General features: G+C 38.0%; 3 protein-coding genes, 2 pseudogenes and 1 gene segment (V, D, J or C); 1 reads left to right on the top strand and 5 right to left on the bottom strand.

Moving 5' to 3' along the window:
- Positions 1-10,188: 10,188 nt before the first annotated feature.
- LOC146671432 (uncharacterized) lies at positions 10,189-90,391 on the bottom strand. Its single transcript, XM_085405342.1, has 19 exons — positions 90,336-90,391; positions 89,927-90,236; positions 23,498-23,550; positions 20,342-20,638; positions 18,767-19,099; positions 18,356-18,661; positions 17,723-18,113; positions 17,189-17,238; positions 16,788-16,924; positions 14,734-14,794; positions 14,311-14,631; positions 13,801-14,094; positions 13,405-13,719; positions 13,006-13,290; positions 12,508-12,840; positions 12,097-12,414; positions 11,696-11,983; positions 11,379-11,527; positions 10,189-10,419 (listed from the first exon to the last, which is right to left on the bottom strand). The coding sequence occupies exons 1-19, from the start codon at positions 90,379-90,381 to the stop codon at positions 10,408-10,410; spliced, it is 4,299 nt and encodes a 1,432-aa protein (XP_085261468.1). The 5' UTR covers positions 90,382-90,391; the 3' UTR covers positions 10,189-10,407.
- On the bottom strand, positions 54,368-59,458 carry LOC146671433 (immunoglobulin heavy constant mu-like). The segment is given in 6 exon segments: positions 54,368-54,601; positions 55,008-55,141; positions 55,569-55,898; positions 56,284-56,337; positions 57,006-57,302; positions 59,383-59,458. Coding segments are annotated over 5 exon segments (771 nt in total).
- A 12,294-nt stretch (positions 90,392-102,685) lies between the features above and the next one.
- On the top strand, positions 102,686-104,328 carry LOC146671431 (uncharacterized). The gene is made up of 3 exons (XM_085403643.1): positions 102,686-102,802; positions 103,014-103,121; positions 103,680-104,328. The coding sequence occupies exons 1-3, from the start codon at positions 102,701-102,703 to the stop codon at positions 104,115-104,117; spliced, it is 648 nt and encodes a 215-aa protein (XP_085259769.1). The 5' UTR covers positions 102,686-102,700; the 3' UTR covers positions 104,118-104,328.
- Position 104,329: 1 nt separating this feature from the next.
- Positions 104,330-106,468, bottom strand: LOC146671430 (uncharacterized). Its single transcript, XM_085403642.1, has 6 exons — positions 106,318-106,468; positions 106,080-106,216; positions 105,931-105,996; positions 105,697-105,743; positions 105,383-105,531; positions 104,330-104,664 (listed from the first exon to the last, which is right to left on the bottom strand). Exons 1-6 carry the CDS (start codon positions 106,451-106,453, stop codon positions 104,342-104,344), a joined length of 858 nt encoding a protein of 285 aa, XP_085259768.1. The 5' UTR covers positions 106,454-106,468; the 3' UTR covers positions 104,330-104,341.
- A 4,085-nt stretch (positions 106,469-110,553) lies between these two features.
- On the bottom strand, positions 110,554-110,989 carry LOC146671429 (Ig heavy chain V region XIG14 pseudogene; annotated as a pseudogene).
- Positions 110,990-118,658: 7,669 nt separating this feature from the next.
- LOC146671428 (immunoglobulin heavy variable 3-74 pseudogene) lies at positions 118,659-119,088 on the bottom strand (annotated as a pseudogene).
- Positions 119,089-125,422: the final 6,334 nt, after the last annotated feature.

Here is a 125,422-nt window from a genome sequence, read left to right as displayed (position 1 = left end):
GTAGCATTAAAGGTGCTTGGATTAGTGTGGAGGCCAGAGCCAGATGATTTCACCTTTGACCTTAGTTCACTAGTGAGGCTTCTAACAGAGAAGAAAGGAACCAAACGAAGCGTGCTGCAGTCCTCAGCACGAATTTATGACCCACTTGGGTTTCTGAACCCCTTCACCATTAGGGTCAAGTGCATGTTCCAAGCAATGTGGGAGAGGGGGCTCTCTTGGGATGAGGAATTGCCACCAGATCTGGCACAAGAATGGCAACAGTGGTGTTCAGAGCTTACTCAGTTACACCAGCTCACCATACCAAGGTGGTACCAAATCAATATGCAACAAGAAAGCAAAGATGGCTTGGAATTACATGTGTTTTGTGATGCCAGTGAAAGGGCATACAGTGCTGTGGCCTATCTGCAAGGCAAAACACGAGAAGGAGAAACGACAATGAGCTTGGTCGCATCTAAAGCCAGGGTGGATCCCCTAAAGAAAATGACGTTGCCACGTCTGGAACTCATGGGAGCTGTGATTGGGGCCAGATTGGCGAACAACTTGATCATCTCGCTGAAGATGGAGCAAGCCCAAATAAAAATGTGGACTGACTCCATGATCACTTTGCAATGGATTTGCAGTTCGGCACAAAGGTGGAAACCGTTTGTTGCAAACCGAGTGACTGAGATCCAGACTCTTACGAGTCCATCTTCATGGTCACACATCCCAGGGAAAGCTAATCCCGCTGACCTGCCCACAAGAGGACAATCAGTGGAGGCCCTACTACAAAACCAGCTATGGTGGAATGGCCCTAGTTTTCTTGTATCAGAAGATCGGATGCCTGAGTCTGAAGATGAAAACATTTCAGACGAAATGAATGTAGAACTTAAATCCAGTTATCAAATAGCCATGCAGTTTGCTGCTAATGACACTGACATCTGTGAACCAATACTGAAGCTTGAGAGTTACAGCGAACTGAAGAGAGTGCTCAGAGTGACAGCATGGATTAGGAGATTCATAGCCAATGCAAAAACAACGATGCAACCAAAGATGCGAGGTGAGCTGACAGCAAATGAGCTTCTTGATGCTGAGAAGTACTGGATTAAGGTTGCACAACATCACAGTTTTCACCAGGAGGTCCAGAGACTGAAAGTAGGAAAACCTATGATGAATGACAGTAAGATTCAGGAACTGAAACCATTCCTTGATGAAGATGAGCTGCTTAGTGTTGGAGGCAGGCTGCAGCAGTCGGACTTCACATTCAGAGAGCAGCATCCTTGGATTCTGCCAAACAAACACAGATTTTCAGAACTGCTGATACAGGACTGTCACAAAAGGGTGATGCATTCAGGAGTGAGGGACACTCTTGTACAAATAAGAGAGAGATATTGGATCATCCGGGCTCGGCAGCTGGTTAAGAGCATTGTGACCAGATGCACTGTGTGTAAGAGGTTTAAGGCAAAAGCTGGGCATCAGTTAACTGCACCTTTGCCTAGGGACAGAATATCCGAGTCACCACCATTCGAAGTTACAGGTGTGGATTTTGCTGGGCCACTCTATGTGAAAACAGAGGATTCTGTGAAAAGATCCTACATTGCCCTATTTACCTGTGCTGTGACACGAGCGGTCCATTTAGAGCTTGTGTCAGATCAGTCAACTGAGACATTTTTGCTAGCGTTGAAGAGATTCATTGCCAGGAGAGGGCTATGCAGAGTTATCTATTCTGACAATGCCAGAACATTTAAGAGAGCAGACCAAGATTTGAAGGAGCTGTGGAAGACAATTAAAGACCCACATTTTCTGGAGTTTTTTTCGGAAAGAGGAATTACTTGGAAGTTCATTGCAGAAAGAGCAGCCTGGTGGGGTGGATTCTGGGAACGTCTTGTCAGATCAGTGAAAATCTGTCTCAAGAAGGTGTTAGGTAGAGCTTCACTCCACTTTGAAGAAATGTGTACTGTGTTGGCGGAAGTCGAAGCTACTCTGAACTCTAGGCCTCTCACCTTTGTGCACAACGAGGTAAATGAACCGCAACCACTTACTCCAGCCCACTTTTTGGTGGGCAAACGACTGACATCTCTACCACCCAAGTCAATCCCGAAGGACACACACAATCCAACACCTAACAAAGAGGATATTACTCGGAGATGGAGATACCGGCAGAAACTTATGACCAACTTCTGGAACACCTGGAGAAGGGACTATCTGTTGGAGTTGAAGCCTACACCCCTAAAACTAGGGGATGTCGTGCTCATTGGGCATGACAACCTCCCCAGACAAGTGTGGAAACTTGGAAGAATTGAAGAAATGTTTCCTGGTCGAGACGGTCTTGTTAGATCTTGCTTAGTTCGCACGACAACGGGGACTCTGTTAAGAAGACCGATTCAGTTGTTGTATAACCTAGAGCTTTAGATGAACAGATTGTTCATCGGGGGGGGGAGGATGTTGTAACTTTATTGCAGTTTTTGTTTGATAACAGCATTTTGATTATTTTGTAAGTGATTTAAGTGTTAGTCACATGTTTAGTGAGGGCTGTTAATTATAGATTTAATTTTCTGCTAAAAGGGAGCATTTAACAGTTTATTTCATTAGAAACTGCGTTTCCCAGAATCCTTTGTGGTAGACGAAAGTTACTCTGGGTTTTAGCTAGCAAAGAAAGTTTGGGAAGCCATTATATGTTGCTCTGATGTCGAGCAGTTTATTTGTTGTACATCCCCCTTTTGAAGCCTTATATAAAGACTATCGTTTCTCCAATTGATGTCCGATCCATTTTTTTGGCTAAGTGGATTCGCCACAACAACCATTTCGACGATATCGCATTTTTATAGCAAATGTATATGAACACAATTCACATTTGAAGTGACACTGACAAAAAGTCTGTGAAGGTTCTCAGTCATCCAGGTCATCGTAATGTAAGGAACTTGGAAAGAAAAGTGTCTGGACTTCTTTATGTTGCTTGAACTTGAACAAAAGTAACTTGAACAAGAAATTTTTCGCTTTTCTTTCCAAGCTCCTTAGACCACACTGACAAAAAGTAAAATTAGAACTTGCATCCAATGGAGACATATCTTAACTGATGGCGCTGTAACTGGAGAGCCATTTTATAAGTCTTAAAGCCATTTGAAATAGTTAATGGATACTTTTCTTACTTCTCACAAAATTGGTCTGAAATTCTTTTTTTTTTTAACATATTCTGTAACAAACTACAACAATTGTTGAAATAAGTACTTAATTTATCAAATTTATCATTATAGTTGTAAACAAATGAAAATGAATACATTGTATCGTACCGGGGGATCAGGAATTTCTCTCTTTAGCAAGAAAGATAACAATTCATACCTGATGTGACAGTGACTGTCGTGCCCTTTCCCCAGGAGTCATAAGCGTAGTCACAGTCTAACAACTTACTGACAACTGCATACAAAAACCTTACGCCCCATCTAATAAATTCTACAATCTGATATATTCTCCAGTTAATATAAAGAGATTCAAAAGACTGAACAAAACCTGATTTTCACCACCAACATTTAAACCAAGTCTGTAAATTATAAGCCATTTATCCCTTAGTAGTCCACAAATGATGGTATTGAATTTTCTCACAACCACATTTCTTTAAAAAAAATAAATCACAATTTAAATTAGAATCATAAATTAAAATGACAGAATTAGATCACCTTACCTGATGTAACTGTAACTTTTCTCTTTATCAGATTTCATATAATTAAGCAGGAAAAAAAAGTTAGTTATAAGAATAATGTTAGAATTCATACCTGAACTGATAGTGACCATTGTGCCCTTTCCCCAGTAATCAAACGAATGGCCACAATCTAAATAATTATTTACAGCTCAAAACAAAAACCTGTTTGCACATTTCTGTGTGTTTCCATATTATTTTATGATAAGAAAATTATGTGGAATACTACTGCAAATTGAGATTTTGAATTGTTAAAAACAACAACACAGTCTTTACACTGTGTTCCTTCGGATTACCCCCCACCACCCTATCCATCCCCTGTGGCTTGTCATGTGCTCTGATGTTGTGATGTGGACATTAATGTGCTCTCTGTGCAGAGGAGTTTTTTTGTTTCCTGTTCTCATGCTGTCCTCCCATAGGTTGCCCAGCGTGTGAAGAGGTCTCTTTTTTTCCTCTTGTACTCTTCCCATTGTTGTGTAATTTTTTCAGTGTTATTCTCCCAACGCTGCCGATCTCCGACTGTATTCCCATGTGATGTCTTTGTTGTTGTGTGTGTAAGTCGGGGGGGGGGGGGGGGGGGGGGGGGGTCCTATTCCTCTGTGGGACAACCTGCATATGGCCAATAAAGCATTCATTCATTCATTCATTCATTTAAATTTAAATCTTAACATTAAGGAAAAAAAACTGACTCATTTTCCCTGATCTAACCGTAACCATTGTGCCTTTCCCCCAGGGGTCAAAAGCGTTGTCATACAGGGAGTGCAGAATTATTAGGCAAGTTGTAATTTTGAGGAATAATTTTATTATTGAACAACAACCATGTTCTCAATGAACCCAAAAAACTCATTAATATCAAAGCTGAATGTTTTTGGAAGTAGTTTTTAGTTTGTTTTTAGTTTTAGCTATTTTAGGGGGATATCTGTGTGTGCAGGTGACTATTACTGTGCATAATTATTAGGCAACTTAACAAAAAACAAATATATACCCAATTTAATTATTTATTTTTACCAGTGAAACCAATATAACATCTCCACATTCACAAATATACATTTCTGACATTCAAAAACAAAACAAAAACAAATCAGCGACCAATATAGCCACCTTTCTTTGCAAGGACACTCAAAAGCCTGCCATCCATGGATTCTGTCAGTGTTTTGATCTGTTCACCATCAACATTGCGTGCAGCAGCAACCACAGCCTCCCAGACACTGTTCAGAGAGATGTACTGTTTTCCCTCCTTGTAAATCTCACATTTGATGGTGGACCACAGGTTCTCAATGGGGTTCAGATCAGGTGAACAAGGAAGCCATGTCATTAGTTTTTCTTCTTTTATACCCTTTCTTGCCAGCCACACTGTGGAGTACTTGGACGCGTGTGATGGAGCATTGTCCTGCATGAAAATCATGTTTTTCTTGAAGGATGCAGACTTCTTCCTGTACCACTGCTTGAAGAAGGTGTCTTCCAGAAACTGGCAGTAGGACTGGGAGTTGAGCTTGACTCCATCCTCAACCCGAAAAGGCCCCACAAGCTCATCTTTGATGATAGCAGCCCAAACCAGTACTCCACCTCCACCTTGCTGGCGTCTGAGTCGGACTGGAGCTCTCTGCCCTTTACCAATCCAGCCACGGGCCCATCCATCTGGCCCATCAAGACTCACTCTAATTTCATCAGTCCATAAAACCTTAGAAAAATCAGTCTTGAGATATTTCTTGGCCCAGTCTTGACGTTTCAGCTTGTGTCTTGTTCAGTGGTGGTCGTCTTTCAGCCTTTCTTACCTCGGCCATGTCTCTGAGTATTGCACACCTTGTGCTTTTGGGCACTCCAGTGATGTTGCAGCTCTGAAATATGGCCAAACTGGTGGCAAGTGGCATCTTGGCAGCTGCACACTTGATTTTTCTCAGTTCATGGGCAGTTATTTTGCGCCTTGGTTTTTCCACACGCTTCTTGCGACCCTGTTGACTATTTTGAATGAAACGCTTGATTGTTTGATGATCACGCTTCAGACCCTTTGCAATTTTGAGACTGCTGCATCCCTCTGCAAGATATCTCACTATTTTTGACTTTTCTGAGCCTGCCAAGTCCTTCTTTTGACCCATTTTGCCAAAGGAAAGGACGTTGCCTAATAATTATGCACACCTGATATAGGGTGTTGATGTCATTAGACCACACCCCTTCTCATTACAGAGATGCACATCACCTAATATGCTTAATTGGTAGTAGGCTTTCGAGCCTATACAGCTTGGAGTAAGACAACATGTATGAAGAGGATGATGTGGACAAAATACTCATTTGCCTAATAATTCTGCACTCCCTGTAGTGTAATATTTCAACATATCCAATGTACAAAAATAACTAGCTCCAAGTTCTAAATATGCCCAATTATACAGTGAAAGTTCACTTCAATTCACTGACAGACTGTCTTCAGTTTTTCTTGAGCCTTGTGTTGACCTTGTTGCCACCTTCTTAGACTCATGATGCACCTTCATGTCTAATTCTGTCTCAGATTGGTGTCCTGGGGTGCCTGATGTGCTCACTGGATCACGGATTCAAAGTGAGAACAAAGTTAGCTAGGTAGTTAGCTTTCAGCAAGCCAAAATATATGTCAAAGATATACATAAAAAGTAATAATTTTAAAACCAAACCAGTTAATATTTTGTTCAATATTTGGTTTTCTCCTGGCATTTTTTCTATTCAAGGTTGAAATGTTATTTCTAGAAAATAAAAGTTCAGCTAAAGGATTATTAATGCTTTTCATCACCACAGCAATCTGGCATTTTTCTTTTTCTTTTTCGTTTTAATTTTTTTTAAATTTTCTTTTTTGGTCTGCGGGTCAAGTCTGTGCCCTCCAGCAATAACTTTTAACTATTATTTATAATTTTCCCAAATAAAAGGATCTGGCTTGCATTAGTCACATGACGACCATTAGCCAATGCTCACCCTTGACAGCAGAGCGTTCTTGTTACAAGCTCGCAATGAGCACATGCATGTTTTTTTGCTGCCTGGACGGTGTGGAGCTGTAGGGGAAACACACAAATTAACATGGAGACGCAGATGCAACAAAATCCAGTAGGAAGGGTGTACAGCATATATACCCTATAGCTCACAGGAGTATTAGTTTATTATGTACACAAGGCAACAGCCATTAAGATACCATAATAGAAATACAATATATCAGACATTTTCACTTAGAACTGATTAAAGAGAAAACAATAGAAAAGACATTTCAAGTACCCGAATCATTCCCTGCAACATCTTTTTAGAGGCAGTTTGCCCATCAGCCTCCTCCAATATAAGTTTACTCTTCTGTTAGTCGACACATACATCAGAACATTATTTTAAATGCAGAACATGAACAAAAGTCATTGCATGTAAACAATAGTGTAAAGTTGTTGAATGTCCTTTCACAGAGTTGAGGGCAAATTCTTACAAAAACACAATACATTTCATCCAACTTAAGTAGTGATCTCTGAAATGAAATTGTATTCTTACCTGATGAAACAGCAACTGCTCTCTCCTTTCCTTCTCAAAGGTAATGCCATCTAAGGTAAGTATCTGATTAGACATCATGTTTCTAAGATTTTTATGTCAGCAGGTCTTCAAAAGATTTTTGTAGTTTAACTAGTTCACCTGTGTCATCTTACTTCATAGATGAATAGAGCTGGGTATCATCTGCATAACAATAAAAATGTTTGCGCTCTTTTCTAATAATATTAACTTAATAAAGTTTAGGAAAGCATAATAATGTGTGCATGATGTGAAAAATTATTGAATCATTGCACAGACCTGGAGGAAATCCATGAAAAACTTTTGTGTCTGAGAAAGACTCCTCATTATCATGCTAAAACTGGAATCTATCAGATAGGTATGATTCAAATCACAGCAGCAGAGTGCCTTTAATACTTACATTGTGTTCTAATTTCTGGAGTAAAATATTGTGGTCAGTGTTATGGACTGCTGCACAAAAGTCTAGCAGGACAAGCATAAAGATGAGTCCACAGTCAGAGCATATAAGAAGATCATTCATAATTTGCTGTTTCTGTATTGTGATGAATTCTGAATCCTGACTTAAACTTTTCAAATAAATCCTGATGATTAGTTTTCTGTTTTACAGCTACTCTTTCAAGATTTTCTTCTTCTTCTTCTTCTTCTTCTTTTTTTTTTTTTTTTTTTTTTTTACATAAAAGGAAGGTTGGAGATTGGCCTGTAATTAGATAAGACAGTTGAATCAAGTAAGAGCTTTTTAAGTAATGGTTTAGTTACCACCACTTTAAAAGCCTGTGGTATCTACTCTTTTAATACAGACAGATTATTCCCATTTAGAATTTAAACATTATTAATCATCAATTTATTTGAGCAGTCTTGTAGGAATGGAGTCTAAATGGCATAATCATGGTTTCGAGGTAGAAATGATTGAAATTAACTCAGAATGATTAATACGAGAGAAATAGTCTAAACTTCAGAAGTCATTAAAGAAAACATGAAACACTACAACTATAAAAGCTAATTAATTCACACCAGGGAGCCCTGCTGTCAAAAAAAGGACATAGATTTAACACTGTCTGTGAAGCTCAAGTTAAGAGATAAGTGTTAAAAGTTTTTAGAACATATTTAGTGCCATCTTGTGTCAGTGTAGAACATTACATCACTGTGTTGGTCAGTTGCTGGTTATAGACTTACATTAGTTTATGTTAGCTAACTCATAATATAACAAATAACTATTAAATAGAAAAGGAGACTAAAACTAAAAATCTGTTTTTGTTCTTCATATTTGGATGAACACTCATTCAAGAAATTCATGAAATCCTTGCAAGTTAAAGTTAAAGACATACGTGACCTGGAACTTTGACTCTTTGTCAGCGTGACTACAGTGGTCAAGATAAACCTGTTGTTGTTTCTGTTTTCTATGACCAGTGTTTAATAGTGCTAGCTTTTAGGAAGGCATTTTTTAAATTCTTTTTTTAGACTAAAAAGGTATTTTCTCCCTTTTGGACACTGGGACCTTCACACATGTTACTACGATTTGATAATAACTGTGACTTAAACAGATACCTGGAAACTCTCAGCAATTAGTAATTTGTTCCTACATGACCTTAAAAAACTGAAATGCAAAAATCAGAAGCAGACTTGATTATGAGGCAAAGCCATGTTGAATATCAGTTTGAAGTGGAAACTGTCCTGTGATATGATATTATTTCATTTATTTATTTATTGTGTTTCTAAACCCCAATCATCCGTACTAACCACTTTTCTGTGCAGACAATGGGACTCATTGTGACGTCTTATTTTGCAGTAAGCTTTATTTTTTCCCATGTCATAATTACTACATCCACTAGAGTGCAGTGGTACACTGTTGTTAGACCCTCATTTCTGCTTCCTCCAGTAAATGATCCAGTCATGTTTTAATGGGAGAAAGGTCCCTGGCATGATGCAGTTTTCATGGTTGGATTGTGTTTGCCTCTGGATTCATAATTTTTGTCACTGTGATGTTTTGAGGTATGAAATTACTTTATTTACTGTAGTTCATCATTTGTTTTCATAAGAGAAAACACTCAGTGGGATTTCTTGAATAAAGACAAAGCTGTAGCATCAATAACAAGGGCAGATAAAATACTGAGACACAAAGACTTCAGGATAAAGGGAAGTGGTTTGGGTAATATTGGGGGTACATTCCCTCACAGCGTCTGCAAATTGGCGCTTTAAGAATCCATCCTACAATCCAATTTAATATATACATGTATACATTGTACTGGTGGATTATTAGCTCATGTAGGATGTTTGGTTTAAATTCATCATTGGTATGTAAGGAAACAGGGAAGGGTTCAGGTAAGCACCTGGGGGAGGGTGTTTGGTGGGGGTGTCAGACATGGAGACGCTGTCAGGCATTCTGCTGGGCATGGTGCCCTGCTTCCTTGCTGCTGGGCTCCTTGCCACTTAGACTGGCAGCGGCATGTTGTTCATTAGCAACAGCTTCAAAGATTAGGGCTGGCTGCCACAGGGTCTTCAGCCAATTGGGGCAACACACTGCCAGATCATTTCAGATGTAGCCAATAGTAAGGCTTAATTTGTTTTGTGTCATCCCTCCCAAATGTGAATTCCTCCAAACCCACAAGGTACACAAATGCACATGGAAACACACTCTAAGCTTTCACTTAAAGACAGAGTTCACAGATTTACACTGACTCTGTGTATGTCTGGAAAGAGGAAGAGTTATAAAAACATTCTTTGTGGTTGGAAATGAATGCACCTCTTCATAACACCACTGCCTTCCCACTGCATCTGTCAGCATCTTTAAATTATGATAGGTTTTCACATAGAGGCTGCACCCACATTGCTGCTACTACACATGGAGCTTTGTCTCACTCTTGTGGAAAATCCAAGTAATACAACATGATAGTGCACAACACAATTTTCCAAAGATAAACAGTTTTATATTAGTATGTGTCATTACTTGTATTCTGTAAGGCAAGTTAGCATTTTTCTTAATTCAAGAAGAACTGAAGATAGTTAGTTATTTGTTTTCTTTATTGATTTTTAATGCATTTCTCACTTGTCTTACATACATGTCGCATCTAGCACAAAACTAAAACACAAATGCCAAAAATTGTAAAGCATAAACAATGTCATCAATAACAATGGAAAAACAAAGCATTACATGTTCAAACTAGTCAGGACAGGTGCTGTTCAAACCCCCAGAACTTAGACATTTCAGTCATAATACATGAACCGTCCTGTGAACATCATGGTTTAGTCTGAAAGAAAAAATGAGAGAGAAAATGTAATCCTTTAGTGACAACTTTGTATTGTTTTCTCTTGAAATAAAAAGTGTATTAAAGTGTAATAGAAACAACAACATTTTATTATTATTATAATATACATTTATATATTTGTCATATTTGAAAGTTCAACTAAGCACCCAATGGAATGTCATAATACAGACTTAGAAGCTGAGAAAGAAAGTAACTGGACTCCTTTAGGTTTTGTGAAGATGTTTCACCTCTCCTTCAAATGACTTCTTGAGTTCTTAAACTAGATGGTGGGGAGTTCCAGGTCCTTAAACACTAGTGAGTGTTGTCTCTTAAGGGGGTCATTGACCGATATTAGCCATGTGCCTCATCATTTGATCCAATGAATGAAAAAAGTAATTATCACCATAGCTTTTTGATAAACCACTGTGAGACCTCACCCAGTCATATGACCTATTGAGGTCACCTGAGGGAAGATGTGAGTGGGGGTTTAGGCACTTGGTGTGATCCCAACACTGCCAAGAGTGATCTTTATCCTTTAGGTGTTGATTTAAAGCTAACTCTTGCAATGCTGGTAAAGGACAACCTGTGCCAAGGTTTAAATACCGGGGACTCTCCATCGTTTGGTTTTAGAACTGAAAAAACGTCTTGGATGACAGGCGAAACCTCTTCATATAACTTAAAAAAAGTCAAGTTGCTTTCTTTCCAATCTCCTTAGACTATCATGACATGGATGACTGAAAGCCTACATAGACATAATACAGACTGGAATGTCAGATTAGAATGGTGTGTCACAATATAAATCATCACAGCATCATACTGTAATGACAGTGCATGTACATATTTTTATGCTCCCTGTCTCCCTTGTACAGATAATAATAACAATAATTATAATAATCTTCATGGTTCAAATGAGAAGCTAGACGTGAATCTTACTTTTAAACAATCAAATGACAAGTGCTTACCTTAAATAATGTAACTATGATACCATATATGGTGGCGATGATGAAAAAACCAGTGAGGGTGAAAGCCACATTCCAGCTTTCCTCAGCTGTGTCTTCATTCACATCAGCATGCACAATGTTGTCAAATAAATTACAATATTTCATCGTATCTGTGAATAATGTATACATTTGGTTATTTATCACTTACTTGACATTATTATACTAACAAAGAAGCTGAAAAGAGATTGGAAAAATAATGGACTTTACATGTCCTTCACATTACTTAATAGGACCTTATATGTGCAAGAAAAAAAATCAATCAGTGAATGATGCAGTACCTGGTTTCGATATATTCCGGGACAGGGTGGTGTTGGCATGGATCACCCGGCAGGTGAAGACCACCCCAGGTAAGAATATTTCTTGGGACAGGTAAAGGTGGCTCTTGACACTGAACTTTCCATCTGGGCCTCTGTGGGGCTCACTAGTGTTGTAGTTCAGCGGTTCTGTGCCTCCATTTTGAAACCAAGTGATGTTAATGGATACAGGGCTGAAGCCAAAGACCAGGCACACAAGTTCATTAGAGCCCTGAAACAAGTAGACTGATGGCTGGCTGTAGATCACTGAGGCTGGAAAGATATCCACAACATTTTTAGCAATCAGTCAATCAATTTTAATCAGTCTGTTAAAATGATTATAATGGAAATAATAGGTAAATATTAAATGCTAAATGGCAGCTCACCAAACACATCAGTTATATTGTCTTTAACAGGCGCTTTAGATGACTCCTGTTTGACAACACAAGAATACGTAGACCTTGTGGCTTCAGTTTTGGATATGTTTAGTCTGCTGCTCATAGAGTAAGAGCTGCTCCCTGAGTATTTCCATGGAGGACTGTTTACGTAATGTGAGGATGCGAGAGTCCGGCCATCTTCTTCCCAGTGCACTATGATGTTAGCAGGGAAATATTCAGACACTAGGCAAACAAGCGTTAGGATGTCAGACTTAGAAAGTTCAGAGGCAGTTGGTTGTATTATCTTCACTGTTGGCTCAAGGAAGTCTTGAAAAACACAAAAGGAAGAGAACCATAAAAATACAGTCACAACCAGAGGAACATGAAGTTTAGAAAGATTTGTTACATTTCTAATATTACCTCTGCTTTTGCTTATATGGTTTTCATTCCCATGATTGGAACATGGATGTTTTCCTTCACAAGAAATGTTTGTATGTCCATCCCAATCCACTGCTGACATTTTAAGGAAGCTCTGTCGAGTCTCTGTTCCATTGTTATGACTCACTGGGGGATTAGTTAGGACATCATAACTCTCGGTAATTTTGCTGCCACCTACTCTCCAGGTGATGGAGAAATCATTAAGATTACGGCCGACCAGAAGACAGGTAATAGTCACATGTTCTTTGCTCTCAGTCAGCTGTGGCAGTGGTCCCTGGACATAAACCCCAACTAACTGTGATGATGATGGAGTTTCTATAAAAAATAAAATTAATTTTAAAAAATGAATACATAAATAAATAAAAATAATATGCAACAACCATGGAGCAGTTATAAAATGTCTCATATCCAAATTTCTAATTTAAAAATAGTTTTATTGTATTCTTAATGATTATCACAATAAGAGAATTTTCACTGTACCTGAACAGAAACTGATTGTTTTTGTGATACGTGTGTTCAGAGACCTGTCAGACACTTCACAGGTGAAATTATTCCCTTTTTTCCACTCAGATTGATCAATTACAAGTTGACTCGTTACTCTAACACGTCCATCTACACTCATGCTGATAGTAGTGGAATTTGGAGACCTTTCCTGAGACGCAGACAACCATTTAATGTGAGGGTTGAAGCTCCATCCAGAGCATGAAAGAGTCTGTGATTCTGAACCTTTACTGGGAACCAGAAGAAGCTCCATGGATGGGTCCACTAAAGGGGCATACATCAATGCATCTATTAGTCTATTTAATAGAAACCATGTAACTATAAAACAACAAAGATAAATCAGCTTCTACAAAGGGAAAAAAAGGGAAATCTCCTCACCAAAAATATTGCTGATGGAGTTTGAGTGAAAGGTTTTAGAAGAGCCTTGAATCACTTTGCAGGTAAAGGTTTGGTCTTTCATCCAGTACTTCTGAGGGACAATGAATTGACTACTGATTGAAAGATTGGCTACTGAGCCTTCAGCAAAATTATAATGTTTTTTTTCAAGAATTTCACCACGATTGACTTCTAAGGCGATGAAGAGGTCACATGAGGACAGTTGTTTGATGTCACACTCGAACACTGCACTGTCTCTCTTCGGCAGATCTGTGAGAGATCGCCTGATCTCCACCGAAGGAGTATTAACTGGACAACCTGGATGATCATGCAAAAACATTATTTTAATTGCTCTTTGGTCATAACATGTCTGATTTTCCTATTGTTGTATCATCTTACCTGCAATATTTATGGTCTTCTCAGCAGATGTGAAGCACTTATGCTCTGCTTTGCATGTTACATTCTTCACGTTCTCCCATTGAGTCGAGGAAACTGAAAGATTGCTGATTATATGAGTTGCGTTTTTCTCTCGGGTCGCTGTTTTAGTCACGGCTTTGCCATCAATCAGCCAGGTGATCATGGCATTAAAATAAGTGTGGACCAAACACGTTGCTTGCATGTCAGTATTTGAGGTCATTACAGTCTTGAAGCTGGGAATCTCCACTTGAATGAAGGGAGAGGAGCTTGGAAGAGCTGTTAATAGGAAAGTAAAAAAACACCAAACAAACATTAGAGTCTGACATTGTTACAATAAAGGTGAATTTCTGTGGATTATAAGAAAAATTGCTTATTAATATGGCAAGCTAATAAAACAAACTTTTAACTAAAGACTGATCTTAATTAGTTTCACATATTAAGAATTTGCGCATGATAAATGTGTTATTTGAGTCAGTAACTCTACATACTTACTGTGACAAATGTTTATTGCTCTGTTATATTGATCACCATTGGGCTTAGTCTTGCAGGTAAAAGTTGAGCCTTCTGCCCACGATGTCATATTTGGCCTAAACTCACTGCTCAGGCTGAAGGTTTTCTGTTCTCCCCCTGAACTTTGTAGCTTCCTTGTGCTTGCCTTATCGCTTTGATCCAGTTTTTCATCCAGGAACCACCCCAAAGTCAGTTTGTCTAGAAAGGAGCCACTCAATGTGCAGATGAGCCTTACTGTTGAGATTCCAACTTCCCCATCCCAGACTGAGTACAATGTGATGTTTGCTGAGACAATCCGAGGCACTGAGAAACAGCAAATATTAGTTTGACTTTACATGCATAATTATAAATTCTATGTGTTAACGCAGCAAGAAAAAAAGTTAATGTCATCTCAGTTATACATACCTTCAGATTTTGGTAAATGAGGAACTGTTTCAGTTTTAAGTGTAGTGTGTTTGTCTTTAGGCTAGATGGCAGAGTTCTAATTTGACATTGTTTGGTGTTGCTGTGTCAGGTGAAGATAGGGCAGGAAGTCTGTTGCACAGTTGTTATGCATGATAGGGCAGAGTGATCATGGCAAGCAGCAAGCGGAAGCATTGAGTAACACCCAGGTCTCAAAAAAGTACCAAAATACAGAAGTGAGAGAATGCAAAGAGCAACGGAGCATCACAAACAGCAGGTGTGAGGTGTGGTTATGCCAGTAAGAGAAACAATTTGCACATTTACATTTCTCATGTCAGTTTGCATGTGTACCACATGTATTTTATTTCACATCTCATGACTTTGCCAAAGGTTTTAGTTCTCAAATCCTCTAATAATAGAGTAAAACGCAACCGACTGTAAAATCTACCACTTTGCATATTTGGTATAGCATGGGCTGCTGATTCCAGATGCTGTGGATGTGATGAACAGAACTGTATATTAGAGTTTAAAAAAGGACAAAATATTAAATACATATAAATAATCTTTAAAATGCATTAAACTTTTACAGATCAACCTTCAAATAATGTAAACAATTTCAAAATAAAGCAAGAGAAAGACAAAATTTAATCTTAATTAAAACATTTATTTTTAAAGACAGATAAAGCTTTTGCAGTTTAAAAAAGGCAGTTGTGATTACTTACATGATAGTATGAGATTATATGAAAAAAAATGTTTGAGAAATATTTTTTTCACCACACTCAAAGGTCCTTTCACAGTCCATTTGTTTTATTTGACCTGTTAAAAGAATAAAAAAATAGTGAACTTGGAGCAAAAGGATTTATTTCATACTGCTCACCACTACTTCATTATAAATAGTGTTTATGCATGAAGTTACATTGCTACACATATATCAAAAAATGTATCAATACACAGGAAACTTATAATGCTGTGCGTTTATTTTGTAGTTGGTTAAATATAGTTGCTGAATAAACTTAGAAGGAACACTACTTTAATATCAGCTGAAAATCACTTAGGAGGTCAAACTAACAGTTGACAAAGCTGCTTATAAGAGATTGTTACACAGTATTAAGACAATTTCTAAATTAATTTACTTTCAATAATACACCTTCAATTGATTAAGGCATTCAGAAACTTGCCATCTGGACATAAAGCACTGGGATATACATGCTACACTGGGATATAAAGAAAAATGAATTCAAATAGTAACATTATGTAGTGTAATTATCTTTTAACTTACACATATAAATTGGTTTAAATCAGCAATATGAGCATATTTTATATGTTTTGCCATTGGCATAGATTATTCCACACAATATCACACAATTTAATGAGTTTGATAATCACTTTTGTCACCATATCTTAAATATTGTAATCAACCACACATGCCACACTGATTTTGAAAGAGCTTCATTTTGATCTGACACGATTTTGTATTTATGGTCTTCCAACATGCAGTGTAATAGAAATTACACTTGCTGCTTCTGACTTAAAACCCTTGTCTTTGTCCATAGAGCTAGATCTTTGAGTAGGGCGATATCAGTATGATATCAGTTGGCCCTTGAACATTCAACTATTAAATTATGTTTTTATACAATTTCAGCACTCTAAGTGAATTTTAGCTGATATATATTGTTTATATGATATTAGCAATAACTGTATAAAGATAATTAAATTCACAACAACAGCTGAATTGTGAAGTAGGTAATCCCTCACTGGGATAACGTGAACCTTTTTCTTCCTTTTTTAATTGTATTAACTAAATATTACATTGGTTTATTAAACTGACATAATCCTAAATGCTTCTAATGTGCATAGATACAATTTTTTCTGTAATCTGCATTTTTTTAGTTGTTTTTACAATAATTGAGTTATTCTGACTCATGGTTAAAATGCAGAATGCTAAATGAGTTTTAGTTTTTTCTGTCATGGCTACGTGCTTGATGAATGTAATCTGTCATATTGCTCAATGCTGAGTTAAATCTGCAGACAATGCCAGCACATTAATTTCTGATTACCTTGATAACAGTTGTTCCAAAGATTAACAGCAGAGTGATGAGGAAGAGAAGGATGAAGACGATGGCTACGCTTGCTATGTTATCGTCTCCAGATAGCCCAGGGTGATGAAACTCCAGATAGTCACCGATGAGAAGATCTAGATGAACAAACGTTATTGTGTCAAATAACTGGACATTTCACAACCCACTTTGAAACACACATTGTACGATGGGAACTTATAGATTTTATTTATTTCTGTTGTGGGTTAAATACATATGTTTTGACTCTATATGCTATAGCAGATTCATAGTCAGTCAACTCAGCTGGAAGTTATAATGACAGAAAAGAAAAAAATAAGCTGACAGATGTCGAGTGAGTGTCCCATGAAGATGAATAGAATTTCATGCCCTTTCAGACCTACAATCCTGACTTCTGACTTGCTTTAGAAAGACTCCAGTATTGTTTATTTGCCTGGGAGATTTAAAGGGTTGTATTGAGCAGTCATCTGTTTTTAAGGGGTGCAAGACTCAGTAGATGACGCACAGGCACACAAAGACAAGTCACAGAAGCAGTGTTACTGAACTATCTGCATATTAAATAAACATAGACTGTTCCCTAAATACCTCATTTAGTACTGTTGTATTATTCTAGTAGAAATTAGATATTACATTTTTTTTATATTATTATTTTGTATTATTTTATAATTATTGTGTAAATAACCCAAACATGCTACTGTCTACATTAGGATAGCACTGTGACTGTACAATAAACATAAAGCTCAAAATATGATTTAAATGAAGACATGAACTGCATACAATAAACATCAACAGAGTTGCAAACTGTTTTTTTTTTTTTATTTTGAATCTGCATTGAAACACACAAACACAATGTCATATCACAAGCAACAGACATTAAACAACAAACAGCAGAAGACAGAGACATGAGAAACATCTACTGGGCCGAGCACTTTGAGTCTTGGTTGATGTTCATGTTGAGGTCAATGCGGTTTTTGTCAAATGTTCTGTACCCAATGGACCTGACAATAGCTCTAGTTGTGTTAACCACAGATTCGTGGTACACTACACAGCTATAGACAGCATTGTTTTTCCACTCGTAAAGGCTGACAAACAACTGGCCATACGCAGAATAGAATCCATTGTTTTCAATGGGTTCTGTGGTATTAAAAGCATAACTACTTGAGTCTGCTTCCTCGTCATCCACAAGCCAAGACACAAAAACATCCTTAGGGAAGAAATCTTTCACAAAGCAAGTCAGGGTCACCTCTGCTTTGTTAGTTTGTTCTAAAGGAGGGAGCATAAACACTGACGGACGCTGAGGGTTTCCTCCTGTAAGCATGAAACAACATGAGACTTTGTGCCACACATACATTAACCAAAATAATACAGGAAATCAAATCCACACACACACACACACACACACACACACACACACACACACACACACACACACACACACACACACACACAGACATAGACACACACATACAGACTGAGAAGCAACAGTTATGATGTCTTTGATATCAAGATGTCAATAAGGACTAAACACAGTTTCAGAGTATTCTTCTTACCGAATTCCCTTTCATAAGGTTCCCTCGAAGGTATGAGTAAATCTGGGTGGTGAACAACACAATAGCGCTTTACCCCCCTGGTCCATTCGTCATAGGTGATGTCAAGTTTAGAAATGTATATCCCATTTTTTTTAATCATTGGTTTACTTGCTATCTCCACTTCATCCTCATTCTCCCACATTATTACAGGTTCATCTTTTTGTACTGTGACTCGACATGTTAGAGTTCCTTTTTTAAGGAGAAGCATGTCCTCAGTTGCGGGGTCAGTGATTTCTACTTTCACATTAGATGTAACACAACCAGGACCTGAGTAATGAAGCAAAAAACAGTTAGTGAGCAAAATTATTACAAAACCACATTTAAAAATATAAATGTATATTTTTTTTAAAAGAAAACAAATCTGTTACTCACATGATGGTTTTACTTTGTAAGCCACAGTTTTATTCAAAGATCCATCTTCTCCTCCAGTAAACAGACATGTAAATGTAGTCTTATCATTCAGGACACTGGAATTTACTGTGAGAAAACTTGTTGCATAGTACAGTGTTTTTCCAGCCGCATTTTTTGAGTCAGAAACTGTTTCGGTCAGATCTATTTTGCTGGTGATATCTGCTCCGTTTTTCAGCCATTTTATGCCATGTTTCTTTGGTGCAAACTCTTTGGCAAAGCAGGAGGCAGTATAGGTACCGTCCTCATCAGAAGAGGAGGAAAACACTTTAAGAGTTGGATTCTGCTTAAACACCGCTGAAAAACAAAGATATACACAAATATGTGTATGCAGAAGCAGGGAATAATATATATATATACGTATTTATATATATGCAGAAGCTGAGATAAATAATTTGCTACACTGTTCATACTATATTGTTTTTCTATATAAACAAGTTCCTTATGCTCACTTTTTTTTTTTAGCACTTTCACTTTGCACAGTGTCCAAAAGAAAACTGGATTTGTGTAGTCACCAATAACTGAACTGCAGAGCTTCACTGCTCACTTCTGCATATACATTGACTGGCAAGCAAACACACATTTAATATTAATGTTAATTATGTTAATTATCAATGCACAGTGAAAGTGGAGGGAGACAGGCAGAGATCGGAAAGGATGAGGATTATTTAGACAGATGGAAAGAAGCACAACATGCTGCAATATTGTTTTTCAGACGGGCGCAGAGCACATAAGTATATGAGTGAAGAATTAAAAAAAGACAATGTACCAAAACTTAATACTGCTTGGATATATTCTTTTTCTCATTCCACCTTACAATGTGTGTGTGTGTGTGTGTGTGTGTGTGTGTGTGTGTGTGTGTGTGTGTGTGTGTGTGTGTGTGTGTGTGTTTCCACAAAGTCCATTAAGAAATTATGAATTTTGAAATATTTCACGTTATTTAATGAGGTGAAATATTTGCTTCTATGTTGATTATGATTTTTTTTAAAAATGAATAACTTCGTGTTTTTGTTGTAAGTTGTGTGTTCAGATTAATTGTAAACATAAGCAGCTTGGGGCGCATTTACGATAAAGTCAGCCTCTACTATATTTCTTCAGTAAACAAAAACTGGAGATTAACTCGATAACTGACTCTTATCCTTATTAGAAGTAACAATCACTAGATGTGGCCCAGTAATAGTTTATAAGAAATATTGCCTCAGAAAATGTGCACTGAAGTTTACTGTAGCAATGTATTATGTATGTGATGTATCAAGAGTTCAAATAACCTAAGAAAAGGAAATTAAATGACTTAACAAAAATCTTACAGACTATAACAATATCAGCCTGTGCATTTATGTGCTAATTCATTCAAATTGTTTAGTTTTGTATATGTTCACAGAGCTTTCATGTAAACTTTTATAAGTCAAATAGAATAAGATAAACTTATTAAATGTGAATTAGCATAAGGCTTACTGTAGCAATGTACTTTGTATGTGATGTATATAGAATTCAAATAACCTAAGAAAAGGAAATTAAATGACTTAGCATGAGTCTTACCAATTGGATCAACAATAGCCTGTGCATTCCCAGCAGCGTGATTCACAACACATTGGAAATTCTGTTGTGGATTCCAGTCCTGTTTCCTCACTCGGACTTGACTGACTCCAGTATAAACATTGCCTTTCTGTACTGCAGGGTACTGGATGAAGTCTGTCAAGGCAGTGCCGCCTTTGTTCCACGAGAAAGTCACTGCAGGAGGGTTAAAGCCGGTGGCAAGGCAGCCAAGAGTGACCATATCTCCGCTCGCAGTGCCACATGGTACCAGAGGAAACACAGTGGGTGCAGTTGAAGTGGCTAAGAAAGGGGAGACAACAGTAATTAAGATACCAGAATAGAAATACAATAATATACCACACATTTTCACTTAGAATTGTTTAAAGAAAAAACGAGATGATTGTGATGTATAATAAAGTCCATTGTGAAAGACCTTACATTTTAAATGTTTAGCATTTCAAATGCCCCGAATTCTATTTTGTTAAATACTCTCCATTAGTGTTATATAACAATATTATATATTAATAAGTGTCACTTCTTTAGTAGTCTACACCACACCTTTTTGTAAATTATTTTAAATGCATAATATGGACAAAAATCAATCACAAGAAAACAGAAATAAAATAAAAGAATAACATAAAGTCGGTAAACTTCCTTTCACAGTGCTGATGGCAAATTATTTTAAGAACACATTAAATTTGATTCCACTTTAGCATTGATGTTTGAGATGAAATGGTTTACTTACCTGATGAAACAGTGACTGTTGTCCCCTTTCCCCAATAGTCAAAAGCACCGTAGCACAGTACTGAATATACTTAGTTCTTAGTATAAAAAGGCTAAACTATTAATGATACACAAAAGGTCTACTTCAATAGTCATTAAGAAGAAGATTATAAAATCCTATCAAATCACCCAAAATATGCTATCTGTTAAAGCCAATTTTGACATTTTTTTTTAGCAAATGTATACGAACACAATTCACTGAGAAAATATTACGTTAAATTATAACTTGTATCCAATGGAGACATATCTTAACTGATGATGCTGTAACTGGAGAGCCATTTTCTAAGTCTAAAAACCATTTGATATACTTAATAGATAGTTTTCATACTTCACACAAAACATTTGATACTCTTACTTAAGGATTTTTATTAATCAAAATTGGTCTGAAATTCTTTTTTTTTACATATTCTGTAACAAACTACAATTTTTTTTTGATGTAAGTACTTATTTTATCAAATTTATCATTATAGTTGTAAACAAATGAAAATGAATACATTGTATTGTAACGGGGGATCAGGAATTTCTCTCTTTAGCAAGAAATATAACAATTCGTACCTGATGTGACGGTGACTGTCGTGCCCTTTCCCCAGTAGTCAAAAGCGTAGTCACAGTTTAACAACTTACTGACAACTGCATACAAAAACCTCACACTCCATCTTATAACAATCTACAATCTGATATATTTTCCTTATAGTTAATATAAAGAGATTCAAAAGACTGTACAAAACCTGATTTTCACCACCATTTAAACCAAGTCTGTAAACTATAAGACATTTATCTCTCAGTCTACAAATGACGGTATTGAATTTTCTCACAACCACAACATTTCTTTAAAAAAAAATCAAAATTTAAATGAAAATCTTAAAATTAAAGTGAAAGAATTAGATCACCTTACCTGATGTTACTGTAACCATTGTACCTTTACCCCAGTAGTCAAAAGCCCAGTTATCACAGTTAACAGAGTCTTTTCACACCTCTCACAAAAACTAACTTCTGTGATATGGCATTACTTGGTGACATCATTTAACTTTGGAAATAATTTGAATCATTCTCAACTAAATAACTGCTTATATAATTATCTTCTAATCAAATTAAAGAGAAAGAAATACAAAGTTCTTTCTTTTTTGTGCCAATTCTTTTTCAGATTTTATATAATTAAGCAGGAAAAACAAGTTAGTTATAAGAAAAATGTTAAAATTCATACCTGAACCGACAGTGACCATTGGGCCTTTTCCCCAGTAGTCAAAAGAATGGCCACAATCTAAATAATTATTTACCACTCAATACAAAAACCTGTTCACATTTTTCTGCGTTTTTCCATATTATTTTACGATAACCAAAAAATCTGGAATACTCTCATTTTTTGCAAATTGAGATTCTGAATTCTTAAAAATAATACCATCAAAGATTAAACTGAGAGTACAAATTATAGGCTTGTAATACTATAGAAATTAGTTTGAAAAACATTTTTTCTTTGAAAGAACAACAACACAGTCTTTAAATTTAAATCTTAACATTATGAGAAAGAAATGAATCATTTTACCTGATGTAACCGTGACCATTGTGCCTTTCCCCCAGTAGTCAAAAGCGTGGTCACAGTGTAAAATTTCATCATATCCGACATACAAAAACAACCACCTCCAAGTTCTAAATATGCCAAATTAACAGTGAAAGTTTTGTATTTTTAGTATTAAAATTAAGTCAGAAAGCTCATCTTACCTGTTGTGACAGTGACCATTGTGCCTTTTCCCCAGTAGTCAAAAGCATTGTCACAGTATAAGACATTAACACATTGAACATACAAAAACAAGCACCTTAAAGACTCTCATGGTCCCACTAATGTCGAAAAACCAACCAAACAAAAAACCTAAAAATGCCTCTAAAAGAACCACATTTATAATATGAAGACAAAAGCCTTTTTTACCTGTTGTGACAGTGACCGTGGTTCCTTTTCCCCAGTAATCAAAAGCAGCGTTCACAGTGTAATAACTCAACATATCCAACATACAAAAACATGTGTCTTTAAAACCCTAAATACAACGATTTAAAAAGTGTTATTAAATTTTTCATAGAACGGAAAAAATACGTATATTTTTTACCTGTTGTGACAGTCACAGTTGTTCCTTTTCCCCAGTAGTCAAAGTAGTGATCACAGTGACAGATTTCAATTGCACTTTAGTGCAAAAAATATTTTGCCAGCTACTTGTGTCATTTCAAAGGTGATTACACTAAACCGAGAAACTATTACCTATCATTTACACAGATATTACACTATAACATTAGATGCAAAATATAACCAAGATTTTATTTAATACTCTAAATAATCAGCTAAATATAGGATTTCACTAACTCAAAATACATGACATGATCACTTACCAGAAGTTACTGTGACTTGTGTTCCTTTCCCCCAGTAGTCAAAGTAGCCATAGCTGTCACAGTGATCTGTTAGAGTCTGTTTCCAATACAAATACTTATTTAATTTAAACCAAAGGAATCAGGTTTCACAGACAAAACAATTCCCAGTGTACTCTTTATTAGCAGTTTCCGTTGAGACATCCATTTCCTGTGGTCTGGGTTATATAAAATTAGGTATCCTGCCAACAGTTTGTAAACACTTCCTCTTTATCAGACCCTTTGGCAGCTCCTGCTTTTACAGCAACCAACCAGCACAAAGTCAGAAGGAGTTAATGTTACTGATAGAGCTTTGTTGGCCTAAAGGCCTTGTATATATGTTAATACTGAACAGTCAGTGCTTGTTTTTGGTTCAACTCAAACATGATTGATGTAGGTAAACATTCTCCGCTGCAATAGTGAAGAAATTTGAATAACAGAATTTAGCTTTCAATGTTGAGTTAGGTGATTGTTTTTTTAGTTACTGTTTCATAGCAGAAATGGCAAATAAGTTTGCCTCAAGGTGTCATCAAAATAAAGAACTATGTGTCTTGAAGAAGTTCGAAGAAACTTGTGGACACCCTGGACAGGTGTTGATGAGATGTCCATGTTGCCCACAGTAAAACCACTCACTCCTTTCCTCTGAAGTCAGCTCGGTCCTGCTGATCTGCATCGGCTACAACTCCAGTTTGCTCTCATCACTTCCTGTTTCCTCTTTTGCCCCCCTGAAGTTTCGCACCTGAAGTGGAGTGAGAGTTTAGTTTTAGCTGACAAGAGAGTCAAGTAAGTGTTTAACAGCCAAGTCTTTCTTCATATAAATAACTGAACTGTTAAAAAAAACCTTGATGCTACACCATTGGTCCCCAGCCAGTCTCCTTCACTAGGATCCAAAAATCCAAAAATCAACTGAATAGTCAGCCAAACTCCACACCCCCTGTTACACATTAAACATATTTTGAGCTGCTGTGTCTCAATTGGACTCTTTGACAAAAACACAAACTAGTAAACAAACTCTGCATCATTTCCATTTATCACAGCTTGTCCCTATTTTAAGACCCTGCCCCGAGGAAGTTTAACTATGTAAGTAACCTTGACATGATCTGAAAAATATGTATGCAGAGTAGTTTGACATTGAGTTAAAAATAATCATGGACATACCATGAAAAGCTTCACGACAAGGATGTGTTCTTTCATGGAGATTGGGTTGAGTTTTGATTGTGGATCAAGAGTCGAAGTTACTGTGGAATGGGCTTTGGTTTTTAAGCATATAACTTTAATCTTAACTTCTGACATCAAGAGCCGGACACAGGGAGAAAGTGTTACAAGTTTTATCAACAGCAAATACTTAAGAGAATGGAGGCTTAGAGCGACAGGTGGTTCGCAGGCTGGTCTGGCATAGAAAAACACAGAGAGTTTACACATGTGAATCCACAGACAAGGTGAGCTGGGTTGCGTAAGAGAAATGTCCAGGGACCGAGAACTGTCTGCATGGAGGGAAACCGAACATGCACTTTGTAGGAGACCATGAAAGGTGTTCCTGCAGACAGTGGGCAGCATGTGGTTTGGAGATGACTGCATGTCCTAAGAAACATAACATAACATGATAATTTTTTCATCTGGTTGGTTAGGGGCTGCAACACAAAAATTAACCACAGCAATAAAGAAACACATTTTTGTCCTACTGTAAAAAAGAAATGGAAAAATGCTACTGATGTCAACTCTGCACAGCAACACACCTGTGGGCACAAGGGAGGACAAGAAAGTTCAGGGAATATTGGATTTTTTTTTTACACTGTTAGCTGCAGTTTGGGGATAAGTTTCTTTGGACCCAAATAGAATGTTCACTTTTGACTGGGAACACAAAAGTTGTAACTTTATCTGACAGTATTTATGAGAGTTCAGAAAAAGAAGAATGACTTTCAAACCCTTGCTTAAATATCACTCTCTATCACCGGGTGTCTCAAGACAAAGACAGTGAGTGTTTTCACATTATGCAGTAGTGTAAATCATCTAATATGCTGTGTCTTTTGATATATATGCATATATATGTATTCATTGAACAAAAACATTCTGAGTAGTCATGAATTATCAATGAATGAGTGACTGGTTAGTACAAAATCACTATAAGATAAGATAAGATAAGATAACCTTTACTAGTCCCACACGTGGGAAATTTGTTTTGTCACAGCAGGAAGTGGACAGTGCAAAAGTTATATAGCAAAAATTAGAATATAACTAGAAAAAGGTGCATTTCCTGCAGAAATGCAGTGTATTTGAAAGACTACACTGAAGAGTGTCATGAAAGCAGATTACATGCAAGCAGGGAAGATGTGCAGCATCTGTCCCATGTAGTACTTGAACCCTTGCCATGGGATCTCACAGCAGCTGCGCATCCCACTGCGCCAAACCAGTTCCAGTACCAAACAGAGATATGATGAGAGGAAAAAAATGCGCACTGTGCAGAAGAAGCTAACTTGTGCTGAAAAGAGGTGAAAAGGCTGAAAACTGTGCTGATAAGAGCAGAAGAGGATGAAAATTGTGCTAAGAAGAGGTGAAAAAGCTGAAAATTGTACTGAAAAGAGGTGAATCAGCAGACTTTCTGCTGAAAAGAGGAAAATAAACTGAAGTTTGTGCTAAAAACAGCTTAAGAAGCTGGAATTTGTGCTGAAAAGTAGTGAAAAACTGAAAGTTTTGCTAAAAAGAGGTGAAAAAGCTGAAATTTGTGTGGAAAAGAGTTTAAACAGTTAACTGAAGAAAATGTTGCCATAATCGGGATTCGAACCCCAGCCTTCTGGTCTGAGAACGGATGCTCATCTCACTGAGCTAAAACATGGCTCAGTCCAGCAAGCAAAACTGGTGATCACACTGATAATGTGGTCCCTGTCAGCAAAATGGGCCAAAAAATGGCATAAAAAGTTGAATAACTCAAAAAGTACAAAAGTTATCATCACCAAAAGATATAGCAGAAATAGCAGAACAGTCTAAAGATTGAACGGTGAAAATCGACTGAAAAATGAGGGAGTAGTTAAGCGGCAAAGAAACGGAGCAACTAGAATAATAAAGGATAAAGAATAAAGAGAAACAGGATCTCAATAGTGTGAATGCCTGTGAAGCATTCACACAATAAGAATAAATACAGTACACAACTGTACAGAATAGAATAAAATAAAATACTATATACAGTAGAATAAAATATAATAAAATATACAATAGGAGAAAAATAGAATACAAATTCTATATACAACTGAGTAAAAATACAACTTTGTCAGAAAAGAATATTGCACTTAGTCTTATTGCACATGTGTGGGTTTTTGTGTGTTTGATCAGTTGAAGTTTTTGTTGTAGAGTCTGACAGCAGTGGGGAGGAAAGACCTGCGAAATCTCTCCGTCCCACACCGTGGGTGCCGCAGCCTGCCACTGAAGGAGCTGCTCAGTGCTGTCAGAGTCTCCTGCATGGGGTGGGAGATGTTGTCCAAAAGGGATGACAGCTTAGCCACTATTCTCCTGTCACTCACCACCTCCACTGGGTCCAGAGGGCATCCTAGAACAGAGCTGGCCCTTCGGATCAGCCTGTTCAGTCTCTTCCTGTCCCCAGCAGAGATGTTGCCACCCCAGCAGACCACACCATAAAAGATGGCTGAGGCCACCACAGAGTCATAGAAGGTCTTCAGGAATGGGCCCTCCACTCCAAAAGACCCGAGTCTCTGCAGCAGGTACAGCCTGCCCTGACCTTTCCTGTAGAGGGCGTCTGAATTATGAGTTCAGTCCAGTTTGTTGTTCAGATGAACACTAAGGTACCTGTAGCTGTCCACAGCCTCAATGTCCATACCTTGGATGTTCAGTGGTTGCAGTGGAGGATGTTTGTGCCTGTGGAACTCTACCACCAGCTCCTTGGGCTTACTGGTGTTAATCTGGAGGTACCAGTCCACAAAGTTTTGTGTCAGTTCTCTGTACTCCTTGTCGTCCCCATCAGTGATGAAGCCAACTATTGCAGAGTCATCAGAGAACTTCTGCAGGAAGCACTGGGTGGAGCTGTGGGAAAAGTCTGCAGTGTATCTACACTGCAGACTTTTCCCCACAAGAGGAACGGAGCCAGAACCATTCCCTGTGGGGCCCCAGTACTGCAGACGACCCTGTCCGACACACAGCCCTGAGTTCTCACATACTGTGGTCGATGGTCGATACTATGGCGATGAAAGTGGTAATAGACTGACTCACAAGTAAGTTTATTTATATAATAGCTTCAAGATAAAATCACTGGATGTGATTTTATCTTGAAGCTATTATATAAATAGCAACAAATACGAAACAGAAAATAAGACAAAAAAAAAACCCCAACAACAAAATGAATATGAAACTAATGCAAGCTTAAAAAAATTAGCTTTCAGCTTTTCAGAGGGCACAATTCCAAAGCACTTTTTCTATGAAGTAGTGCTTTCAATCCCCCAATCATACACACATTCATAACCCAGTGGAGCAGCCAGGGATTCAACCACCGACCTTCAGTTCAGTAGATCCCCTGCTCTACCTCCTGAGCTACAGTTTTGCAAAACTTTGGAGGATCCAGTAGGGAGCCTAACAGCATTGTGTACTAGTGACTAGCTAGTTTTCAGTTGGCCAAACACAAAACTATACTGCAGATTAACTGGTGCTTCTAATACACTTAGTTAGTTAGTACACTTCAGTACACTTTAGTTTAAGTGAAAAAAAAAATTTCAATTACTGCAATGATTTTTTTTTTCTTAAATAACATGCCTGAGACTTAGTATCTGATTACATGCCTCATAGTCAGCTATACTCTTATTGGTACTCATACTCTTTTTGAATTGGTATTAATTATAATTTTTCTTTACTCAGGCATTATTCAGTTCAGATGTGCTATTCTGTAAGGAAATGCCATAACTGAAATATTTATTTTGAGGCTGAAAACATACAAACACTGTCTCTCTCCTGCTTTGTCCAATATATTAACAAGAACTATCAGTGCTGAGCTTTTTGCTGTCAGTCCAAAGTTTCAGTTTGTTAACTGCATGTGGAAACACCTGTTGTTGTGGTGAAGACTGCTTCCTGTGTGTTATAATAATATAAACCCGAAATGATGTCCTTTGAAAGTTTGAAAATACCCCTGAATGTATATAGGTTTAATACTTTAACTTTTGGAAAGAAATACATTTGAAGTAAAATTAACTATAAATAAAGTGTAATATATAACATTTAAAATGCGTTTGGTGCATTTTAATTTGTAAAGATCCACATATTATTCTTATTTCTATCAAAATAAGGGCTAAAAAACTATAACTTTTTAGCTGGTGTTGTTCTAACATAAGTACTGGTGTAAGAAAACATGACTACCAACATATAAACATTTTTGCTTTCCCTAAGAAATATACCAGTCTTACACTTTCCACATACAGGATTATATGAGGACTTGCTTGTGTTTGAATTATATAAATTGGGTCATTCTAGGGTATATACGAGGCTCCAACTTGTTATAACAGTTAACACTATTTTATGTGCCCTCCCAGCTCCAAGCGGATCAGAAAATTGTATAATGAGAACAACTACCACCGGTACTACTACTTGTGTCCACAGCTGACCATGTGCAGGAGGGAAAAGGGCCGTGATCTTGGCCATTGTTTTTGCCATAGGATATACCACTGTGGTTGTTATAGTGCACTGTTGTTGAACCCTGTACAAAAACTTCCCCATGTACATTGGCTATCATGACACTTCACACTGGTTCCAACTTTAATGCTTCTTATATTAGTTTAACACTATTTTACTTTGTCTGTCTGTCAGTTTATGAACTATGTTAACTATGATGAATCAGAAGCAAATAAGGAAAACTGTTAAATTGCCATATTTTTCAAGATGAAACTACTTTCATAACCTATATTTTTATGGAAATTAACTGAATTCTTTTGTTTGTTTGTCTTTACAGATATAGTAACCTTTGGTATTTACTAGAGAGGTTTTTGTATTGCCTTCTAACACTGTGAGCCCCAACCACTACCATACACAGTGAGGAATACCCATTCAAAAACCTTTGTCTGATAGTGTGCACAAGTCAGTGTTTTTCACTTTTTTTCACAGTGTTTTTCAGTTTTGCTGCAATTAATTTCAAATGTTACTCTTGGAACTTTAAGTTTTGAGTTTTAGTTATTAACATCGCAAATAACATTTACTCTAATAATATTTTAAATTATTGATAAATAACTATTTAAACACATGCTAAAGATGATGTATTAGTTTAAAGCTCATTGTGTTCTAAAATGATTCTTATTGTAAATATGACTTATCAAACATTCTTGGTTTTTGTATAGTGTTGTGAGGCACATACGGGAAAGAAAAGCCATCTCTTTACCCACTCACTGTTGTTTGTTTATTTGTTTGTCATTTTGTTTCAATCAGGTCTGGAATCAGGTTTTTGTCATAGAAGGTGTTACAGTGGTAGCCACTGTTATCCACTGTGGCACAACCCAATACAAAAACTTTACAGCACACTGGCTGTCATGCACTCCTTTAAGATTTTTATATTACTTTAACAAATAATTTTAATTTTATTTCAATATCATTTGTTTCACTACATTTACATTTGTTTGTGACTATGCATAATATATGGACTGAAATTAATCAAAAAAAGCTTAAAAGTACAAGTGTTACAATTTTTCAAGACAAAAGTGAAAAAAAAAATCTATTCCTTCATATATTTTGTTGAATATTACTTTTCATGAAAATTGCAAGGGTTGACCCTCAAGGCATCCGTTGCATTTCCTCCAGTAAACGTTGAAATTTTAGTTGAAGAAAACGTTTATCTAAAAGATTATTCATGCTCTGCTTTCACATAATCTGCTCTTGACGACAAAAGTGTCAAAGTTTGCTGGTGTCGGCTGGGCTTTGATTTCATGCTGGATTAAAGCCAAATGTTTTGTCAGTTTTGACCACCCCTTTAATGATATATCAGTACAGCTCAAAGCTCAAAGATTCACAGATTATAATGAGCGAGATGTTGTACCAGTTTGAGAAGATGAGATTTTCTGGGAAAAACAAAAAAACAAAAAACAATGAAGACAAAAACAGCACCAATGCGAAGGCTTTGTCTAGCCAGTGGCAAACTAATTTACCAGCTTGATCAGTCATTAAAGTTCTGATTATCTCAGTTGACATTCAAGACAATTATTTTACTAGGGTTAGCCAACCTACCTACTGTGACTTTTTGGAGTCATTCTAAATTCTGAAAATATGCCTGTTAGTCTAGTTTTTGTACAACGTTAGAATGCTGATTCTAGTATTTGAGTTAGTATTGAATATTCCCAGTTGTGTAAATAGAAATGGATTACATCCCATGCTACATGTAAGAAAGGACAATTTATGTAACTAATGATCTTAACCTGATTCTTACAGAATTATCTAAAGTGTGTGTATAAAAAGTTCTGCTATCTCAAGTACTTATTTTATGTATCAGCATCACATCTTTCTGAGTGGAAGGATTTTGTCTCAGTGTGTATCACTGTGGTCGTAATAGTGCACTGTAGTACAACCCTATACAAAAATGGTCAAGCTAAATGACTAGCTCAAACCTACTGCCTAGTTAACACAAGCCCTTTTTTGGTAATTAAAAAAGCCATTCCAATATTCAGTCAGTGACAGACAAACATTCGAGTTAATGAAATTGTGGCATTTGTGAGAATTTGAAGCATTTTTTTTTTTAATTTTCTTGTTGTATTGATCTAATCTGAGAGACCTCAATATTTTTGTGCTTAATATGTAAACATATTGTGTTTGATGGGTATATGGGGTATTATGGATAGAAGAAAAATGAATCACAATGAAATTATGGTGCTTGGAATTTATAAGTCAAAACAACTAATTTCACTACTTTCTATAATGGATATTTGTGCTTTTAGAAACATAAACAAAATTGCTTTTTACTCCTTTTAAATGTGTCAGTGAATTTTCTCTTTTCAGAACAACATGTGCCATAGTTCAGTACAAGATGTGTTTTTGTATTATCATTTAACAGTGTGGGTTCCACCACACAGTGACACATACTCATACAAAAACATTTCCTGAAGTGGCTCCTGAAATGTTCAGTTTAATGCTCCATTTTTCTGTTACATAAACAGAAATTGAAGTTTAACTAACGACTTTTACTATTTCAGTGCATTATCACCATACACAATGTCCCTTTCTTTGTGGAATGAAGTTTTTGTCATAGGATGTGTCACTGTAGCCGCTATAGTACACTGTGCTTCAACCCCAAACAAAAACATCAGCCCACACACTCACACAAAGTTACTTTGAGTAAAGTAACTTTCTGCATAAATTCTGCTCAGGACAGGTTTTTGTATTGTCACATATCACTGTGGTCCCAGTTATACACTCTGGCACGCAGCCATACAAAAACCTCTGATACATATTGTGTTTACTGTTTTTACTATTCCATGTATAAGATGATGTTATATGTATATATCTATATATATCTATATCTATATATATAGATATAGATATATATATATGTAGGTCTGTACTATATATATATATATATATATAGTACAGTATAACTGTAGAGCACATTTCATATACATAATTCCATAATTTTACTGTCTGTGTGTAAATTCTCAATATTCAGTGGCACAGGACATGCTAAAGAGCTGCCTGTATATTAATGAAGGTCCCCTTGTAATATGTACATATATATCTTTTTTACAGCAAAAATGCCTTTTCTCTCTTAAGGAGGTTTTTGTAACTATGTGAATCACTGTGGCTGCCCCAGTTATATACACAGTGACACATAGTGATGCAAGAACCTGTGCCATAGTGTAGTTGCCACTGTGGCTTATGTTCTACTTATATGTTTACCAATTAGTGGTAAAACAAATATTTTTTGTTGTTTAAAACGTTCAATGAAAAATAAAATGTATAATGATTTTCAGTTTAGCTCAGTTCAGTCATATTATTGTCCTCACTTAGACACTTGGCTTACAGTTACAGACAGGCTGTCAAAAAATCATCCACAGAAACAATATAAAAAGAGCAATATAAAGTGTATGACTTTGATAATGCAAATTATTCCTCTTGTTTGTATTACCTGTCAAGAGTGAAACAAAAGAAAATACATATAATTAATTAAATTTTAATTATAGTAAAACTAAAAAAAAAGTGACTGCAATTACACCTTTTCTAAAAGCTCAAGCTCTGTCAGATTAGATGCAGCACATGTTAGTTCTTTTCAATTTATTTTAATAATAATAATTTGTGTGCTTGTACATATACTATATTTCATAGTTATATAATGTGCTATGTGGATAAAGCTTAAATCGTATTATTTAAAAATGGCTCAGTCTTTCAATAGCTTCTCTGTTACAGTTATATATGCCCTTGCTTGTCCTTACATCAATAACATGTTATTGTGTTTTTAAGGTTTTGCATGTATGATTTACAACATGACCACTCATGTCGCACACTACTAAAATTATCATGAAAGGATTTCATAAAGAAAGACTTTGCGTCGCTTAAGGAGGTTTTTGAAACTGTGTGAATCACTGTGGCCACCCCACACTGTGACACACAACACTTCAAAAACCTATGCCATAGTATGGATAAACAGGAAAACAGATATTATTTCCTTTATTTGGAATCTTTAAAGTTATCTTAAATCTTTTTTAAAGACATAACATCTTTTTTATTACTTTACATTTTTCGTATGAATGTTTTGTATGTTAACATTTTTTTAATAGCTGCTTAAATAAATGCATAGGAAGTGCTATCAGTCGAAAGCTCATAGTGTCTTCAAAATTGCTGTTCCTTTTATATATTTTTGTAAAACACACACAAAAAGCAAATGTCGTTAACCACTAGTGCTTATTTCTTTATCAATTTTGTTTTGTTTTCAGTTGAATGAGGTTTTTGTCATAGACTGTGTTACAGTGGTTCCCACCATACACTGTGGCTCAAATCCATACAAAAACCTTTCATTGCACGATGACTATAATGCATTCATTATTTCTTCATATTTATAATAATTTAACAAGTAATTTTACATCGGTTTATGACTATGCAAAGAATATTTGGCTTTCCTGACAATAATTAATCTAAACGCAGGGATTGATCTTCATGAATTTGTTGCTTGATCTGTATTTTCTTTAGTGATGGTTGAAATTGTAGTTCAAGAAAATAATTGTACACCTCTTACTGCTCTCCATCCCAACTACCATGCTTACATGCTTCTGCACATTCTAGTTGGAGCTCTTTTGTCATCCTCAGCAAAGAATTTAGCTTTCAACGTTTCTGCCAAAATGCCATTTGTTTGTTTAGCTCATAGAGTAATTAGCCAGCTGCGAACTTTGTCAGCCATTAAATCAGCCATTAGACTTCTGTCTATTTCAGCTGGTATTGAAGACAGTTGCTAGCCATCTTATTTAATGTGACTTTTTGGAGCCGTCGTAAATTATGAAAATATGTCTTTAGCTTCAGCTACTGCCAAGTTAACTTAAAACTAGCATTGATGATACCAAAACTTTTTTTCTTTTCCTTTTTTCCCCAATCAGCTTAAACATGATGTTTTTGACAATTTTTTAAATGAAATTCTCATCTCTGCGAGAACTTGAATTCTCTTTAAATTTCTGCCCAATTAAAACGCAAATACCAGTGAAAAACATCTTTACAAAAAATATTTGTGTACAATTAAACTTTTGCAAAACATTGCAGCTCTGCCTGCACATACAATGCCTTTCTATCTACATGAGACTTCATATTTATTTAAAGAAAAATAACAAAATTGCTATTTTTTCGAAAGTCATTATTTATTGAGTTTGGTATATATTTCACAATGACTTCACTTTTACACGTTATATAATATTTGTATAATATTTATTTACTTGTTTCATTTTATAGCCTCATGACACAACAGTAAAAAAGCTGAATTGACAAATGCCATTTACCTTATCTGAATGAGAGAAGAGTTTAAAGTAAAGCATAACAGGGTTTTTTCTTAACCGTTTCTAATGTTTATTTATTTGCTTCTTGTGCAAATATATATTGTATTTCATTGGTATATACTAGGTCATGGATAAGATATAATTTCTAGTGTTTGGATTTTATTAGTCAAAAAGTTATTTCTTTTAATATATTTTATATAAAGAATAATTGCCCCGCATATTCTCTCCTTTCAAAAAAGAACGTTTTTGTATTGCCATTTAACAGTGTGGGTTCCATCCCACAGTGTCACATACTCTTACAAAAACTTTGCCTGCTAGGGTCCATGTTCAGCATGTTCTGCATGCTGTTTACACTAAGCAGGGATGCTTATATATATTTACTTGCCACTTTATGGACACTTTATTAGGTACACCTTGCTAGTACTGAGTTGGTTTTATTTTATGTATTTATATACAGTAGAAGAAGGACACTAAAACACTTTTTGTCTCACCTAATGACTTGTTTTGCTCTATCACCATCACATATAGTCACTTTCTTAGTGCTGTGAGGTTTTTGCCTCAGGATGCATCACTGTGGCTGTTATAGTACACTGTGGTTCAACCCCATACAAAAACAACAGCTCACAAACTACCCATTGTAATGACTAAACGCCTGCACTTCAAGTACGGATTTTTGCCTTAGTTTAACCAAATCCATAAGGCCTGCAGTGGTACTGTAATATTCCTTGTTTTTCATATTACAATACATATATAAATAAATACATACTAACCTAAACAACATTTTCTAGAATTTTCCTTGACTGGTGACAATAGCCCTTTTGTTCACACTGAACCAGTTTCATGTTTTATGAAGTACACTGACTTTCTGCATAAATTCAACTCATGTCAAGTTTTTGTATTGCCAGATAAAGTATCACTGTGGTCCCAATGATTGAGCTTATTTGAGCTTTGTGACATGGCACATCATCCTACTAGAAGCAGCAATCAGAAGATGAGTACACTGTGGTCATAAAAGGATGGACATGGTCAGCATCATACTTAGGTAGCTGGCCTTTAAGTTATGCTCAGTTCATGTCCAAAGTGTGCCAAGAAAACATTCCCTAACCCATGACACCAATGATACAGGGCAGGATAGGATCCCAACCATCCGAATTTCACAGCAAAAATCAAACGCCATCAGATAAAGGTAATAACTGTCATCTCACTCATAAATTGCAGACAGATTGCTAACAGTACAGTATTCTGATGAATATAACCTTTCTTCTGAAATGTGGCAGAGTAACACAATTTCTCATTTTTGAGGCTTAGTGACTTTCTGTATAAGTTTAGGACAGGTTTTTGTATTGCCAGATATCATTGTGGTTCCCATCATATCCACTGTTGCAACTAGTGATACAAAAACCTCTGCTACTTTGCAACTGCACTATCAGTTTTTTTAAAGATTTTTTTAAGATTCAGTTTCATGAAAGTGTGGTCTATTATTTTTTCAGTTTTATACATCTCTTTTATTAGTGTTATTATTTTATTTTAAACCTTGAATCCTAACTATTATATGTCTTGAAACATAGTTATTAACTAAATAGTAACACGCATTTAGATAGCTTAGTCAGGTATAACACTGTGTGGTTTGTATAGTTAAGAACAAGTTCAAACAAAGGCCAAATATCCCACAGAAGAGAAATAAGCCCAATATGTTAGCGTTGAATATTAAACAAAAAGAGGTGAATGATCTTTTTCTTTGTTTTCTTGGGTCTTTTTGTGCAAAGAAATACTTTTTTGATGCAGTGTAATTTATAATACATGCTGTCAGTAACCCTTTTGTTCATACAGGGAGAATTCATCATATTAGTGGATGTGTTTAAGTTTCATAGACAGAACTTTGGCAAATATTTTTTTGCTGCCATTTAGAATATGCTCATGCTTTCTTCAGACACAATGTAATGATGTCATGTTTTTGTTTTTGTCAATGACAGGTTTTTGTCACAGTACGTGCCACTGTGGCTGCTATACTGCACTGTGATGAAGTCCTATACAAAAACTCCACCCTGCGAACTGTCTGTCTGTATATATACTTTTACTTGTTCAGTTCAACTTTGAAATATGATTAGGATACATCAAACACAATAAAAAATATACCCCTGGTAGCGAAACAGTCACTGCAGTTGTAAACATCTAATATGCATTATTGTGGGAATAATAATTATCTTATTAGACTCTTGTTTTTTTCATTTGCATTTTATGTGAATTCTCATTTTTCAGTAGCAGGAATGATAATTTGGTTTTGATTTCACAATAATGATATTTATAAAATCTTCTTTAACCAAAAAATGTTGTTTTTTTTTCTAAAAAAAACCCCTTTAATTTTAGGATATGCTAAAGAGCTGACTGCATATTGATGAAGGCTCTACTTACACGTCACACATTTATACCTTCTATTAATTAGGACTGAAAAAGGCAAAATTCAATGATCATACATGTTTTTTGTTTCCATTTAAAATATGCTCATGATTTCTACAGAAACAATGTTTTGATCCCCCATGTTTCACAATGACAGGAGGTTTTTGTCACAGTCTGTCTCACTGTGGCCGTAATTTTGCACTGTAATACAACCCTTTACAAAAACTCCACCCTTCAAACTTGACATCATATCTGCACATGTTCATTAATCATGAACTCCATGAAAGAATATGAAAATATAGTAAATGTTTTAAGTGGTACATTTTGTATGAATTCTACAAAAAATAACCTCAGTATTACAGAAGACAGAAGAGAGAAAAATGTGCTTCACAAACTGTTAGTCTGTATTTTAAATGCAGGAAAAAAAAACCTAACAAGTACATAGACCGAGTACATACATGTTTTTAAGTCTATCATCCAAAGTCTTCAAGTTAACTAATTTTTAATATTTGTAACTGGTCTAATGAAAAGTGTTTCTTCAGAGGTTTTGTAGCTGTGGCCCTCTTTTAACATACAGTCTAACTGTCATACACATCTAATGAACACAATTAATTTTGGAACTAATAATTATTTCATTATTATATGTTTTTGTTTGCACAGCATGGATCAACAATCAAATCATTAAATCTTCCTTTTTGGTAATAAAAAGCTTATTTCCATCAGAATTTTAGGATATGCAAAAGAACTAATATATTAATGAAGTTTGTGCTTACAGTATGCATCACACAGTCTAGTTGCAGCAGAAAGACATTGCCTTTCAAGGAGGTTTTTGTAACTGTGTGAATCAGTGTGGCCGCTCCACACTGTGACACATGTTTGCTCAAAAACCTCTGCCACCGTGTAGCTGTCACCCATTATGGAATATAAGCAATAAGACAAATATTCTGCCAAAATATTGTGGCCATTCTATATAAATATGGCCCCCTTTTCATGAATATAAATTAAAGATTTAATAATTTGAATAAAATCTTGCAATAGCTTTATTATAAGAGTTACTATTGATTAGTTATTACTATTGTGTGCTTTTTTGCAGTTATAGAAAACACATTTATTTATTTTTTTACGTAGTGTATTCTAATAATTAGTATGTTTTATTATTGCTGTACCTATTTCCCCATTTTAACTGTGTGTTACAAATGCCTAAATTAGTCATTAATGGATAATAATTAATGATGACTAAATATATTTATAAATAAAATATACCTTTTTCATTAGTTTTACCTGATCAGTACTGTGCTTCAAAATTTACAGGACAGAGGAAGAGGAGAGGGGTTTCACAACATAGTTTTTGTTATGGGGTGAGTTGCAAAGGGGCGGAAAATTTCCGGTAAATTTCCGAAAAGTTTCCGGTAAATTTCCATGGTAAGTTAAGCTTGGGAATTTTGGAAATATTCCATATTGGAAACTGTCCATGGAAATAATGGGAATTATGGAAATTAATGGGAATTTAGGAGAACTAACTGGGAATATATTATTTCCAAGCATAAATATAAACAGAAATCATAAGAAAACCTCCATGCAAAATCTTTTCAACAGATATTTCAACAGATTTATTTGTAAGTACAGTAGAATAGAACACGTTTCAATAACTTGTTTCATGGATGAATAAAAACAGAAATGTTGAGTTCAATATTACCATCCCCTAACCCCGTTCATTCAAAAATGCCCCCTGTCCAAAAATCTCCACAAAGTCCCATTCAAAAGGTTAAATGAAAAATGCCACTTATCCTCCAAAACGTCCCATTAAACATGCAAATCTTCCTTCAAGCAATCCTCTTTTCTCATTTTTGCTCAGTCAATAGACTCTTCCTGGACCTCATCATCATCCAACAACATGTCCACTTCCTCAGCATCCAACTCTGAGTCTTCCTCTTCAGTGTCACTTTCCAGCCTTGTTGAGGATGGCTCTGTGTCAGGCTCAAAGAGCCGTAGGCTTGCCCGAATGCCGACCAGCTTTTCCACTCTCACATTTGTGAGCCTGTTGCGAACCTTTGTGTGGGTGTTTCCAAACAGTGACCAGTTGCGCTCAGAGGCGGCTGATGATGGTAGGATTTGGAGGAGGATGGAGACTACAGGTGCAAGGGCCTCAGATTCACATAGTCCCTTCCACCAGGTGGCTGCAGATATGTGCTGGCATGACTGCCATATTCCATCCCCTTTCCAAAGGCCTTGCTTTGTTCGATACTTTGCCAAACTGCCTAGAACTTTGCCTTTATCGAGACCCAGGTGGTCAGACATGGCTGTAATGACCGCATAGGCACCGTTGATCTCTTCCCCAGAAAGTATGCCCTTCTCATATTTGGGGTCCAGCATGTAGGCTGCTGCATGCACTGGCTTCATGCAGAACGCCCTCCGCTGTTCCAATGACTTGACCACAGCCATTTCCTCTGCTTTCAGTAGTAGGGAAGTGGGCAGAATTGTCTGGATTTCTTCTTTGAGTTCTGCAAAAAGGCACTGGACATCTGACAAGATGGCACCATCCCCCTCTATCTTTGCTATTGCTGCTGCAATAGGTTTGAGGATTTTCAGACTGCTAGATACTCTTTCCCAGAACACATCATCCAAGATGACCTTCTTGATGTCACTGTCGATGCCTACAGACTGGGATATGGCCATCTCTTGCAGAGACTCCTTTCCCTCCAGAAGGCTGTCAAACATGATAACAACACCACCCCATCGCGTTATGCTGGAAAGCTTCAGTGTAGTACTCTTGTTCTTTTCCTTTTGCTTTGACAGAAATGTAGCGGAAGTTACTTGTTTGCCTTTAACATATTTCAGAACTTGCTTCGCTCTCTTATTCAGTGTCCATTGTTTTTAGTGCCATTATGTCTTTTAGGAGAAGGTTTAGTATATGGGCAGCACAGCCAATAGTAGTTATATGAGGGTAGGTCTCCTCCACATGTGCCCAGGCAACCTTCATGTTGGCTGCGTTGTCAGTGACCAGTGCAAAAACCTTATCTGGTCCAAGGTCATTGATGATCACTTTTAGCTCATCTGCAATGTATTGGCCTGTGTGTCCGTTTTCCTTTGTGTCTACACTCTTGTAGAACACAGGCTGAGGAGTGGTGATTATGTAGTTAATAATTCCTTGTCCCCTGATATTGGACCATCCATCAGAGATGACTGAAATACAGTCAGCTTGGTCAATGGTCTGTTTCACCTTTGCTTGAACTCGACTGAACTCTTCATCCAGTAGATGAGTAGACAATGCATGTCTGGTTGGGGGAATGTATGCTGGTCGGAGAACATTCAAAAATCTCTTCCAGTTCACATTGGATGTCAGCATCAGGGGTGAGCCAGTTGCATAGATTGCACGAGCGAAACACTCATCTGCGTTTTTCTGGCTAGTGTCATCCATAAAATCAAAGAATCCTCTGATGCCAGAGGGACCAGGAGCTGATGAGTGGGTATCTGAGTCTGATACAGCTGAAACAGATTCATTTTCCCCTTGAGTGGAACTCCTGGCTGCTGCATGTGTTGGGCCTTGAGGAATTTTTTTGCACTTTGCAGTGTGCTGCTGCATTTTTGTGGCATTCTTCACATACGTCTTATCACAATACTTACACATACACTGAACAAAAATATAAACGCAACACTTTTGTTTTTGCTCCCATTCCCCATGGGATGGACGTAGAGACCTAAAATTCATTCCAGATACACAATATAACCATCCCTCCCAAACAGTGATCACAAATCAGTCCAAATGTGTGGTAGTGGGCACATCTGCTATATTGAGATAATCCATCCCACCTCACAGGTGTGCCACATCAGGATGCTGATCTGACATCATGAGTAGTGCACAGGTGTACCTCAGACTGCCCACAACAAAAGGCCACCCTGGAATGTGCAGTTTTGTCTCACAGCAAAATGCCACAGATGCCACAAGCAATGAGGGAGCGTGCAATTGGCATGCTGACAGCAGGAATGTCAACCAGATCTGTCGCCCGTGCATTGAATGTTCATTTCTCAACCATAAGCCGTCTCCACAGGCGTTTCAGAGAATATGGCAGCACATCCAACCGGCCTCACAACCGCAGACCTCGTGTAACCACACCAGCCCAGGACCTCCACATCCAGCAGGTTCACCTCCAAGATCGTCTGAGACCAGCCACCCAGACAGGTGCTGGAACAATTGGTTTGCACAACCAAACAATTTCTGCACAAACTGTCAGAAACCGTCTCAGGGACGCTCAACTGCATGCCCGTCGTCCTCATCGGGGTCTTGACCTGACTCCAGCTCGTCGCCGTAACAGACTTGTGTGGGCAAATGCTCACATTCGATGGCGTCTGGCACGTTGGAGAGATGTGCGCTTCACGGATGAATCATGGTTCACATTGTTCAGGGCAGATGGCAGCTGAGAATGTCCCAGTTCTTGTATGGCCAGCATACTCACCGGACATGTCACCCATTGAGCATGTTCGGGATGTGCTTGACCGGCGTATACGACAGCGTGTACCAGTTCCCACGAATATCCAACAACCTCGCACAGCCATTGAAGTGGAGTGGACCAACATTCCACAGGCCACAATTGACAATCTGATAGACTCCATGCGACGATGTGTTGCACTGCATCAGGCAAATGGTGGTCACACCAGATACTGACCGGTTCTGGGTCCCCAGACCCCCAATAGCGCAAAAAACTGCACATTCCAGGGTGGCCTTTTGTTGTGGGCAGTCTGAGGTACACCTGTGCACTACTCATGATGTCAGATCAGCATCCTGATGTGGCACACCTGTGAGGTGGGATGGATTATCTCAATATGGCAGATGTGCCCACTACCACACATTTGGACTGATTTGTGACCACTGTTTGGGAGGGATGGTTATATTGTGTATCTGGAATGAATTTTAGGTCTCTACGTCCATCCCATGGGGAATGGGAGCAAAAACAAAAGTGTTGCGTTTATATTTTTGTTCAGTGTATATACAGATTTCCCTTGTACATTAGCTGGTGTAAAATGTCTCCACACATCAGATAGCGCACGTGGCATTTTTCTGTAAAATAAAACAAGAGCTTGTAAAAATGCTAATGCAATGCAAGAGATCGTAATAATACAATTGCAATATGATAATAAACAGATATAAATAGTAAGGCTAGCTAAACAACTGGAATGATCTTCAAAACAAAAAAGCCAAATGAGGAAGCTAGCATCTTATTTATGTTATACTAGCTATGGCTTATTTAGCATCTAACAGATGCTAGCATTTTATTTAGCATCTTATCAGATTGCTATCTACCAGATTAATACATTTTATGTGATATTCACAATTTAAACATTTAATGAATATATTTTCCCATAAAATCATCAAAACTTACCTCACTTGTTAAGTCCACAGGCTCAAATGTGTGCCTTCAATACTCTTTGTCCTTCAGGCTCAAAAGTGTGGTCCATGTGTACATGTGATGGAGGCATGCACAGTGCCAGTAGGTGGTCTCAATAGCCATGCAGCAAGCTTGTGCTCTGTAAATGTGATTAAGGAATGGCATGGATATTCAAGTGTATTTGAATTGCATTTGTTTGTTTTTGTCAATATTATGCTAAAATATGCTTTGCTCAACTATATTTAAGTTCCCTAAGAAGAGCCAACCTTCAATTTTGAAAATTCCCAGTTTACTCCCATAAATTCCCGTTAATTCCCGTTTATTCCCATGGAAAGTTTCCATCTTTGAAAATTCCGGGAATTTTGCAACCCTAGGTATAACACTGTGTAGTAGCCCCCGTAGTATCACAGTGACACAAGCTCTTACCAAAACCTTCCCACTCTTGCCAGAACTTAAGAGTTTTAGACTACGAAAACAACAGGATGTTCTAGTTAAGATGATCACAAAAACAGAGGCATATTTTAAAAAGGTTTAAGAGAATATTTCTGTGTTATCTGTATTATTATTTTATGAGAGTGGAAATACATTAATGTATTTTCCTTCTTTGTAGCTGTGAGTTCTTGTTGAATCATAGACTTAAATCTTTTGGAGTCACCTGGTGACTTTTAGGTCTTCAAAATACGTTAAACTTAAGCTTGCTTGACAGGAAATAATTGTTGGTTAAAACCTCACATTTTGTACACTTCTGTCCACTTTATGTTCATTCTTTCATTAATCAGGGACACACAGTTTCACACTATATGTTTTTGTCTACATAAAGACCTGTAGGTGGCAGCAGAAGCAAGGCTTGAATTTGTACAGGTCACCTCTCTGAATACACAAAGGAGGCAGCCAGAGATGGAGTTCCTTTTTTGCTGCTTCAGTTTCTCAGCCACACAGCACCATTATCTGAATGCAAATACAGATAAAAATAATAATAATAATAATAATCACCTTTTAATGTTTGCATGAGGTAAGTGAATTCTTTGGTTTCCAAGCACTGCTTCTATTCAAAGCATCAACATCATCCAACTGTTTTATTAACTGCAAAATAAGCTAACCCACTAGGTGGTGGTATTTCATCATGTTTCCCACTTCAGTTATGCACTGGGTACTGTGTAAAGCTGTACATATTTGGCGTATTTTGAGTTTTTATACAGGCACAGATGAAAATGTTTTAGATGAGGTTTCAAAACAATACAGTGGTTAAAACTGAATGGATGTTAAATTATGAAGGATAAAATGTTAATTGCAATAAAACGGAAACAGTGACTGTTCTTAACTTAGATGCATGAGTAACTGGACAATCTATGTGTTTATGCTACTTTTGTTATTTTAATTAAGAATATTGATTTGTATTACACTTGTACTATATTTTTGTCAACACAAGAATGATTTAATGTTTGAAATATTTTGTATTATCCTGTTTTTAAAAACATTTTTAAAAGAAAAAAAATCCCCACACAAAATCAATAGATCAATGTCAACATCGATTTTCTGTGTGTGCATCTGTGCATGAGAGAATATATGCATATGTGTGTAACTGTACAGGCTTGATTGCTTTTGCTTCTTGCTTTGTCTCCTCACTATATGAAGTTGTGAACTACCTGTTTCTGGCTGAAATCCCTGTGCACACAGGTACCGACTGCTGACTTCATGATCTTCATTGAAATCTGGAATTTTGTTGTCTTTGGTTGGGCCTGTCTCCTTTATTCCTGTGGCTGAGTTGTGGCTTTTGTCACTCACACACCTTCACATTGCTTCAGTTGTTGCGGTTTGCAGTTGGGGGCAACCTTCCAATCGACTTTTGTCGATGGAAGACTTGTCATGCATTGATGATACATTCATGAATTCAGTGCTGATTGGGCTTTTTCCTATAGAATAAAATACTATAGGAAATTAATACAGGTCACTTATTCATCTAAGCTTAAAATTATATATATATATATATATATATATATATATATATATATATATATATATATATATATATATATATACACAGTGGGGCAAAAAAGTATTTAGTCAGCCACCGATTGTGCAAGTTCCCCCACTTAAAATGATGACAGAGGTCAGTAATTTGCACCAGAGGTACACTTCAACTGTGAGAGACAGAATGTGAAAGAAAAATCCATGAATACACATGGTAGGATTTGTAAAGAATTTATTCGTAAATTAGGGTGGAAAATAAGTATTTGGTCACCTCAAACAAGGGAAATCTCTGGCTCTCACAGACCTGTAACATCTCCTGTAAGAAGCTTTTCTGTCCCCCACTCGTTACCTGTATGAATGGCACCTGTTTGAACTCATCATCTGTATAAAAGACACCTGTCCACAGCCTCAAACAGTCAGACTCCAAACTCCGCCATGGCCAAGACCAAAGAGCTTTCGAAGGACACCAGGAAAAGTATTGTAGACCTGCACCAGACTGGGAAGAGTGAATCTACAATAGGCAAGCAGCTTGGTGTGAAAAAAATCAACTGTGGGAGCAATCATCAGAAAATGGAAGACATACAAGACCACTGATAATCTCCCTCGATCTGGGGCTCCACGCAAGATCTCATCCCGTGGGGTCAAAATGATCATGAGAACGGTGAGCAAAGATCCCAGAACCACACGGGGGGGCCTGGTGAATGACCTGCAGAGAGCTGGGACCAAAGTAACAAAGGTCACCATCAGTAACACACTACAACGGCAGGGAATCAAATCCCACAGTGCCAGACGTGTTCCGCTGCTGAAGCCAGTGCATGTCCAGGCCCGTCTGACGTTTGCCAGAGAGCACATGGATGATACAGCAGAGGATTGGGAGAATGTCATGTGGTCAGATGAAACCAAAGTAGAACTTTTTGGTATAAACTCAACTCGTCGTGTTTGGAGGAAGAAGAATACTGAGTTGCATCCCAAGAACACCATACCTACTGTGAAGCATGGGGGTGGAAACATCATGCTATGGGGCTGTTTTTCTGCCAAGGGGACAGGACGACTGATCCGTGTTAAGGACAGAATGAATGGGGCCATGTATCGTGAGATTTTGAGCCAAAACCTCCTTCCATCAGTGAGAACTTTGAAGATGAAATGAGGCTGGGTCTTCCAACATGACAATGATCCAAAACACACCGCCCGAGCAACAAAGGAGTGGCTCCGTAAGAAGCATTTGAAAGTCCTGGAGTGGCCTAGCCAGTCTCCAGACCTCAACCCCATAGAAAATCTGTGGCGGGAGTTGAAAGTCGACAGCCCCAAAACATCATTGCTCTCGAGAAGATCTGCATGGAGGAATGGGCCAAAATACCAGCTACTGTGTGTGCAAACCTGGTAAAGACCTATAGTAAACGTTTGACCTCTGTTATTGCCAACAAAGGTTATGTTACAAAGTATTGAGTTGTATTTTTGTTATTGACCAAATACTTATTTTCCACCCTGATTTACGAATAAATTCTTTACAAATCCTACCATGTGAATTCATGGATTTTTTTTTCACATTCTGTCTCTCACAGTTGAAGTGTACCTCTGGTGCAAATTACTGACCTCTGTCATCATTTTAAGTGGGGGAACTTGCACAATCGGTGGCTGACTAAATACTTTTTTGCCCCACTGTATATATATATATATATATATATATATATATATATATATATATATATATATATATATATATAATTTTAAGCTTAGATGAATAAGTGACCTGTATTAATTTCCTATAGTATTTTATTCTATAGGAAAAAGCCCAATCAGCACTGAATTCATGAATGTATCATCAATGCATGACAAGTCTTCCATCGACAAAAGTCGATTGGAAGGTTGCCCCCAACTGCAAACCGCAACAACTGAAGCAATGTGAAGGTGTGTGAGTGACAAAAGCCACAACTCAGCCACAGGAATAAAGGAGACAGGCCCAACCAAAGACAACAAAATTCCAGATTTCAATGAAGATCATGAAGTCAGCAGGGTGTGGTTACATTTTGAGCATATATTCTTTTGTCTGCAAACATTTATGCCTTCTGAAGGCATGTGTATCAATTTATAGCTGGATGCATTTGCAACCTAACAAGATATTTTTTGGGACTTGAAGAAATCCACTTATACAAATGTGGCCCCAAACGTGCAGAGAAGCAGCTCTCTAAAGATGGCACGTTTAGAAACTGAAAAACATCAGGCCTTAATTGACAACAGGAATTTGGAAATGTGACTCAAATGAACTATGGAGATGCAAATACAGTAAGCTGCCAGATGCCACAGTTGTAATGGTTGGTGCACAGTTTTAGTTGTGCAGGTGTGGTCCCAGGGGTGCACCAGGAAACTCAAAACCTCCAGGCTCTAACTGATAACAGAGGTTTACGGTACATTGACTTCAAATGCTGTTGTGTTATTCTTAGAAACCTTGAGAAATCATAGAGCGACATCAAAAATGATTTTGATGTTTATTACATGCTCACATTCATATTCTGTTTAATATTTAAAGTGCCAAATGTTATTTACTGAATCTTATTAACATAACTTTAATTTAATGAAGCATTTACAGAAGTGAAATGACCATAAGATGCAGTATAATATGTAGTTTCATTTTATTTAATTATTTTTCACATTTTGCTCATCTCCTAAGTGGGTATTTGTATATGACATCTATTTAATATAAAAAATGAATGATTATGTGCATAAATATAAAATGAAAAATCAATTTTAAAAGTAGATTAGAAATGAAGCGCACCCATTCCATCCCATTTGTTATCATCTCTTCATCTGCAAAAAAAAAAACCAAAACAAAAAAACATCAGAAGGTTAAAACAAATCTGTTAAGAACAGTCATTTAATTACTATTACTAGTAAACCCTAATGTACTCTAAGTTTACATCTTAATGTTACTTATTCCAGGAGATAGTTTTGGATTAAATTAAAGCCTAAACATTTCTAAATTACACTCATTTTTGTTTCCTCCTTTAAAAATCCAATGATATAATTTTCATGATAAAGGTGTGCTTTTAAAAAGTGCAAACAGAACATTACAATTCCTTGTTCCTAATTTTTTTAAAATTGATCTATGAGTGCTCTTTTGAGTGTACTGCATGTTCTTGTGATTGAGTTTATCCTACATTACAACTCACAGACTTCATTCTTCAATAAAACTGAAATGCAGAAAATATAAATTGCATGTTTACCTTAAGAAGACTGATGATTATGCTATAGAAGAGAGAGAATATGAAGAATATGAAGGAGGAAGCTGTGGACCACAGGCTGCCAAAATCGTCTTCAGCGGTGATATCGTCCCAACTCAGATCACAAAAATCATCTAAGAAGTAGAAGGTACAGTACACTTGGTTAGAGGAGTGCTATGTGCATCTGTTTTCTATTTATTCATTGGGGTAATACAATTTTTCTCTTCTTTAATGGTGTTAATAGAAAAGTGAAAAATGGAAGAATTTTTCTTTTTTTTTTTGTGACGCTTCAAGTTTTCCATCTACACATAAACCAAAGAGTTTCCATGCAACGTTTACTTCAAACAGACAGCACATATATCAAGCAATTGGACACTGTGACTCACACAGGCTGAACAACAACATGATGAAAACAAAACAAACATTTTGTCTCACAGTGACTGACATCACAAGTGCACAGGTTTTCATATAGAAAACTCTCACAGACAAAGAATGACACAAGCACAAAATATCACATTTAAAGCTTAGTAGTTACAGTCACATTCTATGGAATTACCATGGGCACTGGACACTGTTTTTAAAATATGTTTAGGTCCGACTCCGACACAGCAGGTGAACTCTTTGGTTGGATCTTTTTTGACCCAGTTTGCCTTACTGGTGGTGTAAAGACTCATACTTCGCCATTTCTGGTCATTTTTGCTCTGCTGTGCAGGGTCGTCGGTGGCTGTAGTATAAGGTCTAGAATTTCGTTCATAACTTTCTGACCATTCGATTTTATACATCTTATTCACAGTACTGGTGAACAGACACACCAGAGTGATTTTATCTTCAGACTGAAACTGGTCAGTGTGCAGCTGTGGGAGCATGTGGACTGTCACTGTTGGCTCTGTCCCATCAGAATGAGATACTCAGTTAAACAGAGAGATTTATGTACAAGTTTAAAAAGAAGACATTAAGTTATGTATATATGTGGATGGATAGATTGGTGTGTGTGTGTGCGTGTGTGTGTGTGTAATTGTAACATACTGTTTTTTGGATCGGCAGTTGTGGAAACATCAGTTACCTAGTGTGTTGTCTCTGTCAGTTTTATTCAAAGATCCACTTTGAATAAGATCCACTCTGTGAGAAAACCTGCTGCGTTCTACACTTTCTTTCCGTCTGCCTGTCTTGTTTCAGAAACTGTAGTGATCGGATCTTTTTTGCTGGTGACGTCGGCTCCAATTTTCAGCCATTTGATGTCATGTTTCTTTGGTGCAAACTCTTTGGTAAAGCAGGAGGCAGTATAGGTACCATCCTCATCAGGAGAGGAAATCACTTTAAGAGTTGGATTCTGCTCAAATACCACTGAAAATACCACTCAAATACACAAATGTATGTATTCAAGAAGGAATTAAATGTGCTTTTATTCAAGTAGAAACACCTATTCCTTGGTATTTTTAGGCTATTTTTTTAACGTATAAATGCAAGGTGTACTTTCAGTGAAGTCAGCTTCTACCTTCCAAAAGCAACAACAACAACCAAAAATAGAGAACTATCAAGAACTAACTCTTATCCTTCTCAGAAGTAACAATCACAAGTTTTAGTGCGGTAATACTTTACTAGTAATTGTTACTGCTGCACAAAATCCAACATTTACTGAATAAAGCTGCTGTCTTTGCGAATGTGTCTGCTTAAACGCCACTGAAACACAAAGATGTACACAAATGTATGTATGCAAGAGCATGGTTTTTGTTTTTCAATTTACAAACTATTCATAAATGTAGAAATCCATCTATTCATTATCTTCCATGGAAGAACCAGGAGCCGATCCTAACTGCCTTAGGGTGAGAGTGAGGGTACACCCTGGATAGGTCATTCGTCTTTTGCATGGCCAACACATAGAGAAAGACCACCATTTGCAGTCACATTCACACCTTTGGGCAATTTAGAATCACCAATTAAGCTAACCGCAGAAATGAGAAATATTTAAGAACATGTCATGCTATTTAATAAGGAGAAATATTTGCTTTTATGTCATTTATTTGACATAAGCAGCATATCTGAATATGGTTTGGGGTTTTAAAGTTGAAACATTTTTTCCTTGGTATGCTCAGATTCTTTGTCAATATAAGCAGCTTGGGGTGAACTTACAATAAGTTTGCTTCCAGTACAAATCTTCCAAAAACATCAAAACCGTGAACCAAATAAATAGAGAACTAAAGAGAACTAACTTGTATTCTTATCAAAGGTAGCAATCACTAGGTGTAGCTCAGTAATAATTTAAGAGTAATTGTAATTACTGTTCAAAAACAACAACAAAAAAAAAGAACTTTTATTGAAGAAAGCTATTGCATTTGATAATGCATTACGCATCAGACCTTTGCAATATATATATTTTTTCATGTAAACTTGTTGTAAGTCAAACAGAATAAGATAAATTGATTAAATGTGACTAAGCATGAGGCTTACGTGGTTTTGTGATATTAGCCTGTCCATTTCCAACAGTGTGATTGACACCACATTGAAAATTCTGTTGTGTATCCCAGTCCTGTCTCCTCACTCGGACTTGACTGACTCCAGTATAAACATTGCCATTTTGAACTGCAGGGTACTGGATGAAGTCTTTCAAGGCAGTGCTGCCTTTGTTCCATGAGAAAGGAGGGTTAAAGCCAGTGGCAAGGCAGCCAAAGAGTGACAACATCTCCACTTTCAGAACCACATGGTATCAGAGGAAACACAGTGGGTGGACTTGAAGTGGCTAAGAAAGGGGAGACAACAGTAATTAAGACACCAGAATAGAAATACAATAACATACCAGACATTTCCCCTTGAAAATGATTAAAGAGAAAACACTTGAGCGGATCATTTTGTTTAATAAAGGCCAGCGTGAAGACAATTACCTTCTCTAAATGTTCAATAGAAAAACATTTCAAGTGCCCGAGTCCTTCCCTGCAACATTGCTTTGGAGGCAGTTGGTTCATCAGGATCCCCCAATAGAATTATACGTTTACTTTTCTGTTATTCAACACATAAATTAGAACATTATTTTAAATGTAGAATATGAGCAGAACTTATTAGTAAAGCATTGCGTAAAGTTGTTAAATGTACTTTCACAGTGTTGATGGCAAATTCTTACAAACCACAATAAATTTGATCAAACTTCAGCAGTGATCTCTGAAATGAGATGGTAATCTTACCTGATGAAACAGTGACTGTTGTCCCCTTTCCCCAATAGTCAAAAACACCGTAGCACAGTATAGAATCTAGTTCTTTCATGATATCAAAAGGCTAATCTATTCATGATATGGAGAAAGTCTAAATAGAACCTTTTCTTAATCCCACTAGATTAAAATCCTATTAAATCACCCAATTATACCCATTTTGACATTATCACGTTTGAGAATATTTTTACAATAAATGTACTTTAACACAATAACTGTATTTTGAAGTAAACCTTCACTGAATGGGAAGTTATATTATATCTTGTAAAATGAATTTCTCTATCCGAAACATATCCTATGCAGATTTTAGATAGGACAGGTCTTACCTGATGACATTTTTATCTTGATGCCATTTTCTTAGTAGCCTAAACCTCCCCATACGGAAAAGAAATAGTAAAAACTTATATGTGATTACTCATGAAAGTGGCCACTTTCATGAGTAAATCATATAAGGCTTACATGATTTACTCATGAAAGTGGCCACTTTTGCATTACTTTCATACATTGTTTTAGTAAGTATCCAAAACATACAAGTTTCATTATATAATTTTTCAAGGGATCTTATATCTGTTTTCACTCTTATATGCTTTTCATACAAGTTTCACACAAGACAGATACAAACTTTATAAGATTTATATATATCTTTTCCATATGGGTCATTTGTGACAGTTAACCGAGTCTTGTCTTATTTCTTACAAAAATTAATCACTATGACATTCTGATTTCGGTCTCAGAGAAAATTAAAATAAGTTTAAAACACTTACTTCTTGATATAGCTATAACTAACATCAATAAATTAAGTCCAGTTTTTTACAAGTTCTTTGCTCTTTTGGCTACAAAGTGTTCCAATAATGACTTGCTTTGCTGAGTTTATCCCAATAGATGAATCAACATTGTACTAGTCTTGGATAAAAATAAAAAATTCTGTCTTTAGTGAAAAATACATCAATTCATTCCTGACATGACGGTGACCATTGTGCCCTTTCCCCCAGTAGTCAAAAGCGTAGTCACAGTTTAACAAGTTATTCACCACTTCATACAAAAACAGACTTTCCATCTTGGCATACTTGGTTTTCTTCATGTTGTTTGTGCAAATTGAGATTCAAAAGACTGAATTAAACCTGTTTTTCACCACCAAGTGTTTAAACTGAGTCTTCAAATGACCTCACACTCGACTTGCAGTATTTTACAAATACAGTGGGAATACACTGTACACTAACACACTGTTTCTTCGGAAAATATCAAAGTTTTTAACTCAAAATCTTAAGATTAAGGACATATTTCAACTGCCTTACCTGTTGTGACTGTAACCATTGTACCTTTCCCCCAGTAGTCAAAAGCCCAGTTATCACAGTTGAGTCTTTTGCACCTCTCACAAAAACTAACTTCTCGGATATCCTGTTAATTTGTAAAGTTTTTCTGACTTCGGAAATAATTAGAACCACTCTAAACTTAATAATTGTGTACATAGTTATGTTTCAATTAAATTAAAGGTCACAAAGTTTTTAATCACCAGAGTTAAAATTATGACTACAGATTGTAGACTTGTGATACGCTAGAAATTAAAGCACTGCATGGTTTTCACAGTGTTTTTGAACTTAAATGTCAACATTAAAGAAAAAGAAATTAGATCCCTTTACCTGGTTGTGGCTTATCCCCAGTAGTCCAAAACAGTGTCTAGTATAAAATCTCAAAAATATGCAACATACAAAAAACAACCACGCTGAAGTTCTAAATGTGTCAAATTAAACTGTGAAAGTCAAACATTTTTAATATGAACAATACAGAAAGCTTGTCTTACCTGTTGTGACGGTGACCATTGTTCCTTTTCCCCAGTAATGAAAAGCAGAATTACAGTGTAATATCTCGATAAATCCAACAAAATCTTTCATAGAAAGAAAAAAAAATGTGTGCAAAAATATTTTGTCACCTTATATATGATTACACTAAACTGATAAATAATAAATAAACCGGTCATTTACACAGATGTTTTATTTTTCCTTGCATGTCAAATTAAGCATAAAGTATAACAAAGATTTAATTTCATATCAACCTGTCAAATGTAGACTTGTTCTCACTCAAAATAGATCGGATTGTTATTTACCAAAGGTTATTCTGACTTGTGTTCCTTTCCCCCTGTAGTCAAAGTAGCTAGCATAGCCATAGCTGTCACAGTGATCTGTTACAATCTGCTCTAATATAAACGCTTATTAACTTAAATAAAGGAAGTGTACATGTTTCTCTGAAAAAGCAGTTCCCTCTGTGCCATTTATTAGCAGTTTCCTTTGGGAGATCAGTTTCCTCTGGTTTGGCTTTTGTAAAATTATGCTTCTTGCCAGCGTCCTCTTTTTTAGAGCCTCCTGTTAATCCCAACTTTTATAGAAAATAACCAGCAGAAGTTATATAGTGCTTTTTCAAATTAAAAAATTTACAAATTCTTCCTACTCATGGTGAAATTACATTTTATTACTGGAGTATCTATTATCAACACTAATGACATCTTTTTGCCTTTGCCTTGGTATCTTAAAAAGGGTTAGGGTTACAGTTACTTAAACACCCTCTAGACCATAGGTGTCAAACTCTGGCCCGCGGGCCAAGTTTGGCCCGCAGCCTAATTACATTTGGCCCGCGAAGCCATACCAAATTACTATCAGAGCTGGCCTACTGGTATTATACAGCTAATATATATATTGTTTAGTATTAAGCTTTTCTTGTTCCAAATTCATTTTTTTAGCAAAATGTGTTTGAGTCCATAAGAAAAGATTCATTCTTATATCTGGAGGAATAAATATATTTCAATAAATATTAACGTTAGCCCGCGACTTTGTTCCAGTTTTGAATTTTGGCCCACTGTGTATTTGAGTTTGACACCCCAGCTCTAGACTATATGACCAAGAAATTTAGGTTGAAATTATTTTTAGTAACACATGTAAATACATGCTTCTTTCACCTTATGGTTCTCAGCTCTTACTCCGTGACTCCATTCACTTGGGTCCATTTGTGTTTGAGTGGCATAAATATGTCATTAGAAATTGAATACGAGTTGTCCCTTGAGTAGACCTTATGTGAAAAGTTTATTAGAAACAACTACTTTGTCTTCACTTGGTGTCTAAGGTGTCTACAGCTTTCTGATTATTCATCAATAATTACGTTTCTCGGCCTTCATCCCACGATGCAGATGTCACCCTAAAGAAGCAGAGAAGCAACTCTATAAAGACTGTTTTTAGAAACTGAAAACTATCATGCCTTAACTGATAACAGAAATTTGTAAGTGTGAATCAAATATGCTATGGATATGTAAATATACAGTAAGCTGCCAGATGAGTATGTTGTTTTTCAGGGAAATTCATTCACGGTTGTAATGGTTGGTGCACAGTTGTAATTGTGCAGGATTGGCCCCAGGGGTGCACCAGGAAACTCAAAACCTCAAAGCTCTAACTGATAACAGAGGTTTACGGTACACTGACTTCAGATGTTGTTGTGCTATTCTTAGAAACTTTGAGAAATAATAGAGCAACATCAAAAATGCTTTCGATATTTATTACATCCTCACATTCATATTCTGTTTAATATTTCAGGTGCCAAATATTTCTTACTGAATCTTATTAATGTAACTGTAATGTAATGAAGTATTTACAGAAGTGAAATGACCATTGTAGTGTTTCTTCTTTTCGTTTTTTTTTTTTTTTTTTAATTTCCTTGAGCAGTTCATTTGGTTGTTTACTGAGAATTAAAGTAACAACAGAACCCATAGCAGAAAAATAGTAATATCAATATCAGAATGCAGTATAATATGCAGTTTCATTTTATTGATCTATTTTACACATTTTACAGATGTGTTAATTGACTATTTATATATGACAGGCATTTAATATAACAAATAAATGATTATGTGCATAAAAAGAAAATGAAAAACATTTTAAAAATAGCGTAGAAATGAAGCGCACCCATTCCATCCCATTCGTTATGATCTCTTTATCTGCAAAAAGAAAACATCAGAAAGTTTAAAAAAGTCTCTTAATAAGAGCAATTTCAATTTTTATTTTACCCATTTACACAATTTAAATTTACATCCTAATGTTATTTATTCCAGGAGATAGTTCTGGAAGATTATATTATGGAAATTAAAGGCTATAATTTCTCAAATAAACTAATGTCTTTTTTTTTATTCTTTAAGAAGCTAAATAATTGTATAATTTACATTATAAAAGGTGTACTTTTCAAGTGCAAACAGAACATTAAAATTCCTGATTAAAAAAAAAAGATATTTAAGTGCTCTTTAGAGTTCCCATTTACTGCATTTTCTTGTGACTGGGTTTATCCTACATTACAACTCACAGACTTCAATAAAACTGAAATGCAGAAAATGTAAATTGCATGTTTACCTTAAGAAGGCTGATAATAATGCTATAGAAGAGAGAGAATATGAAAAGGAATATGAAGGAGGAAGCTGTGGACCACAGGCTGCCAAAATCGTCTTCAGCGGTGATATCGCCCCAACTCAGATCACAAAAATCATCTAAGAAGTGGAAGATACATTACACTTGGTTAGAGGAGATCTATGTGCATCTGTTTTCATTTGTTTTTTTAGGGTAATGTGATTTTCCTCTTTGTTACTAGTGTTAATGGAAAAGTGAAAAAAGAAACAGTTTATGTGTATGTCTGCTTTTTGATGTTGTTTCAAGCTATTCATCTACACATATACCAAAGAGTTTCCATGCAACGTTTATTTCAAACAGACAGCACACATAAAAGCAACTGGACACTGTGACTCACACAGGCTGAACAACAACATGATGAAAACAAAACAAACATTTTGTCTCACAGTTACTGACATCACAAGTGCACAGGTTTTCATATAGAAAACTCTCACAGACAAAGAATGACACAAGCACAAAATATCACATTTAAAGCTTAGTAGTTACAGTCACATTCTATGGAATTACCATGGACACTGGACACTGTTTTTAAAATATGTTTAGGTCCGACTCCGACACGGCAGGTGAACTCTTTGGTTGGATTCTTTTTGTCCCAGTTTGCCTTACTGGTGGTGTAAAGACTGATACTTCGCCATTTCTGGTCATTTTTGCTCTGCTGTGCAGGGACGTCAGTGCCTGTAGCATAAGGTTCTTGTGTCTCTCCAAACATTTCTGACCATTCGATTTTATATGTCTCATCCACAGTACTGGTGACCAGACACACCAGAGTGATTTTATCTTCAGACTGAAGCTGGTCAGTGTGCAGCTGTGGGGGGATGTAGACTGCTACTGTTGGCTCTGTCCCATCAGAAAGAGATAGTCAGTTAAACAGAGAGATTTATGTTCAAGTTTAAAGTGAAGACACTGAGTTCAAATGTATATATGTAGACAGACAGAAAGGTGTGTGTGTGTGTGTATGTGTGTGAATTTAACATACTGTTTGTCAGATCTGTAGTTGGTGAAACATCAAAATTATTTAAATGAAACTACTACTTTCATAATATGTTATACCACTAACACTTTAATGTCAATACAAGAAAACTAAAATAAACTAATAAAATCAATCATATATGCATATATATGCATAAGGCTCACCTGCTTTTATGGGTTTACCTTGTTTTATTAAAGAATTAAAGTGTTTTGTTTTTTTCAAAAACAACAACAACAGCTATGAGTTACTCACCTCCTTTGTCGTTTTGGTCAGGATTGTTCACAGGTGGATTCGGCTTAGACACCTCTGCAATACAAAGACATGCACACATGTATGTATGCAAAAGCAGTATACAGAAGTATACAGAAGTTGAGGGAAACTGTGATACTGTGTTCCTACTATATCGATTTAGTTAGATTAAAGTAGTAACAAAATAAAATGACTGAGCATTCTATTTATAAATTTAGAAAAATGTAAGAATAAGTCATGCTATTTAATAAGGCAAAATATTTGCTTTTATGTTGGTTATTTGGCACAAACAGCTTATTTATATATAGTATTTTTTTAAAGGTTGAAACAATAATTCCTCGGTATGTTATTTTGTCAATGTTAGCAGTTCAAACTGGGCTTATTACTGCTTCCACTACCAAAAACATCAAAACCAATAAAATAGAGAATGAAAGAGAGCTAACTTGTGTTCTTATCAGCGGTAGCAATCACTAGGTGTAGCTCAGTAATAATTTAAGAGTAATTGTAATTACTGGTCTGAAAAGAACTAACAAAAAAAGGAACAACTTGAAAAAGGTTAGTGCATTTTATAATGCATTACACATCAGTTCAATTCTAATTTTTGTAAAAGTTTAAATTCATTCAAATTGTTTAACTTTGGAATATATTATCAATGCTGTCATGTGGTAATTGTAAATAATGCTCAGAAAATAACTAACACAAATGTGACTTAGCATGAGGCTTACGTGGTTTTGTGATACGAGCCTGTGCAATTCCAGCAGTGTGGTTTACAGCACATTGAAAATTCTGTCGTCCATCCCAGTCCTGTCTCCTCACTCGGATTTGACTGACTCCAGTATAAACATTGCCTTTTTGTACTGCAGGGTACTGGATGAAGTCTGTCAAGGGATTGTTGTCGTTGCTCCATGAGAAAGTCACTGCAGGAGGGTTAAAGCCAGTGGCAAGGCAGCCAAGAGTGACCATATCTCCACTTTCAGAACCACATGGTACCAGAGGAAACACAGTGGGTGCAGTTGAAGTGTCTAAGAAAGGGGAGACAACACTAATTAAGATACCGGAATAGAAATACAATAATATACCACACATTTTCTCTTAGAAATGATTAAAGAGAAAACACATGAGAGGACCATTTTGTTTAATAAAGGCCAGCGTGAAGACATTGCCTTTTCTAAATGTACAATACAAAAACATTTCAAGTGCCTGAATCCTTCCGTGCAACATTTTTTTAGAGGCAGTTTGTTCATCATCATCATCTGTTATTCAACACATAAATTAGAACATTATTTTAAATGTAGAACATGAACAGAAATCATTAGAAAAGCATAGTGTAAAGTTGTTAAATGTCCTTTCACAGTGTTGATGGCAAATTCTTACAAAAACACAAAAAATTTGATCCAACTTAAGCAGTGATCGCTGAAATGAGATGGTAATCTTACCTGATGAAACAGTGACTGTTGTCCCCTTTCCCCAATAGTCAAAAACACCGTAGCACAGTATAGAATCTAGTTCTTTCATGATATCAAAAGGCTAATCTATTCATAATATGGAAAAAGTCTAATTCAACATTAATTTTATTCCCACTAGATTGAAATCTTATTAAGTCACCAAATTATACCCATTTTGACATTATCACGTTTAAGAATATTTCTCACATAATGTGAAGTTATATTATAACTTGTAAAATGAATTTCTCTGTCCGAAACATATCCTATGCAGATTTTAAATAGGACAAGTCTTACCTAATGACATTTTTATCTTGATGCCATTTTCTTATGAGTCAAAAGCTCATTTGTGACAGTTACTTCTTACACAAATTAATTACTATGACATTCCAATTTTGTCTCAGAGAAAAATAAAATAAGTTTAAAACACTCACTTCTTGATATAGTTATAACTAATATAAATAAATTATGTTGTTGTTGTTGTTGTTTTTTTTTTGTTTGTTTTTTTACAAATTCTTTGCTCTTTTGGCTACAAAGTGTTCCAATAATGACTTGCTTTGCTGAATTTATCCCAATAGATGTATTGTCGTAGTTGATAAAAAAAATTCTGTCTTTAGTGAAAAATACATCAATTCATACCTGACGTGACGGTGACCTTTGTGCCTTTTCCCCAGTAGTCAAAAGCGTAGTCACAGTCTAACAAGTCATTCACCACTTCATACAAAAACAGACTTTCCATCTTGGCATACTTGGTTTTCTTCATGTTGTTTGTGCAAATTAAGACTCAAAAGACTGAATTAAACCTGTTTTTCACCACCAAGTCTTCAAATTACCTCACATTCGACTTGCAGTATTTTACAAATACAGTGGGAATACACTCTACACTAACACACTGTTTCTTCGGAAAATATCAAAGTTTTTAACTCAAAATCTTAAGATTAAGGACATATTCCAAGTGCCTTACCTGTTGTGACTGTAACCATTGTACCTTTCCCCCAGTAGTCGAAAGCCCAGTTATCACAGTTAACGGAGTCGTTTGCACCTCTCACAAAAACTAACTTCTCAGATATCCTGTTAATTTGTAACATTTTTCTGACATTTGAAATAACTAGAACCACTCTAAACTCAATAATTGTTTACATAGTTATGCTCCAATTAAATTAAAGGTCACAAAGTTTTTAATCACCAGAGTTAAAATCATGGCTACAGACTATAGCCTTGCAATAAACCAGAAATTAAAGCACTGCATGGTTTTCACAGTGTTTTTGAACTTAAATGTCAACATTAAAGAAAAAGAAATCAGATCCCTTTACCTGGTTGTGGCTTATCCCCAGTAGTCCAAAACAGTGTCTAGTATAAAATCTCAAAAATATGCAACATGCAAAAAACAACCACACTGAACTTTTAAATATGTCAAATTAAACTGTGAAAGTTTAACCTTTTTAATAAGGAGAATATGAAGCGTGTCTTACTTGTTGTGACAGTGACCATTGTTCCTTTTCCCCAGTAATCAAAAGCACCATCACAGTGTAATATCTCAATATATCCAACACACAAAAACAAGTTCCTTTAAAGCTCTGTTAGTGCCACCGAAGTCTAAATTTAATGAATTAAAAAGTATTTTAAAAAATTTGTAGAAAAAAATACAGATATTTTTTACCTGTTGTGACAGTCACAGTGGTTCCTTTTCCCCAGTAGTCAAAGTAGTCACAGTGACAGATTTCAATTGTACTTCAGTGCAAAAATATTTTTTCACGTGATTACACTAACCTAATAAACTGGATAAATCTGTTATTTACACAGATGTTTTACTTTACCGCCAATGTCAATTAAGCACACAGTGTAACCAATTTTTCATTAACTGACAAATACAGAATTGTGCTCACTCAAAACAGATTAGATTGTTACTTACCAGAAGTTACTGTGACTTGTGTTCCTTTCCCCCAGTAGTCAAAGTAGCCATCACAGTGATCTGTTACAGTCTGCTTGTAATACAAATACTTTTTTAATTTAAACCAAGGAAGTATGAAAAAGCAGTTCCCTCTGTGCCTTTTATAAGCAATGTCCTTTGAGACATCTATTTCCTGTGGTTTGGCTTCTATAAAATTAGGTATATGCCAACTTCCTCTTGTTAACTGCAGTATGTATAGCAAACCAGCAGCAGAAGTTAATTATTCATTTTCAAATAGATCTAATCTAATATCTAATCTATTTAATGTATTAATGTCCTAAAAATAGGTAAACACCCTTTGGACTATGGAACCAATAATTTTAAAGGCTGAAATTACTTATGGTACCAAACATTCTTAGTACTTTATAGATATATCACACAGTCACAATGTTTAGTGCATAGTTGTGAATATTCAGTCAGCTTGCTTAATTAATTTCATAACCCCTAACATCAGTGTTAGTCTGTCTTTCTGCATCCACTCGGGTCCTTTTGTGTTTCAGTGGTCTAAATAAGTCATCAGAGAATGAATGCAAGACTATACTTAGACCCATACAGGCCTGCCAGTTTTTTTTGTTTTGTTTTTTTTGTTGTTTTTTTTACCTTGAGGACTTTTCCATGCATCAATACATTACAATACACCAAATACCAGAGTCCTTCAGGCAGACCTCATGTCAAAAGTATAACAGAAACAACTACTTGGTGTTCACTTGATTTGTATGGTGTTTGACGCTATCTGATTATTTCCTAAAAGTTGATTCTGTTCAACTGGACCTGGGGTTTTTAATGGGGAAAATGTTTCATCACTCAATGTTTCATCACTCGCCTGAAGGAGTCACTTGGAAACTGTTACGTCCAGATGAACCAACTTTCGAGGATTTCCTTAGCTTAGGTATCCTGGCCTTAATCCCACTGGCAGGATTGTTGACTTGTTTTGTATGAATGCATGTGTCAGGTATACATATTAATACTCGAGGATCTGTGTCACAGTCCTGGTACGGATTGACCCAACATTTGGAGTTTTTTATGTCTTGGTTTATTTTTGAATGATGGATTGTTCTTTATGTTTCTCTGGTTTGTTGGGTTTTATGATGAATCTGTGTTTCAGTTATTTTGGTGTGTCTTTGCATTATGGATTGTTTTCTTATTCTCTTGTAGGGCTTGTGATGGTGATGATGATGATGATGATTATTAGTTTCATGTTTCTGTTTATCCGTGTTTAAGGATTTGTTGTTGCATGTATTGTTTGAGTTGCATGTGTTATATTCTGTCTGCGTCTTTGTTTAGTGTTTTCTTATTTCCTGTTTTATTGTGAAGGTCTATGTCTCATGTGAGTGTGTTCAGTTCTACTGCTCCCCTGTCTTGTTAGTCCAATTTCTCCCAGCTGTGTCTCCCTCCTGTTGCCCATTCCCTGATTACCACCCTGTGTATATTAGCCCTGTGTTTTCCTGTGCTCAGTGCTGTGTTGTACTTTCAGATCCTGCCTGTGTGGTCCAGTTTGCGGTTTCATGGGTTGGTTTCTGTTTTTGCTTGGTGCCAGCAATAAAGCTGTGGTCTTCAGTTACATTTCCGTCTCAGAGTCCTGCATTTGGATCCACATCTCTACCTGCCCGCACACAGAGTCCCGACAATCTGATCAGAAGTTGTATAGTGAGTACAAAAAGGTGTGAGATACAATCGGTGTCATGATGCCAGCTATTTTTGTGCATCTGGTTGAGATCGTTGAAAATATCCTTCACATGGTAGCAACATAATTCTGCCAAAAGCGAGTGAGTAGTGAGTAACAGCAAAACATATCTGTTAATTTGCAGGAGGGAACATGGCATTGGTTGCAATTATCAGATGCAGGATTGCATTTCTGAAGTGTGGATTTTGAAGATCCCAGCTGCCTTTTTTCACCATAAGAAGTCCAAAATAGTTTGATCAGTTGTTTTGAAAAAATTCTTTGGCAAGAAAAATGGAAGAGGAATTTGGGTAAAATGTTCATTTTTAACTGCACTGATTATTCTGATAAACAAGAGATGTACACTTCCCAATCTTTGGAGGTCCTGTTTAATTTTAGACATTAAAGGCAAGAAATTAACAGCGAAAAGAGTATTCAATGTTCTGGTTGCATTGATCCCTAGATCCCTCTATAGTCAGAGAATGAACCAAATCTCTGAAAAGCAGATAAAATTGATGATATGAAGAGAACAGGACTTGAGACATAACTCATCAGCATAAAGTGATAACTTAACTTCATAACTTAAATTCAGCTAAAAATAAAGGAGAACCTCAGAAAAATTGACAGAGGTTCTATAGCAAGTGCGAACAATAGAGGGGATGATGGACGTCCTTGTCTGGAGCCTTAGGAAAGTCTAAAAAAGATGGATTTAATACCATTGGTAAAGATCTTCAGTCTGTCCATCCTCTCCTGCGCTCTCTCCTCTCCTAAATCCAAAAGTTTTCACAGCAGAAAACGAGAGGAATTCCATCTGGACGTTACAGGTTTGGTACAGCATGAGGGTTAACAAATTCGTATTCTTATGAATATGATGTGTAAATTGATTTATTCTTGTACCTCCATCCCACAGTGGCAAATTCTTCACCCCAGTGAAGGTGGTGATCATTTTCTCCTCATTTTAATAAATTGAGCCATTCGGTCTTTGGTCCCAAAACATATCACTAAAAGGTTAATTAGCTGTATGTAAGCAGCAATACATGGAAAAACACAGGATCCACCATACAAGCTATTTTATGATTATGAAAAAAAAAAAATGTCTATGCAGATGCCCACACTACAACCACTATAAAAATTTAACTTTTGTACCACCAGATTTTCATATACTTAAATTTGAAAGTGTTTTCCTCTCCCGCTTCAACCACCATCGTTATCAGAAAAAAAAAAATCTTCTGTATGGCCCACAATGAATCCTGAGATATGGTAGGACACGAAGGATACACCAGACCCATCCTTGAAATTCGGGGAAAATAAGGACTCATTTGTCACCACATCTGGAGGACTATTCAAATTTGGACAGCCTTCGTCGCATTGCTCTGACGTCATTACCTCCAAATATGGCATTTGAAGCATCCTTCCCTTGAATTTGGACACAGCCTTAGTCTGTGTGTTGTTTTTCATTCGGTATCAGGGCCCTGTTTCAGGAAGCCGGTTTGGAAAACTCAGAGTGAAAAACGACACTCACGGTTGAGTAACCCCGAACTGTCCAACTCGGAATATTCCGTTTCAGAAAGGCTGATAACAATTAGTTCAGTCAACGCGGAGTTGCTTTAACCCCAAGTGAAGCGCGCGGACGAGGATACATAAAGCCCTGATAAGCGGAGCACAGATTAAGCGAGTCACCATGGAGACGGAGGGAAAGAAGGCGCGGTCAATGTATTTCACAGCGCTTGAGGCCGAAATTCTGATGGCAGCATATGCCGATAACATGCAAATTCCGCGGAAAAAAGTAACACAGCCACAGCTGCAAAAGCATGCATGGCAAAACATAGCCGACAGAGTCAATGCGTGAGTGTTAATTTAAACATTGATCGAGGGATTTCCACCCATTTAACACGTTATTTTATATGTTATTTTATTTGTTATTTTATACATTTTATTTTGTGATGTGATGTGAGCGCAGGTGCAACCCAACAGGCCCCAAACGTGCCTGGCAGCAAGTAAAAATGAAATATAAAAATATAGTCCAAACAGGTAAGGTGTAATTGTATTATGAGCCATAGTGCTTGGTCTGTTTGTCCCATGTAAATCAATTGCAGTTAGAGGCTACATTAATTTTCTTTCTGTAAGCACTTATTGAAATTATCTGAGCACATTACAAGTACATATTTGCTTACTCTGTATGCTCAAATGTGGCCCGTTATAGCCAACAGAAAAAAAGCGGAGGCCCGAAAAACAGGTGGGGGTCCTCCACCACCACCACTCACAGAGGCTGAGCAGTTGGCCCTCAGCCAAAACAGTGGGCGCCCTGTGGCCGAAGGCATCTCTGCGGGGACATCCTCTGAGGCAATAACCCCGCAAGACACAAGTGCCTACATAGGGGGTAAATTCAAAATAATACATGATGTGCATACATCCTTTCTTCACAGTCACCTTTGCAGTGCGACACATTCATTTGATAAACTCTTTACCATAATGAATTATTTTGTAGTGAAGTTATTTTCCGACTGATTTTGCCTTCCCTCAGCCTTGGTTGTCTTTGAGAGCATAATGACAATGAAGTGTAAGGTGATTGGTATGTTTGTTAATTGCCATTTGGTCCCTTGTAAGTTATAAGTGACCTGTATAAACCTCATATTCTATCAGTTGATGGTGGTGGTGTACTGCATCTGGTGCAGCCTCCTGTTGAGCCAGACCAACATGCAGTTGTGAGTAATACTCCACAGATTATATGAGTTTACAGTAGAACAGCAATGTTGTCTATTTCTTTACTACAGGAAAATAATGAAGAAACATTGACAGCTGTTACAGAGGAGGAAGCAACAGAGACACTTTATGAGGTTTACATCTTTTAATACTTTGTGTACAGGAAACACAGGTGACCAATAAAGCCAGTTGAACAAAAAATCTGTTTATTCTTCTTTCAACATGTTGAGGTGATGGGTCAAAAGAAATGATTGTGACATATGGTGTCTCTGACTGCTCTTCCATCTTGTATGTCCGTGGGAGGGTCAGGATGTTCATGGTTTGGATCACTGCTGATGTTTGGTTCAGAAGGACAGTGTTCTCCTCTAATTGTGGCAATGTTGTGAAGAATCACACATGCCACAATAATGTCACATGCCCTTTCTGGGGTGACCCAGAGTCTTTGCAGGCACTGGAACCGGGCCTTAAGCATTCCGATAGTCATTTCAATTCTGGCTCTTGTCCTGCAATTAGCCAGATTATATCGCTGCTGTGGGCCCGGTTCAGGGTCAGGGTAAGGGGTAAGCAAATAGGGTAAACATGGATACCCCCTATCACCAAGCAAGTAGCCAGTGAACTCTCCTAAGACAGAAGGGTACACTTCAGTTCAAATGTCCCTGAAGCAATTGGTCTTTATATATTTTAAAGTATTCTCAACTCACCATGTCCAAATTTTGTGCTCAGTGTACATTCACGGAATATTTGTGAGTCATGGACAGAGCCTGGCCACTTGGCTTCCACATTTGTGATAATGTTGGCAGCATCACATATGATCTTCACAGTGCAGAGAACACAAATTAGCATCCATTACTATAATGAAATAATTTGTTAGTTTGACATGCTACAGGGAACTATGTACCTGTACATTAATGCTGTGGAAAGACTTCCTGTTCACATAGTCTCCTTCATTTACTGAAGGAGCAATGATTGGAATGTGAGTGCCATCTGTACAGCCAATCACGCCTGGGAACCCTGAAAATAAATGTGCAATTTAAGTAGTAGTCCAAGTATCACCACATCATAAATTAAGTTTCGTTCATCCTGATACCTGCAATTTTGTGGCATCCCTCTTTGATAAATCTTGTGGGTCTGTGACCGGGGAACACCACAGACGAGTACAGGAGACGTTTCAGTGCAACTGTAACATTCCTGACTGCCCGACAGACGGTAGCCTTGGAAACGTGCTCAGCGTCACCAATATTATACAGAAAGCTCCCGTTTGCAAGAAACCGAAGTGCAATACAAATAATATGCAATGAACTGAGAGCATGTCCGCGATGTGTCACATGCGTAATATATGGCCTGAGGATGTTATCCAAATAAATTATAGATTGTGCTGAGAAACGGTAACGTTCGCACAGAAAATCATCAGGAAATGATAAAATGTCCAAACGCGCTCTGATCACTCTCTCCCGGCGGAGAGCTCTGCGGAGAATTTGGGCTTCACGATCTACTGGCTCTTCAAGGAAGTGGCACGCCATGTCCGACACTTCCTACAGTCAGGTTTCCGACAAAGGGGCGGAGACAGTCAGGGTTAGTTGTAGTAAACCTGCTAGGGGGCAGGTTAGCTTCACGGAGTGTGTCGTCATAGTGACTCACTGAGGCTTCATCTGAACTCGCTTTGTGAAACCGAAAACCCAGAGTTTTCGTTAACTCAGGGTATACTTACTCAGTTTTTCCACTAAACCGGCTTCCTGAAACAGGGCCCAGGTCATCTGTTGTTTTTACCATGTTTCCAAGTTTCATGTCCAGGTTTGTTCAAGTTCATGTCAGGGTTCTTCATGTTGTTTTTTTAGTTCTCCCAGTTTAGGTTAATGTTTAGCTTTGCATCAGTTTGACTTTTCTTTTGTTTGCACCTTTTTCATCAGTCTTATTGAACGGCTCGCCTTTTGTTAATATCAAGTTTTGTTCTACGTTCATTTGTCTTCATTTGGGTCTACTATTCACAATTCATAGTCTGCTTCGGCACACTGTGACAGAGGAGATGTATCCATGAAATTAATACATTTCCCAGCCCAAATTTACTTTCTCAGCGTCTACTGAGATCACTACTACTATTTTAGAGTAGATGATGTTTAAGAGTACAGAGATGAAGAAATAGTTGCCTCACAGGAGCAAATCTAGTTTGCTTCTGTGAAACAATAGTTTGTGCAATATTTTCCAGACAACATGCCAAAGCTTTAGCAATGATCTTAGCATTCACATCATTAAGAAGAGACTTCTCTAAGATGCAAAGATTTGTCCTAATCCTTTTTTTTTTTTTTTTTTTTAAGAGACTTATTGAGGCTTGTGTTAGAGTAGGGGGGGAGTGTCATTTTGTAATGATTCCTTACATACCGCAAGCAGTAATGGGGGCAGATTATCCTGACATTTTTTTAAAGACTTCAACAGGGAATCTGTTTTTAGCAGCATCTGAGTTTATCGCAGGGAAATTGAGGGTGTCTAGAAATTAACTTATTGCAGTGGAGTCAGATGGAGATTCAGATTGATATAAAGACGAATAAAATGAGTGAAAATACAGTGGAATACCTATGCAATGTTCCTGATGAATCTTTTATCTGAGGAATTATATGTGAGGATGATCATGAAAGAAGTCTCTCTGCATCCCTAGTGGGATAAGATCAAATTTAGTCTGTAAATCACCTTGTGTTTAAGTCAACTAGGAGAGGGAAAAATAGCGATTTGTTTGTTCAGTTTAATAATATTAATACTGGATTCTTGAAGTTTTGCTTCATGGGACTTGTTTACGTGGGCAGAGGAGAAAATAATTAGTCCCTGTATGTCTGCTTTCAGTGATTCCAACAGTAATAATAATGGATTGGATTTATATAGCGCTTTTCAAGGCACCCAAAGCGCTTTACAATGCCACTATTCATTCACTCTTGCATTCACACACTGGTGGAGTAGTGAGCATGAGATTGGCTCCTTCATGTTCTGATTTATAGCAGTAAATAGCATCATCAATTTTAGCTGTGATGATAGAATGGGAGCATGAAATAATGTACTGATAACAATTAGGTGTCTGCCTTTCTTATCGGATATAACGTTTGAAGCTGAAAACTGGATTGACCTACCAATTAAAATAGCTACCCGGTGGCTTTAGAGTTAAAGTTTGAGTGGAACACCTCAGAAACCCAAGGACATTTAAGTCTGACCTGATCTTTGGTGTGCATGTCGGTTTCCTGCAAAAACACTAAGTCAGCTTTAAGACGTTATAAATGAACAAATATCCTTGATCTCTTAAGTGGGCTGTCCATGCTTTTAATGTTCCAGCTCAAACCTCAGACAAGACCCAAGTTGTGGAACATTTACATCAGTGGGCATATATTAGGGTTTTTATAGAAGGAAGAAAGAGATGGACTGAATGTGGACCACAACACCCCACCAGCAAAACACACCCTTTTAAACAGAACAACACCCCAATACCCCCAGCCCCTCACCACAGCTCTTACAATGACCCCAAACAATGGAGAACCCAGTGTAAACTCCACAACGAGTCAAATCCCTAGAACAAGTGATTACATTTTTTTTGTATGTGTTTGTTTTTCTCACAGTACCATTCATTTGTTTATCTGAAGTAAGTAATTAGTATTAGCCACAAGTGTACCATATAGTCGGAAACAGAGAAAGGAGAACTGCAGAAAATATCCCTCTTCAAGTTCATATATGAAATGCTCACTCAGTTAATTTTGCAGGTGCTCATTTTCAGTACCAGCATCACCTGTCTTTCTTAGTTGAGTTTAGGTTTTTGCCTGTCTTTTATTATTGTGGTCACAATGCAGCACCGTAATGCAACGCTAGACTATCATGCTAAACAAATATCTTTAGGTTAAAACGTGTGTGTGTGTGTGTGTGTGTGTGTGTGTGTGTGTGTGTGTGTGTGTGTGTGATCACATAATCCATGCATTGATTTCAGTATGTTGTTTTCAGTATCTCTGTTACCATATAACTATTTTCTAAGAGACATATGTTTGAATGTGCTGCATGAAAAACGTTTATAATTGTGTCTGTGTGAGGGCTAAACATTTCATGCCTAAGACTCTACATGAGTTACAGTATATATGTTCAGTGCAGATAGATATATAGGTATACATGTCATACAAAAATCCACCGCAATGGCAATGTTCAAAGTTATGAAATGTATCGCAGTTATGCATATAAGAAGTGGCTACTATGGCATGACATATGACATTTTTATGTCATTGTTCACAAAACAATGAAGAACCATTAAGCAGCTATAGGTTGAAAGCAAAAGACAAAAGTAGACTATAGCATAAATATAAAATAAATAAAGGTAAACCCAGTTTGGTAGTATAGCATAGCATCTTTATTTATAACGCACTTTACATCCAACAATGTTGACCAAAGTGCTACAAATATAAAACAGAGGAAACAGTTTAAATTACATATAAAATATCTTAAAATTAAAAAAAATTATAATTAATAAGAAACATATTAAGAGACATCAACAAGTCCTGCTGTGCTAAAAGCCAAGGTAAATAAATGTTTTAAGACGTGATTTAAAAACAGATAAGGAAGGTGCCTGTCTAACATGTAAAGGCAACTCATTCCACAATTTTGGTGCTGCCACAGCAAACGCCCGATCCCCTCTGAGCTTACAATTAGTCCTGGGCACACTCAGGAGGAGCTGGTCTGCCGACCTGAGGGACCGGGGAGGTATGTATGGATGAAGAAGCTCAGAGAGGTACAGAGGGGCAGCATTGGACAAACATTTAAAAACAAATAAAAGCAGCTCAAAATGGATCCTAAAATGCACGGGCAGCCAATGAAGTGAATATAAAACTGGGGTGATATGCTCGTATCTACGAGTGCCAGTTAAAAGGTGTGCAGCAGCATTCTGGACTAACTGCAGTCGAAAAACAGAAGATCGACTCACCCCAAAATAAAGAGAATTACAGTAATCCAGCCGAACGGTTACAAAAGCGTGGATTACTGTTTCAAATTGCTGTCTCGTAAAAGAAAGTGCTTAATTTTGGCCAGTGGTCTCAGATGAAAGAAACTAGACCTTACAACCAACCCGATCTGGCTTTCAAGTTTAAGCTCAGGATCCATTTTAAAACCCAGATTAACAATCTCTGGTTTACAGAATGATTTCAGAAATTGCAAATCAACACACGGAACAGCAGTGGAGGCAGGTCTGAACACCATTACTTCAGTTTTAGAATCATTAAAACAAAGGAAGTTTAGCACCAACCACGACTTGACGTCCTCCAGACATGTTTGTAAACGATTTACAGACTACTAGGGATGGGTATCGTTTAGGTTTTATCCGATACCGGTGCCAAACCGGTACTTTGAAACGGTGCCGGTGCTCAAACGGTGCTCAAACCGGTGCTTAAAGAATGGAGAACACAAAATTGGTCCAAAAACCTCTCATGTTCAGCTGGTTTTTTGTAAAAAGATAACAATGTTTGCCTTTTCTGCAGCTATGGGGCATATATGGTATCACTCTTGGCTGGAAGCAGTGCTTAAACAATGGAAAAAAACACAAACTTTGTCCTAAACCTCTCATGTTTAACTGTTTTCCACTTTTTCTTTGGTCATTTTAGCCTTTTTGGCTTTTTGAAGGGAGTATCTGCCATCAAACAAGAGGACAGCTGCATGTAGCTATGATGATGTTTGCTAGTTCACCTTACATGCATTAATGTAATAACATGGTTAGCCTACTCAACGTAAATTACACACGAACAACATTAAGCTACTCACGCAGAGAAGAACGGCTGCTGCTGCCATCATGATCCGTCATCATTTCTGCTACAGTGGCAGGGCTAGGGGCCAGGACTCTCCTCTTCGTGTTTTTGGGGGATGTTGCTAACTCCGGGTCCGATAACAGGCAACAACCGCAGTAAATGTGCTCGGTGTGAGGTCTCGCAGCAAGCTATCACACAGCGCATTTCTGGGCTTTTAAAAAAAACGCTATGCGTCGCCAGGTGTTTCATCGGATTTGAGGTGTTACCTCCTTTGACAGTATCACAGTATCAGCTTAAAGCACCTGTTGCAGGCTGCTGAGTTTGCATATTTTGCTGTGAAGTACAGCCAGGCTTTTGACCGCTTCGCCTTGGGCATTTTTAATCTGTAGCTCTGCTCTAAAAGAACGTACGTACCTGGCCCCGCCTACTATCCTCGGAAACGTAAAATGATTGGCTAGAAGTGTATCACAGCTCAGGAAAAAAAAAGCACCAAAATGTGCGCTGCTTTTCGGTCTGGTTACTACCGTTTATGTCAGAACCGGTGCCATCATGGCACTGGACACCGGTACCCATCCCTACAGACGACCCATCTTTCTTTTTAAGAGGAACATAAATCTGGCAGTCATCTGCATAAGAGTGAAACGAGAGTCTGTGTTTTCTAAAAATTGAGCCCAATGGAAGTAAATAAAGTGAAAACAGGATAGGGCCCAGAATGGAACCCTGTGGTACTCCATGAGACAACGGAGCACGGGAGGACTCGCAGTTTCCTAAGCGAACTGAAAAGGTTCGGTTTGTTAAGTAAGACCTGAACCATTTCAGAGCCACACCTGTTATACTGACACACTGCTCCAAACGTGAGATTAAAATTTCATGGTCTAGTGTCAAATGCAGCAGTTAAATCGAGTAAAATAAGAATGACACTTTCACCAGAATCACATGATAAAAATATATCATTAAAAATTCTTAAAAGTGCTGATTCAGTGCTATGCATTGCTTTAAAACCAGATTGAAAAGTCTCCTGAACATTTTGTGCATTCAAGTATGAGATCAATTGGTCATATACAATTTTTTTTCTAAGACTTTAGATAAAAAGGGCAGCTTAGATATTGGTCTAAAGTTCTCAACAGCGTTTGTATCTAGCCCAGGTTTCTTAAAAAGTGGTTGCACAATTGCATCTTTGAAATTCTTTGGAACCATACCTGAAGTAAGGCTGCTATTTAAAATGGTTAAAATGGTTGGACCTATGGTAGAAAAAACTTTCAGAAAAAGGGGAGGGATAGGATCATAAGGTGAGCCTACAGGCTTTAAATGATCCACCACCTCCTGTAGCTGAGCAAGAGTAACCGACTCAAACTGTTGAAAGACAGCTGAGCAAATTGGAAGGGTCAGAGGGGTCAGATGTGGGCAAAATAATCTGCGCCCTAGCCGAGGCTACCTTGTTTATAAAGAAGTGCAGAAACCTTTCACACATTTCAAGTGAAGGCTCAAAACTAAGAGCAGAGGGAGGGCTTAAAATAGTCTCAATTGACTTAAACAATATATGTGGTTTCTGATAATTCACCATAATAATGTTTGCAAAGTGTTTCCGCTTTGCTTCTTTTATTGTAAGCTGATATAAGGCCCAGCACTCTCTTAAACTTTGTAAAGAGACCTGTAAGTTATCTTTTTTCCATCTCCGCTCAGCCCTACGACATTCACGCCTCGCAGCACGGGTTTCATCGTTCAACCAGGGTTCAAGCTTTGTCTTAGGATGCTTAATTTTTAGAGGAGCAACAATATCCAAGACAGTATTTACCAAATAAACACAAAAATGCAGAGTGTCACAGGAGGATAGAATGGCATGTTAAAAATGTGTTTCCAGATTCAATTAAATTATCTTAGGGACAGGTATTGCCAGTTGAAATGAACTGTTTATTAATCTATTGGTTCTGAACTTTTATTGGGTATTTAGTGTGAATATCACTGAGGGGGGTTAGAGTTGCACTAATGATACGCTCTGCTGCATTCACCACCCATTGCGGATCCTTTTAGGTTTCTGCAGCTGGCGAACCACAACATGCAACAGTAAGTCTAAAGACTTTCAATTGTTGACTGTTGAAGTTGGTCAGCAGTTGACAAGGGAGGTGAGCTTGCTTTAACTTTCTTAGAAAGTAAAGCCTATGTTGGGTATTGTCTGTGAAGGTTCTTAGTCATCCAGGTCATCGTAGTCTAAGAGGCTTGGAAAGAAAAGCGTCTGGACTTCTTTAAGTTGCTTGAAGATGTTTCACCTCTCATTCGAGAAGCTTCTTCAGTTCTAGGGTAAAATGGTGGGGAGTCCCAGATTTAAACCCCGTGGGAGTATCCCCCCAAAGAGGGGCAAAAGGACCCCCTGATGATCCTCTACCTAATCACGTGAGCCAAGGTGTGAAAGCAGGTGGGTCTAGGTTTCACAATCAGCGCACCCAAAACCCTGGCTGATTGTGACCCACACCCGCAGAGCTTAACTGGTCTTCTTTGGTAGGGATCTGTAGTTGTGGCCCTTATCATGCACATGATAAAACGCAACAAAAAATTTGGTACAGTACAACTGCAGCACATCTAATATCTATAATTACTGTGAGCCCTAATAATTGTTTTATCCCCATTTTCTGTGTGTGTGTGTGTGTGTGTGTGTGTGTGTGTGTGTGTGTGTGTGTGTGTGTGAGAATTCCCAACATTTAGTGGCCAAAAAAGTCAATCATTTGATGTTGATTGTTATGTAACATCTTTCTTCTCGATTGTAAGAAATTCTGGTAAGGATAAGGATATGCTAAAGAGCTGACTATATATTAATCAAGGTCCCCTTGTATATGTACTACATATACATCGTTTTTACGGCAAACGTACCTTTACTCTCAAAAGGATGTTTTTGTCACTGTGTGAATCACTGTGGCCATCCCAGTTATATACACAGTGACAGACAGTAATACAAGAATATGCCACATGTAGTTGCCACTGTGGCATATTTTCTGCTTATATTTAAACCAATAAGCAGTAAAGTAGATATTCTTTCGTATTTAAAACTTTCAAAGAAAAATACAAAAATAATAATAATTTGTGGTTTGGTCATTTTATTGTTCCCACTTGGAAACTTGGTTTACAGTCAGGCTCTCAAGAAATCATCCATGGAAATAATATTGAAAAGAAAAACAAAAGAAAACAAAAGAATAAAACGTCAGTGATTTTGGTAATACAGATATTTCCTCCCATTTTTATTATCTGTCAAATCAAACTAAACTGAATGAATAAAATGAGTTAATTAAACTGTAATTAAAGTAAACCCCATCTTTATAAAAAAATAGTGACACTACTGCAATTACACCTGTCCTAAAAGCTCAAACTCTGTCAGATTAGTTGCAGCAGAAGTTAGTACTTTTCAATTTATTGCAGTAATTATTATTTGCGTGCTTCTTGTTCTTATACTGTATTTGATATGTATATGCTGTTCTATGGGTAGTCTTTTTAAAATCTTATTATTCAAAATATCTTAACTCTATATCTTTTCTATAATGAATATTTGTGCCCTTGCTAGTCCTTATAACAATAACATGATGTTATTATGTTTTTGTATGCAGAATTCAAAACATGGCCACTCATTTTGCTGAATACTAAAACTGTCATGAAAAAGACTTCATGCAAGACTTTTCAGAAAGACTTTGTCAAGAGGAAGCAGATACAGGAAGCAGATGTCTTTAACTGCCAGTGTTTCTTTATTTACTGACCACTTTGTTTCCAGCAGAAGGATGTTTTTGTCATAGAATAGCTATTCAAAGGCTGTTTTCTTGTATTTGTGTCAGTGTTGATGGTATACTTGCACAAAACCACTACATTGGACACTGATGTGTCACTCCATACCCTGTCACCCACTGGTCGTTTAATGTTGCTATAGATGTATGACATGCTTCATTGTAATTACTGTTATTTAACCCTGACATGCATGAATTATGACAACCTCAAACAGGATTTTTTCTTAGGTATTTTTATTTATCTTTTCACGCTTAAAGATGAATAAAAAATACTTAGAAAAAAAAATCATATAAATACTTTTTGCCATCGTAAATTCTGAAAAGAAGTCTGTTTGTTCAGTCACGATTGGACTACTGTAATTCACTGTTTACATGTCTAAACAAAAACTCCCTGAAGCGTCTGCAGATTGTCCAAAATGCTGCAGCAAGGCTTCTGACAAAATCATCGAAATACTCTCATGTAACACCATTGCTTATACAGCTGCACTGGCTCTCCGTTGAATTCAGAGTCCATTTTAAGATTCTGGTTCTGACATTTAAAGCTCTTCAAGAACAAGCACCAGCGTACATCATTGAACTTTTACAGTCCTATGCCCCTAGTAGGTCCCTGAGGTCTTGTGATCAGGCCCTACTTGTTATTCAGTATACAAGACTGAAAACCAAGGGTGATAGAGCTTTTGCCACTGTGGCCGCCAGATTGTGGAATTCTCTTCCTCAGAACTTAAGATCTGCAGACTCAGTGATTACTTTAAAAAAAAAAAACAGCTAAAAACACATCTTTTTAAAATTGCATTTTGTTAACTTTTGACTGTTTTTGTTTTATACCTTGTAAAGCACTTTGTGATCTTTTATCTAGAAATGTGCTATATAAATAAAATTTTACTTTTTACTTACTTACTTTGTGCAGTTCTAAAATGTTAGAATATTGATGTTAGAGTATTAGTTTCAATTTCCATCTGTATGCTACATTTGAGAAAAGACAACTTGTATAACAAAATATCCTTTCTTTATTCTTCCAGTCTTATACACCAGTTTATTTATTTATTTTTTTCTGCCTGTCCCGTTTGACTCTTTTGCCATCAGAATTATTGTCTAAAGGCAAAGAAAGATGCCGAACGGATTTACTTTACCAAATGGATCATCCCAGCCTTGCCGTAATGGTCTCTTTGATTCACCTTTTATTGTTTATTTTATTTTATTTTCACTTGCTAAATACGGGGCAGACTTGACTGGGGGAAAGAAAGAGGGAAAGAAAAACAGCGGGGAAGAGGGATGGGGAAAAAACAAAAAGCAACAAAATAAGCAGACAAAAAAATACATATATCAATCACCTGGATCACCTGTTGAGAAAGAAAAAAGAGAAAACAAGCAGAAGAAAAAAAAAGAGCAACATAATAAACAACATCATGATGATCTATGGGGATATAACAGTAAATACTAAATATTAAACATTGTTGTGGAGCACGTAAGATCGACAGTGCACAGTGTGCTTTGAGGTAGGAGCCAAAAAGGGTGTAGTTTGTTTGTGTGGGCACCCGTGTGTACACCTGTGAGCATGAATGTGCTTGTTTTTAAAAGGTTCCTTCATGTAATGATCTGCTAGAGGGTGTGGGGAGCCACGCCCCGTCCACCAGGGCATGAAGCAGGTATGGAGGAGATCAAGACTCCAGACATCCGAGGCCCTCAGAACACGAGAGACCAAGGAATATAAAAATTGCTGTATTTCAAAAATAAAACTATGAAGACACTCAAAATAAATTTCCTGTGGTGGGAAACTAGTTTGTGCAACTTTTTTGTATTTACAGTTTTGAGGGATAAGCCTCTTAAATTTCTCTAACTAGAAATATATGTTAACAAACAAAAACGATTTTAAATTCTTTTGTAGTTTATTGCACTTTTTTGCAATTCATGTAATTACTATGCACTTAATGCATGCATATTATTAAAATTTAGGCTGTAATGGTTGTATTGATGTATAGCAACTTGAAATGCTCCCAAAAATGGCTCTACAACATGTAAAAATATAATATAAGCTCTGGCGGACTTGGTTCTATGGTAGGTCTTAAAGGGTTAATGTTGAATTCTCTCACAGCTGCTCTATTCCCATGTTGTTGCAGTATATTAATAACTAACCTCGTATTGTGGATGAATAATATCAGTTGTTCTCCTGACTGAAGTTTGGCCCGTGTATTGCATCCTGCTATGCGATTGCATTTGTCCCTGGCCACCAGAATCCCTCACGTTAACTTTTATCGAGTGGAAAAAAGTTAGCGTTCATCCTCCAGCTTCACTGTGCTAATGTCATGCTAACATAGCTGTGTCGCTAGCAATCACGTAGCACAACATTATATACCAGGTAGTCCAACTTCAGTAACCCTGCAAACCCCACTGCTGTTTAGTTTTCTGTCTTCATTTATGTTGGAAGTGATAGCAGAGCTGTACATTTTAATTAGTTTCAAAAATCTCTGTCAGAATATCGTATGAAATGTTTAGGTGGAAACTAGCAAGCTAACTCTCTTCTAACTTCGAACTCCGTTAAATTTAATAAATTCTGTTTTCATGGATGCCTGGATATTAAACTTAATTGTTACACCTGGTAAAGCAGCAACGCTGATGATTTAATTAAAGATGAAAGAATTTAGACCGTTTTTTAACTCTAAGTGTTCGTTTGACTTTGGGACCTGAATTGGACGGAGTTTTGGACCCAGATTACTCCGCGAAGCTCCTCACTACGGCAGCCGTAATACTCTGACAATCCATCAAGCAGTGCGGCTTACCAAAGTTGTGCTAAAACATTTTTTAACGGATTTCTGCACGCCAAAATCAGTTCAAGGTCAGTAAGCACAACCAGAATTCATACATAAGGCACACTCTCGATTTTTGAGAAAATTAAAGGACTTTAAGTGTGCCTTTTAGTGTGGAAAATACGTTATACAGAAGAAAATAATATATCGCGATATATATCATTACCGCACATGCTTCAAATTATATCGCAATATGAATTTTAGGCCATATCGCCCAGCCCTAATTCCCACCCTCATGCTCCCATATGCAATTACTCAGCACTCATCCAACGTGGAGACAGACATAAAGAGACACTTTACACACAATCACATTCCCCAAGCGTACTCTAAGCCTCAGGTCTAGGTACCCTTGCCCCTGGAGGGGCAAACTGCACCCAGACCCAGGTGGTGTCACCCTTTTCCCTGGGGTGGAGAGAAGCAGACTGCCCCGACTTGGCAGCAGCAGGGAGGCCCCACATTCCAGACCCCAATCGGACGGCCAACTCCTCCTCCTAGTCCCCCCGCTCTAGCAGGCCACAGAGTACAGGGGTGTGTGAAGACTCCAAAACACCAGTTTGTTATTGAACCAAATACCCAGACAGGGTTTTAATTCATTTGAAAGCCTGATGCATAGCCTTGTCCATCCTACCTGGAAAACTCAAAAACCAGTACTTTTTGTTATTATCTATCATCCACCTGGGCCTTATACAGAGTTTCTCTCTGATTTTTCATACTTCTCATCTGATTTAGTGCTCAGCTCAGATAAAATAATTATTGCAGATGCTACAGATGATAAAAAGGACAGCCTCAATGCAGCATTTACCTCCTGATATTGTAGCTCCTAAAAAATGGAAGCCTCAAATCAGAAGTCATTTAAGTTAAGTTAAATGATGTTAGTTAAGCTAGAACATCTTACTAATCATCAGTGATTGAAGAAAATAAGAACAACCCTCGGTTTCTCTTCAGCATTTTAGCAAGCTGACAAAAAGTCAGAGCACTGTTGAGCCAACCATTGCTTTAATGTTTACTAGTAATAACTTCATGAATTTCTTCACAAGTAAAATTTTAACCATTAGTGAAAAAATGACTCATAATCATCTCTCAGATGTAACATTCTCTACAACTACCTTCAGTACTGTTGATATTCATTTAGATACTTTTTTCTCCAATTGATCTTTCTGATTTTACTTCAGTAATTACTTCCTCCAAACAATCAACCTCTCTTTTTAGACTTCCTTCCATCAAGGCTGCTTGAAGAAGTCCTGCCATTAATTAATGCTTCAATATTAAATATGATCAACCTATCTCTAATAATCAGCTATGTACCACAGGCCTTCAAACTGGCAGTAGTTACACAGTTAAACTTTACTTAAAAAGCCATCTCTTGGCTCAGCTGTTTTAGCTTATTATAGCCAATCTCTAACCTTCATTTTTATCTGAAAGTGCAGTTGTCAAACAGCTAACAGATCATCTGCAGAGGAATGGCTTATTTGAAGAGATTCAGTCAGTATTCAGAGTTCACAGCACTGAAACAGCTTAAGTGAAGCTTACAAGTAATCTTATGGTCTCTGACAGTGGACTCATCTCTGTGCTTGTACGCCTAGATCTCAGTGCAGCGTTTGATACTGTTGACCCTAATATTCTATTAGAGCGATGCATGTTACAGATGTATTGGAATTTCTTTTATTGATGTATTTCTAGCCTGGTTAAATTAACCAGCCCAGAACACAGATTATCTTTGGGGTTCTTTTAATCTGAATGACAAAGTAAGTGCTCAGAAGAAAATAAAAAGGTTTTCAAAATAAAGAAATAAAATTGTTACAGACAGTTCTTATTCAGTAACAACTTTGTGCACTGGTAACCCACTGCTACTGCAGGTTATTTTCCCAACTCTATCAGCGTCTGGAACTCAAAGATGTCTAGCGTCAATTTGTGACTGATATAAACCCATCCAGAAACAAAACAAACTTAGCAGTGCAATAATAACTGTAGTGGTTGTTCCTGCTAAAATACAGAGCCAAAATTAAACAGTTAACAAAGGTACATTTTCCCTCTTACCCACAGAGATATTATAATACAAGTGTGAACTCAAATACATACAGTGCCTTAATCCAGCAGAAAAACGGAATACAGAGCCCTCTGAGATGAACGGCGAAGTCAGTTGCAGCAACTCCTGGTGCCTTAACTGTTCCACACTTTGCGTTTAAAACAAACCATGCAGCAAAAAACGGCATTACACACCCACATTACACCAATGCAAGCTAGCACTTCCGTGAATGTTTCTGTAGATCCCCATCGTCCGTTGCGCTCTCAGAGGTACCCCAAAAGAAACGGCGCTATCCAGTGGCATGTCCCATAATACCGACCTTTCACCTGGCTACATATTGGTCACATGGCATTTTCCAAGGCCTATGGACAGTTTGGTGTAGTTCATAGGCACCTTCTTCATCGCACCTTTCTGCAACTTGGATAGTTGGCTAACTTCCCTCCATTCTACTTTGGTCTTTGCTTCTAGTTTCCTCCATGGAGGGAACTGCTCCTTGTGGCTATTCATTTTGTAGCTAAGCATCTTACTGATCACTGCTGCCATGGTGTAGATGAGCTGATTACTTAGTAGGGCTGCACGATTTTGCATAAAATGAGAATCACGATTTTTTTGGCTTAGAATTGAGATCACGATTCTCTCTCGATTCTCTTTTCCAGTATAAATATTTATTGCACTTATTAACTGCACATCAACTTGGTAACAGTTGAGACTGAACACAAAAACAATAAATAAACATAAAAACAAGAAATGTCTCACGTTTTGTTGTTGCCACAAAATGTACTGCTTGAAATTCCGTCTCCACTGTTGCTCGACACTGCATGTATAGAGCAGGTAGTGCAACTACAATAGAAAAATAGTTGTAGGACGACACTGTGTAGCGTTTGTCTAGGGTGTTGATCATTTTCCTAAATCTCTCGTTTTGCTCAGTGTTGATGGGAGCCATATCTTTGGTCAGGTGATAAGTGATAGCCTCCGTAATTTCTTTGTGCCTGCGGGAGTTCGACGGGTATAGGGAAGCGCTGTATAAGGTTCCCGTTATTGATGTTTGGGTGGTTGACCGGGACGGATTTTCTCCTGTCACTTTCTCGTCATCCCTGACGTGCTCTCCATTGTTTTTTCCCTGCTAATTTTAGCATCACACGGCACAGCTTCTGTATCTGTCATGGTCTCCGTGCCTGCCCGGTCGGCCCCACAAGGCTACATTTGCTGTTTCTGTTCTCTCCCCCTCTGCCTGGGCGGAGCTCACTGTGGGCTCCCGCCCTTGGCCCACACACACACCTGACAACAATCACCTGTCATCACCGGGAGCACTATTTGAGGCTGGAACACAGATCCTCTCGTCGCTGGATGATTGTACTCCTGACGTTAGTGTTCTCACAGCTCTTGTGCTTCGTAATTCGTGATTTGTGATTGGTTGGTGACTTTCCTTCTCTTCCGCCTCAGATCTCCCCCCCCCCCTCCGGACCTGCGACCTCCCTGCTGTGTGAACGTGTGTGAGTGTGAGCAAAGAAGACGTGAACGAGTTACCCTGTGATTCCCCGGAGTTTTTGATCCCTTCACTGTACATATATTGCACTGGCACTGTAAATAAACTACACCTTGGAGACACCTTACCGCTCTGCGTTTGAGTCCCTGTACCAGATCGTGATAGTATCACGTTGTATAAGGCTCCGCCCTTGTCATTTGTTGAGCAGGAAGAGTGAGCGCTTGTTTTCATGCAGATTACGTCCCAGATCAAAATGCGGTACAATCGTGGTCGTCGTCTTTTTTTTTTTTTTAATCGTTGTCATTTGGAAATGAGATCGCACATAAGTATGAATCGAGATCGCGATTTTCTAACGATTAATTGTGCAGCCCTATTACTTAGTTAAGTTTATTTAATCAAGGACAGCACAAAATACAATGTTACATGATGAAATAATGCTGTTGTTGTTCTGTAGTTGGAGTTAAAAAATAAAATAAAATACAGCAAAGATTAAATGAGTCAGTTCACACACACACACACACACAGAGAGAGAGAGAGAGAATTACTATAACTAATAACAGAAAATACATGGCCATGCATGTTAGAAATACTGTGTTATCCAGCCACAGCAAAAGCAGGCTGGTTTACATCAATGTCCACAGATTTGTTCATTTTCAGCCATTATTTCACCTGAGATTTAAAAACCTCTGTTGTTAACATTTTTATTGCAGATGATAAACTGTTCTAAATCTGAAGACCTTTGAGTAAGAATGAGGACTGACCAAATAATGTTTGTATAATAATAATAATAATAATAATAATAATAATAATAATAATGATAATAATAATAATAAGATTGCAGTCTCCAAGAGCTGCTCCTGTTGTTACACTTTGTAAAAAGGTATGTTTTCCTTTGATTTCAGATCACAATTTAAAAATTGCATATTTTTTATAAACATTTTTTATTACGATGTAATGTGGTCTGCAATCTTTCTTCTGGGTCTAGAAATGTGGTGGAATAAACCAGTCTCTTATTTTATGAGGGTCAGTGCCTTTCTGCATAATTTTAGCTCAGGACAGCTGTGGCCCGATACACTGTTGCACACAGTCATACAAAAACCTCTGGCTGATACAAACTCTGAATAGTGTATTGTTATTTTTTTTCTTTGTATGATTGTGCCTAAGATTCATGAAGCTGCTGTGGTCTATATATTACAATGGTCTTGAGAGGTTAAATGCACTGTTAAATGCAACTTAAGGGAACACAGTTTTTTCAACTAACATTGTTTTTTATTAATCATACGGTGTGTTTTATTCAACTCCCGTTGTTTATTTTTTCTATTTTCCATGCGCAACGCATGCTGGCATTTTCTTAAGTAGCGGTGTGTTTGACCTCTCAGTAACTCTTTTTTAAAAATAATTTAATTTAATATTATAATTTATTATAATTATTCATATTATAATTTATTTTATTTTAAATCGTGAATCCTAATTATATAATGTTTTGAATACCAGTTATTAACTAAGTAATTAAAATCATTTGGATGTTCAGGCATTTAACCATAAAACTGTGTGTATAGTTTGGAAGTAAATGTTCAAATAAAGGTTTTAAACAAAAAGGGACAAATGAGTGGTCTTTTTTGTCCAAAGTAATCATTTTTCTAAATTTTGCAGTTGCTCTTAACTACTGCTCTTACTGTATGTAGTCAGTAACACTTTCATTTATACCATAGTGATTCATGTTAGTGAAACAGTGGATGTGTGCGAGTTTGATAAAATGATAGAAATAATGCAAATATTTTTTGTTGAAATTTAGAATATCCTCATATTAAATGACTCAATGACAGGAGGTTTTGGTCACAGGATGAATCACTGTGGTTGTAATACTCCACTGTGATGAAATCCTACACAAAAACTCCACCCTACACCCTATCTTTACATAAACCTTTTGGTTGAACTTGCAGATTATATATAAAATATATACTTTCTAATTATATTTTTTCCCCATACATAGTAATATTAATATAGTTAGCTTTCTCAGAGAAGTAAATTCTTTTTAAATAAAGGCTCTCCTTACAGTATATATCACCTAAACACATTCTCTTTACAGCACAAAGACCTTGCCTTTCTTAAGGAGGTTTTTGCAACTGTGTGAATCAATGTGGCCACCCCAGATACACTGTGACATATCACAGTTAAAAAACCTATGCCACCTGTATAGCTGCCATCCATTATTAGAGATACCCAAGGAAACACATATCTTTTTGTTGTTTGAAATATTCTAGATGATGAAAAAAATTGTATATATCGTCATAGGAATATAGGAACATAATATAAACACATAATATAAGAACAGAGAAACAGCAGAAAACCTCAAGAATTTAACTGAAAACATTTTTGGTACTTTGATTTCAAGTGTTGTTAAGAACCTTAACAACAGAGCAACATCTTGAAAGGCTTTCTATGTTTATTACATTCAGAACTCAGGACATGCTCTCTTTAAATTTTAAGGTGCCAAATGTCTTCACTTAATTATACAGGGAACTGTTGTTGAAAGCAAAATAGTATCTCTCTCTCTATCGATCTATCTATCTAGATATCTATCTATCTAGATAGATATAGATATATCCACTTGGATGAGTGACAAAATGTTTTTCTCTCACAAAACGCTACGCCCAGATGAACAGAATCAACTTTTGGAGAATACAAAAATATAGTTTTACATTAATAAAGTGCTGCTCACAAATCAAATTGCTGAATCACAACCAAAATAGATATCAACTCTAATGACGTTAAACTGGTTATTAACCTAAATATTCAATTAGTTAGACACATCATAAAATTGGATGAGGTACAGTATTTCTTTATGTTTTTGTATGGTTATACATCACAGTGCCCCCCAGCCAGTGTATCACAGTGACAAACAATAATACAAAAAAGCAAAGTCTGTAAAACCCTGTATTGTAAGGGAACCTATACTGGCATTAGAGGGAAGAATGAAATGTATATTCTGTCATTTGAAAAATTGTAAAATGACTTTAAAATTATAATCTTTACTCTATTTATTTGTTAATTCTGACTATAAACCAAATGAACACCTCACTTATATACTATTAAAGTATATTTCTAATTTTTAATTTAATTTGAGTATTTCTTAAATATATTTAGAAAATACTAAATACCTATATTATATATTCCATATACAGGTTTTTAAAACAAGTATTACAATGTGGATTCTTACTATCAGTGATAACAGCGACATCTGCTGTGCTTTCTGTGCAGCTCTGTGGCTTTCTGTGTCACTGTAGAGCTAGATTCAGCCTGTTTACGTGCAGATATATCTGGTTATTGTCTCTGTAGGCGGTGAAGTGAATCTGGATGGATGTGAAATAGTATTTATGTCTTCTGCTTAGGACAGAAATGAAGGCAACTCACTTCTGTGCTTCTTCTTCAGCTTTTTGGATCCAGCTGTACTGACAGAACCAGCCTCAATATGTCCAGGTCAGTTTGTGGGCTTGTCCAGGCCTTTTTAGCATTGGTTCAGACTCAGACTAAGAGTCTGACTGCAATCTCCTGGAAGAAAACCAGAGTGATAAGAAAAGAGCCAAAAATAAACCTAAGTAATTTATAACTACAGAAAATGTAGAACTGTCTGTGGCGTGAATAAGGCACGGCGGGACCACAGATCCGTGTTTTGAGCCATTTATTTACACTGGCTGCAGCTCCCAAGCTGCCAGCCGCATATCACACCACCACAACAACCCACCAACTAGTGATGTGTCAGTCGCAAACGAAACGGCTCTTAGAGCCAACTCTTTGAAATGAACGATGCGAGCCGTGGTTTTCTATGAGGGGCTGTACAAGCCAAAATTCATACTTTCACTCTCACATAGCTACATATATTCTTCTTTCATGCACATGTATTGTCACTCTCACACACATATATTTTCACTCTCACGTACATATATTTTCACTCTCGCACACATATATTCTTCTTTCACACACGTATACTTTCACTCTCATATAGTTTTATTTTAATTTTTATATTTAGATATTTTTATTCTCATGTTTACACATATTTAACACACACATTGCAATATTATGCTCTCTTATACATGTATTTTAATCTACATATTTACACATTTGCACTCTAACATACATGCATTTTCATTTATGCATTCCTACATTTTGCTCTCATTTACATGCCTTCAAAATGCGTTTAATCTTACAAATAATATATGTATGTAAGAAGAGAATGCATACATATCTGAAGAAAATATATGTATGCAAGATAATAATGTATGTGAATGAAAGAGTATAGTGGAAACGGAAGGAGTTTAATGGAAATGGAAGGCTGGGTGTCTGTACCGCTGTGATTGGCTGAGAAGCATGCGCGGGTCACTTTCAAGTGTCTGACAGCATGGAGGGGGGAGAAGAAACTCGAGTTCTTCAGCAAGCTGTCGGGTTGTTAAGAAATATTTTATCATCTCCTGAAACGGTCACATCGTTGTCCTGGTCACTTGATCGAGATGGGACGGGCTCAACTGCACCCAGTGTTACCCACAGCATGGTGGAAAGTGAGATGAGGGAACTTTTTAGACCAGCTAACACCCGGGTAGCTTCAACGAGTCAAGTAGCTACACGGAGTTCGACTGGAGTGGGTCAGTCTTTGCGATATCAGACCCAGGAACACTTTGGCAACTGGAACTGCAGATCAAGGAAAAGGTAAGAACAAAACAGTTTGCCACTTAACTATACAACTGCAAAATACAAAATACGAAATGTGCTTTGCTGATTTAGCAACGCACTTTGTTACCCTTATAAATTTTTAGCCCTAGCTAATTTATTCAGCAGCATCCACATTAAAAACAGTAAAGACCGTGGCATTTTTTTTCAATATTAGTGGCTGTTTGTACTTGTGACCCGAGTGTAAGTTGATGCTTACTTTAAGATTACTTTATATTAAATCTTCTTTATTAATGTGGGAGGTGGTAGCTACATTAGCCTGCTAAATAAAAGGTTGGGTTAATTTTCTTGTTGTTTTTGTTTAGTTTTGTATTTATTTATTTATTTATTTATTTATTTTTTGGAGTAGAATTTTAATCTTGCAAGAAGACATCAATCCAACTCTGTGTTGTGAGTGGATCAATATCTGTACCACTGTAGAGGTAGATAAACATGGATGCCAAGTCATGCCTTCAGTCCAGTTTCTACAGTGTATGAAATAAGAAAAAAAGAAATATGATTGGTGTCTTTTTTGTTCTTTAGTCAAAGTAAAAAGTAATAGCAAATGTTTCTTTGTATGCCTCTTTGTAGGCGTATTTCACTTTAAAGAGCAGTAAAAAAAATCCGTATGCAGTTTATTTTTTGAGCTTTTGTGATTGAAGGGGCTGCACTGTAGTTGAACTGGAGCATTTAGATTTTCTTTCATTGTACTATATATATATATACAGTGGGGCAAAAAAGTATTTAGTCAGCCACCGATTGTGCAAGTTCCCCCACTTAAAATGATGACAGAGGTCAGTAATTTGCACCAGAGGTACACTTCAACTGTGAGAGACAGAATGTGAAAAAAAAATCCATGAATTCACATGGTAGGATTTGTAAAGAATTTATTCGTAAATTAGGGTGGAAAATAAGTATTTGGTCACCTCAAACATGGAAAATCTCTGGCTCTCACAGACCTGTAACGTCTTCTGTAAGACGCTTTTCTGTCCCCCACTCGTTACCTGTATGAATGGCACCTGTTTGAACTCATCATCTGTATAAAAGACACCTGTCCACAGCCTCAAACAGTCAGACTCCAAACTCCACCATGGCCAAGACCAAAGAGCTTTCGAAGGACACCAGGAAAAGTGTTGTAGACCTGCACCAGACTGGGAAGAGTGAATCTACAATAGGCAAGCAGCTTGGTGTGAAAAAATCAACTGTGGGAGCAATCATCAGAAAATGGAAGACATACAAGACCACTGATAATCTCCCACGATCTGGGGCTCCACGCAAGATCTCATCCCGTGGGGTCAAAATGATCATGAGAACGGTGAGCAAAGATCCCAGAACCGCACGGGGGGACCTGGTGAATGACCTGCAGAGAGCTGGGACCAAAGTAACAAAGGTCACCATCAGTAACACACTACAACGGCAGGGAATCAAATCCCGCAGTGCCAGACATGTTCCGCTGCTGAAGCCAGTGCATGTCCAGGCCCGTCTGAAGTTTGCCAGTGAGCACATGGATGATACAGCAGAGGATTGGGAGAATGTCATGTGGTCAGATGAAACCAAAGTAGAACTTTTTGGTATAAACTCAACTCGTCGTGTTTGGAGGACGAAGAATACTGAGTTGCATCCCAAGAACACCATACCTACTGTCAAGCATGGGGGTGGAAACATCATGCTATGGGGCTGTTTTTCTGCCAAGGGGACAGGACGACTGATCCGTGTTAAGGACAGAATGAATGGGGCCATGTATCGTGAGATTTTATGCCGAAACCTCCTTCCATCAGTGAGAACTTTGAAGATGAAACGAGGCTGGGTCTTCCAACATGACAATGATCCAAAACACACCGCCCGGGCAACAAAGGAGTGGCTCCGTAAGAAGCATTTGAAAGTCCTGGAGTGGCCTAGCCAGTCTCCAGACCTCAACCCCATAGAAAATCTGTGGCGGGAGTTGAAAGTCCGTGTTGCTCGGCGACAGCCCCAAAACATCACTGCTCTCGAGAAGATCTGCAGGAGGAATGGGCCAAAATACCAGCTACTGTGTGTGCAAACCTGGTAAAGACCTATAGTAAACGTTTGACCTCTGTTATTGCCAACAAAGGTTATGTTACAAAGTATTGAGTTGTATTTTTGTTATTGACCAAATACTTATTTTCCACCCTGATTTACCAATAAATTCTTTACAATTGTAAAGAATTTACAACTGTGAGAGACACATTCTGTCTCTCACAGTTGAAGTGTACCTCTGGTGCAAATTACTGACCTCTGTCATCATTTTAGGTGGGGGAACTTGCACAATCGGTGGCTGACTAAATACTTTTTTGCCCCACTGTAACTGTATTTTTATGAGAAAGTTATTTTCTGTTATTTTACGGAAGTATTTTGGCGCCCCAGCTGCCGTAATATTACTGTTTTTTTAAGATGTTTTTTTAACAGTGCAGCTTGAGAGGGACAAAACCTGTGGTTTACAAAATACTGCAACAAAGTCTTCCAACGTGTGAATTTGTTAATAACTGGAAGTAAGAATAAATCTGCTGTGTGTTAAACTTAATCAAATGCATATACTTGGGAGTTGTGTGTTAAGGAAGAAGTGAGCAATGAGTGTTAATTCATGTCATTTTTTGTTTTCATTTCATTGTTGATATTCAAATTTACACCATGTATGTCGTGCATGTTTGTGAGTATTTGTTCAGGTCTCTTGGTGTTTTGGATCACTGTGTCACTAACACGCACACAGTAATAAACAGCTGTATCCTCGGTCTGCAGATTCTGTCCTGTTATTGTTGCTGTTCTGGCAGAAGTGTCTCTGCTGTAGCTGAACTTGTTCTTTAAAGCATCATTTTGGCGAAGACCACTAGTACCCCACTGATGAGAAATCCAATCCATTGCTTTACCTTCACGCTGTCTGATCCAACCTGTTGCATAGCTGTTATCAGTCATAGAATAACCAGAAACCTGGCAGGTGATGGTCAAAGTCTGTCCAGGCTGCACAGACCTTGATTCTGGCTGGATGAGATCAATACTGTACACACCTGTGGAAACAGAAATTAACATTATCTCCATCATTCATCTGATAACTAAGCATTTCTAATATATTTATACGAGTGAATTCACTAAAAGCTCCTCACATGATCCAGCAGCCAGCAGCAGTATCAGAGCTAACATGACTGATGTTGAAGAGGAAATCTTTGGAGCTGATCTGTCTTCTGACTAACACACAGACATCGTAGACATATTACTGCCTTTTAAGTAACTATCATTTGCATATTCTTGAATATATTATATTTTGATCCATTTAAGGTGTCAGCAGTATATAGATAATTTGTTTTGAATGTAATGTATTGTTGCAGTTTTCAATTTAGTAAATCTGTTAGATCTAGAACAGAGTTATATTGTCCTATGCAAAGCATTTTGAGATATTTATTTATTTTCCTTAAATAACTAACTAAGTAAATAACAAATAAATGAATATGAGATCAGAACCGGGGCACACACTGGACAGGCTGCCAGTCTGTCATGGGACTCACATGGTCACTTATAACCTTTAGCATGTCTTTGGATGTTAGAGGAATCTGGTAGCACTCAGCGAGAACCCTCCCAGAGATTGGTAAGGGAAAATACAAACGCCATTCAGCCTAATGTTTTTCTTTTTTTTTAATTGTGAGCACTGGACTGGTAAGAATCCTGATAGAATCCAAGGTGGCTAATGTTGACTATATAGTACTATATGTACTGAGTTAATTGTTAATTTGTGATTGTTTTTCCAGATCCAAGAAATATAAACAATCAAACTGTTAATGTTGATATATTTTTAGACGTGATGCTACTGGGTTTGCATCTGTTGATGGTTTGAATCACTGTGGTCACAACTAGCACATTAAAGCTACAGTTGTTTCATGAGCTGTCCGTTAAATTGAAGTGAGGATACATATGTTAAACTATTTGCCCCTTCGTAATTTATTATTATTGTTATTTGGTGTTTGTCTTAATTACATGTTTCTGAATCTGAAGCAAATTTTAATATAAGACAAAGAAAACCCATGTAAATACAAAATCCAGTTTTTAAATGATTACTTAATTGTAACTCTCCAATGGATGTCACTTTTGCAGAGACTATTTCTCATTGTTGAATGATGAATAAGGGCCATACCTGACACAAGTTGGACGTGCAGTCTTTAGATGTTGTTCTGGAATCTTTTGTGATCTTCTGAATGAGTCATTTTTTGCTGACCACTCCTGGGAGTCTACATAACACAATATACAACTTTTCTCCATTTTTGGATAATGGCTCTGAATGTGGTTCCCTGGAGTCCCAAAGCCTGAGAAATGGCTTCGTAACCATTCTCAGACTGACAGATGTCAATGACTTTGGTTCTCAGCTGTTTCTAACGTTCTTTAGATACATTTTCGTAGCCTACTGCACTTTCTCAGAAAGGTCCTTTTAACATGAATTAAAGAAATTTAACGCATTTTCCCAATAAAACTTGTTGTTCACAGTCGGGAATAATACATTTAGCTTCTTCTCTTCCTCCCAGCAAAAAGATACCAAAAATGAAGATAATTTGCACTTTTGTGATGGTGACAATTTGCAGAATGGGGGGAATCAGAAGGATGTGCGCCGGCATTAACAAAGAAAAATACAGGGAAGGATGATTTGTGTGTTTGTCTCATACCCTATCAGTCAAAACCTACATTTGTGTTATAAAAACAAACCTATTTAGTGAATATGGTTTAATATAAACAGTTATATTTCTTCATTCTATACAAATGGTTTTAATAATTTTGATAACAGAAGATTCAGTGTGATCACAAGCAGCTGAAACAGACACAGAGTTTAGTTGACAGTGAATAAGCAGATATTCAAAGCTCAGTTTCTCTTCCTCACCCTCACCTCCTGAAATGATACAGATGAAGACATTTTGCACATTAGTATAGGTGCAGCTTGCAGTATGACTGAAGGGTTAAGGAGGATGTGACTTGGTATTAAAAGAAGGGGAATACTGGACAGTATGAATTAATGACACAAGGAGTAACTGAAGGCTAAAGAGTGATCAAAGTTAAGAAATGATCATAAGAATCAGGGTTTCTCATTTGCTTTTGTTTTTTCTTTTCTTAAAATAGACAAAATAGCCTAATTCAAAAGTCATGGACAGATGTGACACTGACTGTCCTCCAATGTTCTAATAAGCACTACTTTGCGTTGAGAATACTAAAATTTGTGGTTGTTTCTCTTCCTGGCAATGATTTTAACAACAAAATCATTCAAGCATTGTCTCTGAGATGTGAGAGAATAGTCTTAAGTTGTATTTTTAACAAACATACATTATGGTGGATTTTGTACAGCCATTCAACCAGCTCCAGTCACTGTGGCTCTCGAGCACAATAATAAACAGCAGTGTCTTCAGTCTTCAGGCTGTTCATCTGCAGATACAGCTGCTCTTTGCTGTTGTCTCTGGAGATGGTAAACCTGCCCTGAACTGACTGAGAATAAAAGATTCTATCACTGTCAGATTCGATGATTGCAATCCACTCCAGTCCTTTTCCAGGAGCCTGTCTGATCCAGGCCATCCACCTGCTACTGAAATCAATGTTGGAGCCTGTACAGGTCAGTCTGTGGGAATCTGCTGGCCTTTTAACCACTGATTCAGACTGTGTTATAGTCTGACTTTCAACACCTGTTGGATTAAAGAAAGAACAAAGAAAAGTGGTCATTTACAATAACAGGAGGTCCTACTGCAGCAAAATATTTATATCTGTAAGTGAAAAATCTTCACCTGCCAAGAACACAGTTAAAAGCAGCAGTCCTGCCCTGAAGTCCATATTGTTAAAGTGTGAGTCCACTGCTCTCTGTCATCCTTTCTGCTGTTAGATAAGTACACATGAAAGACATTGCTGTTTTGCATTAACTCCTCCTCACTGGAAGAACTCAGAATTAATCATTTTCTCAACATGTTTAGAGTCCACACAAATTTAAACCACATTATAATGTTTGATTTGAGCCAGAAATTAATTAAATACAAGTTTAAGTCTGTTTTACATTTTGTACCTCACATCATTTCAAACATTTCTATATTTCAGCAAAAATGCTTTTTGAAATCAATTTAAAATTCAATTTTGTTTCCATGCTTTCTTAGAAATAAATATGAAAATAGGAGAGATTTTAGTTATTACCATGACAATGAAATTATCATGACTGTAGGTGCAAGACAGAAAAAATAAAATGCTGTTTATCATAGTTATAATAGTAGTAGTACTTCTTGTGAGATTTGTACTCCTTTGTCACTCTATTCACTGCCTAATTTGCTAATAATGAAGACTTAATTATTCTAGTACAAACAATAAGATAGGCTGTTACATGATTCAGTGAAATAACATAAAGAAACTAAAAGTAGCTTACATGCAATGGCTGAATGCACAGAGGATGCAAGAGTGAGCATGTGCAAAACACAAAAACTAAATGCTTTCATAGCCAAGCATACAAAGGAGAGGAACCACCAAATGCTCTGGCAAATCTGCTTTATTGTGCACCTGATCCTGGCATGCTCAGGTGTGGGTGTGAGCTCCACCCATTAATTACCTAAAAGAAAGGAAACCAGAAAACAAGGCCAGTCACCAGACCATCACTGTAGAAGGATGCTAGAAGAGATCTCTACATCAAATTAATTTTTGATATGATGTGAAGCAGCTAAGACAGACACAAAAGTGCTAGCTCATTCAATATGAACTTCAGGCAACACACAGATGATTGTTCTATACTAAATTAGAGGTTCTGTAAGTTTTTGTTCAATACTAAAGTAAAGTACAGTAATCCAGGTAGGAAGTGATAAAGCAAGAATGACTTTTTACAGTCCCTTTTGCACGAGTTAGAACAAAAATCATGCCCAGATTTTGTGCAGGAGCATGACAATAAAAAATCATATAACTCAGAGTTTCAGAAGAGATTCTTTAGGGGTGACATACAGTTGGACACTTCTACCAGTCAATTATACCATAAACATCTTTGACTAAAACTGAGGAGCCTGATCTTCATCCACAGCACAGGCTCCTGTGGATCTCTGCTTTTCAGTTTGACTGGCAACTGGATGTCATCAGTGAAGCAGTGGGAAGATATATTATGCTTTCAAGAGGCCACATATACAATAAAAAAAAGAATTGGGGACAGAAACTCTACAAGTTCTTGTAGTACAGTACTTTGAAGTTGAAGATTAAATCTTTGGAGCTGATCTGTCTTCTGACTGACAGGCAGACATATTACTCCCTTTTAAGTAACAATTATTTGCATATTCTTGAATATATTATGTTCAAGTTCAAAGTTTATTCGCCACATGCAGTGGCAGGTTGCCCTGCAGTGGAATGAACCCGCCCCCGACCTTACACATACAGTGGGGCAAAAAAGTATTTAGTCAGCCACCTCTTGTGCAAGTTCCCCCACTTAAAATGATGACAGAGGTCAGTAATTTGCACCAGAGGTACACGTCAACTGTGAGAGACAGAATGTGAAAAAAAAATCCATGAATCCACATGGTAGGATTTGTAAAGAATTTATTCGTAAATTAGGGTGGAAAATAAGTATTTGGTCACCTCAAACAAGGAAAATCTCTGGCTCTCACAGACCTGTAACGTCTTCTGTAAGAAGCTTTTCTGTCCCCCACTCGTTACCTGTATGAATGGCACCTGTTTGAACTCATCATCTGTATAAAAGACACCTGTCCACAGCCTCAAACAGTCAGACTCCAAACTCCGCCATGGCCAAGACCAAAGAGCTTTCGAAGGACACCAGGAAAAGTATTGTAGACCTGCACCAGACTGGGAAGAGTGAATCTACAATAGGCAAGCAGCTTGGTGTGAAAAAATCAACTGTGGGAGCAATCATCAGAAAATGGAAGACATACAAGACCACTGATAATCTCCCTCGATCTGGGGCCCCACGCAAGATCTCATCCCGTGGGGTCAAAATGATCATGAGAACGGTGAGCAAAGATCCCAGAACCACACGGGGGGACCTGGTGGATGACCTGCAGAGAGCTGGGACCAAAGTAACAAAGGTCACCATCAGTAACACACTACAACGGCAGGGAATCAAATCCCGCAGTGCCAGACGTGTTCCGCTGCTGAAGCCAGTGCATGTCCAGGCCCGTCTGAAGTTTGCCAGAGAGCACATGGATGATACAGCAGAGGATTGGGAGAATGTCATGTGGTCAGATGAAACCAAAGTAGAACTTTTTGGTATAAACTCAACTCGTCGTGTTTGGAGGAAGAAGGATACTGAGTTGCATCCCAAGAACACCATACCTACTGTGAAGCATGGGGGTGGAAACATCATGCTATGGGGCTGTTTTTCTGCCAAGGGGACAGGACGACTGATCCGTGTTAAGGACAGAATGAATGGGGCCATGTATCGTGAGATTTTGAGCCAAAACCTCCTTCCATCAGTGAGAACTTTGAAGATGAAACGAGGCTGGGTCTTCCAACATGACAATGATCCAAAACACACCGCCCGGGCAACAAAGGAGTGGCTCCGTAAGAAGCATTTGAAAGTCCTGGAGTGGCCTAGCCAGTCTCCAGACCTCAACCCCATAGAAAATCTGTGGCGGGAGTTGAAAGTCCGTGTTGCTCGGCGACAGCCCCAAAACATCACTGCTCTCGAGAAGATCTGCATGGAGGAATGGGCCAAAATAGCAGCTACTGTGTGTGCAAACCTGGTAAAGACCTATAGTAAACGTTTGACCTCTGTTATTGCCAACAAAGGTTATGTTACAAAGTATTGAGTTGTATTTTTGTTATTGACCAAATACTTATTTTCCACCCTGATTTACCAATAAATTCTTTACAAATCCTACCATGTGGATTCATGGATTTTTTTTTCACATTCTGTCTCTCACAGTTGAAGTGTACCTCTGGTGCAAATTACTGACCTCTGTCATCATTTTAGGTGGGGGAACTTGCACAATCGGTGGCTGACTAAATACTTTTTTGCCCCACTGTACAACACAGACATCACATGGGGATACAAGTCAGAGAACGGTTACATTACAGAAAAAAAACACTGAAATGTACACTACAGCGGGAAAGGTACAAGAGGAAAAAAAGAGACCTCTACTCATGCTGGGCTACAGGAGGACAGCATGAGAACAGGAAACAAAAAAAACTCCTCTGCACAGAAAAGCACACAAATGTCCACAGTACAACATTATAGAGCACGTGACCAGCAACAGGGTTGGGTAGGGGGATAAGGAGTTGTTTTGAGCCATTCAAGGTATCAGCAGTAAATAGACAATCTGTTTTAAATGTAATGTATTGTTACAACTCTATTTTCAGTTGAGTAAATCTGTTATGTCTAGAACACACAGTCCCAGACTGACAGATGTCAATGACTTTGGTTCTTAGCTAAGAACATGATGCTAAAGCAGTTCAAGTTCTAAAATTGGCAAGGCACCAAAACCTGCTGGTTTGTTTGAATTGATCATTATTTCAATCCAACTGTCTATAATTTTACTTGTTTTTATTTAGTCATTTATATTATTTTTGCTTAATGCAGCCAGTTGTTGTTGACAGCATGTTACCAGCATGACCACCCATCCATCCATCCTTTTTTTTCCGCTTATCTGGGGCTGGGTCGTGGGGGCAGCGGCCCAAGCAGAGAAGCCCAGACCTCCCTCTCCCCAGCGACCTCCTCTAGCTTATCCGGGGGAACACTAAGGCGTTCCCAGGTCAGCCGAGAGATATAATCTCTCCAGCGTGTCCTGGGTCTATCCCGGGGCCTCTTCCTGGTGGGACAAGCCTGGAAAACCTCACCCAGGAGGTGCATGACCTCACTGGCAATAGCTTTCCTTTAAAAAGTCTTGTGATTAATTTCAACAGGAGCCCCAGAAGGGGCATTCATTGTGCCCTATTCATTGTGCCTTATGGCTTCACATTCAGTTTAATTGATCATCTATGTTAAAACTATGTACACCCTACAACACTATGTAAGTGGCCAATGTGGTACAAGGTGGAAGTTGGGTTACACTCTTCTATCCAGTCTTATCCAGCCAGTTATTAAGATTGTGGCACAAGAAGCAGCTTGAGTATTGGACTAAACAACAGCACTGAATTAAATTGTTGCAACTTGTTAAGATGTTGTGGTCTACATTTCTAGGGTGGGACATTTCAGGTTTCTGGTTAGGTTATGGGATTCAGAATAGTCAGCAGTTAGGCTATATCGCTCTGCCTGCCCACCTACCTGAACAGAGGTAAACACTCATGCCATTACAGTTCATGCCATGGAGTTTGACCTAATTCCAAACTCGTGTGGGCATGATTACGATCCATTGACTGATAAAATAGAGAAAAAATTATTTTGCATATTATAATAACAGCCCAAACTTCCCTTTGTGATGTTAATGCTATTTATTTATTTTATTTTTTTATTTTTTTGCCAGATAAACCTAATTTCAGCTGCTACCTTATTCTGAAGGGGTCAAGACTGCAGGTACTGTAGTGCATATTTGATTTGGCAGAATTTTATGTTGGGTGCCTTTCCTGATGCAACCCCATAAAGTTTGTGTCTCCTCCCAAAATCGAACCATGTGAATGGTAAATGTGAATGGTTTACACATGGTGAATGTGTAGACCACAACACCATGGAGCCACATTAGCTTTGCTTTATTCTGTACCATGGGGACAACTGTAACTGATCAGTACCCAGTAATTACTCAGTATTTGTGCAGCTTTGTTGCTCTACGCATGGCTTGGGCTCTGGAACCAGTCTCCTGGAGAGGGGCTGGACTCTGTCTCAGTCTGGAGTTGCCCCTGGTGAGAGGCGGCGGGCTGGGGTGGGTATTCTAATATCCCCTTGGCTTGCTGCCGGTACGTTGGGGTTTTTCCCGGTGGACGAGAGGGTTTGTTCCCTGCGCCTTAGGGTCGGGGAACGGGTCCTGACTGTCATCTGCGCTTATGCGCCGAGTGGCAGTTCAGAGTACCCAGCCTTCTTAGAGTCCCTGGGGGGGGGGGGGGGGGGGGGTGCTGGAAGGTGCTCCACCTGGAGACTCTGTTGTCCTGCTGGGAGACTTCAATGCTCACGTGGGTAACGACAGCGAGACCTGGAGGGGCGTGATTGGGAGGAACGGCCTCCCTGATCTGAACCCGAGCGGTGCTTTGTTATTGGACTTCTGTGCTAATCACAGTTTGGCCATAACGAACACCCTGTTCGAACATAAGAGTGTCCATAAGTGCACGTGGCACCAGGACGCTCTAGGCTGTAGGTCGATGATCGATTTTGTAATCGTATCACCAGACCTGCGACCATATGTTCTGGACACTCGGGTAAAGAGAGGGGCTGAGCTGTCAACTGATCACCACCTGGTGGTGAGTTGGATCAGGTGGCGGGGGAGGACGCTGGACAGACCTGGTGCACCTAAACGCGTAGTGAGGGTGTGCTGGGAACGTCTAGCAGAGGCCCCAGTCCGCGAGATCTTCAATGCACACCTCCGGCAGAGCTTCAACAGCATTCCGAGGGAGACTGGGGACATTGAGTCCGAATGGACCATGTTCAGCGTCTCCATTACCGAAGCTGCTGCATTGAGCTGCGGCCGCAAGGTGGTTGGTGCCTGCCGTGGTGGTAATCCCCGAACCAAATGGTGGACACCAGAGAGGGAGCCACCAGGCTGAAGAAGGAGTCCTATCGGGCTTGGTTAGCCTGTGGGACTCCGGAGGCAGCCGACAGGTATCGACAGGCCAAGAGGAATGCGGCTCGGGCAGTGGCTGAAGCAAAAACTCGAGTGTGGGAGGAGTTCGGAGAGGCCATGGAAAAAGACTTTCGGACTGCCTCGAAGAGATTCTGGCAAACCGTCAGGCGTCTCAGGAGGGGAAAGCGGTGCTCTACCTGCACTGTGTATAGTGCTGGCGGAGCGCTGCTGATGTCGACTGAGAAAATTGTCAGGCGGTGGAAGGAATACTTCGAGGACCTCCTTAATCCCACTGACACGTCTTCCGAGGAGGAAGTAGAGTCTGGGGATGAGGGGAATGATCCGCCAATTTCCGGGGGCGAGGTCACTGAGGCAGTTAAACAACTCCTTGGTGGCAGAGCCCCTGGTGTTGATGAGGTCCGCCCCGAGTTCCTGAAGGCTCTGGACGTTGTAGGGCTGTCCTGGTTGACACGCCTCTGCAATGTTGCGTGGAGATCAGGGGCAGTACCTGTGGACTGGCAGACCGGGGTGGTGGTCCCCATCTTTAAGAAGGGGGACCGGAGGGTGTGTTCCAACTACAGGGAGATCACACTCCTCAGCCTCCCGGGGAAAGTCTATGCCAGCGTGCTGGAAAGGAGAGTTCGTCCGCTAGTCGAACCTCGGATACAGGAGGAACAATGCGGTTTTCGTCCTGGTCGCGGAACACTGGACCAGCTCTTTATGCTCTCGAGGATACTTGAGGGTGCATGGGAGTTTGCCCAACCAGTCTACATGTGTTTTGTGGACTTGGAGAAGGCATTCGACCGTGTCCCTCGGGGTGTCCTGTGGGAGGTGTTGCGGGAGTATGGGGTGTCTGGCCCATTGCTACGGGCCATTCGATCCCTATACAACCATTGCAAGAGCTTGGTTCGCATTGCCGGCAATAAGTTGGACTCGTTCCCGGTGGGTGATGGGCTCCGCCAGGGCTGCCCTTTGTCTCTGGTTCTGTTCATAATTTTTATGGACAGGATTTCTAGGCGCAGCCAAGTGGCGGAGGGCCTTCGCTTTGGTGGCATCATCTCTGATTTTTGCGGATGATGTGGTTCTGTTGGCTTCATCGGGTGAGGGCCTCCAGCTCGCACTGGAACGGTTTGCAGCCGAGTGTGAAGCAGCGGGAATGAGGATCAGCACCTCCAAATCTGAGGCCATGGTTCTCAGCCGGAAAAGGGTGGAGTGCCCACTCCGGGTCGGGGATGAGTTCCTGCCCCAAGTGGAGGAGTTCAAGTATCTCGGGGTCTTGTTCGCAAGTGATGGGAGAAGGGAGCCGGAGATCGACAGATGGATTGGGGCTGCAGCTGCAGTAATGCGGACGCTGCACCGGTCCGTCGTGGTGAAGAGGGAGCTGAGTGTAAAAGCGAAGCTCTCAATTTACCGGTCGATCTACGTCCCTACCCTCACCTATGGCCACGAGCTGTGGGTAGTGACCGAAAGAACGAGATCGCGGATACAAGCGGCAGAAATGAGCTTCCTCCGAAGGGTGGCTGGCCTCTCCCTTAGAGATAGGGTGAGAGGTTCGGCCATCCGGGAGGGGCTCAGAGTAGAGCAGCTGCTGCTCCACATTGAAAGGAGCCACCTGAGGTGGTTCAGGCATCTGACAAGGATGCCCCCTGGGCGCCTCCTGGGTGAGGTGTTCCATGCATGTCCCACCGGGAGGAGGCCCCGGGGCAGACCCAGGACACGCTGGAGAGATTATATCTCTCGGCTGGCCTGGGAACGCCTTGGTATTCCCCCGGATAAGCTGGAGGAGGTGGCTGGGGAGAGGGAGGTCTGGGCCTCTTTGCTTAGGCTGCTGCCCCCGCGACCCGGCCTCGGATAAAGCGGATGAAGATGGATGGATGGATGGATGTTGGTGGTTTGAATAACTGTGGGGCGACGCACACAGTAATAAACAGCTGTCTTCAGGCTGCAGATTCTGCCCATTTATTGTCACGGTCTCACCAGACATGTCTCTGCTGTAGCTGAACTTGGTTTTAAAAGCATCATTTTGATAAAGGCTGCCACTACTTCCTCCCCACTGATGAAAAAGCCAATCCATTGGTTTTCCTTCACGCTGTCTGATCAAACCTGTTGCATAGCTGCCATCAGTCAAAGAATAACCAGAGACACGACAGGTGATGGTAAAAGTCTGTTCAGGCTGAATAACCCTTGAGTCTGGTTGAATGAGATCAATACTGTACACACCTGTGGACACAGAAATAAACATTATCTTGGTAATTTGACTTTTTAGCATTTATATTATATTCAGTAGGGCAAATTCAGTAAATTCCTTACAGTGTACAACAGCCAGCAGTATCAGCCTTAACATGAGCATTATTATCAAAGCTGAGTGATATGTGATGTGTCTGTCTTCTCACTGACACACAGCCACACACTTCCTTTTAATAAACCCTTATTTGCATATTGCTGCAGAAATTTTACTTGAATTAAAGCATATTTATAGCTCGTGTCCTTTAAAGCGAAAGTGAATTATTATGATGATGACGAGAGCTTGAATGTGTTCATTAAGCTCCTCCTTTCTAGCATTTGTTAGCCATTTGTTTTTTGTTAGTTAGAGTGTGTTGTCAGCCCTTTTATATCATCTAATCTATGCTGTCATTTTAATGAAATGTCATGAACAAGGAGGTGCACAGTATAAGGAAGCTCTGTTATTGTTGTTTTAACTTACCAAAAAGTGTCAGGCACCGTAATAACCAGCAGTTCCTGCTGCAGTCTTCTTTCATTGTTTCATCTCATAATGACAGAGGTGAGAGAGACTTGTTATTTCATGCCCTCTAGTGTTTAGAATTATTTTACAGGACAATGCCCCCACTCCAAATGATTATTTTATGTCCCTAAATATACACATGTAGTATTTCTGCCATTTACACCCAGACAGTAATTTTATCATAATTTAAAGAAGTTGAAATGGCTCCAGTGTTTCTTGATTTTTTTGGAAAGACAATGGGGCAGAAATATATGTACTATTGCTAAATGTTCTAATCACTAATTATTATTAAATGATTGGATTGCTGTTTTAACAAAGATTAAATAAATATGAAACATTTAGAACAAAGAGTCTTTAAAACAACTAATATGAAATGGATTCTAACCATCAGTGTCACAGTGACATCTGCAGTGTTTTTTATGTACAGCTGTGTGGCTTCCTATATCACTGTGGCTTCCGAGCACAATAATAAACTGCAGAGTCTTCAGCAATGAGGTGGTTCATTTGCAGATACACTTGATCCACATTGTTGTCTCTAGAAATAGTGAAACGATTCTGGACAGATGTGGAGTAAACTTTAGTGCTCCCACTTGGAGCAGAAATGTGAGCAACCCACTCCAGTCCTTTTCCTTCAGTCTGTTGGATCCAGCTGATATCAGCATTATCATCTGATATTCCTGCATATGTACAGGTGAGTTTGTGAGAATCTCCAGGTCGTTTTACCACTGGTTCAGACTCAGTGAGTGTCTGACTGCAAACACCTGGAAAAAAAAGAAAGAGACTGATCAGAAAGAAGCCAAACATAATCCTAAGTATGAATATAGAAAAGTGCAGAACTGTGTTATTCACCTGGAATCACTGCTAGCAGAATGAGCATTATACATTGAGTTAAAGTCATACTGAAAAGTTGTTTGTCTGTGTTGTCTGTCTGGTTTGTCTTCACTTTCCCATTCAATAAGTAAAGCTGGCTAAGCCAGTATTTGCATTAACTCCTCCTTAAAATGTTAAAATAAATCATTCATTCAACACTTTTAAACTGCACTTCATTGTAGTTTTATAACACACCTAATTTCACATGGTTACAATTGTGTTACAGAAACTCTGCTCAACCTGTATTCACAAAACCTAGTTGAAGAAAAGCTCAACTGGACAATGACAACTATAACAATGTCAAACCCTATTACGCTATTGCTTCCTGACCGCTATGCACATCAGTAGATTGATCAAACATTATGATATAATTAATAAACAGCAAAAACTAACAAGAAAATACGGTGAAACTAATGGCTATTTATAGTTTTATTAATCTGTTTTTTGTTGTTGTTGTCGTTTATTCAACCACAGGTCAGGAAGCAAGAACTTTATTAACAAACTTTGGTCTCATTATAGGAGTTGGTATGTAGGATAAACACAGGGGCAAAAACATTTACAAAAATCAGTAGTTGCTTTGCAAAATTTCCTACCAGTTAGTATGTCAACAATATCTGCAGTGTTTTGTGTACAGCTCTGTGCCTTCCTGTCTCACTGTGGCGTTCGAGCACAGTAATACACTGCGGAGTCTTCAGTTGTCAAGCTGCTCATGTGCAGATACACTTGATCCACATTGTTGTCTCTGGAAATGGTGAAGCGATTCTGGACAGATGTGGAATAACGTTTGGTGCTCCCACTTGGACCAGAAATGTAGGCAACCCACTCCAACCCTTTTCCTTCAGCCTGTCTGATCCAGCTCATATCAGAGCTATCTGATATTCCTGCATATGTACAGGTCAGCTTGTGAGATTCTCCAGGCCATTTTACCACTGGTTCAGACTCGGTAAGAGTCTGACTACAAACAGCTAGAAGAAAATAAATATGATCAGAAATGAGCCAAAAAATAAAACTAAGCATGAATACAGAAGAGTGCAAAACTGTGGTGGTTACCAGGTATCACTAATAGCAGGACAAGCATTATACATGTAGATGAAATCCTATTGAAAAGTTGTTGTTTTTGTCTGTATGGTTTAGTCATCTGCACTTTGTTGTGAATTAAATACAGATGGAAGGATCAATATTTGCATTGGCTCCACCTTAAAGCATCAAAATAAATAATGTTTTAAAATGTATTTAAATTGCAGGAGGAGGTTAGACTTACTTGCTGAGACTGTGGTTTTACTGATTATAAATATAATTTTAAAGTACACGCATAATACTTTTAGTGTTTGTTTGGTAAGCAACACAATGTCGATTGAAATGAGTGACTTGATGATGCAGTGCCTGATTCCAAGAATACATTTGTAAAAATGAAGCAAAATTGAACACTACAAGCATTTAGTAATACTATGACTTTTTCCCCTGATTATCTAAAGGCCTGGATTCTTCAATGCTTTTTAACATTTTCTTATTTAAATTATAATTGCATGTCATACAAACCAAATAAACTAGTTCTTCAAAGGTTGGTGACATCTTGTTTTGCTAGTTTGATTAGCAATCAAAAACATTCCAAAGTTCTACTTGACCATCAGCAAACTTCTTAATCCTCCTTAATATGCTTTCCCTCCCCTGGCTTCTGATGACTGTGAAAAGGTTTTAGATTTCTTCACTGACGAGATCAACAGTATCAAGTACGGTGTACATTTTAGGACATCGTCAGGTATCAGACAAAAAATTGTCAGGTGTCAGTTGTCAAAAAAAAAATTGTCAGTTGTCAAAAAAAAAAATGTCAGGTATCAGAAAAAAAATTGTCAGGTGTCAGTTGTCAAAAAAAAAATTGTCAGGTATCAGACAAAAAATTGTCAGGTGTCAGTTGTCAAAAAAAAAAAAAAAAGACAGGTATCAGAAAAAAAATTGTCAGGTGTCAGAAAAAAAATTGTCAGGTGTCAGAAAAAAAAAATGTCAGGTATCAGAAAAAAAATTGTCAGGTGTCAGACAAAAAAGTTGTCAGGTGTCAGAAAAAAAATTGTCAGGTGTCAGTTGTCAAAAAAAAAAATTGTCAGGTATCAGAACACAAGGTACCAGAGAGAAAATCTTCCTGCAGGTGGCGCTGTTGTCATGTCCCACCCGAATTGATTTCCAAATACGTCATCAACGTGTGACCGTGGGAGAGCGTAAGGTCATTGACCTCACCGGAGTTTTACCGTGGTTCAGGCTCCTAACGACACAAGGTAAGTTTAACTTTTTCTCCCTTTTGTTCATATTTTTGCCACAGTTGTGTTATATTAAGTTGCAGTTATGTTGTGAAAGTTACATATCAGAGACGGAAAGCCAGTTTTGTACGAAACCAAATCAGTACTATTTTTGTCTGGCTAATTCATTCTAGCTAGCGACAGTGGTGAAACGTGATTCAAATTTAAACTGTTCAGTAATTGTTTTGTATACATTTCAGCAAATGGACAAGCTGAAAGCTTACGAGCAGCTTAAAAAAGACCTTGAAAATGGTAATCCAACACTTTATTAAATTTTTTGGTAATGTTTGCAAGTTAATTTTTTTAACTGCAAAGAAAATAGAGGTTCTTTTCATGGTACTCCAGCAGCTGTTAAAAGGATCATGTGTGGCCAACAAGGGATGGAGGACAGCAACATTCATCATGAGATAAATGTTTCACTGTAAGAACTTTGACACACTTTTTTTTTTTTCATTGTCAAAATCGATTCTTCCTCAAGCTGTAACATAATATGCCTCTATTTTGTTTTTTTTATTCGGACATGTTTCTGTTTTATTAGGAGACTGTCTAACCCCAACATCGTCAGACTCATGGCAGTTGCCTGCACTGAGTCCTGCTTTTTGTTGGCAGCTGAATACATTCATGGCGCAACCCTGCAGCAAGTGCTTCACACAGACAGCTGCTTGGTGAAGGTACCAATACTCATAATTTTATGTTTAATACATTTAGGTAGATTTGAATAATCTTAATACCCTCATATTAAAAAAGAACTTTTTATTGCTGGCATTTGTTTAAATATGTACTTGAAACCATCTTTGTGTACAACATATAAAAAGACTGACATGTTAGATTGTCACACCTGGCTACGCATTGTTTTATTAATATTATATATTGTCTTGATAGCTTGAAGGGGATGATGCCGGTTTCATATCACTGGACTTATCCATGGCAGTAGAGTACATCCATGCACAGAGAATCATTCACCAGGATATAAAGCCAGCAAATGTCATGGTAAGCCATATTGTATTTTTCTTTTTCTCCACTTTGTTTTTGAAGATCAAAATAAAAATAGTATATTATTTATTTAACTTTATTCTCTTCAGTCTATTAAACACTACATTTGAACAATGAGAAACTTTTCTGGCATATTCATATAAAGGATTTTTAAGTAAGAAGCCTTACATTGTTTCTTTAATAGTCCAATTTTTCTTTAATATGTTGGTTCTTGCACACCTACAAAATTCCCAAACATGTTGTAAGTTTAGGCTTTACAAACTGAAAGTTTCTATTATTTTATTAGTCTGTACCACTTGCTTAAGTGGAATGGGGATTAAAAAATGCACAGGACTATAAAACCGGGTTGGATCATTAACCAATCTGTTAATTTTAATGTTGGGTATAATAAACAATCTCAGAATAAATCTGCAGTGATTGGGTGATCTGGGTGCTAAAAGCTTTGAGGGTTTTTTTTTTCCCCCAATTATGAGCTGTGGTCTTTGGAATGACATTTTTGATAACATTTGTGAAATTTTAGACAACCTGGTAAGGTCTCATATGTATACCTTATAGGTTCACCACCCTTCTAAGAAGGCAGTCCTGACAGACTGGGGCATGGCAAACATAAGAGACACTGTGATGCTTCGTCAAGGGAGTAAGTTCACTGCCCAGGCTACTGGTCCAGCTGGTGGCACATATCTTTACATGGCCCCTGAATGCATACTGATGTTTGAAGAGGCCTCGTTCCAAACAGACATGTGGTCCCTCGGAGCCACATATCTGGAGATCCTGACGGGTTCCGCTCCGTGGATGGTTAAAAAACAAAGAGAACTGGCTGCACTAATGGCCACCAAAACCCCACCACATGCCCTATCACATCTCAGTGACAAAAACAGTTTTCTTGGTGGTTTGGTGAGCTATGACCCAGACTCAAGGCCTTCCGCATCTGATGTTGTTAAGTTTCTCAAGTCAGGCCTTGATCTTACGAGCCGATATGGCTACAAGTGGTAATGTTGCTACAGTCTGCAGTTCAAAAGTCTTTCAATGTGAATTATGTTCTACATTATTGTTAACAAAAGTTGTGGTAAATGAAACACTGAATCATTATGAAAGATGGCACCTTGTCAATTGTATTTCAACATTTTATTGTACATTTTGTTGGTCAGACAGTTTTCAAATTACCTGTTGATTTTAAACAAGGATAAATAAATGTTAACAAACACTGTTGTATGATTTTATTGGTCATTGGAAATGTTTACTGGTGCACCTTCCATCCTCTCTCTCTTCAGAAAGATGTATATGTCATTTGCCTCGGCAAACGTAGAAAGTGTAGGAACTGCATTTCTGTTCATGGCAGTTGTGAGCTCTTGGACTAGCATGAGGTATGCAGCAAGGCAACCATCAGGTGTGCAGGGAAACTGGCTGTTTTCTAAAATGTTCTGGCACATGTCTCTGAATTCCTGGTTTGCTACCAGTGAAGGCTCTTCCCTCTCACAGATTAATTGCTTGGCATAGTCTAAAAGGTCTGGGTCAACAATGTGCAGCACATTGCCATATCCTGCGAATGAAAGACAATATTGAAAAGATGTTCACTTTGAATGTTAAAAATAAATGAATAATGACAAAGCTGTTCTAGAACCTGTATAAGAAGCAGTCAGTGTTTACAGATGTTATTACAGAAACTTAAAGATGGAAATATCACTCAAACATTTAGATAAATTTTTAGTTAAAGGTGTCAATATGAAGCCATTTTAGTATTGACAGTAGAAATTCAGAAATCTCTTATTGTACTACAAGTAGGCTTCTTCGGAAGACACAAAAGAGAAAGCACATTATAACAGTTTTACGCTCATTACACTGGCTTCCAGTATATTTTAGAAAATTCATTTTAAAATTTTAGTAATGACTTTCAATGCTCCGAATCGTGAAGCTCCTGCCTTAATTTCTGATCTTATAGAACCCCACGCTCCCTCTCCCAGCCTGTGATCATCTAATCAATGGCTGTTAGTAGTCCCACCAGAAGACCAGAGGCAATAGATCTTCCAAAGCGGTGGCTCCCAGGTCATGGAATGCTCTGCCTCCATCATTACGTTTCCTTGATTGCATTTATTCTGTATGTTCGATTGTGCTGTTTTATGTTTATCTGTTTTATATTATTGTGAAGCCACTTTGTGGTTTTTATCCTGTGAAGAGTGCTATATCAAAGTAAAAGTAAACTAATGAAAGTTAAAAAACAAACAAAAAAATAAAACCCCACAGGCTTTCAAATGACATACCAGGAGGTGGTGAGGTAAACAGAAGGTCGGGTTTCCCAAATGGACCAGGTGCATTGCGTTGCTTGCGGATGTCATGGGTGTTCCAAACTGTTTGCTCCGTTTTTAAGTCTCTTTGAAGCAGTGGCAAGTGTGAGTACTGCAAGCAGTTGCTATGAAAAAGGAGAATTAAAAAATTAATATGTTCATCTGCTTCTTTGAGGTAGAATAAGTAAAAGCTAAATTTTAATCAGTACTCAAAAAACAAAGGCATTCCTAGACCACATACTTTCATACTGCTGCTTGATTATTTTTCATGTCTAAAAATATTGACTTACATGTGCACAGGATTGTCCAGTTCAAGGATCCCAGACTCCATCATGGCCTACGCATGTTGTTTTGAAAAAGACATAAGTTGTGAAGGTGAGAATTTCATTAGTGAAAAGGTACAGATGTACATAAACACAGATTCTGGCCTTGTGTTTTCAGATAAACTAATCCATCGTATGTTTAATGAAATTTGGATGGCTACTCTTTGTTAATAGGTTTTACAGGTGAAAGATTTGCTTTACCTCAAATGTTGTCAGCCATTTCTTAATCCATGTCTGCTTTAAAATATTGTTGAAACATTCAGCTCTCTAAACAACAGAAACATGACATTATCAGTTTTGTTGTCAGGTTGTTACTTTAGAAATAGTCATTTACCAGCTTAAAGACATACCTGGTTGTGCACTGATGTCCCCATTCTGAAGCACCTCCATGCCTGATTCCCAAGATCTCGCATGTGAAATGCCATCTGCATTTGACCCACAACAAGGTTCTCCTTTCCTCTGTCCCCCCGAATCATTTGAGGACAGCCTAAAGACACAAACTGAAGATAATTAGTGAATGATGAAAAAATAAATTTATTAACAAAATGTAATCTTTTTTAACCCCCCATTTTTTAGTATATTGCATACCACCCTGTTCTTGAACAGCCTCAAAGAAGTATCTGGCCACAAAGTTTTGCTTGCGGTTGGATGTGCCCACCTTTAGCCATAGAACCTTCCTGGAAAATCTGAAAAGAAAGAAACAGAAAAGTGGCCACTTGTACATATGATTTAATCATGTTTTGGCACTATGTTTGGTTTTTGTTACATTCCCCAAGAGTATGCTGGTTTTCCATTGACAATTTTTTTTCTGATACCTGACAATTTTTTTTCTGATACCTGACAATTTTTTTTTGACAACTGACACCTGACAATTTTTTTTCTGATACCTGACAATTTTTTTTTTGACAACTGACACCTGACAATTTTTTGTCTGATACCTGACGATGTCCTAAAATGTACACCGTACTCACGGTCACACGTTGATGACGTATTTGGAAATCAATTCGGGTGGGACATGACAACAGCGCCACCTGCAGGAAGATTTTCTCTCTGGTACCTTGTGTTCTGACACCTGACAATTTTTTTTCTGACACCTGACAATTTTTTTTCTGACACCTGACAACTTTTTTTCTGACACCTGACAACTTTTTTCCTAACACCTGACAATTTTTTTTCTAACACCTGACAATTTTTTTTCTGACACCTGACAACTTTTTTTCTGACACCTGACAACTTTTTTTCTAACACCTGACAATTTTTTTTCTGACACCTGACAACTTTTTTTCTGACACCTGACAATTTTTTGTCTGATACCTGACTTTTTTTTTTTTTGACAACTGACACCTGACAATTTTTTTTCTGATACCTGACAATTTTTTTTCTGATACCTGACAATTTTTTTTTTGACAACTGACACCTGACAATTTTTTTTCTGATACCTGACAATTTTTTTTTTGACAACTGACACCTGACAATTTTTTGTCTGATACCTGACGATGTCCTAAAATGTACACCGTAATCAAGTCACAGTTCAAATCTGTACAACTTCAACCACCCCAAGTCTCTTAAACAGTTCTGTTGTCTGAGTTTAAACTAACTTCTTCAACAGATCTTTTGGATGTAGTCTCATACGTGTACACTTCACCCAGCCCAACAGAGATCCCTCCTAAATTCATTAAAGAGGTTCACCCTGGCATCTCTCCCTGCTTCTCTCTATTGTCAATCCTTCCTATTCATCTGGGTGCATTCCAGATTACTTTAAAAAAGCCAGTATTTTTCCTCTACTGGAAAAAAAACCCCTTAGATCCCTGTTTGAAATAATTATAGGCCAATTTCCAAACTCCCCTTTATTTCCAAAATCCTTGAGAAAGCTGTTGCTCGTCAGCTTCTTCAGCTTGTTGACGGAAATAACAACGTCAATAAATTCCAGTCTGCTTACAGACTAAACCACAGCACTGAAACAGCTTTATTAAAAATTACTAATGATATTCTTATATCCTGCCCTAATAGTTATCACTGCTGGGATTCCATTCTGGATTGGGGTTAATCTGGGTTAATCTGGGCTGTAATCTGAGGTGCTGTTAATTTGCAATTTCTGAGGCTGGTGACAGCAACAGAGGTGACTCTTGGTCGTCCTTTCCTGGGGCGGTCCTCATGTGAGCCAGTTTCATCGTAATACTTTTGGTTTTTGAAACTGCACACACACATTGCAATTTTCTAGAATGACTGAGCTGCAGCTCTTAAAGTAATGATGGACTCTACTTAGCTGATTGGTTCTTGCCATAATATGAATTCTAACAGTTGCCAAATAGGGCTGTCAAGGGTATAAGACATATTTAGAGTCATTATCAATTTTTTATTTGCTACATAATTCCATATATCTTGCTTCCAATATTTGAAAGTAGTAAAAATAATGAAAAAAATCATTAAATCAGAAGGTGTGTCCAAACTTTTGACTGGTAGTTTATGCAAATTAGATTTCCCTAAGTCTTCTCTTTGGTGTGTAGACCACATAAACAGACAATGTCTTTATTAAAAATATATCAATAAATAATAGAATATAGAAACAATAAGAAAACTTTTTATCTCCTACAGAGAAAAAGTTTATTACAGAGACTACTAATGATCACATTTTTATCACTGTTATATTCCCATTTACTCAGTGTTTGTCCAGGTCTGTTAGTGGTTTTCATCACTGTGGAGCGACGCACACAGTAATAAACAGCTGTGTCCTCCATCTGCAGATTCTGTCCTGTTATTGTCACTGTTCTGGCAGAAGTGTCTCTGCTGTAGCTGAACTTGTTCTCTAAAGCATCATTTTTATAAAAATCTCCTCCACCCCACTGATGAAAAATCCAGTCCATTGGTCTTCTTTCGCGTTGCCTGACCCATCCTGTTGCATAGCTGTTATCAGTCAAAGAATAACTAGAGACCTGACAGGTGATGGTTAAAGTCTGTTAAGGCTGCACAATACTTGAATCTGGTTGGAGGAGATCAATACTGTACACACCTGTGGAGACAGAAATCAAAACGATCTTTGTTATTGATCTGAATTTTTTGCATTGCTATTATATTTATTAGGGTGAATCCATTAAAAACTCCTTACAGTGTCCAGCAGCCAGCAGCAGCATCGGCGTTAACAACACCATCATGACTACACCTGAATGATGTACACTTGTACACTGACACACAGCTACACACTCCTTTAAAAAAAAAAGCCCCCCCCCCTCCAAAAAAACCAACCTTATTTGCATATTGTTACACACATTTTCTTTAAATGACAGCATATAAAGACTGTGTCCCTTAAAGTGACAGTGAATTATTATTGTGATGATGATGTCAATGAAAGAGTTTGTATGTCCATTAACCTTCTCCTCTCTGAATTTGTGAGTTATTCGTTGTTTGTTAGTAGTGATTGTGTTACAATATGTATTTTATTTTCATTTTAATGAAATGTCACAGATAAGGAGGTGCCCATTAAAAGGACTCTGCTATTATTCTGTTATCACAGTATTAACTTGCTATTAGTTTGTTTATTTTGATTCTAAACAAACTAATAATTAAAAGAGTTATTATCATAATATTCAATTCAACTGGGGACTTTAAATTGAACTGTGTGGATCCATTATATGGCTTCTGAGTCTAAGCATATAACTTATTAAAATCAAACTAGATTGGAAGAGACAATATTGAAAACTGTCCAACACAGTTTAACAGAGACTCACCTTACTTTAAATACTGAATCATTTGATAAGAACTGAGTAATACTTACAGATATCCTGCCGATATTTCCATATTTAAATTGTAATGATAAATTAACTCTTTAATATACTGATATTTTTTTAATAATAAGGTTTTAGTAGTATCTCTGTATTCAGTATTAGTCTAAGTTCAGGTTTCAAGAACCTGTTGATGCAGTGCCAAAAAAGAAGTCCTGGTTTCTAACCAACTCGCTGACCTTTCTCTGCAGAGTTTATGTGTTTCCCTCATGCCTACATGTGTTATCTCTGGGTACTCCCGCTTCCTTCTGCACCCTAAAGACATGAAAGAGTTACATCAATGTGTAATTCTAAACTGGCCATTCAGAATTACATATAATTGTCTGTCTTTCTGTGTTATTCCTGTGATTGACTGGTAAACTGTAATGAGTGAACAGTATACCTGCCTTTGGCTTTTACAGCTGTTTACTATTTGCTACTACCAATTTAGTTAGATGTTTATTTCATATTTTTTTGTAGTTATCAATTTATTTATATTGACGAGGACTGACAATAGGCAAAACATAATTCATTTTTCAAAACAATGCTGCAGTTGTTATTTTTTAAGTCCATCCATCTTCATCCGCTTTATCCGGAGCCGGGTCGCGGGGGCAGCAGCCTAAGCAAAGAGGCCCAGACCTCCCTCTCCCCAGCCACCTCCTCCAGCTTATCCGGGGGAACACCAAGGCGTTCCCAGGCCAGCCGAGAGATATAATCTCTCCAGCGTGTCCTGGGTCTGCCCCGGGGCCTCCTCCCGGTGGGACATGCCTGGAACACCTCACCCAGGAGGCGCCCAGGGGGCATCCTTGTCAGATGCCCGAACCACCTCAGCTGGCTCCTTTCGATGTGGAGCAGTAGCTGCTCTACTCTGAGCCCCTCCCGGATGGCCGAACTTCTCACCCTAATTTTTAAGTGTTAATTTAATATCTAGGAACTTAAATATAAAACATTTCAGATTGTTATTTTTCATGTACAGTTTTTGTCTGTCATTATTTATCTTCTAAGCTTGACATGGTTCAGTGCTTCTCACACACAGAGTTTTTGCATGGCCTTTCAGTCTCTTATTTCACTGTGGCTCCCGTGCACAGTAATAAACAGCAGAATCTTCCTGTTTGAGGCTGTTCACCACTAAAGTCACACGATTTTGGGAAGTGTCTTTGGTGATGGAAAACTGGCCTTGGAGACTTTGGGCAAATATTGTGCCAGTCCCGCCATCAATGCGTCCGATCCATTCTAGTCCTTTCCCAGGTTTTTGACGAATCCAGTGTAGATAAGCCAGAGAGAGTCCTTGAACTCTACAGGACAGAGTGACTGATTGTTCTGGTCTGCTGACCACTGGCTCTGATGAGGTGAGAGACTGACAGCGAGCAGCTAAAAGAGATAAAGAGTTTAGAGGGAATGAGCTAAAATCCAAATTATAATAATATTCTTTTCCTATATTGATACAGACTTCACTCACCTGAAATAAAAGTCAAAAGGAGCAGACTCTGTAAAATGGCCATGGTCATAACCTGGTTCAGACTTCAACTGTAAATGGTGACGTGATTGAGAGATATTTATGCTGTGTAGGCAGAGTGGGTGGGGATTTTTGGTCAGGTTGAATTTGCCTGTTTGTGTAACTGAAATGCAGTTGAAGTTATGTAAGCTATCACATTAATGAAACGTCACAGACAAGAAGGTCAAATAATGCTTTGTTACTGGTGTACTGTTTTTTTTTTTGTTTTGTTTTTTTTTACCAAAAAGTTTAAGGCAGGCACCAGCTCCTTCAGTCTTTTCATACAGTCTCATGCAGTGTGACAAACAAAACAAAACAAAATCATGATTACACAGTCAGTGCCAATATACCTGTTGAAAACCTGTTTCATTGCTTCTCTGCATACTGGCAGATGTGAGAAACTTGTCATTGTATGCCCTCTAGTGTTCCACATTATTTTACGGTGCAATCTCCATGTGTAGTGTTTTGATTATTTATGCCCAGACAATGACTTCAATGAAGACACATCTTTTTAACCCATGCAATTTATTTTATTGGGTACTTAATTAATAATTAAAAGACAACGTTTTATAAAACACTTAAAAACTTAAACAGTGTGTTTAAGTATGTTCAAGTAATATCAATATCACTTTTTGTGTGACTTTGTGAATTTGAAGGTTAGCATCATATATGTGTTTCATATTTTATTCCACACACAGTTAGGTATTGTGAGTAAGTCGATGTAGACTGGAGCTCCCAGGCACCTTGAGACGTTAGGCAGATAGCATGACCCTTCTCCTTATCCCTTGAGCATTTTTTGGCCTTCAGACAACAATTCTCATTGCTACACTGCCAGACAGGACAGGCAAAGAAAAAATTAAAATAAATAAAGGGATCAAGAGTAATTTGAAGTGTGTTAAAAAGGCCAACACAGTTCTGGAAAATATTTTTTGATTGGATGAAACCAAGATCAACTTCTACCAGAATCATGGTAATGGATTGGATTTATATAGCACTTTTCAAGGCACCCAAAGCGCTTTACAATGCCACTATTCATTCACTCACTGGTGGAGGTAAGCTACAGTTGTAGCCACAGCTGCCCTGGGGCAGACTGACAGAAGCAAGGCTGCCATATCGCGCCATCGGCCCCTCTGGCCAACACCAGCAGGCAAGTAGGGTAAAGTGTCTTGCCCAAGGACACAACGACCAGGACAGGTTGAACCAGGGCTCGAACCGTCGACCTTCCGGTTACAGATGCGATTCCCAAACCCCTGAGCCACGGTCGCCCGTGGTAAGAAAAAAGTATGGAGAAGACATGGAGCAGTTCATGAGTCAAAGCATAACACATCATCTGTAAAACACTGTGTGATGGGATGGATGGGAGGATGCATTTCACTTGTTGAAGACTAAGCTTTGGGCAGAAAGGCACACAAACAAACAGCAACTGAAAGCCAGCATCTGGTGATGTCCATGAGCCACAGACCTCAGGCTGTGTCACTGCCAGCAAAGTGTTTTTAACCAAGTTTTAGAAATGAACATTTTATTTGCAGTAATTTTATTTGTCCGATTACTTTTGAGCCCCTGAAATAAAGGGATTGTGTTAAAAATGCTTTAGTTCCTCACAGTTTTATGCAATCTTTTTGTTCAGCCGTCTGAATTAAAGCTGAAAGTCTGCACTTCAACTGCATCTGAGTTGTTTTATTTAAGATTCATTATGCTAATGTACAGAACCAAAATTGGGAAAAAAACATTGTCTCTGTCCAAATCTTTTGGACTTGCACACAAAGTTAGCTCTGTAGTTTTACACATGTTCTCATCTCAAAGTGTAACAAATTACGCCATGTGACAAATTGTCAGTATGTTACGCTTTTGGCCACCCAACATGTCTCTATGTTATTTGTTTGGAAATGTAAGGAAACATGAGAACCATCTGGAATGAATCTACACATGTACATTTCTTTTACTTTCTCATCATTAATCGCATTGGAAGAGACTATCTAATAGACAAACTTCAACCACATTCTTTCTTTGGCTCTCGGAGGAGGCGGACGCACTTTTTCTCCTCTCCCTTATCTTCCCTGCTAGTTCTTATGTCCTTTTCTAGTCTCGTGTCTTTTTTGTATTACTTTTCCTGGAACACTCTCTCACAGTCTGTGTCTAAAACCTAAAAGAGAATTGGGAGATTGAGAGACCAGTGTCGGAGTGTTAAAGAACAGCTTGAAATTCTCATGAGTTGTTGCAAAAGAAAAATCACCATCATAATCCGGCTACCCCTTCGGCGCCAGCTGTGGGCTCAAGGCTGGAGCCGAACAAAAACTCCCTGATAACGACTGTGTTGAGTCTGTTCCTTCCCATTATCACCCTCCCTATCCAACGCCACCTCCAACGCTTACCTCCCCCATGATGTGGACATCGGGTCAGCTGGAGGCGCAGTCGAAGATTGCAGCGGTCCCAGATCAGATGTACAGACTGGAACACTTTCCCATGTTGCTTGTCTGTGTTTATTGTGTTATGGTGTGTTGATACCTGTGCATTCCTGTATTATCCTTTTGTGTTGCACATTTCGATGTTTTTTTCCTCGCTACCTGGCCTGACCTGTCTCCCCAATGTGACGTTTGTGTATTGTATGTACGGTCGGCAAGGTCTGTCATCTCGGTTGTGGGCAAAAGACCTGCAACTGACAAATAAAGGCTATCTCATCTCATCTCATGATAGACTGAAGCAATAAATTAATGAAATATTAGAAAAATTGAATTTGAAAATTGTGTGTGTTTTTCTGTTTTTTTTTTTTTTTAAATGAATTCATGGATGAGTATGGGGGATTGTTCACACAGTCCACTATATAAAGTAAGCAATCCACTCCTTTACCAGGGGTCCGTTCTTCGTACCTCGCTAAGTAAGTTAGCTGGATTTGATTGTTGACGATTTCGCGTGATCTTGGATCGTTCGGTTCTCCAAAGCTCATCCGGGACTTGCTGTCATAGCAACAGATCCGTAAGCGTAAACCTGCTCGGGAGCAGGCTTACGTTATGTAAACAAGATTAGATCGCGGGAACTCAGGTATGTCCGCTTCATTTATACGGAAGCAACAGCGATATTTTACCACTGTTTTTCCATAAATAAATGTTATCAGTGTAACTAAAGATAATGCAGTACTTGATCCTTTTATTGATTCCATACAGATACATACAGGTCATTTCCTAAAAAAAGGGAAATGTACCATTAATCATTCTATTTCATGTATTTGATTATTTCAGATGTAATTCATATTTTAGAGTAGTAATAGTAAATTACTTCATGTAAGCAAGATGAGAGACCACGGCTATAAAAGCGAAGGTGGATTTGGGAAGTCTGTCGCAGCCATGTCCTGTCCGTATACGCGAGCCACCCATTGCGGAAGGTGCAAGATTGATAAGGAGAGTTTTCAGAATTCAGCGTATATTGCGGGATAGACAGGATCCTTTAGCTCAGCGCGACAGTGTGCTCATAGAGAGATATCGATTTTCCCGTGAGGGTATTATTTACTTAACCAACTTGTTGATGAGGGGGTGCAGGACCACCATCTGTCTTTTTTGCTCTGCCCTTTTCTTGGTTGCTGTTATAAACAAACAAACAGATTATTTCAGGGTCTCTTTTCAAGAGACTAAAAGCAATATAAGTGATAAATATTACCATTCTGTAGAATATTCTTATATTTCACTTTTACTTGTTCCCATTTTCTAGTGGGTCCTGTTGTGGCTCTAATGTGAAAGAGGATATAATGTAATATAATATAATATGATATAATATAATATAATATAATATAATATAATATAATATAATATAATATAATATGGTGTAATATAATAAATTTACCCTACCGCCTACTGGTGTTGGCCAGAGGGGCCGATGGCGCGATATGGCAGCCTGGCTTCTGTCAGTCTGTCCCAGGGCAGCTGTGGCTACAACTGTAGCTGCCTCCACCAGTGTGTGAATGTGAGAGTGAATGAATAGTGGTATTGTAAAGCGCTTTGGGTGCCTTGAAAAGCGCTATATAGATCCAATCCATTATTATTATTATTATTAAATTACTTACGAGTTTAATTTGTCAGCAACTTTCTGCCAGCCCTCTCTCCTTGCTTTTGCAGCCTTTGCAGTGTTCCCTTGCGTTTTAATTAAACTCTGAAACTCCTGAAATCCCTCAATCAAGAGTTCTTGCTCTGCTGCCGAAAAATACTGAGCGCGCTCCTTTGACATTTTCGCCGACCAATCAAAGGGTTGCCAATCAATGTTTCTACTATCGATGCGTAGCCCCTGTTAAGCCACCCAGTGATCTCACATTACTTCATCCAGCTGTACTAATCGTCAACAACAGGTGTGTTCGGAGAACCGGAATAGCGAGCTCAGAGTTAGCGCGATGATTTGATCTTGGATGTGTCATTTGATCTTGGATGTAGTAAGCGAGGTACGAAGAATGGACCCCAGGAGCCTGTCTGCAGTGTTGGGAAGGTAACTTTTAAAATGTATTCCACTACAGATTACAGATTACAGATTACATGCCCCAAAATGTATTTTGAAACGTATTCCGTTACGTTACTCAATGAGAGTAACGTATTCTGAATACTTTGGATTACTTAATATATTATCATGCTTTTTACAACTACATGAGTACTGAAACTACTCGCCATACCAATACCAACTAGATTTTAAAATCTTAATATAAAATGAGTAACAGCAGGGTGGACATTAGGTAAGGCTGCACTTTTTGCAGCGATCTCGTATAGAAAACTATTTTGCGTGTATATAAAACAGGTAAAAAGGCGTAAAACCGTAAAGGGACCTCTGGCTAATACGTCGGGTTCAGTGTCGGGCTCTTAGCCGAAAACTAGCGTTACTTTGTTGTCTGGGTCAACTTGGCTAGCGAGAGACAGAGAGAGGCGTTGAAAGGCTGCTCAAACGGAGCTTATTGTTTCGGAGGAACACAGGAACACAGGAACACAGTGCACAGTCGAGTCTTAATAGCTTACTTAGAACTGGGCTCGTCAGGCACTCTTCTTGGCTGCAGTGGTTATTATTATATTTACATGCTTCCAGCTCCCGTTTCTGCTCGGTGACAACTCGTAGTTTCCCAGTCCCCTTTTTCTCCCTCCCTCGCTCACAGACACATAATGGGTATGGCGGTCCATTCTCCCTGCAGCACGGACTACACTGCCCATGAGGCTACATTCTTTAGGACTATGCCTGTAACACTCTGCCTATTGCCTTCATATTAAATCATTTTGGTGAATAAATTTTAAAAATATTTCGTCACGTCATTATGGAGTTCGCAAGTAGAGGTGACATGGGCCGTGAGATTGAGACAGAGGCATTAGAGCCTCTTGTTTGGGTTTCCACTGGTGTGGAATTACCAAAAAATAGGGCAAAGCCTAATATGAAAAATATGTAATCCATTTATTTCAACAAAGTAACTGTATTCTGAATACCACCCTTTTAAACGGTAACTGTAATGGAATATAGTTACTCATAATTTGTATTTTAAATACGTAACGGCGGTACATGTATTCTGTTACTCCCCAACACTTCCTGCCTGTGTCAGGGTGTGGTGAAGGAAGACCCAAGTTTGCAGATGCAGAGGCAGCAGGAGGTAAAACTAAAGGCAAGCAAACAGGATACTAATTACAAACTACAAGGGCATGACTGGGCATATGAACACAGGAGCATGAATGTACACTGTGACAAGAAACAAGCGAAGATGGACACAACAGGACAGTGATTAGAAGTGGAGAAACATGGGAACACAGCGGGAGCAAAGTAGACATAAGGAGACATGGGGTGCAAAGCTGAACACAAAGCACATCAGACAATAACTATCTAAATAACACAGGAAATCAAAACAAGTGAGACATAAACAGAATTACACAGAGAGAGTCAGAGACAGACAGAGACATGACTCGGGAAACAGACAGACAAATAAACATGGACACAAGACTGGCTTCAAAGGGAGGCACAAATAACTAACACAGGGGATGCTGCAGAGGACACACAGAGGCAAGACCAAGACAAACATGAAAGGAAACACAGAACATGAACAAGTAACTAGGAACTAGTAACTAAGAACTAGAACAATACCAAACAAAAAATGTTCAAGATGAAAAAGAAATATTTGTAAATCATACTTATTAACAACAATAATAACAAAATATTAGTAATGCATAACTATGAAAATCCAGGAAAACATTTCATATTAAGGGTTTAAGGTCAGTTAAAAACTGATATAAAGTGGATTCTAACCATCAGTCACACTCACAAAGTGTCACAAAGTGACATCTGCAGTGTTTTGTGTGCAGATCTGTGGCTTCCTGTAACACTGTGGCTTTCGAGCACAATAATAAACTGCTGAGTCTTCAGTTGTCAAGCTGCTCATGTGCAGATACACTTGATCCACATTGTTGTCTCTGGAAATGGTGAAGCGATTCTGGACAGCTGTAGAATAATATTTATCGCTTCCACTCGGAGCAGAAATGAAGGATACCCACTCCAGCCCTTTTCCTCCAGCCTGTCTGATCCAGCTGATAGCAGCATCACTATCTGATATTCCTGCATATGTACAAGTCAGTTTGTGAGAATCTCCAGGGTGTTTTATCACTGGTTCAGACTCAGTGAGCGTCTGACTGCATGAATGCAGATCTGTGGTAGTTACCAGGAATCACTGATAGCATTGAAGCATTATAGATGTAGATAAAAACATATTGAAAAGTTGTTGTCTGTCTCATTTACTCGTCTTCACTTTGTTGTGAACTAATTAAAGATTGGCAGATCAATATTTGCATGAACTCCTCCTTAAAGTGTCCAAAAACAAGTAACACATTAAAATGCATTTAAATGAAACCTGTTGATAAGAGGTTAGACCTACTTACTAAGAGTGTGGTTTTGTTGATTGTAAATGTCGTATTAAAGTAAAAGCTTAATATTTGTAGGGTCTGGTTGATTTAAAAATTTGAGACATGTCCAATAGAACAAAGAACAATAATAAATGAAAGAATCTTCTTTTTCCAAGCTGTTAATATGCAGATGCTCCTGATCCTGAGTGTTGTCTCTGGAAATGGTGAAAAATGTGGAATAATATGTATCGCTTCCACTCGGACCAGAAATGTAGACAACCCACTCTGCCTTTAGCTTATTGGAGCTTATGGCTTTAGCTACCCACACCAATTCTCTGAACTTCGTGAGTTCATTTATAAAACAAGCTTTATATGTATTTATTTTTTCAAGATTTTATATCAAATGAGAGTTGGAATTAATATTTTCCTTTTGTGCTAAATTTATGCAGTTTCACTGTCTTCACTGATCAAATTTCCTGCAACTGGCTGTGAGTGAAATGAGCTGAAGGCACAAGATAACTTACTTCTTTCAAAACAGTTTGGCAGCTGCAAGTGAACAAATTTGGGATTTTTTTTTTTACGGTTTAATGTTTCTATCTAGGGGCTTAAATTTAGGACTGTTACGTTTCATATACAACGTCAGCAGTCACAAAGGTGATGTCTTACAAGTCCAGCTAGTTCTATACGATTTAATGACCACACCATTAGACAATTGTATTTTTACTCATTTGTTTCATGGATAACTCCATCAGTATTTAACTCACTAGGCTGAAATGGTTCAGTGATCCTCACACACACAGTTTTTGTATGGCCTTTCAGTCTCTTATTTCACTGTGGCTATCGTGCACAGTAATAAACTGCAGAGTCTTCCTGTTTGAGGCTGTTCACCACTAAATTCACACGATTTTGGGAAGTGTCTTTGGTGATGGAAAACTGGCCTTGAAGACTTTGGGCAAATATTGTGCCGGTCCCATCATCAATGCGTCTGATCCATTCTAGTCCTTTCCCAGGTTTTTGACGAATCCAGTGCAACCAAGACAGAGCGATTCCTTGAACTCTACAGGACAGAGTGACTGATTGTCCTGGTCTGCTGAACACTGGCTCTGACGAGGTGAGAGACTGACAGCAAGCAGCTGAAAGAAATAGAGAGTTTATATGATGGGAAGGAGCTGAGATCCAAATATTCTCTTCCTATCTTGTCTCTTCCTAACAGACTTCACTCACCTGAGATGAGAGTCAAAAGGAGCAGACTCTGTACAATGGCCATGGTCATAACCTGGTGTGGATTTCAACTGTAAATGCTGATACGAATGAGAGATTTTTATGCTGTGTAGGCAGAGTGGATGGGTATTTAGGTCAGGTTGAATTTGCCTGTTTGTGTATCTGACATGCAGTTAAAGAAAGAGACACAAAACAAGTTAACATTTTGTTGCAACACTACATATAAATACATACAGCAAAATATATTTGCATTGTCAATTTGTGATTTTTCTTAGTGTGTTTAATATTTTTTTATGTGTGTTAGTTATTTGGAAGTAAGTATACTAGAATGTTTTGTCAGCTCTCTAATATAGTGTAAGCTATACTATCACAGTAATGAAATGTCACAGATAAGGAGGTCGACAGTCAAATGATGTTCAGGTTTTCAAGCACCAGAATAAACTGCAACAAAAATGATTGCACGGTCACTGTTGAACTACCTGTTGAAAACCTTTTTGTCGTTTCTTTGGATACTGGCAGAGGTGAGGAACTTGTCATTATGTGCCCTCTAGTGTTCAGTACAACCCCCTCCCCAGTCCCCTTCCACTGTCTTATTTTTGCTGTTTGTACCCAGACAGTTATTCCAGTGGCGGGCATATCCTTTATGAACAGTGGAGGTTGCAGGTTTTAAGTAATTATTAGAGTTAATATGTCGAGTTCTTTTGTTCATACAACAGGCTCATACAAACTCACAATTCATAACATATCTTTATTTAACTCATTCTTCTTTTTGCTTACTTCTGTAAATAAAACAATTCATTTACTCTATGTTCTGTTTTGTCTGTTTGTTTCATACTGCATCAGCCAAAATCTACATCCTAGTTATAAAAGCAAACCTATATAGTGAATGTGGTTTAATATAAGCGTGCTAGTTGTTAAGCTGTACTGATAGTTTGAATCATTTTGGTATTGAATAGTACACTAAAGAATCATCTGTGTATTTGGGTGAGACAGATAGATTTATGATACATTGTGACTTCTCTGTGGAAGATGAAGTAGAAACACATTTGTTAATTCATGTTCATATTCAAATTTACATTATCCATGTCTTTTTGCACGTCTCTTGGTGGCTTGGACTACTGTATCCCTAACATGTAAACAATTATAAGAGACGGTTTCAGTTCAATTCAGTTCAATTTTATTAATCTAGTTTCAAATCTAATGGGATCCTCCAGGCCTTTTAACCACTGGTTCAGACTGTTTTGTAGTCTGACTATCATCATCTGTCAGGTTAAAAATAATAAAAGAAAGTGATCTTCTTTTATAACATAATGTTACGTCCCCCCCACCATGGCGGAGGCAAAGGTAGGAAGGAGACAGCAACACTGGACAACCACAATCAATGAAGGAGGAAGACCACAGAACAGTTAAGTATCAGGCAGGATTTATTGGGTGCTTGCCTGGATAGTCAAATTTAACAACAGTAAAGAGGTGGGGGAGGAGGACTGGGCGGTTGATCCAAATCAAAGAAAGTAATAAAACAAAAAGAGGTCAGTAGCTTCCAGGGCCTAGCCTAACTGAAAGAAAAATGCAAAACAAAAGGCCTACCTAGCTACTCGATAAAAGTCAGTGAAAACATACAAGGGTGGCATCAACCGCATAACCTAGTGTGACTAACAGAGTAAAATCTACAACCAGTGTATAGGGTACCCCGGCTTACCTGTCCAGCCTCCCACCACACACAACATAAAGATGCCTGTTTGCAAATGTTTGTCAAAGCAGAAGCCAGCAGCCACCAGCTGGCCAGGGAGCGGCTCATTTGTAGTGTTCCTTGGAGTGTGATTGGCCAACTGAGCCCAGTCCAGCCAATAGACACCTGCCAATCAACTTCGAACTGGCCAATCAGAGGAGGCCTGACGCCTGAAAGATGAATAGAACACAAAACAGAGTACAAAAGCAAAGCCACACCCCTTGGCACGTAACACATAATAAGAGTCATTATAAGTGAAAAATCTTCACCTGCCAAGAACACAGTTAAAAGCAGCAGTCCTGCCCTGTAGTCCATACTGTTAAACTGTGAGTCCACTGCTCTCTGTCATCGTCTCTGCTGTCAGATAAGTAGACATTAACCCCTCCTCACTGGAATGACTCAATTGTAATTAATTTGGGCATCATTTGGTCAACATGTGTTAAATTTAGACATACTTAAACCACATTTAGTATGTCTCTAATATAACTCAAAGTGCTTTTAGTGCACTCAAATTAATATTTTACTTTTTTTTAAGTCTTTGTAACATTTTCTAATTTATATAATTTGAAACATTTCCATATTTCATGAAACATTTACTTTGAAATTCAAGTCTTTTTGTTTTTTTTTTTTCAATTTCATTAGAAAGATATTGAAATTAGATATAAAAAGAAAAATGTTCTTTATCATAGGGACAAACAAAAATACATCCTATAAGGTTTTCAATAAGATGGAAGACAGTATTGTTCTGGCACAATAAAAAAAAATGGCTGGCTGTGGAGACTTTACTACTGGAATGAAGAATCCATGAATCTGCCCTGGACTGACTGTGGGTAACAGATACTACATTAAAACCAGATGTTATATGGATGACTCTGCTATGATCTGACAATCAACACACCTTGGAACAATGACAGCAACCACCAGAGTGTAAGCCATGTTAACAGTATCCCTGGTAGGTATTCCATCCATACATCAATGAAACAATCCATAATGACACAAAGTGATGACCACTGATACACACTTTGGTCACCTGAAATGAGGGCCAAAGTTGCATGCTCTGTTCAGTGTTGTTGTACTTGGCTGAGACTTCAGCTGTGAAGCCTGAAATGTATGATAGGTATAGGGGTAGAATGGATGTTTGAGTGTGCTTATTTATGAGTCTGAGGTGCAGCTTGAGAAGGACACAACCTGTGGTTTACAAAATACTGAGACATGTTGCAACTACACAATCAATAACACTATTCATTTCTGAAAGTCTTTCAACATGTGTGAATTTGTTAATAACTGGGAGTAAGAATAAATCACACACAGCTGTGTGTTAAATTTAATCAAATGAATATACTTGAATATACTTGGGAGTTGTGTGTTAGGGAAGAAGTGAGCAGTGACTGTTAATTCATGTCATTTTTTCATGTCGTTGTTGATATTCAAGTTTACACCATGCATGACTTGCAGGTTTCTGAGTATTTGTGCAGGTCTCTTGGTGTTCTGGATCACTGTGTCACTAACACGCAAAACAGCTGTGTCCTCGGTCTGCAGATTCTGTCCTGTTATTGTTGCTGTTCTGGCAGAAGTGTCTCTGCTGTAGCTGAACTTGTTCTTTAAATCACAATTTAAATGATGAGAAATCCAGTCCATTGCTTTTCCTTCACGCTGTCTGATCCAACCTGTTGCATAGCTGTTATCAGTCATAGAATAACCAGAAACCTGGCAGGTGATGGAAAAACTGTCCAAGCTGCACAGACCTTGAGTCTGGCTGAATGAGATCAATACTGTACACACCTGTGGAAACAGAAATTAACATTACATCCATCATTCATCTGACAATTAAGTATTTCTTATATATTTATATGAGGGAATTTACTAAAAGCTCCTCATATGATCCAGCAGCCAGCAGCAGTATCACAGCTAACATGATTGATGCTAAAGAGGAAATCTTTAAGCTGATCTGTCTTTTCACTGACAGGCAGACATCACTCTGCGACATCACTCCCTTTTAAGTAACTATTATTTGCATATTCTTGAATATATTAAGTTTTGATCCATTTAAGGTATTAGCAGTATATAGACAATTTGGTTTTTTTTTGTTTTTTTTTTTGTTTTTTTTGTCCCGTTTGGATCTATAGCCATCAGAATTGTTGTCTTAAGGCCAAGAAAGATGCCAAGCGGATTTATTTTACCAAGTGGATCATCATGGCCTTGCCATATTGGTCCATTTGATTGACCTTTATTATAATTATGAATTTATTTTATTTTCAGTTGCTACAGACGGGACAGACATGACTGTGGGATAGGACAGGGGGAAAGAATGAAAGAAAGAGAGGGAGAGAAAGAAAACCAAAGGGGAGAAGAGACAGTAAGGGGGGAAGAAAGAAAAAAAAACAAACAAACAAAACACCTGGGTCACCTGTATGGAGAAAAAAAAAACAGAAGAGAAAGCAAACAACAAAGAGCAACATAATAAAAAAAAAAAAAGCACCATCACAATGTGGTTATAAACTAGCTAGCAGTAGATATCAATAGTTACTAAATAATAAACGATATTGTGCAGCACGCAAGATAGACAGCGCACAATGTGCTTTGAGGCAGCAGCCAAGAAAGGTGTAGTCCGCGTCTGTGAACACCCGTGTGTACACCTGTGTGCATACCTGTGTGGATCAGCATGCTTGCATTCCAAAGGTTTCTCCATGTAATGATCTGCTAGGGAGTGTGGGGAGCCACAGCCCTGTCCTCCATGGTATGAAGCAGGTATGGAGGAGATCAAAACTCCAGACATCCAGAGGCCCCCAGAACACAAGAGACCAAGGACCAAAGACAATTTGTTTTAAATGTAATGTATTGTTATAATTCTTTGTTCAATTGAGCGAATCTGTTATGTCCAGAACACACAGTCCCAGACTGACAGATGTCACTGACTTTGGTTCTTAGCTGTTCCTAACTTTCTTTAGATCGTGGCATGATGTGTTGCTTTTTAAATTTTTTTGTAGCCTAATGCACTTTGTCATACAGGTCATTTTTAAATGATTTTAAGAAATTGAACTCATTATCCAAAAAAATGTGGTTATTCTCAATCGGTAAAAGGCTTGTCATTGCATGCTCTCTAGTGTTGAACAGTTATGTTCAACACTAGAGACACTATGTTCAACACACTCCAAAGGCTTAGCCCTTAAATTTGTACATGTGGTTTTTTTCTGCTACAAAACAATGATCTTAATGAGGAGTTGTTTTTTGTAAGGCTTCCCTTGTGTGTGATGTTAGTAGAACCAGTTTTTTTATGTTTTAGTGCATACTTCTATTGGTAATAATGATCACTGATCAATGACCAAAAAGAATTGAATAAACATTTTGCTTCCTCTCTTCCTCCCAGCAAAAAGATTCCCAAGATAAAGATAATTTGTGCATTTGTGATAGTGACAATTTGCAGAATGCGTGGGAATCAGAAGGCTGTGCACTGGCATTAACGAAAAAGAGTACAGGACGGGATGAGTTGTGTGTTCGTCTCATACCCTATGAGTCCAAAACCTACATTTGTGTAATAAACACAAACCTATTTAGCTGAAACAGACACAGAGTTTAGTTGACAGTGGATAAGCAGAGGGCCCGGTGGCGCCTGTGTCCGGCAGCCTCGCCTCTGTCAGTGCGCCCCAGGGCAGCTGTGGCTACAATGTAGCTTGCTATCGCCAGTGTGTGAATGTGTGTGTGAATGGGTGAATGACTGAATGTAGTGTAAAGCGCTTTGGGGTCCTATGGACTAGAAAAGCGCTATACAAATGCAGGCCATATGCAAAGCTCAGTTTCTCTTCCTCACCCTCACCTCCTAAAATGATACACAAGATGAAGACATTTTGCATATTTTTATGGGTGGGTGCAGCTTGCAGCATGGTTAGAGTTTAAGGAAGATGTGACTTGGCATTGGAAGAAGGAGAATACAGGGCAGCATGAATTAATGACACAAGGAGTAAGTGAAGGCTAAAGGTTGAGCAAAGGTAAAGAATGAGCATGACAATCACAGTTTCTCCTTTGTTTTCTGTTCTTAAAATAGACAAAATAGCCAAATTGAAAAGTTACGGAACGATGTGTCACTGACTGTCCTCCAATATTCTGATAAGCACTACTTTTTGTTCAGAATACTAAAAGTTGAGGTTTCTGTTTCTGGCAATGATTTTAACAACAAAATCATACAAGCATTGTCTCTGGGGTATGAGAGAATAGTCTTAAGTTGTATTTTTAACAAACATACATTATGGTGGATTTTGTACAGCCATTCAACCAGCTCCAGTCACTGTGGCTCTCGAGCACAATAATAAACAGCAGTGTCTTCAGTCTTCAGGCTGTTCATCTGCAGATACAGCTGCTCTTTGCTGTTGTCTCTGGAGATGGTGAACCTGCCCTGAACTGACTGAGAATAATAGATGTAAGCACTGTTATATCTGATACTGGCAACCCACTCCAGTCCTTTTCCAGGAGCCTGTCTGATCCAGCCCATCCAGTAGCTGCTGAATTCAATGTTGGAGCCTGTACAGGTCAGTCTGTGGGAATCTGCTGGCCTTTTAACCACTGATTCAGACTGTGTTATAGTCTGACTTTCAACACCTGTCGGATTAAAAAAAGAACAAATAAAAGTGGTCATTTACTATAACAGGAGTAGGAT

This window comes from Rhamphochromis longiceps, linkage group LG4, assembly GCF_057381845.1.
Source record: "Rhamphochromis longiceps isolate RC_006_pf linkage group LG4, R_longiceps_female_GT1.1, whole genome shotgun sequence".
Classification (NCBI taxonomy): Eukaryota; Metazoa; Chordata; class Actinopteri; order Cichliformes; family Cichlidae; genus Rhamphochromis; species Rhamphochromis longiceps.
The sequence above is the reverse complement of the archived record's forward strand: the minus strand, read 5'-3'. Positions and strand labels throughout refer to the sequence as shown.

What these genes read in the sequence shown, in the direction of transcription:
- LOC146671432 (XM_085405342.1), bottom strand. Translation starts at nt 90,381, where the DNA reads ATGGACTTCAGGGCAGGACTGCTGCTTTTAACTGTGTTCTTGGCAG. An exon ending in GCAAGTCAGAAGTCAGGATT is followed by an intron (nt 16,925 to 17,188) that starts GTAGGTCTGAAA and finishes TTGTTCATCTAG; the next exon opens with ATCTTCTCATCGGTGACTAT. An exon ending in AACAATCAGTTTCTGTTCAG is followed by an intron (nt 12,841 to 13,005) that starts GTACAGTGAAAA and finishes TATTTTTTATAG; the next exon opens with AAACTCCATCATCATCACAG.
- LOC146671431 (XM_085403643.1), top strand. Translation starts at nt 102,701, where the DNA reads ATGGCAGTTGCCTGCACTGAGTCCTGCTTTTTGTTGGCAGCTGAATAC. An exon ending in CAGACAGCTGCTTGGTGAAG is followed by an intron (nt 102,803 to 103,013) that starts GTACCAATACTC and finishes TTGTCTTGATAG; the next exon opens with CTTGAAGGGGATGATGCCGG. An exon ending in TAAAGCCAGCAAATGTCATG is followed by an intron (nt 103,122 to 103,679) that starts GTAAGCCATATT and finishes TATACCTTATAG; the next exon opens with GTTCACCACCCTTCTAAGAA.
- LOC146671430 (XM_085403642.1), bottom strand. Translation starts at nt 106,453, where the DNA reads ATGTACAAGTGGCCACTTTTCTGTTTCTTTCTTTTCAGATTTTCCAGG. An exon ending in CTGGACAATCCTGTGCACAT is followed by an intron (nt 105,532 to 105,696) that starts GTAAGTCAATAT and finishes CCTTTTTCATAG; the next exon opens with CAACTGCTTGCAGTACTCAC. An exon ending in GTTTACCTCACCACCTCCTG is followed by an intron (nt 104,665 to 105,382) that starts GTATGTCATTTG and finishes TTTCATTCGCAG; the next exon opens with GATATGGCAATGTGCTGCAC.